Raw genomic sequence first — 134,069 nt, forward strand, 5'->3', positions numbered from 1 at the left:
CCCTTCCACCACGCGCATCTCCACGCAGCTCGGCCGGCAGGGGCTGGGCAGGGTTTTCCTCACGGTGCAGAGCTTGGGCGCCACGGGGGTGCAGGGCGAGCAGGGCGAGCAGGGCGAGCAGGGCACCACCAGCTCGGAGCTGGGGCACTGCTGGGGGAAGGCGAGCGTGCGGCTCTGCGCCCCGCCGGGGATGAAGCACTGCTGCTTGTACTGGTAGTTGTAGTAGGACATGGCTCCGGGGATCCTGGAAAACACGGGAGGGAGCTGAAGGGATTCCCTGCTGGGCTCTGGAGGGGAGCTCTCAGCCCTCAGCTCTGCACCCAAACTCGCTTTTCCCTGAAAAATTCCCCCGCAGCTCCAACTGTTGGGCTGTAATCCCTTGGAAAGGGGGAATTTCGGGACCTGGGATTGGTGCTGAGGTTCTCAGTTCTTTAGGATAAGGACCCTCATTTATTTCCTTTCCGGGTGCCTCACCTGACACTGGAATTTCTTTCTGCCAGGAGAAGGAAAAGCAAAGGAAGGAATCGGCCTTGGACCTCCTAGGATGGGAAATCCATGGAATTACCTGGGACCCTCACAGGGAACAATTCCTTCCTAAAATCCTGCCCAAATTCTCCCTCTGTCCCCCCTGACCCCATTCCCTGTGTCCTGTCCCTGCAGTTCCTGAGGAAAAATCCCTCTCCAGCTCCCCTGGAGCCCCTGCAGATCCTGGAGGGGCTCTGGGGTCTCCACAGGCTCAGCATTCCCAGCCTGGCAAAGACTGATCCAAACCTGGATCATTATCACCTGAGCTACTGAAACAAGTGGCCTTTAATAAAGGAGAAGTCTAGAACTCAATTTTAACAAAGCAAATTAAAAAATTTGGTTAAATAAATAAATAAATAAAAGGAAGAAGGCAAGGAAAGCTCACATCCCAAATCAGGCGAGGTTCTGTAAATCTCAGGCTCAACTTTAAAACCATTTTCCTGTCTCTGCCTTAAAAAAGTCAGGACCAAACCCAAGAAAGAACCTTTAACTGCAACAACCCTCTTCATTCCCAGTGCCAGGGTATTCCAGATTCCAGTTCCAAGTCCCGGCAGAATTGCATTTTCTTAGGCGTAGAAATAGGGAAACAACTTACCGAGCTCACAGTGGAGAGTAAGGACTGGGTGGAAAGCTTGGAAATGGGGGTTTTTATATGGAGTTTTTATAGTCCTTCAGGCTTCATGGAAAACCTGAGCCACGGAGTGCCAAATCCTAATAAACCACAGCAGGGAATTTGTTCACATGCAACTTTTTCACTGGCTGTAATTATTTTTACTCACTTGGGCTTGTTAACGCATTGTTATCCCCAAATCCCGTGAAAAACACCTCACACCCTGCGGGATCTTTCCATTTGAAAGCTTTACTGGGAGAAGGAAAAGATGCCTTTTATCTGGCTGACCTCATTCGGTACCTGAAGAAATCTAAACCTCTCCTCCTAAAGCTCCTTTCATGGGTGTGACCACCGGGAAGCAGTGCTGGGGGAGCAGGAATTGATTGGGACCATCCCAACGGCTCTGGGACCATCCCAACAGCTCTGGGGTCATTCCAATGACTCTGGCACCATCTCAATAGCTCTGAGACCAGCCCAACAGCTCTGGGGTCATTCCAAAGGCTCTGGGGTCATCCCAATGGCTCTGGGACCATCCCAATAGGTCTGGGACCATCCCAACAGCTCTGGGACCATCCCAATAGGTCTGGGACCATCCCAACAGCTCTGGGACCATCCCAATAGGTCTGGGACCATCCCAACAGCTCTGGGGTCATTCCAATGACTCTGGCACCATCTCAATAGCTCTGAGACCAGCCCAACAGCTCTGGGGTCATTCCAAAGGCTCTGGGGTCATCCCAGTGGCTCTGGGACCATCCCAATGGCTCTGGGACCATCCCAATAGGTCTGGGGTCATTCCAATGACTCTGGCACCATTCCAATGGCTCTGGGACCAGCCCAACAGCTCTGGGGTCATTCCAATGGCTCTGGGGTCATCCCAGTGGCTCTGGGGTCATTCCAATGGCTCTGGCACCATCCCAACAGCTCTGGCACCATCCCAACAACTCTGGGACCATCCCAATAGCTCTGGGGTCGTCCAAATGGCTCTGGGATCATCCCAACAGCTCATCTTTGCACCCAGAGCTTGGCTCTGTCCCCGTGCCTTGCGCTGGGCCCTCAGAAACGATCCTGTGATGTCATTAGGGTAATTAACAGCCTTTGATGTGCCAGGACGCGGCCCTGAAATTGGCTCTGTGCTGGCGTTGCTGAGCCAGGCCGGCTTGGCTCGTGTCAGACATTAATGAGCGTTTGTGAGGGGTTTATGAGGTCCTGTTATGAAGGTGTTGTTTAATGTCCTGTTCCATGTGCAGGTAAACACCAGAATGAGCCAGCTCAGCACCTCCAAAGTGTCTTCATTAATCAGGAGTGTCTTAATTTATCACCAGAGTGTCTTCATTTATCACTAAAATGTCTTCATGTATCAGCAGGGCAAAGCTGAGTTTTGGGGTGAGGACAGGCTCTGATAAAAGTGTTTTTCCCTTTTTCCAGCTCAGAGCAGTCCTTGGAAAAACAGCCCGGCTGGACGTGGTGGTTTAGCTGTGGTTTTATTTAATTAGTAAATGCAGCACGTGTTTGTGTGTTGGAAAGGGGAGCAAAGTCATCAGGGAATCGTGGGGTGGTGTGGGTGGGAAGGACCCTCAAGAACATCTCATTCCACCCCCTCCACGGGCACGTGGGAGGTGGAACTGTCTCTCCAAACTCCTGAGATGAGGTTTGGAGCCCCCATCCCTGGAGGTGTCCGAGGAATCCCTGGACGTTGGTCTGGGTGTCCAGGTGGGGTTGGGCACAGCTTGGACTCAGTGACCTTGGAGCTCTTTTCCAATCCCAGCGATCCTGGGATTCTGTTTTGGTGTTCCATTGGTCTCAGGGGTGGGTTGGATCCCTGGTGCCTGCTTTTTTGAACGCTTCACCCACATTGGTGTCCTCAGGGCTCTCCCTCCTCCTGGGCTCAGATCTCCCTCGATCCTTTCAGGTTTATCTTTATGAAGCTGGTGATTTTTTTGTGTTTTGCATCCTAATCTTTAGAAGAGCTGACATTGGATCCTTCAGCCTGTCTGGGCTGGAAAATTGAGCTGACACTGCTCTTGTTGTGCTCCTCACTCAGGAGCTGAGTTTGGGCCACGTGTCACCTGTTGATTCATCACTTTTATTTCCTGGTTGTGCCTGAGCTGTTACAACTCTGTTAACAACGATACGGTGACAACATCAGGGCACTAATGAGCTTTTATGATGTGTTTGGAAACACCTGCAGAAAGCCTTGACATGGTTCTTGTCAGGGTTAATGTTTGTGTTCACGGAAATCCACCCTGCAGTGACAGGAGCACTGAGCAGAGGGGACAAATTCCAGCTCCTCCCACGCTGGAGTAAAGATCTGGACTTTTCATCATTAACAAATCCCTAAGATAAGATTTAACATCTAGCTTAATCTTCAGCTGGCTGAAACCAATAATTAGGTATTAATTCCAGTGTTTTTGACCTTGGGGATGAATTGCTGGCCAGTTTAATCCGAGGCGAAGGTGGATGTTGCAATCGCCGTGGTTATCTTTGATTATTGTGGCTGTCCCACCCTTGGAAGTGTCCAAGGCCAAGATGGACAAGGCTTGGAGAAACCTGGGACACTGGAAGGTGGAATGGGATGGTCTTGGAAGTCCCTTCCAACCCAAGAGAGAAGGCTTTGAGGCGAGGTTTAATAAAAGATGACAGAAGTAAGAAAATACTTTTGTTGTTTTATTTTAACCAAATGGGAACGAGAGCGGGGCAGTCGCTGGGGCTGGGAGCGTCCATCCAGCTCACACCCGTGCCACCCTCGGCATCTGTCCCAGAGCCTCCTCCTCACGTTGAGCAGGATGATAACCCCAACCAGCAGGGATTCATCAGCAGCTGGCATTCCAGAGCCCCATTTGTTGTTCCCAACGTCAGCTGTTCCAGCAGCTTCAGGTGCCCTTCGGTGACTCCGTGGAAAAAATGCCTGACGAGGTTTTGCCTCGGTCACACCCCGTTTATGGCCCTTTTTGCCATTCCCCAAATCCAGTCATGATTTATGGTTTCGAAAATGTGGGGCTTTTAATGTGATATTAAATGTGGTCTTGCCTTTCTTTCTGTTTTATTGTTCAAACGTGTAAATTGGGTGCTTGGTGTCGAGTTGAAAGAGGAATCCTGACTTATTTGGGTCTATAGCTATAACGTTCAGCTCTGGCAGTTGGCCAGAGCCTTGATCAGACTTTTTATTAGTCTAAAGAACCCAGAACACAGGTTATTCATATTTCATCAAATATTTCATTCCCAATATTTCATTCCCAAGAAGAACTCAGAACTCCAGTTTATCCCTCACTTTTTCAGCTATTCCTGGGCTCAGTTGAGGATATTTTTATCCAGAAAAATGCCTGGTTCCCCCCTGCCAAGGAATGAGTCCAGTCATGGAGAAGATCCCCATAAATATTTTCCCTTTGAGACGCAGAGACAAAGAATCCCCTCCCTATAAAGCTGAAATTGCAGAGTGGGGAAGGCAGTAAAGGACAGGTCATGAAGGACACAAGGGCAAGCCAGCAATTAGCAAGAGTGATTTATCTAAAACAATTAGCATCCGTTAACAAAGCTGGATCTGGAAAGAATCGTTTGGTTAGTAATTGATTAGGAAGTTCTGCCCGTGGGTGATTCACATGCTGGGCACTTCGAGGCCGGGTATAAAAGTGCCTGACCTCACATCTCGCACCATCACTTCTCTTGTCTCACTCTCTGGTGCTGTAGGTAAGTCAATTCCTAAATTCCTGAACTCCTGAATTCCTCCTGAATTCCTCCTCTAACCAAGCCTTCGAGTGTGGTTTGGGGATCAGGCTGACATTCTGCTGATGGGCACCACTGGATGTGGCACTTGGGGCTCTGGTCTGGTTGGGAAGGTGGGGATTGATCACAGGTTGGTGATCCTGGGGGGATTTTCCAACCTCAGGCATTCTGGGATTGGTAAATGAATCCATTTGTGACTGTTCAGCCACTGGGAAATGCAGATCTGGGTGGGATCTGAGTAATATTCCATGCGTATTCCATTTGCATTCAGTACACAATTCCGGGATGTATTTTGGGTTCTGAGCTATGCCAATCCTCCCTGTCCCTCGAGCCTCTTCGTAGCCTTTTACCCTCATGTTTCATTATGACACCAATGTGAATTTTGTTTTATTTTCCTGCTCTTCCCTTGCCCCACAGATCCCCACCCAAGCCATGGTTCACTCCCTGAGCCCCTGCACCGACGGCAGCGCCTCCCCCTGCGGCGTGGCCGTGCCCCAGCCCGTGGCCGACTCCTGCAACGAGCCCTGTGTCCGGCAGTGCCCGGACTCCACTGTGGTCATTTACCCTCCTCCCGTGGTGGTCACCTTCCCTGGGCCCATCCTCAGCACCTTCCCCCAGCAGAGCACCGTGGGCTCCGTGGGAGTGCCCGAAGTCGGAGCCGGCGTCGGGGGCAGCGCCGGAGCCGGTGTCGGAGCTGTTGTTGGAGGCAGTTTTGGTGCTGCCCGAACCCCTGGAGCTTCCCAAGTTTATGGTGGGGCCAGGTGGGGCCGGGGGTACCCGGTGGGCAGCTGCAGACCCTGCTGCTAAGGCCATGGCTGGACGAGGGTGACCAGCAGGACGCGGCTCCAGGGAGAGCTGAGCACTTGGGGCGGCGTTAAAACCATCTGTGGATGTTTCAAGGCCTCAAAGATCTGTTCCCATCCTTCTACCCTTCCTGGTTTTCCTTCTCTAAAGCTTTCCTCTCTTTCCAAGCACTCTGTTCTCAAAGCTAAGGGTTGTTCCTGGTTCCTTGGGGTGTTCTCAAAGCTAAGGGCTGTTCCTGGTTCCTTGGGGGATCTTTGTAGGTTTAGATTAGGGAGAAATTAGCATTTTAGATTTTTGAAATTTAGATTTTAGGGAGAGATTAGGAGGGAATTCTTTTTTTATGAGGACCTGGCACAGGTTGCCCAGTGAAGCTGTGGCTGGCTCATCCTTCTGGAAGTTTCCAAGGCCTGGCTGGATGGGTCTTGGAGCAACCTGGGATAGTGGAAGGTTCCCTGCCCATGGCAGGGGTGGGACTGAATCATCTTTGAAATCCCACCCAAACCATTCTGTGCTTCTGTGACTGTGGCAATGTCAAGCATCTGGTCCGAGACCCCTTTCAGATCCATTTCTAAGCTCTTTCCATGGCTACTGATGGATAAAAACGGTTCTGCAGCGCCCCAGCGCCGTCTCTGCTGCCGTGCTGTGTGACCAGGGCTGGCTGTCACCACAGGAGGAGCAGCCCCAGACACTCCCTGAGTCACCCGGCATCAAACCACGGCTTGTGGGCAGTTTGTAACCTGTGCTGTGTCTCGCCTGCTCTTCCTCATTAAACCAGATGTCACAGCAGCTTATTGGTGTCTCTGTGTGTCCCCTGTCCTTGTCCTGCTGCCCCAACCCCATCCTGCCACCAGGAGAGGGAAATTCCTGAGGGATCTGGTTCAAGGTCTGTGGGTGATCTCCTTTGCACGGCCTCAGCTGTCCCTTCCTTCCCCACATTTCCAGTTTCCAACTGAGATTTTTGCTCAGTTTTGGCTTTCTTGGCTCCTTTTCCTGGTGTCCTGGGGATCCAGAGCACAGGGTTGGAAAACCCTCCAGAATCACAGAGTCCAAGCTGTGATCCTGATCCCCACCTGGTCACCCAGACCAACATCCAGTCCTTCCTTGGACACTTCCAGAGATGCCCACTCCAACCCTCCCCGAGCCCCTTCCAAGGCCTTTTCCCTTTTCCAGGAGGAATTTTCCCAAATTTCCCACCCTGAGCCTCCCCTGGCACTGCTCCAGGCTGTTCCCTCTTGTCCTGTCCCTGTTCCCTGGGGTCAGATCCCAAATCCCTCCTGGCAGATCCCAAATTCCCCCTGGACCCCGCTTTTCTCCAGGTTGAGCCCCCAGAGCTCCCTCAGGATCCTCCATTCCCTTTTCCGGCTGCTCCAACCCCATTCCCACCCCGGACACGTTCCCCCTTCAATAACCAGGATAACCAGAACATGATTTTGATGCTTCCTCATGAAATTGGGGATTTCTTTGGGAATAAATTGGCAATAAACCTTTCCCCAGCTCTGAAATGTTATGCAGAGTGTGAGGAACAGCCTCAGTGTCTTTAAGGATTGCAGGATGACGTGGGAATGTGGGATTATTCCAGGGTAGTCACTCTTTGGGGAATTATTATCCTCATGTGGAAGGAAAACAAAGCTGCCCAGGCACTGTAATAATGTGTAATTAATGCTGGCGAGCTCTGGAGCAGGTGATTAAACCAGATTCTCCCCAACCACATAATCCTTACAAAAGAGAAATCCCTGAAACCTCAAAAGCCAGGGAGAAATCCCCCAAAACCTCAAAGGCCTTTGTTGTTGGGAGTATTTGGGAAGGAGCTTCAGTTTATTGACACCTCTCAAGGTGCTCTTTCACGGCCTAAATTGAGATCTGTGTTTACCACAAACCAGAAAAATCAGTGAAATGATGGAATTCTGCCAGTGGGTTTTATAGAACTATTTTTTATACATTTTTATTCCTTTTGCTTTAAAAGATTTGTGTGAAATGTCTTTTCACAGGACTAAAGATATCGGGTGTCTCACTGTTAATTATGGGTTAATATCCATTTAAATATGGCAAATTTTGAAATTCTTTTTTCTCTTGTTGCCATTTTTTTTCCTGTTCCGTGCCCCACATTCCCTTCTCCTAAAAGGCTGGAATTCTTAACAAATAATTTGAAAATTTTCTCCAGTTTGGGTGAATAACGAGGTGCCCAGCTACTCATTTGGGAACATCCTGAGCCTCGCAGGGAATCTTGCTGCTGGAGGCATCTCCTGTGGCATTAAACGCTCCCAAGGGAACATTTAAATGGATAATTCCCCAGTGAATACATTCCCGGAGTCGGGATGGAATTACAGGAGTTGGTTTGCAGTTATTTAAATCACCCGGCTGTCGTCTGTTATGATAACATCGCAGCCAGGCCGCAAGTTCCTCTCCCCATCCCACTTTTCCTGAGCCTCAGGACACGAAAGAATTCAGGTTTTAGGATCTGGGAGGGATCAAAGAGGCTGTGGAGGAGTGATAGTTGAAAACTGGAGCGACAGGAAATTGGTTCACACCGAAAGAGGGGAAATTACGTTGGGTTTTGGGAAGTTCTTCCACAGAAGAACTTGACGGGGAATCCATGGAATATCCTGGCACAGGATATTCCATGGGTTCCCCATTCCTCGGGACACGAAAGCATTCAGGTTTTAGGATCTGGGAGAGATCAAGGAAGCTGTGGAGGAGATGATGGTTGGGAACTCGAATGACAGGAAAGGGGGAATTGGTTCAGACTGAAAAAGGGGAAATTTAGGTTGGATTTTGGGACGTTCTTCCATGTGAGGCCCTGGCACAGGATATTCCTGTGTCCTCATCCTCCTGTGTCCTCCTGCGTGTCCTCATCCCTCAGGACACAAAAGAATTCAGGTTTTAGGATCTGGGAGAGTTCAGGGAATCTGTGGAGGAGCTGATGGTCAGAAACTGGAGTGACAGGAAAGGGGCAATCGGTTTAGGCCAAAAGAAGGGAAATTTAGGCTGGATTTTGGGAAGGAATTTTTCCACATGAGGCCCTGGCACAGGATATTCCATGGATTCCCCACCCCTGGAAGTGCCCCAGGACAGCTTGGAGCCACCTGGGGTGAACTTTAAGGTCTCTTCACCCACCCAGAACAGACGTAGGAGAAAAATGTTCCTGAGACATCAGGACAGATCCATGGAAAACGAGCTTTGGTGTTGGGAGGGATGTAATTCCAGGATGATTTGGAACTTCCTGACCTCTCCTGACAAGCTGGAACGAACAGGTGAGGAAACGTCCCGTCCCTGCTTGGTGACTCCTGCCACGGGAGCATCTGGGGTGAGGAATTTGGCACTCCGGTGTCTCCAGAAGGGTGACCTGCAGCAGAGGAGGAGATCCTGGAGGTGCCCTGGATCCCTGGAGCTGAGGGACGCCCTTGGAGCCGCCACATTCAAAGCAGGGAGGGGAAGTGAGGTGGGAGCCAGGTGGCTCCAGGTCAGCGTTGCGGCGGGAGGTGACAGCGGGTGACAGAGCTGGGGCTGGCAGGAAATCACCACCTGTGGGTCCTGTCCCCAGGGGAAGATCTGAGGGGGACATCAGGAGGGAAGGACGTCACATATGGTGCTGTGCTGGCAAACTCGGGCAGGGACGGAGGTCAGGTGGCACCAAAGGACTCAGAATTTCACCCAAATCTTTGTCTTCCTGAGGTTTGTTCCATCTCCCCTCCTGTGCAAGGATGTCCAAGCCCTTCCCTGCTCTCTGTGCAGGCAGGAGAAGGCTTTGTGTGCCCGAGGCATCCCAGGGAGATAAGCTGAACTTACCATGCTGGGAGACTCCACCATTTCCTAATGCTTTCCCCGGGGAGCCCAGCCCATTTCCCTGCTGACAGCAGGAGGGTTGCAAAACCTCTCTTAAAGGCTTTGCCACGTTCAAAGGGCTGCTCTGATTTACTGGGGCTGTGCTCTGCTTGGGGGGAGGCTCCTCCCTGACCTTCCCCCATTCCTGGGGCGCCTCCATCCATCTGGGGCCGTCCTGCTCAAATCAGGGCACGGAGGAATCTGACCAGCCCTCGCTCTTGGCTGGGGCTGCTCCTGCCCAGACAAGGAAATGGAGCTCTGGAGCTCAGCTCTGCTCTGTGGAACGGGCTCCAGGTCAGAGTTTTGGGGAAAATCAATGACACGATGGAAAGAAACGGATGTCGAGCTGGAGGATCAGCGTTTCTGCTGATGGCTCCTGGTTTTCTGCCCATGGAATGGCTTCTCCAACCTCCTCCCTTAATTATTTTGTCAAGCCTTTCCTCCACTTTGCTCTGAGAGCTGGGAAATGCAAAAATGCTTCTGCAGGAGGCCACCATGGCGAGAGGAGGGGTGGTCATGGCTATCTCTGGGAAATCAGCCCAGAGGTGACCCCTCAAAGTCACTCCTGCAATGACATTTTTGATTCCTGCTGAGCTCTTTGATGTGGAACTGGGCTCACGGGGGATCCAGGCAGCTCTGCCCGGTCTCTGCTTGTTGAAACACCTATCATCTTTAGTATTCTAAACTTAAATCGTCTTTGGTATTCAAAGCTGAAATAATTTTTAATGTTCTACATCTAAATTATCCTTCATGTTTGAAGCCGACATAATTTTTAAGATTCTAAATCTAAATAATGCTTCATATTTGAAGCCTAAATAATCTTAATTATTCCAAATCTAAATAATCTTTAATATTTTAGACCGAAGTAATCTTTAGCTTTCTAAATCTAAATAATCATTAATGTTCTGGACCTAAATAATCTTTAGCATGCCAAACCCATGCCAGTGCTCCTGCAGAGGCATAGCAGAGGCTGGCAGGAGCTCCCTGAAGAACCGGCTGCTCCATCTGCAGAGGAGCTGAACCCTCCAGCAGCTGGCCATGGCTTGGCTGCCTTTGGTCTTTCGTCTTGGGTGCCTTTAACCTCGAGCATCACCGATCTCCTCCCTTGGATGGCCACGAGATCCCCCTCAATCTCTCGTTTTTTGCGATTTGTCGCGCAAGCACAAACCGCGGCTTTGCTCCAGGAGCCTCTCCTCTCCGGGGGCAAAATCACCCGAGCGATGCCCCTGTCTGGGGAAATATTTGGGTAAAGCCAAAGTCTGGTTAAGGTTTCGCCTTCTGCTGGGGGAAATGAGTCAGGGCAGGGGCCATTGCGTTGGAGATGTGGTGACAGTCCCTAACATCCGGAGTCCGGCCTGCCCTCTCATTGCAGGGCTCCTGAGGGTGGCTGGGGGTCCCTTTAAAGTGCCCAGACAAAAACAAAGCAGACATTTGATGCTTCTAACCGGAGTAATTTTAATGGAAATGAGAAGCAGTGAGGAACAGAAAGAAGAAGTTGGCAGAGATACAGAAGGGGCTTTGGCGAGCAGAGCGATCCCGATGGTGAGCGATGATTTTCCTGGTGGAAATGGTGGAGTTTGCCAGTCCAAATGTGTTTCTTTCTTCGTGTTCACTGTCAGGTGAGGTGCAGCAGGGACTGAGAGCAGGAGCTCCTCTGCTAAAGGTCACCTTTGTTCAGAGTCGAAAAAAGTGGATTTTTTGCAGAAACTCCCACACAAAGTCACTGCGGATGAACTTGGAAAGCGCTTTCCTCACACCCAAAAGTCTCTTCCCACTCCACCAAAGTGCTCTAAAGGTGCCTCAGCCCTTTGAAAATGACAGCTAGAGAGACAGGAGATACTACAGAGGGTTACATGGGGTGTGCTACACAGCCTGGCGCCCACACATCCCCCAGAGCTGGAAGCGTGAGCGCTCGGCGTTCCTCAGTACGGTAACCAAAGCCATGAATCTGTGCCCTGCATTCCGTCCTATGGGAGCTACTCCTGCTGGGAACAGCTCAGAGGGTTCTGTCCCCAAACTGAACAGAGAAGGGGAGGCTTAATCCCATGTTTCCCAGGTTACCAAAGTTACCCACGCAACCCAGGAGCCCGGGGAGCCCCTCAATCTTCCCCGAGAGCTTCCCAACAATGTCCCCGTTCAGGTTGGCGTAGACGGTCCCGCGGATGTTCCCGGAGGGGTGGAAGACGTTCCCGACGTTCCTGAAGCCATACGGGGGCACATCTTGGCACTGGTCCCGGTAGAAGCTGAAGGAGCGCCTAGGACGGAAGTTGGGGCTTCCAAAGCCACCGAAGTTGTCGTTGCCTCCCTGGGCGCAGCAAACGCTGTCACAGCACTCCTTGAAGGAATTCATCCTTGTTGATTTGGAGAGCCTGGAACACACACCCAGAAACAAAAATTTATGAGCTGCTGAGGGCAGAGCAAAGGCTCCGACTCGGTCCCTCCTGTGCATCGGTTTAACCCTCTTAATTAACTCGTTTATTTTTGTAATATCCTCAATCCCAAACAACTTTGCTTTTTTTTCCCCCCGTCAACTTTTGCAAACTGCTGACTAAACGTAGCGAATGAGGGTTTTGCCACCTGAGAGCTGAGCTTTCCTGCCCCAGAAATCAGAGAAATATAAAAAATGAAAGAAAAATGCAATAAATATAACCCAGAACTGAAAATGACTTTTTACTACAAGATTGTGGTAGCAAATTTCCAGTTTTCAGTGCTTTAAAGCCTAAGATTTTAAAAAAGCACAGGAAAGACGAGCAAAACGCCTTGAGTGGAAGAGCAAAATTCCTTGAGATTGCAGGAAATTTTGCGCTTGGCGTTGCCTCTAAAACAAGAAATTTATTACAGAATGTCTGTACCTGCACATAGGCACAGGTTTTTATTTATATGCTATAAAATATATGCTGACACAGCAGTACCTGTTAAATAAATATATAAGTAACCACCATAAATTTAATATATATTCATATCCAAGTTCATATCCATATTCATATTTGATATATAGTTCTACTTATGAAGAAATATTAAGAGAAACATACGCACAGGAGAGTAGAGCCAATGCTTACCTCTGCTTCGCTGAGAGGAGAAGTTGAGAGGAGAACTCGAGAGGAGCGGATGACTTTTCGGAGTCAGGGGTCCGGTTTTTATACCATCCAAAGTGGTTCATCCCACCTCTTATTCCTCCAACCTACGTCACAACCATTTTCATATTTTCCGTGCTTGGCGTCGCAGCGCCAGCATAAACGCTTTAGAATTTCTTTAATCTTAGAGTATTTCTAGGGAAATTGCCCCTGAATTCCTTGTGGCCAAACAAGGGAGATACTTGAGGAGATATTTATTAATTTGGAGAGATATCTATTTGGGGAAATATTCAGGTTGTTAAGGCGGTGGCGCCGTAGGTGGTCCGTCGGCTTGGTGTTGGCGCCTCTCGGTGCCGCTGGCGGAGGACAAAGAGAGAGGTTGTGCTTTGGTGTCCCAAGGATTGAGAAGCCTCCACTCAGCACCTCCATGACCTTCCTGGTGGAGTCTCACGAGGGGTTCGTATCCCAGCTTCTCCAACAAAAACCCAAAGACATTTTCCAACCACCTTGTGGGCAATCCCCAAATATTCCTTCCAATTTTAAGTGATTTTCTTTTGGGATAATTTTTGTCTTTCATGGAAGAACATCACCTTAATATGGTTCAGGAATCAGAGAACTTGAGGAGTGACTGTATTATTAAATCTGGTGGTGTCTTTCAGTGGCAAACTATTAATATTTAAATCCAGCAACACTTTGCAAATTGAAAACATTAATGAGTGTTTATGAAGTGCTTTGGTATTCAAAATTTGGAGGAAGCCTCAGCATCCTGCTTGCTCATTATTACGCTTATTTTATATTCAAATTAATGCCAGAAATTAGGTGAAGGTCACCCAAGGAGCTCTGCCCTAAGCTCCACAGTTCCTCCCTATCACAACTTCTGCATGTGGTGATTCTTTGTGGAAAAAATACCAGCAGGGTTCTTTTAGTGTTCATTTAATGCTCTTTTAGTGCTAATCCTGATAATTTCTTTATTTCCAGATCAAATTGAGGCTTGAATTCTCCACTTTGCTCTGCTGAACTGGGGTCAAGCCTCCGGTGAATGATGCTGCAAAAAATGCAGTTGGATTTTTGTTAAAAACATTCTTCCTGTTCCTGCAGCACCACAGCTTTGATTCAGGAGCACTTTGGAATTGAGATTTATTAATAGTTCTGCTCCTTTTTCCTGAAGTTGATGAGATTTAATGTAAAATCTGTACATTTACATTTCCTTTATATAAAACCCCATGGTGCATCTTCCTACTGAACACAAATACTTTCAAACAAGTTGGAAAGTTTTCCTTTTTTTACTGAAAATTTCTCTTTATCCAATGACCTTGAAAAATCAGAAACAGCATTCCTATAATTAAAAAAAATTTCAGATTTGACAAGGGAGGCAGTAAAATGGTATCAGGAATGTTGCTGGCCCAGAAAATGTTAAGATGAAAGAAACCTGTAATACGTGGGACATACGGGAACACACTAATAATCCCAAACAATGAGGAAAATTACATTAATTGAAGATATGACGCGTACAGGCACATTTGTTTGCCAACCAGTAGGGTTCCAAACCTTTTGAATCCACAGGGCGTCTGAGATAAGCCAGGAGGGCAAAGCTGGAGTATAAAAAGGGCTTGGAGCGCAGGGCTCCTCATCAGCATTCCCGCCTTCTCCTCCCTGTGAACTCGGTAAGCTTTTCCTCCTTTCTCCCCCTGCGCTGGGAATTTTCCTTTCAGAATTTCTGTTGGGGTTGTGGCTCCTCTGAACTGTCAGGTTCTGCTGCTCCTTTTACCTGGGCTCGCTGGGTTCAGCTTTTAAGGCTGCAGGTGGAACTTTCCTGGTCCTGTTGGTACCTGGGTTCCCTGATAAGGGATTTTCAGGACAGCAGAGGTAGGGAAGGGTTTCCCCACCATGACACTTGGTGGGTTTTTCTTAAATCTCCTATTTTAAGTGGGATTTTGGGTCTGTCTGGCCACACAGATGTTCTCATGTGTGTCCACGCTGTGTGGTTTCTTCTGTGGGCTCTCAGCATTTCCAGGTGCAAATTAAAATGGGTGGAAAGCACTGAAATGGGCTTTAGGGTGATGGAGCCAAAACCTGAGGGGTGTTATGACAGGAAAATTCTGGGAAGACTTTCCTGATAGCGTCAGGAATGCAGAGCTCCATGAAAAGCTGATATCCTAAAAGAAAATTAGGATTGCTAATTGCCTCAGAAAAAACCCTGAAGCAGCAGCAAGGTTTTGATCTGTGGCCACTGATTCCATCAGGGGTTCCACCAATGCCAGGAATACAGAAACAGTTTAATGCGAATATATTGAATCTGCATGAATGCAGAACATAAAATAATTTGAAGGCAGTGGGTGAATGAGCAGATTATACAAGCAGGGCATTAAGGAGCAGCTGAGGTCATAATTTTTCCTCTGCCCTCGTTCTCACGGGACTGGTGAGGAGGAAGATTTCGCCCTCTGAGGTTGTACTCTCGGAGCATTCACCGCTCTTCCTTTGCTCCCCGCTGCAGGTTTCTCCTCCATCTCCCCAAGATGACTTTCCTCCAAGGCCAGTGCGACGACGACTGCTACTCCTCCTGCAACTACGGGGGCCTCTACGGCTACCGGGGCTACGACTGCGGGAGCCCCTGCGGCTACCGGGGCTACGGGAGCCTCTACGGCTCCCGCGGCCTCTACGGCCTCGGGGACCGCTACGGCTACGGGAGCCTCTACGGCTACCGCGGCATCTTCGGCTCCGGGGACTGCTACGGCTACGGGGGGCTCTATGGGGGCTACCGGGGCCTCTACGGCTTTGGGGACTGCTATGGATACCCCGGGTTCTACTCCGGCCGCTATGGGTACCCCTTTGGCTCCCGCTACGGCCGAAGGTTCAGCTTTGGGGGCTGCTACTAAAGCTGGAGGGAGCCACCTCAAAACCCAGCCCGGGTTTGGTGGGATTGGTGGAGAGTCCAGCAGTGGAGACCGTGGCTGGGCAGAGTTTTGGGGACAAGAGGCATGGCCGGGGCGCTCTGAGAGCGCTGCGCTGCTGCTGAAGGGCTGGGGATGATTTGCCTTCATCCCACTGCCCCAGCTCTCCTCTCAACCCAGAACTTCTCCTCAATCCTCCAAGCAAACCGAATTCCGTGTTTTTGGCAGTGCTGTACAAAAAGATCCTTCTGACTGGATGATGTGGGTGTTATGTGACTTTGGGAGTGTGGTCTTTCCCTTTTGTATCCCTTTAAAGTTATCTCTGTGTTTCGTTCCTATTAAAGATTTTTTTTCTGCATCAATTCAGCATTTCTGGGTTTATTTGTCATTTAAGTTTCTCAAACAGCTTGAAGTCTTTGGCATCCAAAATCCTGAGGAAGCCTCAGCATCCTGTTTGCTCTTTTTTAACGCTTATTTTAAATTCGAATTAATGCCAGAAATTGGGTGGAGGACACACAAATATGAAATCCTTCACAGCAAAAGGATTGGAAGACAAAATTATGAACTCAATCCTGTGTCCAGTTCTGGGCCTCTCATGCCAAGATGGACATTGAGGGGCAGGAGTGGGTTCAGGATAAGGGAATGGAGTTGGAGCAGCTCGAAAAGGGAATGGAGGATCCTGAAGGAGCTGGGTTGGGCTCAGCCTGGAGAAAAGGGAGATCCAGGGGGAATTTTGGGCTCTTCCAGGGAGAATTTTGGGATCTGATGCGAGGGAACAGGGCCAGGACAAGAGGGAACAGTGGTGGCTTTTCTTGTGTGGATGTTGGTCTGGAAAATTCAAACCACCCCCTTGATCTTCCACACGGAACAGAAGAAAATCCATTTGAGCTGAATAAAATCCATTTTTATGGGTGCAGTTAAAATAACATACTAAATCCAAGGACTAAAAGCCAGAAAATGGGGGAGAAAAGTGGGGGGCAAAAGGCAAATACTCCTAAAGACAAAAAAAAAGATTGAAATGTCCTCATTCTTCCTGGCCAGCCCCTTCCAAGACCTGACCAGGAGGAAATTTCTCCTCATGTCCAACCTGAGCCTCCCCTGGCACATCTTGAGGCCATTTCCCCTTGTTCTGTCCCTGTTCCCTTGGATCAGATCCCAAATCCCCCCTGGAAGAGCCTGAAATTCCCACTGGATCCCCCTTTTCTCCAGGCTGAGCCTCCCTTAGGATTCTCCAGACCCTTTTGCAGCTGCTCCAGCCCCTTTCCCATCCCTGGACATTCTCCAGCCCCTCAATGCCCCCTTCCCATCAGGGACCCAGAGCTGGACACGGATTTGAGTCCAGAAAGTCCCTTCAGAATTCCACAACTCCCAGAATACCCACCCAAACCAAGGACACAGGCAAGAAAACAACCGGACCTCAGGAGGTTTGTTTTTTTTTTCAAATGCAGAAAGTATTTAATAGAGCAAGAAAAAGAGCTGGCACAGATACAGAAAGATTATAGTTTTGGGATGCTGGAGGCAGCTCCAGGAGATGAGTCACTGCTCTCCAGAACATTCCTTTTTGCTGAAGTTGTGTTGTTCATCCTTCAGGTCCTCGTAAAAGCAGATCAAAGGCGAGACAGCCATAATGCTCCCTCACCCAGGGCTGCAGAGCAGTGCTGGAAGTGCTCATTGAAAATGCAGATGACACCAAATCTAATTTCACAGAGGGCCTCCAGCCCCATTGCAGCAACTCCGAGAAGTTTCACATGAATTGCAGATCGCCCCTCCTGTTGCTGAAGGGGCCGTGGGAGGCTTTAAAAGCAGAATACCAGGAGAGTTGAGAAAGGCAGGAAGAAGGAGACAGAGACAACAACAAAAACCCAGAAATCCCAAGAGATTTCAGAGCACAGCAAAGCCCCCGCTGGTGGTGGCTTCACCGTGGGGGCTCCGCGCTTGTGCAAACATCAACAGCGGGCTCATCCGTTCGTCTTCCGTGGGTCCGTTCACAGGGGTTTTTCCGTGGGTCCGTTCACCGGGGTTTTCCCGTGGGATCAGCAGCAGGGGTAGCAGCAGGAGTAGGAGCAGCACGAGGGGTAGTAGCAGCGCGTGGTGCAGCGCCGGGAGCTGCAGCAGCTGCCGTAGGAGCGGCGGCAGCAGCTCAGCGTGCGGGTGATGCAGGGGTTGCAGCTGTAGCTGCGGGTGCAGGTGCGGTAGCAGGGGTAGCAGCACAGGCTGTAGCAGCACGGGGAGTAGCAGCACGGGGAGTAGCAGCAGGACATGGTGGGGTGCAGGGGCGGAGGTGAGCCTGGCACAGGGTGGGAGAAAAAGGGTTTGTGAGGGCAGGGCTGTGGTGTGGGCGAGGTGAGGTTGGGTGGAAGTGTTGAGTGAACCCCTCGGGTTTGCCCTGGGTTTTCATATCGTAGATTCCTAGAATCCCAGAACCCCAGATACCCTGGATTCCAGAACCCCAGATACCCTGGATTCCAGAACCCCAGGATCCCAGAACCCCAGGATCCCAGAACCCCAGATATCCTGGATTCCAGAACCCCAAGACCCCAGAACCCCAGAATCCCTGCATCCCAGAACCCCAGAATCCCTGGATTCCAGAACCCTAGAACCCCAAAATCCCTGGATTCCAGAACCCCAGGATCTCAAGATCACTGAAGTTGGAAAAGACCTCCAAGACAGAGCCCAACCCCAGCCCAGAGCACTGAGTGCCACATCCAGTCCTTCCTTGGGACGGGGACTCCAAACCTCCCTTCCAAATCCTGAAAACCCTTTCCAAGAAAGGAAAATCTTCCTGAAGATGGGATTTGTTTGGTGTCCAGGCTCCTGGGACAGGCTGGGGTAAATCCCATCTCAGTGAGGGAGTCCCAGTGTCTGACTCGAATCCCTCCCGGCATTTTCCGGAGTTCTTGGAAATGCGCAAGTCAAGGAGCTCATTAAGTCTCCAGCCTCCCTGTCTGCTTTTAATCTTGGCACATAAACAATTCCTTCTCCTGGCTTTGTTAGTGCCAGTTCTAGCAAGGACACTCTGCTGGACAGAGAAGGTTTAAACCCTGCAGCTCAGAGCTGCCCCAGGGACTCCAAAGGGACAAAAACAATTCCTGGGACTTTTCCATATCCCCCATTGCAACATCCCACCGCAAAGAGCCATTTCCTCCTTGCACAACCAGGACTGAAAATTTCAGGTGTCACCACTGGAAAAAAAGAAACCCAGAACTTCTAACTCAGCCTCCCATCTTTCCAAAGACATGGGAATGTCCATGCCCCCCTAGATTAAAAGCATCCAGGAGAAAGCACCCATGAGCAAAGGATTTTCCCCCAAATTCAAGGATTCTCCAGGAGAACGGGATCCGGACTTACCGAGTTCAGTGGGAAGAGCAAACCAAGAGGAGCCGTGTGAGGAGCACCGGGGTTGGGAGCATTTTTATATTCCCATTGTGGAGGTCGGAGCAGTTCCCCGAGAGCTCCCCTTAGTCATGGGGCAAATTTGGGAAGTACATCAGCAGCCCAATTGCTATAATTGTTTTCCTCTGCATTTAGGACAATTTTGGAATTCCTGGGGTTGAGCACTGTAATTACAGCCCGGGAGATTCTTTCATCTCCAGGCTTTCCAGGACAGAGGGATTTTTGGGAAAGCACTTGGAGGACAGCTGGGAATGGGGCTGGAGGCTACACAGAACAGCTCCAGCCGCAATTCCTGGTCGGCTGGGAAGGCATGGATTGGTTCTTTACCTCGTGGCCCCACCAGCGAGGTGGGCACTGCACATTTTGGGGTGACGTAAACCAGCCGGGGAGCGGAGGAGAATTACCCCGAGCGCTCCGGGATTTCCGTCACAATTAATGACAGGCGTTCCATTGATTCTTTTAGCCCCTTCTCCTGCCTATAATTTGTCCTAAGAGAGGTGCAGGCTGAGGCATGGGATCAATTAAGGCAGCATCTGAGAAATGTGGTTAATTTTTATGGTGTGAGGGTTTTGGATGGTTTTTTGTTTTTCCTTTTTTTTTTTTTTTTTTCCCCCAGATGAAACTATTGGAAAAATTTGCTTGAGTCAGTGTCTTGTGATATCATTCACGTGTCTGATGTTTGTAGGGTTTATATATGGGACCCATGGGCATGAGCTGGCCAGAATCCCTCCCTGTCCTGGGCTGCATCCATGGGCAGGGGGGTCAGGAAGGGGCTTCTCCCCTTCTTCTCTCTCTGGTGGGATCCCACTGGGAATTCTGTGCCCTGTTCTGCTGTCTCCGAAATAAAAGGACCTGGAATTGTTGGAGCCGGCCCGGAGGAGACCACGAATTTGATAGAGGGACTGGAGCCCCTCCCTGATGGAGCCAGGCTGGGAATGTTGGGAATGTTGGGACCCCAGAGCCCCTCCAGGATCTGCAGGGGCTCCAGGGAAGCTGGGGAGGGATTTTCCCTCAGGAACTGCAGGGACAGGACACAGGGAATGGGGTCGGGGGGACAGAGGGGGAATTTGGGTGGGATTTTGGGGAGGAATTGTTCCCTGTGAGAGTCCCAGGTAATTCCATGGATTTCCCATCCTGGAAGTGTCCAAAACCAGGACTTGGAGCAACCTGGGGTACTGGGATATGTGGTTATTCCAACCCAACCCATTCCTAGTTCCATATCCATAACAATGAGCCAAAGATCTTCTCTTCCACCTTAAAAAAAACCAAAAAAACAAAAAACTTTTGGGGTCCTCCTCAGCTTTAGGGATGAAATCCAGGCCTCCAAAACTCACAGGAGTTAAAATAATCACATTATTTTCCTGCCTCGGGTGGGCTGGAGAGCACAAAGGGCTGGAGGTTCCCCTCTGGAGGGATTTTCCCTGAGGCAGGAATTGCTCTCCAACCTGCTGTGGTGGCATTTTCCAGCAGGATCTCTGTCACTCTGCTCCAGGGGACAGCAGGAATTATAAATAAATATAAATAATTTAAATGAAGAAAAACCTCCCTTGTCCCCCGGGGGCTCCCTTCCCCGCTCTGCTTGTGATACTCGAGGAATTTAAACCGGGAAGGGTTGAAAGAATCCGAACATTGCCAAAGGAGCTCTAATGATTGTTTTGGGAGGGCGCTGATACCAGAAATTCTGATGAGGCTCAGCACTTCCCCAATGCCTGTCATTATCCTCATTTAATATGCAAATGACGCTTGGCTCACTGCGAGGGAAGGTCATACAGGGAGGTATTTGCTGAATTTTTTAAAAAAGCCTCTTGATTTGTGCTGGGAAGGCTGAAAATCAGCGTTAATAAGATTTGCTACAAAATAATTTTATAATTATAACTCCCATAACTTCCCTTGTCCGTTCTGAAATCTGGATTTCATCACTAAAGCTGAGGAGGAGCCAAAAAGGTTTTTTAAGACAAAAATATTGTGGGTGGTTTTTTTTTGTGTTGCCAGGTTGAGCTGAGAATAGATTAATAACCGCTGATGGAGAGGAAACCAATTATTTTAATTGAAGGTGTGACATGGGCAAATAAATTTAATTTTGTTGATGTTTACATTGGTCAGATAATTTCTGAATGACCAAAGCACCTCCCAAAGGGCCAAGGGACACTGAAGGGCCAGGAAATGTCCTGGAAAAGTTCAGCAAATGCAGAACATTTTCCAAAGTCCCTTCAATGATCCAAATTAATGCAAAATTTGGGTGCCCCAAACCCTGAAAATGCGAAATTCCTGCAGAAGCAGGAATTCACTTCTGTGCCTAAAAACACGGGGAAGAACTCAAGAAAGAGTTCAGTCATTAGGTGGAAATATAATTTATAGAACCTTTAGTTAATTAGAGAAAGATGGAGTGAAATTCCTGGGGAATAATAAATGGAGGCATCTAATGAAGGGCTCTGATTCATGGGACGGGTTAAAACCTGCTCATCCCCATTCAGTGCTTTTCTATTTTTTTTTTTTATATTCTATACAAAATTTAAGCCTGAACATTTTGAAAAAACTACGTTCTGAAAATACAAATCGATTCCAATTGCTTTCAGACTCTGCAACAGGAAAGATTATTTTCTACTCCACTCTTTTTTTAAACTTTTAAACCAAATTCGTGCCTGAGCCAGAGCAAGTTTAAATAAGAAATGAATCCCTTCAGCTGCTGAATTTGCACCTCCTAACCAGTGGAGGGAAACGTTGGTTTGCGTTTTTAGCCTGTTTCATCGGATCTGAACTCCCGCAGAAAAAGGAAAAGCCGGAATTCGGGGATCCCGGAGGCTGGAGAAGCCTCCAGGATCAAATCCAAGCTCACCCAGAATTCCAGGAATTCCGCGGACACCTCCAGGGATGGGGATCCAACCCTCCCTGAGCCCCTTCCAAAGCCTTTCCAGGAGGAATTTTCCCAAATTTCCCACCCTGGCGCAGCTGGAGAGGGAGCAGAGCCCGAGCTCCTCTCGGGGATTTGGGGGTTTGGGGAGGGAATTCCACCTCCCACCTGCATTCTGGGGCTGTGGGGAGACAATTCCTGCTGGAAATCCCTTCCAAAACGGGATCGTCCTGCAGGGCAGAACTTGGGCTGGGAATGTCCTGATTCATTTTTCCTAATCTTCACATTTTTCAGTGGGAGCTTTGGAAACAGGAATGGTTTTGGTGGAAGAGGGGCAGAGTTGGGACGTGGCAAATGTGAATTTTGGAGCAGAAACTGAGGTGCTCACTGCGCCCTCAGTCCCCTCAAAATCTGCTAAAAATCTCAGCTCTGAAAACTGGTGCCACTTTTTGATTTTTTTTTTTCCTATACGTGCCACATAAATATTTTACAAAGTCAAATATAATATTAAAAAGAAGATTGAAACACAACAGAAGGCAGCGGTGTGATGCAAGATCTTTTAATGAGAGGAAGAAGTTACAGCTCGTAGCAGCACAGGAGGTTCACACCATCATACACTGAGGAGCAGCTACACCCCAGAGCAGAGGCTTGGGGAGTAAAGCTGGTGTAGGAGAGGAGCGGAGCTGCCAGCACAGCCAGACGAGGCTCCCGCTCCTCGGGACACACAAAAAACCTCATCCCGAAAGAGAAGGAACAGCAAAAAAAAAAAAAAGAGCGAATTAATCAGAATAACACCATGGAAGAGACCCCAAACCCTCAGGGAACCGGAGCTGAGCCGGAGCAAAATCCAGCCAGGAGCAAAATCCACCCAGGAGCAAAATCAATGCAGCCAGGAGCAAAATCCATGCAGCCAGGAGCCTTCAGGGCGGGCGCTGGGGTTTGCCGGGCTGCGCTGGGCTCAGCACTGGTAGCAGGGGTAGCAGCTGCCGTAGGAGTATCTCTGGAAGTAGCGGGAGGAGTAGGGCGGGCAGTAGCGCGGGCTGAAGCTCGGGCAGTACTCGCGGTAGCCGCAGAGCCGCCCGTAGTAGCCCTGGTAGCCGCAGGGGCTGCCGCAGTCGTAGCTGCGGGAGCTGCAGACGGTGCCGTAGCTGCAGGGGGAGTAGCAGGGATCCTCACACTGCCGCTGGTAGCAGAAAGTCATCTTGGGGCTGGAGAGGAGGGAGCCGAGGCTGGAAGGGAGGGAAACAAACCCGTGAGGTGAGACCCGACAGCAAGTAAACCCCGAGTAAGAGATGAAGGGAAGGGAGAGGCAGCGAATCACAGCACAGCGCCCTGATCCATGGCTCCATGCCGAATTTAGGGCCAGATCTTGCCCCGAATCCTCCATCCTGAGGAGGGAGGCGAGGCTGGAAGGGAGGGAAAGAGGAATGGGAGAGTTGGGGAATGGTTTGGGTTGGAAGGGAATTAAAGCTCATCCTGTTCTACCCCTGAACGGGCAGTGACAGGGGTCCATAACCCTAACCCTACGCCCAACCCTAACTCTAAACCTAAACCTAAATTTTACCTTAACCCTAACCTTAAACCTAACCCTAAACCTAACCTTAATCTTAACTCTAACCCTAACTCCATCCTTAACCCTTACCCTAACTCTAACCTTAACCTTAATCCTAACCTTGACCTTAACCCTAACCCAAACCTTCCTCCAGCCCGGGGAGCCCCAAGCTGGCCTTGGACTCTTCCAGGGATGCAGAATCCTTGGAATATCCCGGATTTAGGGCCTCCCCACCGTCCCAGGGCTCCCATCTGGAGCAGTGTGAAAGGAGAGCTCCGAGGTGGATCCAGCAGGAATTTGCTGCTTTTGGGAGCCCCGTGGGAGGATGGGAAACAGTGAGAGGAGGGAAGGATGAACCCAGCGGAACCTCCCTGTGCAAGGCCACCCTCGGCGGGAAGAACCTTTCCCCGACGTCCCACCTGAACCTCCCTGGCACAGCCAATTAGCAATAAATCCTGAAATAACCCAAAATATCCTCAGATAGTGTATTTCTCATAGGGCATGTCTAGATGTGGTATATTTCTACGTTTACTAAATGTAGAAATTAAGAATTAGTTTTTATACATATATATATCTACATAAAACCCCATAGTATAAAATGGGGTATCGACCCCTATTTTTTATTTATATATATATATATATATATATATATATATATATATATATATATATATATATATATATATATATATATGATTTCATGGCCATGCATCTGGGCTATTTGTTAAAAATGGGGTATTAACCCTCATTTTATATACATATATATTATATATATATTTAATATATATATATACACATAAAAGTATGGATTTATTTTTATTTTTTATATATATATGTATATATATATATGTATATATGTGTATATATATATATATCTACAAATATGGGTTAATACCCCGTTTTTAACAAATACCTCAAACTGCACGGCCACGAAAATCACTTCTAAAGCACAATTCTAAAGTTTAACTCCCTCGCCTACCCCTCTACAGCCAAACCCAGCAGCAGAGCCCCTTAAGCCCGACTTACCACGCTGAGCAAGAGCGCTGAGGCTGAAGGCTGAAGGCGCGGGTGCAGAGCCGTGGACTCGGCTCCCTTTTATACATTTATTTACCCCAGCCTGTGGTGCTTTAAACTCCTTCTCATCACAGCCCGAACTCACCCCACACGTCACCCCGCAGCTGATGGGGTTGTTTTCCTCGTTTTGGGATCCTTACTCAGCTCCCAGGGCTGCCACAGGGATGACTTCGTGCTTCTCTTTCCTTTCATGTCCAGGCTCAATTACAAACGGGGAACGAGGGTGGTGAAATCTGAGTTACAGCAAGAAGAGGAAGGAAGGATATTGAGAGCAGAATTAATGGATGCTCGCAATCCCAGTTTGGGATGAATGGACAAATGGTAATATGTGAAACCTGCAATGACCCTGGATTCATTTAGGGAGAAAGAATTTCAGTTGTTTTTCAAAATGAAGATCCCCGGAAATAATTTATTGTTTGGGTCTATTTCAAAATCGCCTTTTTAGGCCAGAAAATTAGTTATAGTTATAGTTATAGTTATAGTTATAGTTATAGTTATAGTTATAGTTATAGTTATAGTTATAGTTATAGTTATAGTTATAGTTATATTATACATTCATCTACTTCTATATTTATAGTTATAGTTATATGTTTTATTTATTTTAAATTTTTATTTTTATTTTTAAAATTATTATTTAGTAATTCGACCCAGCTTTGACAAACCCCAAAGCTGCAGAAAGAAATAGCGATCGTTTTCTGCGCAAGACTGGAAATACATTTGAATAAAACCAGACATCAATGACTTAAATGAACCTCAGAGCAGGAAGAATTCCCCAACGAATCTAAATTATTTCAAGCAGAAAAAAACCCCACATTTGTAATCTCCAGGTTTATTTTACGATATTTGAAATCTCCAGGCGTGTTTTATGAATTGAACTGAATTTCCTGCAGAGCCAGCCCAAGCAAGGCGAATTTCGCTGGCTCCATAAAGATCTGCTCGGAGTTTGTTTTCCCTTCGATCACAAAACGATTCTTTCGGGGGTTGCTGACAAGGAGAAACATAAAAAAAAACCTCAAAGAAAAGATAAAAAACCCCAGGGATTTATCTCTGTAAGGACCACAGTTTTCCCGGGAAACCCCCCCCCGAAATTCCAAATATGGTTTAATGTAAATTCTTCTTCATATTGTTGAGGTGTTTAATTCACCCTAATGAAGGTGAATAATGCTGGGGTGACCTTCACCTCCAAACCCTGTTTTGCTGTTTACTCCCATCCCAAGGGAGGATAATGACAGGCAGCACGTCAGGAGTTCTGGGCCTTTCTCTAAATTTGGAATATCAAAGCCTTCATTAAGACTTATTAAATATTTTCAGGCACAAAGAGATTTATTATTTCAATATTAACAGCACCTTGCTACGCCCCGCTCTTATGTAACACCCGCTCCAAAAACGTGCATTGGGGTGTCCTGTTTCCTGCTTTTATTAAAATTCTAATTGATACCTTCGGAACTGGGTCTCCGGGAGATTTTTTTTTCCCCCCTTTAAAAATACATCCTGGACATGCCAATTCGATGCTCGCAGGCCAATTTTCTGGCTGAATCAATATTTCCTGGCTGAATCAATAATATCCCCTGGCGCGGCGGATCCAAATTGCAGGAAATGTTGGGAGGGATCCGCAGGGGTGTTCCAGTGCCATTGGGAGTGATGAAATTCATCAAAAACGCACCTCGTGCCTTCCACGGTTATTCCAGGGGAGAAAAAAAAAAAAAAGCACAACGAAGCACATTCGGTGTCCCAAAGATGCCACGTTGGGAATTCCATGGGACTTTGCTGATCCCGAGGAGTCGCCCGCCGTCCCAAAAAGTGCAAATTCAGCCTGATGATGATGATGACGATGACGATGATGATGGCGAGCCTTAATTGCGCTGAGTGGCTTTGGGATGAAAGGGACGTGGCGGACGGAGCCTCCCGGTGACGGTGCCGGACCTTGGGGAGCACAGGGATATCGATGAGGGGAGCAAAAGGGGCTGGGAATTAATTAGGGCTGAGCCCGACGAGTGTGGGGTGTGCGGGGCGGGACCCGGAGCTCCATAAAAACCCCGCATCCCTGCCGAGGAACCATTCCCTGCTCCTGCCTTCTCCTCCTTGCAGCCCAGGGTAAGTGGGAACGGATCTGGGGAATTCAGAGGATGGTGAAGGGACGGATTTGGGGCTGCTCCCCCTCCTTTTTTTTTCCCCTGCTTATCTACAAATGCTGCAGCCAAGGGTTGAGGCTGTGACTTGGGAGTGCAAAACAATCTTTGCTCCCTGGATTTTTAATTTCAGACTGTTTGAAACAGCCTCAGTCCCCCACGGATCCCCTCTTCCCTTCACGCCTTTGTCCCAGCGCAGCGCTGAGGATTTTCCAGCCCTGCTTTGGGTCACAGCCCCATTTTTTCAGCGGGGCTCTGTGGGAAAGCTCAGGATGGAGGATTAGGAGGAAGAACTGGCCCTAAATTCGGGATATCGCAAGGATTCTGCATCCCTTGAAGAGTCCAAGGCCAGCTTGGAGCCCCATGGACTGGAGGAAGGTTTGGATTAGCGTTAGGGTCAGGGTTAGGGTTAAAGGTTAAGGTTAGGGTTAGGGTTATGGACCCCTGTCACTGCCTGTTCAGGGGTAGAACAGGATGAGCTTTAATTCCCTTCCAACCCAAACCATTCCCCAACTCTCCCATTCCTCTTTCCCACCCTTCCAGCCTCGCCTCCCTCCTCAGGCTGGAGGATTCGGGGCAAGATCTGGCCCTAAATTCGGCACGGAGCCATGGATCAGGGCGCTGTGCTGTGATTCGCTGCCTCTCCCTTCCCTTCATCTCTTACTCGGGGTTTACTTGCTGTCGGGTCTCACCTCACGGGTTTGTTTCCCTCCCTTCCAGCCTCGGCTCCCTCCTCTCCAGCCCCAAGATGACTTTCTGCTACCAGCGGCAGTGTGAGGATCCCTGCTACTCCCCCTGCAGCTACGGCACCGTCTGCAGCTCCCGCAGCTACGACTGCGGCAGCCCCTGCGGCTACCAGGGCTACTACGGGCGGCTCTGCGGCTACCGCGAGTACTGCCCGAGCTTCAGCCCGCGCTACTGCCCGCCCTACTCCTCCCGCTACTTCCAGAGATACTCCTACGGCAGCTGCTACCCCTGCTACCAGTGCTGAGCCCAGCGCAGCCCGGCAAACCCCAGCGCCCGCCCTGAAGGCTCCTGGCTGCATGGATTTTGCTCCTGGGTGGATTTTGCTCCTGGCTGCATTGATTTTGCTCCTGGCTGGATTTTGCTCCTGGCTGGATTTTGCTCCGGCTCAGCTCCGGTTCCCTGAGGGTTTGGGGTCTCTTCCATGATGTTATTCTGATTAATTCGCTCTTTTTTTTTTTTTTTTGCTGTTCCTTCTCTTTCGGGATGAGGTTTTTTGCGTGTCCCGAGGAGCGGGAGCCTCGTCTGGCTGTGCTGACAGCTCCGCTCCTCTCCTACACCAGCTTTACTCCCCAAGCCCCTGCTCTGGGGTGTAGCTGCTCCTCAGTGTATGATGGTGTGAACCTCGTGTGCTGCAACGAGCTGTAACTTCTTCCTCTCATTAAAAGATCTTGCATCACACCGCTGCCTTCTGTTGTGTTTTAATGTTCTTTTCATTAATATATATATACTAATAAAACTCTCAATATATCTATATATTAACTATATATGTACATATATATCGTTCCCCGTTGTTCCTCCCAAATGCTTTTTTCCCCCCTTTTTTCTCTGCTGTGCCTCTCAGCCCTCCCTGGGTTTGGTGGTGTAAAGGAAACTGGGTTTAATATTTGTTTGCAAATCGCTCATTTATGGCTCTTTCCCAGCTGCCTTTAGTGAAACCTGGAGCATGCTTGTCCCAGGCATGAATTTCTGGCTTCGCTGCCTTTAAAACGGTGCCAAAAAAAAACCCTCGAAATCATCCAATCAGCTCTGTTTTATCAGACTGGAAAATTCTGATACCAAAAAATCGACAGCTAAAGTTGTGCCTATGAAACTGGGAGAGTCCCTGCACATATAAATTCCTGATTTCTTTCTGCTCTCTGTGCTACTTTTGGTTGTGATTTTGAGCTTTACTCCCATTAAAAACGTTGCAGCATCCTGAATTGGCCCTGGTTTGCTTTTTCTGGCGTTCAGCTTTTCCTGGGCTCAGATTTTTTGTTCCCAGCTCGGTGTTTTCGGGGGTCACACCACACCCTGGGGCCTTTCTGAAACTGCTTCTAAGCTCAGCTGGAACCACGCATTTTGCAAACCAAAAGGGATGCAAAATCACTCGGAAAATGAATTCCAAATCACGAATTTCCTGGGAAATATTTGGAAAGATTCCTTTAAATTTGCTTGCACACAACAGCAGCTGTAAATCACTCAGGCACGGACTGGCTGCTAATTAATTAAATGTTGGGGGATATCACCAGAAATTGAGAGAAAATCACTTTTTCTGCCGTGCTTTTGTGCTGGCCCTGCCTGGGATTTTCCCATCTTTCCGGATGGAGAGACCCGATCTGTTACACAGCAGAAAAATTCAATTCTTAGAGCAGAAAATTTCACTTTCCAGAGCAGAAAATGTCACTATCCCTTCACTCCAGCCTCTGTTGGAATGACACTGGAATTGTGAATTTCCCAGGCTGTTCCACCGCGTCCTGGGGAGGAGGAGCCACTCAAATTATTCATCACCGAGATGTCTCAGAATCTGGGCACAAAAGAGCTTGGAAAACTCAATTAAACCCTCATTGTGAGCGTAATTGCCGCCCTTTGAACAGGCAGAGGCAATCCCGGCATCCCAGAATCCCAGAATTTGCGTGGGAAGGGACCTCTGGAGAACTCCCCACCGAGGGAACAGAGCTGGATCGGGCTCAGCGCAAAATATGAGTGCAAAACCCATGGAAAAACTTTGCCAGTAAAACTGGGGGTTGTGTTTCCAGCAAATTTCAGGCTGGAAATTAAAAAAAAAAAAATTTAAAAAATTCCTAAGGCTTTTGATGAATTTTGATGAATTTATCCATTCAGAAGCCCAACTCAAGTCGCTGCTCAAGCCGTATCCTGGTCTCTAAATTCAGCTGCAACTGGTCATAATTTCAATCTTTTATCCAATTATCTCTAATAAATAAAATCTGGGGAGTTACAGACAAATTCCCAAATAAAAACTGGAAAGTTTTGTGTGTCTGAGGGTGCACAAGTGAGACCACGTGAGAATAAAATAAATTAATAAATTCTGCTGTCTCGGCCCTGATTTGGCTACTTTAACAAGGGTTAAAGAAAGAATTAAAATTAATGGAATTTTTAACATATATTTTGCTCACTCCAGAAAGTCTAAAGATAAAACTAGCAATAAATCCAGATTTGGAGGATGAGGAGACAAAGCAATTCATTGTCGTGGCTGTTTGTGCAGAGCCACACTTGAATGGAAAATTTTAAAGGAATAAAATAAATTCTGACTAAAGCCAACATCGAACTGCCTCAACTTGTACCTTTGAAGTGACTCTGTTTCAATAATGAAGCAGCTGAGAAGAGAATTGTGCTTTCAATAGATTAATAACAGCTTATAAATACATAAAACAGCGTCTGAACTGCTGCTTTGAACTGCCAAAATTAAGGGAAGACATTGTAACTTTTTATTGAAGGACCACAAAGGAATGAATAAATCATTTGATACTTTTCCCTTCAAGCCTTGGAATAAGGATAATGATTCATTTCCATCCTTTGTGTGCTGCAACAGGGAAATGTGAGAGCTGCTGAGCCTCACACAAACCTTGTTCATTCATGGATGATAAATGTTGGGCTTGAGCTTCATTTGGGGAAGAATTTCATCTTGGGAAGGGTGGTCAGGACAGGAAGGGGCTGGCCAGAGAAGTTTGGGGTCCCCACCCCTGGAATTGTCCAAGGAACAAGAGGAAATGGCATTGGACCCCTGGGATGGGTGACATGGTGGGGATAGGCCAAAAATTGAATGATGATTTGGAGGTTTTAAGAAACAGAATGATTCTGGGATCCTGTGAACATATCCCAGCTCAACACGGACAATCAGAGGAGCAAACCCATAAAAACCAACCAAAATCCAAGCGACTGCAGCCATGCAGATTCTTTATTGTGAAGGAAAAGCCCGCAGGCGCTGTCAGACTGATGGAGAGCAGGTTTAGGTGGGGCATTGGCCAGGAATTGTTCCCTGTGAGGGTGGAGAGGCCCTGGGATGGATTTCCCAGAGAAGCTGGGGCTGCCCCATCCCTGGCAGGGTCCAAGGCCAGGTTGGACAGGGTTTGGAGCAGCCTGGGACAGGGGAAGGTGTCCCTGCCCACGGCACGGGGTGGAACAGGGTGAGTTTCAAGGTCCCTTCCAACCCAAACCATCCTGCGACTCCACCATAGGACATTCCACACCATCCCTCAGTCAGAGCCTCATTTACAGCCAGGATGAAGAAATCCACGACAAAAGGAAATATTTCGTGCAAGGCAGATTCTTTATTTTGAGTCAAAAAGCCAGAGGCGCTGTCAGCGGGAGACAAACCAGCACCAACGCCATGGAAACACGAAAATCCCAAGGCGGCAGCAGCAGCAGCAGCAGCAGCGAGGCACAGCCCAGGGCTGCACCGCAGAGATTGCCCCTGGCCAGGGCGGCTCCGGGGCTCGGGGCTGGGCAGAGCAGGGCAGAGCCCGAGCCCAGCTGGGCACAGCTGGCTGGGGGCGCAGAGAGGGGGCAGCGTTTGGAGGCAGCGCTGGGAAGGCCAAAGGCGCCGGCCGAGGCTCTGCGGGGTCACACGGCACGGACAGGGACCCTGCAGCTGCCGGGGCTGCCGGGCCGGCCCTGAGCAGGGGCTGCAGCTTCAGGCCGGCTCAGGCGGCACAAGGCAGCAGCGGCTGCCGGAGGAGCCCGCGGGCAGGGGCAGCGCTGAGCTCCGCCGGGCTTGGGGCTTTAGCAGGGCCCGCAGGAGCCCCCGAAGGAGCGGGAAACGCGGCCACAGCTCCCGTAACCCCCAAAACCTCCGTAACTCCCAAAACCTCCGTAACCCCCATAGCTCCCATAGCCCCCGAAGCCCCCGAAGCCCCCGTAGCCCCCACGGCTTCCGAAGGCGCCCCCGGAGCCGGCGCCCACGTAGGGAGCTCCGGCCGAGCCCACGGCGCTCTGCTGCGGGAAGGAGCTGAGGATGGGCCCGGGGAAGGTGACCACCGAGGCCGGGGGCTGGATGACCACCGTGGAGTCGGGGCACTGCCGCACGCAGGGCTCGTTGCAGGTGTCAGCCAGAGGGGCCGGGGTGGCCACGCCGCAGCTGGGCACGCACAGGCTGGAGCAGGACATCCTTCGGTTGGGCTGGGAGAGCTGCAAGACAAGGCACGGCCACGGCTCAGGCCAAGGACTCGGCCCGAAGCCCAGCTGCTGCTCTGGCCCACCTGGAGCCCGTGGGCCAGGACTCGCTCTGCCTCATCCCAGGCGCTGCCAGCGCAGCCCTGGCACGGCTGGAGCGGCTCCTGGCATCCCCTGCTGCCCTCACCAGCCCCGGCTCCTGCTGCCCGTGGCAATGGAGAAAAACTCCCTCATCCCAAGCACCGGGCTCCCCGAGGCCTTGAGCCCGCTGGTGGAACCCCAACCATCCCAGCCCTGCCCTGGGACAGCTGCTGGAGCTCGGGGACAGAGATCCCTTGGGAAATCCACAGGCAGAGATTCCTTGGGAATTCCACTGCCAGAGATTCCTTGGGAAATCCAGAGCCAGAGAGATCCCTTGGGAGATCCACTGCCAGAGATTTCTTGGGAATTCCACAGGCAGAGACTCCTTGGGAATCCCACAGGCATAGATTCCTTGGGAAATTCACAGGCGGAGATTCCTTGGGAATTCCACTGCCAGAGATTCCTTGGGAAATCCACAGGCAGAGATTCCTTGGGAAATCCAGAGCCAGAGATTCCTTTGGAATCCCACAGGCAGAGATTCCTTGGGAAATCCGCTGCCAGAGATTGCCCAGGAAAGGCGCAGAGGAGGAAGAGAGGACGGAGGGAAGACTCGGACTCACCACAGCGATCAAGGAGCAGATTCAAGTGGGGAGAGCTGGATGGAGCCCTGTGCAGCCCTCGGACCTTTTATACACCCCAGAGTGCCTGCGGCACCGTCCAGGGGGTGGGGGCAAACCTGCAGTAATTAGGAATTCAAGCGGACCAACCCCATGACACAAACTGAAATGTGAGGTAATTACATCTGTATTAACCGGGGCTAGAACAAGTAAAGGTGCCCTGCAGAGCCACCAGGGCCCGGAGGGACAGACCATGACCAATCTCTGTGTGTACGATCATTTGTTGCTGAAGCCGAGATCAGAGCCCCAATAAACCCCGACATGTCCCTAATCCCCTTCTTTGCTTATGCACGGGAGTTTTGGGCATCGCTCAGGAGCTCTTTGAAATGGCACAGCCGGCACTTATTCTGTCATTAATCCTTTTTACGGGCTGCTAAATAGGGACGCCGGGAGGGAGAAGCCATCCCACCCACTCGGGCCGCATCCCAAACGCCAAACGTGGCAGGGGAGGGCGCAGGACCAGAGTCCCGGAGTGGGGCAGGCTGGGCGAGCACGGACAGACAGACAGACAGCCAAGTGCTGCCCGGGGAGGGTCACCCCACGCGGCACAGGGCTGGGCACAGGGCTGCGCATGGGGGGCTCTGGGAGGGAGAATCCCGAAGGGATTTTTGTGCCGCTGGAGGATTTGTTAAGCCCCCGATCCAACTGACGGTGGTGCGAAAAGCAGAGGGGAAGATCCTATGTCAGAGGAAGCTTCGCCTAAATCCATCCTGGCCCGGCTGTGGGAGTGACACGGGTGGGATCAGGAGGGGCATAAAGGAGTAAGGGGAGATGTACAGAGAGGAGCGGGAGAGCAGAGAGAGGATCCAGAACCACTCGGAGCCTGCAGCCTGGGTCCTGGCTGAGCTCTCCTCTGGACTGACCCGCTGGCCCCGAGGTCTGGCCCAGGGGGTGTTGGCCGAGCCCCCCAGAGCCAGGCTGGCCCAGGACAGGCCCAGCTGGGCACGGCTGACTCAGGGCCACGGCCGGGCCGGGGCTCAGGGTGGTGATGTCTGGGCACAGTCACGTCCCAAAAGATTCTTTGTAAGCAAAGTGAGGGATTAGAGACAAAACCTGCCTTTACTGGGGCTGTGAGCTGCGTGAACTCCAGTAGCACCGTGTCTGTCACCTAATGATGGGCCACGGCTGTCCCTGCAAGCGCCTCTCTCCTGTCCACTCCTTTCCACACCAATGTCCACAATGGGGGGGATGACAGAATTTTTCTGCGTCCCTTCACTTTATGAAGTTTGTCAGCGTCAATTCCTAATTACTGGCGGCGGGGGGGGGGGTCTGCCCGCAGCCGCGGCCGGTGCCCCGGGCTCTCTGGGGTGTATAAAAGGGCTGAGCTCCTTGCACAGCTCCATCCACACTTCTCCACTTGACTCTCCTCATCACCCGGGTAAGTGCAGCTCTCCGAAGCCTCTCGGCCATCTCTCTCTGTCTCCTTCCACGAAATTTCTGCCTCACACCTTTGCCTCTTTTTTCCAGAAGCCTTTCCCAGTCTCAAGGATGTCCTGCTGTGTCCCCAGCTGCGGCGTGGCCACCCCGGCCCCTCTGGCTGACACCTGCAACGCGCCCTGCGTGCGGCAGTGCCCCGACTCCACGGTGGTCATCCAGCCCCCGGCCTCGGTGGTCACCTTCCCCGGGCCCATCCTCAGCTCCTTCCCGCAGCAGAGCGCCGTGGGCTCGGCCGGAGCTCCCTACGTCGGAGGCGGCTTCGGCGGCTCCTCCGGCCGCCGTGGGGGCTCCGGGGGCTCCGGGGGCTTCGGGGGACTCGGAGGTTACGGAGGATTCGGAGGTTTTGGGGGCAGCTGCGGTGGCTCCAGAGGCTGCGGGCCCTGCTAAGCCCCAGCACCATCCCTGATCCAGAAGAGCTCCGCGAACGCCCCCGGCCCATCCCCGCACGCCAAGGCCCGAAGCAAGGACACACCGGCAGACAGACACACCGACAGACAGACAGACATCCCCCGGCCCGGCTCCGCCGCCTTCCCGCCGCGCTCGGAGCCCCGCAGCGATCGCTGCCCGCTCCCGGCACGGCCCCAGCTCGGCTCCTGCTCTGCCCGTGTCCCCCCCGGGACACGCGGCGAGCGCTCGGCCGGGGCCCCGCTCCGCTGCCGCCCTCCTGCCCCGCACGGCAATAAAAGCTGCCTCGCATTGCAATCTTCACCGCCTCTCTCGGCTGCTCTTTGCTCCGCACCCGCTGCCCAGCCCGGCCCGGGCGGTCCCGGGAGGGTCCCGGGAGGCTCTCGGGAGGGTCCCGGGAGGGTCCCGGGAGGGTCCCGGGAGGGTTCCGGGAGGGTCCCGGGAGGGTCCCGGGAGGGTCCCTGGAGCGTTCTGGGCAGCCTCGCTCGGACACGGTGGGTGAGAAGCCCCCGGCAGCTGCCCGGGCTCCTCCTGCCCGTCCTTGGCCACCCCAGCCCCGCAGCAGAGCCCCCCCGAGCCGGACCCTGCCCAGCCCCGGGCTCGGCGCCTCTGCCCATCCCTGCCCGGCTCCTGCCCGCTCCGGGCTCCTCTCTGCAGCCCCAGAGGAGCCCCGGGCCCCAGCGCCAGCCCCCTGCCCTTGGGACACCCCCGAGCGATGCCTGCAGCCCCAGGGCTGGTGGGCATTGGGGCGCGGGTGGAGCCCCCCGAGGGTCCCGGGGATTTGCGGAAACAAACAAACTCTACAACTCTTTGAAAGTTGTAAAGCGGGTGTGTTTATTACAGCGCTGGACGCGTGTGGGAAAAGATTCTCTTAATAGGACACGCCTGCCTTTGGCAACTCCAGATCCTATTTTATTTCCCTGTCAGATATATATCCATGCAATTTTACAATAGGTTCATACAGATTCATTTTACTGATTTTGTGTGACATTTGCCGCTTATTCTGTCCTTTATCAGGAAGAATTCCTGGGTCATTTTAACCCTGCTTTCCCTAGCAGCCTCTCTCTTTGTTTCACAGTTCAAGGGGACAGAGTATGAAATAATATTGTCTAAAATTGATCTATAGGAAGTTAAAAAAAATGAAATCACAAAGCCAGGGAGTTTTTGGTGTTAATAAGGGAAGAAATTTTCAGACAGATCAATAGGCCATAGAAGGGACCTCGGAGGGATGGGAACTCCAAGCTTCTGCTCCAAGAGCTCCACGGGACTGAACCCTGTGGTCATTCCACGGCGTGGAGAGGAGACTGGGCAAGATGTGCTCGGGTCTGTCTCCTCCCTTCCCAGCTGCCACCACCTCCAGCCAAAGAGGCCAGGACACCTGGGACATGCAGAGCTCATCCTGCATTTCCCTGCCCCTTCCCATGAGACCGAGCAATCCCGCTCCTGTGTGGGAGAGGATTCACAGCGGCTTCTGTGAGCCAGAGAGAAGTTTGGGAAGAGGATCCATGTTCACCCCTGAGAGAATTTCCTACCAAGGTCCTTGACACAGAAACCAAGAAAGAAACAAGGAGAAATAAGAGAAACCTGCTACTGCCTATTGCAATGAGCAACTTTGTTTGTCTTTTGTGACCAATAAGTGTAAATTGATGAGTTTTGTAAGAATGTATAAAAGCATGCGTGGTATAATAAAAATGGTTTGAAGCCTTGTGGAAATGGAGAATTGATTTGTGTTGTGACCATCTCAAGTACAACAGCCCAGTCCCAGAGGTGATGTCAGCTTTGCTGCTCCGGCTGAGGATTTGGAAGAGATTCTGCAAGCCCCTCGTGGCCCTTTCCCGTCCTCAGCGAGGGCTTTGGGGGTGTCCTGAGTTTCCTGCTGCTGGGAGAGCACAGGGAGCTGGGGGGATGAGCCCCCCAGAGCCAGAGGGGTCGGACATCCCCAGCTGGGACACAGGGAGGCAACTGTGCCTGGGCTCCAGGGCACTGCCCAGGGCCATTGCAGCAGCCCAGCAGACACCCAGGAGACTGGGGAGTGGGAAAAAGGCAGGATGAAGGAAAACCAGGAGTCAACATTGCAATGCAAGACAGCTTTTATTGCAGGGGGAGGGCAGGAGGGGCAGGGCAGAAGAGCAGGGTCATGGCCAAGGGCTTCCCATGGCCTGGCCCTTGGCACAGCCGGGTGAGCAGGAGCAGCCCCGGGAGAGTCTCTGGGACCACCGTGGCACCAGGAGCCCCTCGGGGATGCTCAGGCAGGGCAGGGACAAGGCAGAGCTGCTTCCCAAGCTGGCACCAGGCTCCCGAGGTGCAGAGCCCGGCCACGCCCAGGGGGTTTTGGTCCACAGAGCGTCGGGTCGGGATGTGCCAGGGTTTCTCCTGGAGCTCTTCTTGGTCTGAGGCCGCGCTCGGGCTGGGGCTTAGCAGGGCCCGCAGTTGCCATTGAGGTAGCGGTGGCCGCTGCTCCAGCCGCCGTAGCCGCAGTTGCCAAGGCCTCCATAGCCCCAGCCTCCGTAGCCTCCACAGCCCCAACCCCCGTAGCCTCCACGGCCTCCATAGCCCCAACCCCCATAAAGACCACGGCTTCCATAGCCCCAGCCTCCGTAACCTCCATAGCCCCCAAGGGCCCCGTAGCCACCGTAGCCCCAACGGCTTCCGAAGGCGCCCCCGGAGCCGGCGCCCACGTAGGGAGCTCCGGCCGAGCCCACGGCGCTCTGCTGCGGGAAGGAGCTGAGGATGGGCCCGGGGAAGGTGACCACCGAGGCCGGGGGCTGGATGACCACCGTGGAGTCGGGGCACTGCCGCACGCAGGGCTCGTTGCAGGTGTCAGCCAGAGGGGCCGGGGTGGCCACGCCGCAGCTGGGCACGCACAGGCTGGAGCAGGACATCCTTCGGTTGGGCTGGGAGAGCTGCAAGACAAGGCGCGGCCACGGCTCAGGCCAAGGACACGGTCCGAAGCCCAACTGTTCCAGGGATCCCAGGAGTTCTGAACTGAGCCCCATTCCATCCCAATCCCTGCTCACATCCCTTGCTGCCCTCACCAGCCCTGAGTCTTGCTTGCCCATGGGAATTCAGAAGACTTTGACATCCAAAGAAGCAAAGTCCTCACGCTTCCCAAGTCCTTGGTCGCCTGGTAGAACCCCAACCACCCCAACTCTGCTCTAGGAGAGCAAGAGGAGCCCACAGCCAAAGGTTCCTCCAGAAAGCCCCAAAGATTCCCTGAGAAACCCAGGGATGAAGAAGGAAAGAGGAGGGAAGGCTTGGACTTACCAAGGTGATAAGGCAAGTCAAGCGGTGGAAGGTGGATAGAGCTCTGTGGAACCTTTGGACCTTTTATACATCTCCCAAAGGCCCTGGGGCATCAGGAAAGGGAGCGGTGGCAAAAAAACAGGTAATTAGGAATTCACGCTGACAAGCTTCATCAGAGAGATAATGATGCAATACAATGATACACCTCAACATCAGGGAGATTGGTGTGGAAACGTGCCCTGGACCGATGGGAGGTGATGGGAGGAACACCTATGGCCCATTATTAGGTGACAGACCCTGCTCTGTTCCTAATCCCTCACTTTGCTTACAAAGAATCCCAAGCATCCTTTGGGACATGGCTGTGCCCAGCACCGCCACGTGTAACCCCAGCCAGGCCGTACCCCTGAGCGAGCCGTGCCCGGCTGGGCTTGACCTGGGCCATGGCTGGGACCAGCCTGGATCTGGGGGGCTCAGCCAACACCCGCTGGGCCAGCCCTTGGGGCCAGCTGGGCAATGCAGGCCCTCCAGGAAGGCTCAACCAGGACCCAGCTTGCTGAAATGGGGCTGGAGGAGCCACAAGGACACTTCAGCTCCTCCCATGATGTCCCCTCTGTCATGGTCGTCCCGGGCTCTGTCCCACCGATCTCCACATTCCCTGCGGGTTTGGGGTTCCACCAGTGGGATTTGCCCCCGGTGTGGGGCCACCAAGGGAAACTGGGACATGGAGACCCCAATGTCCTCCAGAACTCCCTAACCCTCACCCTAACCCTAACCCTAACCTTAACCTTAACCCTAACCTTAACCTAAACCCTAACCTTAACCTAAACCCTAACAATTCACAGATGTGTCAGGAGACCCCAAAACCTGGCCATGAACATTTTTGCTGGCACTGGCAGAGGGTGGGATTTGGGAGACACCCCGAGAGTGGCTTCTGCTTTGCCCAAGCTGCCGCTGCCTCTGTTTACCAGCCCGTAAAAGGATGATAATGACAGGGGTGATGGCTGGGGCAGCCCTTCAAAGCTGCTGCAAGATGCCGGGAATTGTTCTCTGTAAGCAAAGTGAGGGATTAGGGACAAACCTGGGTTTATTGGGGCTGTGAGCTGAGCGAGCTCCAGCAGCACCGTGTCTGTCATGTAATGATGGGCCACGGCTGTCCCTCCCATCACTTCCTTCACGTCCAGGACACGTTTTCACACCTGTGTCCCCAAGGAGGGGATGCCATGGAATTATCTTGCAACACTATCTCTCTGATGAAGCTTGTCAGCGTGAATTCCTAATTACTCGTGTTTTCTGTCACCGCCCCCTTTCCTGAAGCCCCAGGCTCTCTGGGGTGTATAAAAGGGCTCAGCTCCCTTCACAGCTCCATCCACATATCTCCACTTGACTCCTCTCATCACTTGGGTAAGTGCAGCTCTCCGAAGCCTCTTGGCGATCTCTCTCTGGGAAATCCCTTCCTCTCACCTTTGCCTCTTTCTTCTCTGGGTGTTTTCCAGAAGACTTTCCCAGTCTCAAAGATGTCCTGCTCCAGCCTGTGCGTGCCCAGCTGCGGCGTGGCCACCCCGGCCCCTCTGGCTGACACCTGCAACGAGCCCTGCGTGCGGCAGTGCCCCGACTCCACGGTGGTCATCCAGCCCCCGGCCTCGGTGGTCACCTTCCCCGGGCCCATCCTCAGCTCCTTCCCGCAGCAGAGCGCTGTGGGCTCGGCCGGAGCTCCCTACGTGGGCGCTGGCTCTGGGGGCGCCTTCGGAAGCCGTTGGGGCTACGGTGGCTACGGGGCCCTTGGGGGCTATGGAGGTTACGGAGGCTGGGGCTATGGAAGCCGTGGTCTTTATGGGGGTTGGGGCTATGGAGGCCGTGGAGGCTACGGGGGTTGGGGCTGTGGAGGCTACGGAGGCTGGGGCTATGGAGGCCTTGGCAACTGCGGCTACGGCGGCTGGAGCAGCGGCCACCGCTACCTCAATGGCAACTGCGGGCCCTGCTAAGCCCCAGCCCGAGCGCGGCCTCAGACCAAGAAGAGCTCCAGGAGAAACCCCGGCACATCCCGACCCGACGCTCTGTGGACCAAAACCCCCTGGGCGTGGCCGGGCTCTGCACCTCGGGAGCCTGGTGCCAGCTTGGGAAGCAGCTCTGCCTTGTCCCTGCCCTGCCTGAGCATCCCCGAGGGGCTCCTGGTGCCACGGTGGTCCCAGAGACTCTCCCGGGGCTGCTCCTGCTCACCCGGCTGTGCCCAGGGCCAGGCCATGGGAAGCCCTTGGCCATGACCCTGCTCTTCTGCCCTGCCCCTCCTGCCCTCCCCCTGCAATAAAAGCTGTCTTGCATTGCAATGTTGACTCCTGGTTTTCCTTCATCCTGCCTTTTTCCCACTCCCCAGTCTCCTGGGTGTCTGCTGGGCTGCTGCAATGGCCCTGGGCAGTGCCCTGGAGCCCAGGCACAGTTGCCTCCCTGTGTCCCAGCTGGGGATGTCCGACCCCTCTGGCTCTGGGGGGCTCATCCCCCCAGCTCCCTGTGCTCTCCCAGCAGCAGGAAACTCAGGACACCCCCAAAGCCCTCGCTGAGGACGGGAAAGGGCCACGAGGGGCTTGCAGAAACTCTTCCAAATCCTCAGCCGGAGCAGCAAAGCTGACATCACCTCTGGGACTGGGCTGTTGTACTTGAGATGGTCACAACACAAATCAATTCTCCATTTCCACAAGGCTTCAAACCATTTTCATTATACCACGCATGCTTTTATACATTCTTACAAAACTCATCAATTTACACTTATTGGTCACAAGAGACAAACAAAGTTGCTCATTGCAATAGGCAGTTGCAGGTTTCTCTTATTTCTCCTTGTTTCTTTCTTGGTTTCTGTCTCAAGGACCTTGGTAGGAAATTCTCTCAGGGGTGAACATGGATCCTCTTCCCAAACTTCTCTCTGGCTCACAGAAGCCGCTGTGAATCCTCTCCCACGCAGGAGCGGGATTGCTCGGTCTCATGGGAAGGGGCAGGGAAATGCAGGATGAGCTCTGCATGTCCCAGGTGTCCTGGCCTCTTTGGCTGGAGGTGGTGGCAGCTGGGAAGGGAGGAGACAGACCCGAGCACATCTTGCCCAGTCTCCTCTCCACGCCGTGGAATGACCACAGGGTTCAGTCCCGTGGAGCTCTTGGAGCAGAAGCTTGGAGTTCCCATCCCTCCGAGGTCCCTGCTATTGGCCTATTGATCTGTCTGAAAATTTCTTCCCTTATTAACACCAAAAACTCCCTGGCTTTGTGATTTCATATTTTTTTAACTTCCTATAGATCAATTTTAGACAATATTATTTCATACTCTGTCCCCTTGAACTGTGAAACAAAGAGAGAGGCTGCTAGGGAAAGCAGGGTTAAAATGACCCAGGAATTCTTCCTGATAAAGGACAGAATAAGCGGCAAATGTCACACAAAATCAGTAAAATGAATCTGTATGAACCTATTGTAAAATTGCATGGATATATATCTGAGAGGGAAATAAAAAAGGATCTGGAGTTGCCAAAGGCAGGCGTGTCCTATTAAGAGAATCTTTTCCCACACGCGTCCAGCGCTGTAATAAACACACCCGCTTTACAACTTTCAAAGAGTTGTAGAGTTTGTTTGTTTGTTTCCGCAAATCACCGGGACCCTCGGGGGGCTCCACTCGCGCCCCAATGCCCACCAGCCCTGGGGCTGCAGGCATCGCTCGGGGGTGTCCCAAGGGCAGGGGGCTGGCGCTGGGGCCCGGGGCTCCTCTGGGGCTGCAGAGAGGAGCCCGGAGCGGGCAGGAGCCGGGCAGGGATGGGCAGAGGCGCCGAGCCCGGGGCTGGGCAGGGTCCGGCTCGGGGGGGCTCTGCTGCGGGGCTGGGGTGGCCAAGGACGGGCAGGAGGAGCCCGGGCAGCTGCCGGGGGCTTCTCACCCACCGTGTCCGAGCGAGGCTGCCCAGAACCCTCCAGGGACCCTCCCGGGACCCTCCCGGGACCCTCCCGAGAGCCTCCCGGGACCCTCCCGGGACCGCCCGGGCCGGGCTGGGCAGCGGGTGCGGAGCAAAGAGCAGCCGAGAGAGGCGGTGAAGATTGCAATGCGAGGCAGCTTTTATTGCCGTGCGGGGCAGGAGGGCGGCAGCGGAGCGGGGCCCCGGCCGAGCGCTCGCCGCGTGTCCCGGGGGGGACACGGGCAGAGCAGGAGCCGAGCTGGGGCCGTGCCGGGAGCGGGCAGCGATCGCTGCGGGGCTCCGAGCGCGGCGGGAAGGCGGCGGAGCCGGGCCGGGGGATGTCTGTCTGTCTGTCGGTGTGTCTGTCTGCCGGTGTGTCCTTGCTTCGGGCCTTGGCGTGCGGGGATGGGCCGGGGGCGTTCGCGGAGCTCTTCTGGATCAGGGATGGTGCTGGGGCTTAGCAGGGCCCGCAGCCTCTGGAGCCACCGCAGCTGCCCCCAAAACCTCCGAATCCTCCGTAACCTCCGAGTCCCCCGAAGCCCCCGGAGCCCCCACGGCGGCCGGAGGAGCCGCCGAAGCCGCCTCCGACGTAGGGAGCTCCGGCCGAGCCCACGGCGCTCTGCTGCGGGAAGGAGCTGAGGATGGGCCCGGGGAAGGTGACCACCGAGGCCGGGGGCTGGATGACCACCGTGGAGTCGGGGCACTGCCGCACGCAGGGCTCGTTGCAGGTGTCAGCCAGAGGGGCCGGGGTGGCCACGCCGCAGCTGGGGACACAGCAGGACATCCTTGAGACTGGGAAAGGCTTCTGGAAAAAAAGAGGCAAAGGTGTGAGGCAGGAATTTCGTGGAAGGAGACAGAGAGAGATGGCCGAGAGGCTTCGGAGAGCTGCACTTACCCGGGTGAGGAGGAGAGTCAAGTGGAGAAGTGTGGATGGAGCTGTGCAAGGAGCTCAGCCCTTTTATACACCCCAGAGAGCCCGGGGCATCGGCCGCGGCTGCGGGCAGACCCCCCCCCCACCGCCAGTAATTAGGAATTGACGCTGACAAACTTCATAAAGTGAAGGGACGCAGAAAAATTCTGTCATCCCCCCCATTGTGGACATTGGTGTGGAAAGGAGTGGACAGGAGAGAGGCGCTTGCAGGGACAGCCGTGGCCCATCATTAGGTGACAGACACGGTGCTACTGGAGTTCACGCAGCTCACAGCCCCAGTAAAGGCAGGTTTTGTCTCTAATCCCTCACTTTGCTTACAAAGAATCTTTTGGGACGTGACTGTGCCCAGACATCACCACCCTGAGCCCCAGCCCGGCCGTGGCCCTGAGTCAGCCGTGCCCAGCTGGGCCTGTCCTGGGCCAGCCTGGCTCTGGGGGGCTCGGCCAACACCCCCTGGGCCAGACCTCGGGGCCAGCGGGTCAGTCCAGAGGAGAGCTCAGCCAGGACCCAGGCTGCAGGCTCTGAGTGGTTCTGGATCCTCTCTCTGCTCTCCCGCTCCTCTCTGTACATCTCCCCTTACTCCTTTATGCCCCTCCTGATCCCACCCGTGTCACTCCCACAGCCGGGCCAGGATGGATTTAGGCGAAGCTTCCTCTGACATAGGATCTTCCCCTCTGCTTTTCGCACCACCGTCAGTTGGATCGGGGGCTTAACAAATCCTCCAGCGGCACAAAAATCCCTTCGGGATTCTCCCTCCCAGAGCCCCCCATGCGCAGCCCTGTGCCCAGCCCTGTGCCGCGTGGGGTGACCCACCCCGGGCAGCACTTGGCTGTCTGTCTGTCTGTCCGTGCTCGCCCAGCCTGCCCCACTCCGGGACTCTGGTCCTGCGCCCTCCCCTGCCACGTTTGGCGTTTGGGATGCGGCCCGAGTGGGTGGGATGGCTTCTCCCTCCCGGCGTCCCTATTTAGCAGCCCGTAAAAAGGATTAATGACAGAATAAGTGCCGGCTGTGCCATTTCAAAGAGCTCCTGAGCGATGCCCAAAACTCCCGTGCATAAGCAAAGAAGGGGATTAGGGACATGTCGGGGTTTATTGGGGCTCTGATCTCGGCTTCAGCAACAAATGATCGTACACACAGAGATTGGTCATGGTCTGTCCCTCCGGGGCCTGGTGGCTCTGCAGGGCACCTTTACTTGTTCTAGCCCCGGTTAATACAGATGTAATTACCTCACATTTCAGTTTGTGTCATGGGGTTGGTCCGCTTGAATTCCTAATTACTGCAGGTTTGCCCCCACCCCCTGGACGGTGCCGCAGGCACTCTGGGGTGTATAAAAGGTCCGAGGGCTGCACAGGGCTCCATCCAGCTCTCCCCACTTGAATCTGCTCCTTGATCGCTGTGGTGAGTCCGAGTCTTCCCTCCGTCCTCTCTTCCTCCTCTGCGCCTTTCCTGGGCAATCTCTGGCAGCGGATTTCCCAAGGAATCTCTGCCTGTGGGATTCCCAAGGAGTCTCTGCCTGTGGGATTCCCAAGGAATCTCTGCCTGTGGAATTCCCAAGGAATCTCTGGCAGTGGATTTCCCAAGGAATCTCTGCCTGTGGATTTCCCAAGGAATCTCTGCCTGTGGAATTCCCAAGGAATCTCTGGCTCTGGATTTCCCAAGGAATCTCTGCCTGTGGATTTCCCAAGGGATCTCTCTGGCAGTGGATTTCCCAAGGAATCTCTGCCTGTGGATTTCCCAAGGGATCTCTCTGCCTGTGGAATTCCCAAGGAATCTCTGCCTGTGGATTTCCCAAGGGATCTCTGCCTGTGGAATTCCCAAGGAATCTCTCTGGCTCTGGATTTCCCAAGGGATCTCTCTGGCAGTGGATCTCCCAAGGAATCTCTGCCTGTGGATTTCCCAAGGAATCTCTGGCAGTGGATCTCCCAAGGAATCTCTGCCTGTGGATTTCCCAAGGGATCTCTGTCCCCGAGCTCCAGCAGCTGTCCCAGGGCAGGGCTGGGATGGTTGGGGTTCCACCAGCGGGCTGAAGGCCTCGGGGAGCCCGGTGCTTGGGATGAGGGAGTTTTTCTCCATTGCCACGGGCAGCAGGAGCCGGGGCTGGTGAGGGCAGCAGGGGATGCCAGGAGCCGCTCCAGCCGTGCCAGGGCTGCGCTGGCAGCGCCTGGGATGAGGCAGAGCGAGTCCTGGCCCACGGGCTCCAGGTGGGCCAGAGCAGCAGCTGGGCTTCGGGCCGAGTCCTTGGCCTGAGCCGTGGCCGTGCCTTGTCTTGCAGCTCTCCCAGCCCAACCGAAGGATGTCCTGCTCCAGCCTGTGCGTGCCCAGCTGCGGCGTGGCCACCCCGGCCCCTCTGGCTGACACCTGCAACGAGCCCTGCGTGCGGCAGTGCCCCGACTCCACGGTGGTCATCCAGCCCCCGGCCTCGGTGGTCACCTTCCCCGGGCCCATCCTCAGCTCCTTCCCGCAGCAGAGCGCCGTGGGCTCGGCCGGAGCTCCCTACGTGGGCGCCGGCTCCGGGGGCGCCTTCGGAAGCCGTGGGGGCTACGGGGGCTTCGGGGGCTTCGGGGGCTATGGGAGCTATGGGGGTTACGGAGGTTTTGGGAGTTACGGAGGTTTTGGGGGTTACGGGAGCTGTGGCCGCGTTTCCCGCTCCTTCGGCGGCTCCTGCGGGCCCTGCTAAAGCCCCAAGCCCGGCGGAGCTCAGCGCTGCCCCTGCCCGCGGGCTCCTCCGGCAGCCGCTGCTGCCTTGTGCCGCCTGAGCCGGGCTGAAGCTGCAGCCCCTGCTCAGGGCCGGCCCGGCAGCCCCGGCAGCTGCAGGGTCCCTGTCCGTGCCGTGTGACCCCGCAGAGCCTCGGCCGGCGCCTTTGGCCTTCCCAGCGCTGCCTCCAAACGCTGCCCCCTCTCTGCGCCCCCAGCCAGCTGTGCCCAGCTGGGCTCGGGCTCTGCCCTGCTCTGCCCAGCCCCGAGCCCCGGAGCCGCCCTGGCCAGGGGCAATCTCTGCGGTGCAGCCCTGGGCTGTGCCTCGCTGCTGCTGCTGCTGCCGCCTTGGGATTTTCGTGTTTCCATGGCGTTGGTGCTGGTTTGTCTCCCGCTGACAGCGCCTCTGGCTTTTTGACTCAAAATAAAGAATCTGCCTTGCACGAAATATTTCCTTTTGTCGTGGATTTCTTCATCCTGGCTGTAAATGAGGCTCTGACTGAGGGATGGTGTGGAATGTCCTATGGTGGAGTCGCAGGATGGTTTGGGTTGGAAGGGACCTTGAAACTCACCCTGTTCCACCCCGTGCCGTGGGCAGGGACACCTTCCCCTGTCCCAGGCTGCTCCAAACCCTGTCCAACCTGGCCTTGGACCCTGCCAGGGATGGGGCAGCCCCAGCTTCTCCGGGAAATCCATCCCAGGGCCTCTCCACCCTCACAGGGAACAATTCCTGGCCAATGCCCCACCTAAACCTGCTCTCCATCAGTCTGAACCCATTCCCCTTTGTCCTGGTATCCCATCCCTTGGGAATTTTCTCTCCCCATGTTTTTGTTGCCCCTTCAGGTCCTCCGGGGCCACAACTTTGTCACCTTAAAGCTTTTCCAGGCTGAACCATCCCAGTTCTCCCAGCAGAGCTGCTCCATCCCTCTGATCCCATCCTGGAGCCACCTCTGGGCTCTCTCCTCTCGCTGAGGGCGTTTTCCAAGCGCTCCTGGAGCTCTGGCAGCCTCAGGAATGTGCCCATTCCCTGGGGATCCCGGGCGGTGCCCAGCACCCTCTGGGGGAAGAACGTTCCCCTAAAATCCATCCTAAACCTCCCCTGGCACAGCTTCATCCCGTTCCCTGGGCAGCCTGGGCAGTGCTCAGCACCCTTTGGGGGAAGAATTTCCCTGATATCCCACCCAACCTCCCCTTCCTTAAAAAAAAAAAAATATGATAAAGGAAAACAGAAAATGTATTTAGGTCGAGAAAATTTATTTGGAAAGAGAAGCTTTCCTACAATTGTGGAACAAAACTGTACAGGACACAAAGAGCATCGTTCCGGGGGTTCAGCGAGGCTCTGGCAAATCACCGGCATCCAAGCGATGCCGCCTGTAAAAAAACGGGGTAATTTCCCTTTTTTGGCAGCGTTGCCGTGTGCAATTCCGAGCATTTCAAGTCACCTCTCCAAGCTCAGTGCCAGTAAAAAAAAATCCGCGATAAGCCGAAGCGCGGCGGGAGCAGACGAGCGCGCCGCGAAGCTGCGGGAGAACAGCTCTAAACTAAGGGAAAAAAAACCCGCTGGGATTTCACCCGGAATTTCCCTTTCCCGGGGGCTCAGCACGTCCAGCGCTTCCCGGAGCGGTAGGAGTTGCAGGGATGAGTCCATTGCGACGAGTAGCTGTAGGAATATTTGGGGGCGCAGCGCGGCTCCGCTCGGGCCACCACCGGCGCCGCCACTTTGTCCCCCGCCGTCACCTCGGCGGCCACCGCGGCCTGGGGCTCGACCAGGGCCACCTCCGAGGGTTCCGAGGCTCCCACGACGGTTTGCTGCGGGTACGTGGTGAGGATGGGCCCCGGGAAGGTGACAACCACGGGCGGGGGGTAGATGATGACCCGGGAGTCGCCGCAGGTCACCACGCAGGGCTCGTTGGTGCTGCTGGCCAGAGGCTGGGGACACTTGGGCTCGCAGGGGGTGGCACAGGCCAGCTGGGTGGAAGCCATCGCCTGGTGGGGCCGGGGGAGAGCCTGCGGGGTTCAAAAAGACACAAAGAAAAGGTCCAAAAGCGAAGGGAAGAACTCCCGGAGGCTCTTGGATGTTGGCATTTGGGTCCGAGAGATCGACAGAGGAAATTGGGATAGAGACAGAATTTGAGCGATGGTTTATTGACATTTGGCTCCAAAAGATCGTCGGAGATAATCGAGATAGAGACAGAACTTGAGCGTTGATTTATTGACATTTGGCTCTAAAAGACTGTCAGAGGAAATTGGGAGAGTTAAAATTTGAGGGCTGACTTATTGACATTTGGCTCTAAAAGATCGCCGGAGGAAATTGGGATCAAAATTTGAGAGACAAAATTTGAGAGCTGGTTTATTGACATTTGGCCCTGAGGGTTTTTAGAGGTAATCGAGATAAAGACACGAGCCAAGGGCTGGTTTATTGACATTTGGCTATAAAAGATCGTCAGAGAAACTTGGGATAGAGACAAAATTTAAGCGCTGGTTTATTGGCATTTGTCTCTAAAAGATCGTCAGAGATAATCGAGATAGAGCCCTTGTTTATTGACATTTGGCTCCAAGGGTTTTTAGAGATAATCGAGATAAAACCACGACCCGAGCGCTGGTTTATTTGGCTCTAAGTGGTTTTTAGAGATAATCGAGATATCTCTAAGGGGCCATTGTGCTCCTAAACTCGGGAAAAGACAAGAGTTGAGCACTCGGCTATTGACATCCTGAGATAATTCGGGTAAGAACAAAAGCTGATCGCTTGTTTGTTGACATTTGGCTCTAAGTGGTTTTTTTAGAGGTAATTCGGATAAAGACAAGAATTGCTCTCTTGGCTATTGACGTTTCGTTTTGAGATCTTGTTAGGGGTAACTGAGGCAAAAACAAGAATTGACCTCTTGATTATTGACGTTTCCTTTTGAGATCTTGTTAGGGATAACTGAGGCAAAACCAAGAATTGCTCTCTTGGCTGTAATTTCCTTTTAAGACCTTGTTAGGGATAATTGAGGTAAAACCAATAATTGCTCTCTTGATTATTGACATTTGGCCTTAAGGGATCCTCGGAGGTAATTTGGATGCAGTTTTATCTCCCACCTTTAACTTTCCCGCCCCGGTTTGTTCTGAATTCCTGTGAAATTTCCCCCTTTTTCTCCTCCTCCCCGGGAGCAGAACTCCTCCTCTTTTCCTCCCGTGCCACCTCCCAGCCCTCGCCCTTTGCAGGAATTCCCGAGGACGCGCTGGAACTCGTTCCCACAGCGCCTCTGTTCCTCCCACACTTGGGAAAAGAAAAAAAAAAAAAATCCGGATTTTCCACCTATTTCCGCGTGGAATAATCACCTTTGCACCCTGCTTAATTTTTGTATTATTTTCCTTGCAGATTCCTGATGTTTTCAGGCAGGAAAATATTCTGCCAAAACACAGGGGAAAAAGCAAAAGGCTGAGAATAGGTGGGAGAGTTGAGTGCTCGTTTAATAAGTGAAACATATGATTAAAATATTTATATAATATAATATATATGTTAAAATATTTATATAGTGATATAATCAAGCCAAATAAGAAAACTGCATTTTCACCTAGGGGAAATTCATTCGATAATGTTTATTTCTTCAGGTAAAATCCTCACATAAAAGCCTGGTGTAGCATCAGAATATTTTTTTAAACTTGTAAATTAAATTTATCCTTTTTTGATAATTAAAAAAAAAATCAAAAATACCCGTGCAGGGCATTTTCCTCGAAATTCCTTCAAGTTAGAACGCAGCGCTAACCTACAGAAATGCTGAATTTTATCTCTGTAAAAGCGCTTTAGAAATGTAAATGACTTTTAAGAGTTAGAAATGAAAGTTATTGGCACAGTTAGGTTAATAATCCATAATAGTAGCTTGGTGTAGCTCGCTTGGCTCCAATTAAATTAAGGATGAGCTGATCCAAGCAGCAGCAGAGCTGCACCGAGCTCAGTTCCAAGCAGAATTTTCCACAGTTTTCCACGAATTCCACCCTGAACCCTCTCCCTGATCGTGCCACGCAACCAAACGCGAAGTTAAATCCATCCCCGAGACTTTCCCAAATATTTTTCCAGAATTAAAAGACTGAAACCCTCATTCTCCCATAAATCCCAAATCCCTGCAAAAGCCCCGCTTTGACTTTCCGCCCCCTTTGCCCAGCACGAAAAGCGCTCCTAAACCCCTCAGAAGCAGAACATTCAGGCAAAGCTCAGCCCCGATTCTGAGGAGAAATCCACGCCAAAAGCAGAAGGGAAATTGAGGTTTTTAGAGCCGGGGAGTCCGAACTTACTCAGAGAGGCGGAGAGGAGGAGTCGGGAGAGGCAGTGAGGAGATGCCAGGGTGGAGAGGGGATTTATACCCTGCCCCGATGGCCCGGGGCGGCTGAGCCACCCTTTGCTAAAGCGCTTTAATGACTCGGGAGCCGAGCCCGGTGCAGCGACCGCCGCTGGAGCCGCAGGAATTGTTTTGCTCGCTGTTTATGATTATCTAAAGCCGCGTTGGGCAATAACCCCAAAAACGCAGGCGGCAGCGCGCCAGGTCTTTTCATCTCGGAATTTCCTGCTTTTCTGCTCCCGGTTTCATTAAGAGGTGAAAATGCAGCGAGAATTAATGAGGGGTTTTTTAGCTTATCGTGGCTAAAAGCTGGAGTGCGCAGGGAATCTTGGAGCGCCAGGGTGATTTTCCTTGTGGAAGCAAAACCTGACACAGGGAATTGCGGCCGTGCCTCGCTTTCTTTCCCATAACATTGGTGGGATTTACGGATGCGCTCCTAAATCAGGGGAAGGATCTGGTGCAAAGCTGAAGAGCAAAGCTCGGGGTTATCTTTGGAATAAAAACGAAGCCGTTCATGAATTATGCCAGTTGTGAAGTTTAAAATGAGGTGTTTGATGAAACACTTTCCATAATTTATTCTTTGTGAGGTCACAGCAGCCCGGATCCTCTAGGATGTCATTACCGTGATTACCACGAAATGATTTCCCTGGATGACAAACTCGCAGAGGTTTTGAGATCCTCTTTGAAATCTCATTTTCTGATGTCTCCGGAATATTCCTGATAAGCTCCAAATCCCTGCGGCATCTCTGGAGGTGCCTCATAAAATCAGAATAATTTCTGCCATGCCACAAACCCCGGGATGGTTTTACCTCGTCTCAAGGTGGGCATTTCCAGGCGCAAAGAGGGAACAGGGAGTGAAAAGGGAAAAAAAGGGAAAAAAGGGGTGCGGGGTACCGGGATTTTGGGAAGATCCTCCCAGCGGCTTCTTTGTGAGCCGGGAAGAGTTGGGGCCGTGTGGCTCCTTTTGGGATCACGTCCATGGCACCAAAATAATCCATTTTCTTCTCCTCCCGAAATTTCCCGTGTCTCTGGTATCACCCTTGGGAATTTCTTGCTCCAACACCTCCCCCCTCCCCGCCCCCCTTCCCAAAATTCCTGTCCCAGACCAGGAGGATTAAAGCACGTGGAGAAAACGTGAAATTCACCCCTCGGAAAGGTTTCCAGCTCTCCTCAGCTGATACATTTGGGAATTCCCAACCCAGGAATGGAATCCTGGCTGGAAAAATCAGTCCCTGGAGCACAACGAGACCAACTCCTCCCCAAATCCCCCGAAATGCAGAAATCTCAGGTGGAATTTTCTCTTTTCCACCCGCGTTTTGTGTTTTGCTCCTGTGCCCGCAGTTGGTTCGTCGGGAAATGTGGGGATGGATCCAGACTGAAGGAGAGGAGGTTTAGGGGGGATTTTGGGAAGGAATTGTTCCCTGTGAGGGTGGGGAGGCTCTGGCACAGCTTCTCCAGGGAATTTCTGGGAAAATCCATTCTCAAAACTTTCCCCAATATTTTTTTTTTTTTTCAGAATTAAGAAACCGAAATCCCTTATTCTCCCATAAATTCAAAAGCCTTGGGAAAGCCCCCGCTTTGATTTTTTGCACCCTTTACCCGGCACAGAAAGCAGAGCAGGAAAGCGCTCCTAAATCCCATCAGAACCGGAATATTTAAGCGGGGTTGAGCCCCGATTTTAAGGAGAAATCCACCAAAACGATGAAAAGTGTCCGAGGCCAGGCTGGAAGGAGCCGGGACCGCGGCAGGGGTGGAACTGGGCGAGTTTTAAGTCCCCATCCAGCCCAAACCACCCCGTGAGTAACAAAGGCAACAAAGAGCGAGCGCAGACTGCAAACCCCACAACACAGAACCTTAATAACCATTAATCCTGAGTCGTTGTAGACAATTACATCCTTGCGCAGGGCAGGGGCAGCTCTAGTACCGGTTAATTCGGTTTTTGTGCCCGAACCGGTTCGGCGGGGCTGCAGAGCCTCGGGGTTCGCTGCTGAGGCTGAGTCGGGAGGCTCTGCCTGACCGAGGAATCATCAAAGAGAGGATTTGGGGTGGGAGCGGCGCTGCCGGAGCTTCGCAGCCCTCGCTGCCCCCGCTTCAAAGCGTCTCCGCCCGCTGACATCAGCGGCACCAAGCTCGCATCAGCAACAATTCCGCCCATCGGGTAATTAACGGCAATTAACGCCTCGCTCCCCGCGCGTTCTGCTCTATCAGGAGTTCTGATTTCGCAGGGAAAGCCGGAGAATCCCAGAATCCAGGCGGTGACCCCCGGTCCGCTCAGGGCAGGGAGTGACCTCGGTTGCTCTTGGGTGGTTGCCCAAGAGCCGGCGGCTCCTGGGTGGGGAAAAATTCCCAAATCCGCCCAGGGAACGATTCTGGGATTGGTGGGACTCGGAGAACACCCAGGGAAGGGTTTTGGGGTTGGAGGAGTCCAGAGCACGCTGGGGAAGGGGTTTTGGGGTTGGTGGAACCCGGAGAACACCCAGGGAAGGGTTCTGGGGTTGGTGGGACCCGGAGAACACCCAGGGAAGGGTTCTGGGGTTGGTGGGACCCGGAGAACACCCTGGGAAGGGTTCTGGGGTTGGTGGGACCCGGAGAACACCCAGGGAAGGGTTCTGGGGTTGGAGGAGTCCAGAGCACGCTGGGGAAGGGGTTTTGGGGTTGGTGGAACCCGGAGAACACCCTGGGATGGGGTTCCTGGGGTTGGTGGAACCCAGAGCACGTCCTGGGAAGAGTTTTGGGGTTGGAGGAACCCACAGAACACTCAGGGAAGGGTTCTGGGGTTGGTGGAACCCGGAGAACCCTCAGGAAAGGGTTCTGGGGTTGGAGGAACCCAGGTCCTGCCCAGGGAAGGGTTCTGGGGTTGGTGGAACCTGGAGAACAATCAGGGAAAGGGTTCTGGGGTTGGAGGAACCCAGAGAACTCTTAGGGAAGAGTTTCTGGTGTTGGAGGAACCCAGGTCCTGCCCAGGGAAGGGTTCTGGGGTTGGTGGAACCCGGAGCATGCTGTGCTTTGGTGTTTTGTTTTTATTTTTAAATTTATCCTGGCTTTTGGTATTTTTGTTTTTATTTTTTTTTGATTAATCCGGGTTTTTGGTGCTTGGGTGGAGCCCCAGATCCGAGTTCCCTCAGTGACTCCGTGTCTCCCTCTGCTTGTCCCGGGTGGCATTGCACAACCTGCCTCAGTTTCCCCATAAAGCCCGGGATTTTTCCGCTCGATTTTGGAATTATTCCCACTCGATTTTGGAATTATTCCCATTTAATTCTGGAATTTTTCCCACTCGGTTTTGGAGTTATTGTCACTTGATTTTGGAATTATTCCCACTTGGTTTTGGGGTTATTCCCACTTGATTTTGGAATTATTCCCACTCGATTTTGGGATTATTCCCACTCAATTCTGGAATTTTACCCACTCAATTTTGGGATTATTCTCACTCGATTCTGGAATATTTCCTGCTCCATTTTGGAATTTTACCCACTCCATTTTGGGATTTTTCCCACTCCATTTTGGGATTTTTCCCACTCGTTTTTGGGATTATTTCCACCCTCCTCCCAGCAGGATGGATCCCTCCATCCCCCCCGGAGGAAAATCCCACATTTTCAGGAGGGTTTAGGGCAGGGAATTGTTTAATGGGAGCAAACCACAGGAATGTAAACATGCGGGAGCAGGAGGAGCCGGGTATTTTTAGCAACCCCTGGGCGCGGCAGATGCTCGGAGTCACCTTGGTCCTCCCGGGGTGGCTCCAGGGTGACAAATTCCGGCCAGCACCGGCCTCAGCTGCCACCAACCTGCCCCGGGGGCTGAATTTAATGGGAATCCGATCCCTCGGGGGCTGGAGTATTAACGAAGCGTCATTAATGAAGTTTTGTGCTTAATTGAGTGATGTTATCACCGGATATCCGAACATTTGAGGCTGATAAGATGTGGTTTGATTCATCCTTTTTAGTTCCGATGTTTAGCGTAGGAAAAGCAAAAATAGCTTAAAGATGAAGAATTGGGATTCGTTTATTCTAAATACCTGTAAGTGTTCCCTGCCAGGAAGTTCCTTGAGTCTGTCCAAGGCACTCGAAATTCCCAAATATCCCAAATATTAACCCCGGAATTAATTTCTGCCAATTCCTTCGCCCTGCCCCGGGGCGCGCTGGAGCTGATTCACCGAAAATCCAAACCAGCTCCTGCCCCAAAAAATACTGAAATAACGATCCCGAAAAATGCCGCTCCCAACTCCCATCCTCGTGTTGCTAAAGTGCAGCTGTTGCCCAACATCTGGATGTCCAAATCCAAATCTTCGTGTCGCAAGGCTTGTGTACAAAGATAATTAATGTTTGTGGAGCGTTCCCAAAGCCTGTCATTAGGGGAAGGATCACCCAGGAGCCGATTTGTGGAAAAAGCAGATTTGCCGATTTCCTTTGCGGATTAGACGAAATTAAAGTGGATTGGTGTGGACAGAAAACCCCCGGCGGAGGGGTGGGGGAGGATTTTGGAAATGCGATTCCCCGGAAATTCCAGCTCGTTAATTCCCAGCTTGATCACTCATTACTTCTAGCTATTACCAAATATTGGCTAAGATATACATAATATTTGCATTTATTTCTTTTATACATTTTAGGCTGCACATCCCCACGTTGCAGAGAGTCCTTGCCTATAATATTTATATGTATATGTATATGTATATGTATATGTATATTTATATTTATATTTATATTTATTTCACACATTGCAGATTGTCCTTGCCCATAATATATAATATTTATGTTTATTTATTTCGCATGTTGCAAATGGTCCTGGCCCACAATATATATTTATATTTATTTCTTTCACATTTTAAACTGCACATCCCCATGTTCAGATTGGGCCTTGCCCACAATATATAATATTTATATTTATTTCCTTCACACGTTGCAGATCGTCCTTGCCCACAATATATAATATTTATATTTATTTCCTTCACACGTTGCAGATCGTCCTTGCCCACAATATATAATATTTATATTTATTTCTTTCACACGTTGCAGATCATTCTTGCCCAACTTGTCCTAGCCTGGTGCCCCAGGGAGAGTGACAGTGCCCAGCTCCTGCCTGAACACGCTTGGCCCAGGATTTTTGTCCTATTTTTGGGGAGCAGCCTCACGAGTCAGCTGGAAAATTCATTCCAGGGCTTCAATTAATTAAACACAAAAAAAAAAATCTGCATTTTTGTGCTGGTCCCAGCACCCACAGGCATCAGAATTTCACCCCAAAATCCAGGCTGGATGAACTCTGGGAAAAGGCAAAATCTCCTCAGTTTTGTGTGGTGGTTCGGTTAATGCTGATGTGGGGGGTGTTGAGCCTCAGGAAAAGTCCCAAAGTCACTTCTGGGACCAAAAAGGGTCAAAATTAAATGTAGAGGAGAGTTTTCCATCAGAATGGGAGTGACTGGACAGAGGGAGGGGGGGGTTCAGACTGAAAAAGGGGAAATTTGCTTGGGATTTGGGTTGGAATTGTTCCTTGTGAGGGTCCCAGGTTATTCCATGGATTTCCCATCCTTGGAAGTGCCCAAAGCCAGGTTGGACCCACCTGGGATAGGGGAAGGTCCCTGCCCATGGAATTGGGGTGGGATTTTTTGGGATTTCAGGTTCCTTTCCATCCCAAACCATTCCAGGATTCCCTTGGCTGGTTTGGATGGGATTTTAGGGATAAATCCTGCCCTGGCCCAGGTGATTCCATGGATTCTCCATCCCTGGGAGTGCCCAAGGCTGGGTTGGACCCACCTGGGGTAGGGGAATGTCCCTGCCCATGGCACGGGGTGGCACTGGATGATTTTTTGGGGTCCCTTCCACCCCAAACCATCCTAAAAAAGCAAAACCCAAAAGTGCATCTGCATGACAGCATTTAATGGGAACGAGAAGCTCAATTCACAAGTGCAAAACTCACTGGAAAGGATAAAATCAAAGAATTCCAGGAGGGTCCACAACAAATCCCCACTCCCATGATTTTCGTAGATTTTAGCAGAAGGATTTTGCAAAGAGATTTGTTCTTACAATTGCTGTAAATATTTTGATTTTGGCTTTTTTTTCCTTGCATTAAATGAGATGAAGGCAGGAAAAGAAGCTGGGAGAGCGTTACACGGTGAGGCTAAGCAGAAATAAAGCACAGCAAGGAACTACAAATTCCTAATTTTCAGAAATGCCAAGTAGAACCGATTTCTTTTTTTTTATTTTTTTCTTTTTTTTTTTTTTTTAATGCCGGTTCAGCAAAATTTGCAAATGAAGAGGAATTTGGGAAAATTTTCATTTTGGAACCCAAGATTTTCAGTCATATAGTTTGGGTGGATTTTGTAATTTTTTATTGATAATAAAACGTCCGTGTTGGCATAAAAATGAATTTATTGACACACAGGTTTTAGCAAACCAAAAAAAAAAAAAAAAAAAAAAAGAAAAAAAAAAGGAGATCTGTATTTTTTTAAAATCTGGTTTCTTGGAAAATTCTGGGCTTTGGTTTGTCCTAATTTGGAATGAGGTAAATAGAGAAATTTCAGTTTTTTCGTAGTTTGGAAATTCTAGTCCTCAGGCAGGTCTAGTGCCAGGAATCCCTGGATTTATGGACTCCATGGGAACCTCGGGAGCTCGGCACTTCTACAATCCATTATCCATAAACTTTAGTCGGGCTCTGTCTGACTGCTCAGTTGTGCTTTTTCAGTCTATCCACAGATATCCAGGCAGGGTTTAGGTTGGCCTGCAAGTTCCACAACAAAACTGGGATGAGTGAGAAGGAAAAGGATTAAAAATCCCCAAAGCGCCCCGGAAAGAGGCGCCCACACCTGAGCCCAAAGCGCACCTACCCCCAAACCCAAGGAATCCCTGGGAGCCCAGGAAGTTCCTGATGTCCAGCAGGGCCGTGGAGCCCACCAGGGTCTGCTGGGGGAAGGTGGTCAGCGTGGGCCCGGGGTAGATGACGGAGTAAGGGGGAAAGTCGGGCTCCACGATGTCCACCACGGTGTCGGGGTACTTGATGACGCAGGTGTCGCTGCGGGTCACGGCGAAGGGCTCGGGGCACGCCAGGCCCGGGGGCAGGCAGCACTCGTGGAAAGGAGACATGGGGCAGGGCAGAGCTGGAAAGGATCAGGGAAAGAGGGAAAAATGAGAAAAAAAAACCCCCATCCTTGGTGTGGCGGGAAATATCCGGGATAAATAGCGGGTTTCTGGTAATGCGGTTATGGGGGTTTATGGGAAATTGGGAATTACAAAGAACTCAGGTGGGAGTTGAATTTGGCAGGGCAGAGCTGGAAATGAGCAGAAAAAGAGGGAAAAATGAGAAAAAATAATCCTTGGTGTGACGGGAAATATCTGGGATAAATAGCGGAGTTTTGGTAACGCTGTTATGGGGATTTACAAGAAATTGGGAGCTCAGGTAGGAGTTGAATTTGGCAGGGCAGACCTGGAAAAGAGCAGGAAAAGAGGGAAAAATGAGAAAAAGCATCCTCGGTGTGGTGGGAAATATCCGGGATAAATAGTGGTGTTTTGGCAACGTGGTTATGGGGATTTACGGGAAATTGGGAATTCCAAAGAGCTCAGGCTGGAGCTGAATTTGTCCAGTTTAGTTTTCCAACCAGGAGCTCTTTTCCTTCCTCGTTGAACTTCCTGTTTTCAATATAATGATATTTTTCAGACCGTCACCATTTTAACCCCAAAAATCTTTTATCCCATTGCTTCTCTTCCTGGGATTTTCGCTGTGTCCGTCCCACTCCTTTTTCCAGCAGAAAACCACGACTCCCAATTCAATCCCAGATTTCAAACTCGGGTTTTAATCCTCATTTAAATCCCCAGTGTGGAGGTTGGAGCTTGTGTCCTCCTCCCACCTTGTTCCAAGTGGAACAGTGAGATCCAGGCTGGAGATCCACCCATTTTTTATGGGTCTCATTAGGGATCAGCTGAATATTTGAAATCCCAGAGCACTTTAAACCCAGCCTGATATCGAGGCCAGATTTTCCCTGCGCATGATTTAATTATGGATTGAAGGCCATGCTTGCCCTGGATTGTGCCCACACGGATTGGGCAAGGAAAACACGGAGGGAGAAGGGATAATTTTCCTCATTTCCCTCATTTTAGCTCTTTGGAGCTGCTGGGGGAGAAATTAAGGGCTGGCAAAGGGGGGCTTGAACTGATTTCCTAAATAAATCCCCAGTTCACCCCAGGAATCTGTGGGGGAGACAAAATCCAGGGGGGATTTCTCACGTCTCCACCTGAACATCCCATTTTAACCTTCCCGAGTTCAAAATTCTGAGTTTTTTCCCAATTAGTTCAAATCCACTCTCCTTAGACTTGAAGGTGAGGAGAAGGCAACCACAGGATATTTTTCCAGCTGAAAAGCTGGATCTGGAATGGCTGATTTTGGCTTTGGGAAAAGAAGATTGGTCTGGGGATCTTCAGTGGTTCCACACGATCTGTAAAAGCTCATCCCAGAGCTCCTGAAAGGAGGTGAAAAAGGAGCACTGGGATGTTCCTGCTACGTTTGGAATTCAAAACTAGAAATATATTTTAACCGAAGCCGTCAGTAAAGTGGATTTTGAGCAAGGAAAATCTGTGTTCTGCTCTCTGCAGGATTGGGAAAATATTTAGGGCGAGTTCTCCAACTTAAAAGACACTGGAGCCTCCTGGAAGACAGCTGAGGGTGAGAACATCGTAGAAATTAAATTTTAAATGATAATTTCTTTAATGACACCGACTCTTTGGAATATGAAAAGAGCACCATGGAATTATTGAGACTCTTCAGGGTTCAGAGGGAGTTTTCTGTGCCCTCCCTGCTTTCCTGAGCTCTCCCCTCTGAAATGTAAAACTTCAATTAACTCCAAACTAAAGGATAATAAAAAGGCTCTTTCTGCTAAAACACCCCCTTGTCCTTTCACGAGCTCGCCCTGTCATTTGAGATTCAGATAGCGATAATAACAATAGCAATAATAAAAATAATAATTGATTTAAAATTCAATAATTGATTCAAAATTGACTTACCAGGATCACCCAAGGAGGAGAGGAAAAGAAAAGTGATTAGGGAGGCTTCTACGTAGCAAATGCTTTTATACACGTCCCCGAAGCGCCTGGAGGATGTGACACCCTCTTTGCATGAAGTCTTAATTAGTTGCAAAACAAACTTTGCTGCCTGCATAACTTCTGCGAGTAATGAAACTGTTTTGCTCCCTGTTTGTGTTTGTTCCCTCCCGGAGCTTCCCAGAGCGTGCTACGCCCTCCGGGCAGGATTCACTTTGCCCTTTCAAGGGCCAAAAATAGGGCTCGATCTGCTGCTAATTAACCACATTTCAGTTATTTCGGGGCCTGATCAAGGGTTCTTTTGTTGGCATTGGGTTTTCCCTCTCGGGTTCTGTGAAAGGGAGCTGCAGTGGCATCATTGCCTAGCAGGGAACTGAATTATTTTTATAATTTCCCGGCGCGGGTGGGATTCTTTTTATTCCCAAAACCACTCCCGAGGGCATCAATTGTACCCCTACATCCACGGATAAGGAGAAAAAAATAAATTCACCATTCCAGAATTCTCAAGAAATCCCACGAATTCTCAAGAAATCTCATGAATTCTCAATAAATCTTTAATTTCACTGTGTCAGTGACGCCGTGGAGAAAGCTCGGCCTTATCTCCCATCCTTTCCTTACAAATCCTGGGATGGGGTTTAAGTGGAGCAGGTGGATTTGCTCCTGGGCTTTGCAGGGTTTGACCCCAGTGCAATTAAAGGCACCCAAATCCCACCCACGGTTCTGGCTCCTGACTCAAGGTGAAGTCACGGAGCCTTACATGGCCTTGGTTTTGTTTGTTGTTTTTTTTTTTTTTTTTCCTCCCTTTTCCCCCAGTTTTTGGGTTGGAAAGGATAAAATTGTGGGAAAGGGAAGGTTGGAACCATCCAGGTTTTCTGGGACAGAATTAAGCGGGGGTTAAGTAGGCAAGAAATTGTTCTGTCCTGATGAAAACTTAATTTAGCACAAATTATATAGAACCATTAAAATGTTGGAGAAAATGGCGGTGGGTAGTTGTAGAAATTTATCGACATTTTTGAGTGAGCCAGACATGGATTTAAAATGTTTTTATTGAGACTTTAAAGAGGAAATCAACAACAGAATAATCACAATAAAGACACAAATCAGGATTCCCTCAAAAAGAGATTTCTGAGGGAGCCACCAGTTGTCTAGACTGGAATGTTTTGGGATAACAGTCCCCAGACAATTTCACTTATTTACTACATAAAAACTGTCCTTAATTGGAATCCTATTGGAATACTGGGATGGGGCTCATTTTAATATTCGGGAACACGCTTAAAAGCAGAATTCCACCTCCGTGTTTCATCCCTGATGCCCAAATCTGCATAAATCCCTTGGGATCAACCCAAACCCTTTTGTTCCCAAGTGCCCACAAATGCTTTTGCCTTAGGACCCCTCTCAGGCTGCAGATAATTTATGCTGGGAGGGAAAATTGAGAGTAAATAATAATTAGGAACAAAGGGAGGCAGCTCAACTTCCTGGCACCTCTCTTGGGATGTGAATCCTGGGAAAGAGGAATGAGAATTGTGGATATCCCATCCCTGGAAGTGTCCGAGGCAGGTGGGAACATCCCAAGATTAACCTCTAATTAACCAGCCTAAGGTTATATGAAAGCTGTTCCATAGGATTAATTCAGCTGAAATGTCATTTATGAAGATATAAAAGGACACTAATGCATGTTTTTGTTTTCATATTTATGTCTGTATTTTAAAATATCTATATTTGTATTTTATAATAATATGTTCCTATATTAATTTATTATATTTTATAGTTATATTTTATGTATATATGTGTGTATTTATATATTTACATTTATTACTATATATATATATATATATATTTATATTTCTATATATTTATTTCTGTATTCCTTTATTTTTGCTTTTTTATATTTTTATATTTGATTTTCTTTCAGAGTCCACATACTAAGATTTGCTTCTTGCCATTTAACCACTTGACACTCTTTTTAAAGGCATTAATTAATTGTATTTGTATAAAATTCACACAATGTGCTGCCGAGTGCAGATGAGCCTTAAACCTGAAGGTTTATCCATCAGAGGTTGGATCTGATGATCTTGGAGCTGGGATTCTATGAACACTCCCCTTTTCCCAGCCTCTTGTGCTGCGGAACATTCTGGAACTCGCGGGGATTTCTGCTCCCTCTGCATTTCTGGTTCCTCTATAGAAAAATCTCCTGGGCCCTTCCCTCTCAGGCGGATTTTCCGTTGCCTTTGGCAGATTTTAATTCCAGTTATTATCTGGGTGTAGGGAAGAACAGGAGGCAAATGAATCCTCCGAGGTCACCCCGGGAGCAGCCGGAGGAACCCGCAGTGAACCGGGCTGCCATTTATTTCAATTTATTTCAATTCCAGATTTGAATTCCCGTGGCTCCTCCAGGCCTCGACTGCGGTTCCAGGGATCCGTGGGGGGAAGGAGAACCCCCAGATTCCGGGATCAGCTGGGAATGAAGGACTGGGAGCTCCAAACCCTGGAAGGGATTTAGGGAAGGGCTGGGAGCGCTTTTGGACGTGTCCTGAAACGGCTTTTCCAGTTGGGGCCTGGAAATCTGCGCCAGTAAACACAGCCCTGGGTTTTATTTTAATAAATTATTCCCTTTTCAAAGTGCTCTGCATAGTCACGTTCTCCTGGTGTGTTGTTTTGTGGAGTCATGAAATGGTTTAAAGGAGGAGCTTTAAAAATTATTTAATTCCAAGCCCTCCCAGGAGCACAGGCTGCATCCAGCCAGGTCTTGGGTGCTTCCAGGGATGGGGAATCCATAATTCCCTACAAAACCTCCCCACAGAAAATTTTATCCCAAATTTCTCCCTCAGAATGAGCAGTGAATTTTGATTTTTTTTCCATTTTCCCCTCATAAAAAGTGCTGAGTTTCCCGAAGCTGTGTAAGGCCTTCAAGGCCCGATCCCTAATTAAAACCCTGGCCTTTGTTTATGTCTTTCGAAACCTGAAGCTGCCACTTAAGAAATCTGCAATTAGTGGGGCCTGCAAATTGCTGCCTTGGATGGGGTAATGATCCCCAGGCAGAAAATAATTCCTTTTTAATGAAAATCCCGCCTCAAAAATCACCCCTTAGGAAACACCGCGCTGCCAAGGAATTATCGTATCAGCACGGGTTTATCGGCTTTTAACAGTTAAAGAGGGGCGAAACCATGCAAATAAATAATAATATAATAATAATAATAATAATAACAATAATAACAAACACGAGGGTGAAGCTGTTGGAATTTTCTCCAAGTAGCTGAAATATTAACAAAGCCTTTTGTGTGTATGTATGAGGTGTTAATTAATTCCAGGTTAATTTTTCAGGACTGAGTTCTGCATTCTCTCCTTGTGGGTCACACTGGCCCTGTTTGCATTTATGACCTTCCTGTTCCTTCCTTAGGGCTGTTTTTTATCCCAGAATTCCAGAAGATTTGGGGGGATTTTGGTTTTTTTGGTCTTTTTTAGTTTTCTGAGGTTTTTTTGTTGTTGTTGTTGTTGTTTTTGGGGTTTTTTTGGTTTTTTTTTCTGAGACTGCGGGGCTCAGAATTAAACTGAAAAATAAATTGTTTTTCTCAATTCCTTCCCCTGACAAGCCCCACATTTTTATTAAATCTTAATCAAAGTTCTTTACTTGTTATTCCTTTATCAATACGAAAAATTCAGCTCTGAGCCCCTTCCCCTAAATCCAAAATTAACCAGGAATGATCTCCACATTTTGATTTAACAATTATTCCCTGCTTGTGTAATTCCTGAGGAATCAGTGTTGTCCAATGTCAAGGTTTTCTCTGCAACAAATTCCAGCATTTGCCTGTTCTGAGAAATCTGGCAGAAGTAAAAAACCAAAGTTTTCAAAACAAAATCAAACCAGAGAAAATATTTATAATTATTAATATGATAATTATAACAAGAAATATGATTATTTATTAATTTATGCATTTATAATATAGTAATATTTATGATAAATATAATGAATCTTTATACTTAATTATATGTATAACATTATAACATAAATTATAAATATACAACAGATTTAATGTTTATTTATATGTGTATAATTTTATATTAAAATATTTAAATATATTCATAGACAATATAAAAATATATTTAATACTTTTATCTTTATTTTATATTTTAATATAGATTTATTTTGCTCTTATATATTTATACAATGTATTTTATATATTGTATTATTTTATAGTATTTATTTCTTCATTTGATTATGTATTTTAAAAAATGTCTATTTATGACCAGAGAATGCGCATTTCCAACATTGCCACGTCCTTCCGGGTGACTTTGCGACTCTCTTTGTGATCCTGCAATCCTGCTGCATCCCTAAAAGCTGCTAATGAGTGTTTTACATGAATAAATCATTCATGAGAGTTTGCAAAGGGCTTTGAAATCCTTTAATCTGAAACTTCCCGGGGCTGTTCCCGGGGGCTGGCGTTGCCTTGGGAACTTTGCAGAGTCACCCATTTTTGCAGGAATAATTCCAGAGAGGAATGGGATGAATTATTAAAAAAAGGGGAAATAGGAATAAAAATGGGAAATTTAATGATTTTCAGGGAAAGAGGGAGGGAGCATGAGCCCTTTTCCTACTGAAATCTTGGGTCCCAATATTCCGATTATTTCGGATAGATATATTTTATATATAATAAATTATATATATTTTTCACATATATATGGTTGCATATATAATTTTATATATAATTTATAGATATATTTATTATATATAAAATATATACGCATATATGTAAATATACACATACATATATGTGTGTATGTGTATATAAATATGTAATGATAAATATAAATATAAATATAAATATAAATACAAATATAAATATAAATACAAATATAAATATTTATATATTTTTATATAAATATATTCCCCAAGAGGATGGAGGAAAGGCTGAGGGAATTGTTCTGCCCACACAGAAATTGAGATTTTATTCCTTTTTCTTTAATAAAGGACATTTCTGGGCACCCTCGTTGTGCTCTGTGACTCTTCTTTGAGCATCACCCCCCATTCAAGGGCCAAGGGCCCGGGAGGCTGACAAAAACCTCATTCCCGACCCCATTTTGGGGTCATTTTACCAAAAACTGCAGCTTTCAGCCCAGGGAACGAGGCAGGGAAAGTGCCCGGTGTCCCCTGAGCTCTGCCCTTCCCTACAGCCAGATTTGTGCTTTACCTGCTCCTTGTTTGCTCCTTTAATACAGCAGCAATTTTTAATTTTTTTTTCCCCTCTTTAAATCCCTCTTAAATGACGAGGTGGGATGGGGAGAGCCCCGAGGCAGCGACTCTGATCCCAAAAGTGCCGTCCCAGGTGCTCATTAATGGTTTGCACATCCCTGTGTCATTATCCCCAGCACGGAATTGGCTTCAGCCACCCATGGGTTGAGCAATAAAAGCCCTCAAAGATAAACAGATCAGAGCTCAGCTGTCATTCCAGTAATCGGCTCCTAATCAGGTCAGGATTCTTGGCCTCGTAAGGCTTTTTAAAATTTTATTATTTCCTATGCTGCGTGCATTTTAAAGCCTAATAGTGGAATAAATGAAATCCCAATAGTGGAATAAATGAAATCCCAAGAATGGAATAAAGTAAATCCCAATAATGGTGTAAATTAAATCCCAGTAGTGGAATAAATTAAATCCCAATAGTGGAATAAATTAAATCCCAAAAGTGGAATAATTAAATCCCAAAATGGAATAAATTAAACCCCATGAAGGGAATAAATTCAATGGCATAAATTCCATTATAATTAACGGAATAACCTGGATCCAGGGAGAAGCAAATAAACTCCTTTCCCTGGGTTTCACAAATCCATTCCCTGGGTTTGTGTTGTGATTTCCTGTCGGTTTCCCAGGAAATCATGGAATGCTTTGGGATGGAAAGCATTCATTCCTTGCCACGGACAGGGACATTCCCACCATCCCTGCCTGCTCCAGACTGGCCTTGGACACTTCCAAGGATGGAGAATCCACGGGATAACCCCGGCTGGGACGTCCCCACCTTCCCAGGGAGGAATTCCTCCCCAAAATCCCACCTAAATTTCCTTTCCTTCAGTCTGAACCTTCCCAAAATCCCATCTAAATTTCCTTTGTATTTGTGTGAACCTTCCCAAAATCCCACCTGAATTTCCACCCTGTCAGTCTGAACCCTTTCCCCCTTGTCCTGGCACCCCATCCCTTGGGAATTGTCTCTCCCGCCGTTCCTTGTTGCCCCTTCAGGTCCTGCAAGTCCATAACTGGGTCACCGCAAAGCTTCTCCAGGCTGAGCATTCCCAGTTCTCCCAGCAGAGCTGCTCCATCCCTCTGCTCCCATCCTGGAGCCTCCTCTGGGCTCTCTCCAGCAGCTCCAGGGCAGCTCTGCAGGTGAGGTCTCACCTGAGCAGGGCCCTGCTGGACCCCCTTTCCCCATCCCCACCTCGTTTTGTTCCCAGTGCTGCTGCCTGAAATTGTCACAAGAATCCCAAGCAGCCTTGGATCTGTTCCAGAGGCTCCGTGGGAGGTTATTATGACACACAAAATGACTTTTTAATGAAAAAATTAATAACCCTGGGTTCTGACGCTGTCAAATGCTGTCTGCCCGGGGAGTAACCAAATTTCGGGTGACGTTGTTGCCCAAGTGACAAAACCATCCCAATTTTGCATGGTAGCTGCAATATTTCCATGGCTGATGCACTCTGTGTGTCTCAACCATTTAATGAATATTTGGGATTGGCTTTGAAGTTCTTCCCTTTCAAGAAGCTGAAGAGCTTCAGTTGTTCTGCAGACAGACACCTCCGAGGCTTTGGGATGTGGGACGAAGCTAAATGAGAGATGGAGGTTCTGATACTGCTGGGAGGGAGCTTCCAGTGAAATGTCCTTTTCTTTTGTTTAATTAAAAAAATGCTTCCTAAAAAAATTCCTTTTTTTTTTTTAATTAAAAGAATACTTCCTTTTGAAGTATTGAAATGTCCTTTTTTAAATTAAAAAAATACTTCCTAATAATTACACTTCGAGTGAAATGTCCTTTTTTTTTTTGATTAAAAAAATACTTCCTAAAATAATTCATGTTTTTAAATTAAAAAAAAAACCCAAAAAACAAACTCTTAAAGAAATTCCCATCAGTTGTGGAGTCACAGAATGGTGAATGGTTTGGGGTGGAAGGGACCTTAAAGATCACCTTGTCCCAACCCCTTCCATGGGCAGGGCCACCTCCCACTGGGTCAGGTTGCTCAATATCCCATCCAGCCCGGCCTGGAATGGATCACATCCTGGAATTGATCATTTCTTCAGCCTCAATCACCACAGGAAGCATTCCCAATTAATTTGGTCCTTCTCTGAACTGAAATCTTCAAATAATTCTAAAAATAAAACCCCCAGTCTGGGGATTGAATCATTTTATCCCTTCATTGTCAGTTTAATTCTTGTTTTGCTGCAATCATGATGTGGAAAACTTTTTTTTTTTAATGAATAAAATGAAACATTTCTCTCCTCACAAATGTTTTGGGGAGGAAAAATTGAAGCTGGAGACTTCCTCCCCTTGGTTAGCCAAAATTACCCGCTCAAATTATCCGAGTTGAGCTGAAATGATTGTTGGCTGCACCACCTGAATGAAGCATTTGGGGTTCTGGCTTTGGGGATGGCCATAAATAAACCAAAATTAGGTGTCCCAGCAATTGCAGGGATGCCACCAGCCCTGTGTTCCCAATTGCTCCCATTCCTGTCCTGCAGCAGGGCTGTCAGGATGTCACCAGTGGCCACCCTGGCCTCCAAACTGTGGTGCCAGGACATCAAACCTGAGCTCATTCCAGCCCTAATTAGGCCAGGGAGGCAACTTGCCCAGTAGCCCATAGCCAATACCAGCTGCTGAATGTTTTATTTCCACTGAAAAACAGAATTCAGCTCCTTGTTGGAAAAAGGGAAAGAAAAGCCACTCCTGGAGACTTTGCAGAAGTTGCTCTGAGGGTCAAGGGGGAATTATTCCCCCTTAAAGTGTGAAGTTTACTTGGAAAAAAAGCACATTTTAAAAAATTCAGATTTTGGTTCTTAAATACACTTGGAGGTTCTACACAAAATGAAGGTAGTGACACAATAAACTACAAACCATGAAGTGATTTCTGGAATAAAATGATGAACGTTGACTGAAAAACTAAGAAAAAATTGGTGCCAAGCCGGGTTTGTGACCTAATTAAGCTCTCACCTAAAGCAGGGCTTCATTCTCGATGAGAGATTCAAACCAGACATGTGGCACAATCTGAAAACACAGGGAAAAATAGCTGCAATTACATTTATGCAAAACATGCAAATGCTGTGTGAATCTGGAGCTATCTGGGATGAGTCTGGCATGGTTTTAATTTGGAAATGGCCATGAGACAGACGAGGCAGTGACTAAACTGCCAGACAGAGGAGGAAAAACACGTTGCTTTCAAGGAGATGGCCACAAAGGCCTGAATTATCTGAATCAACAATGCCGGCCAGGAGAGGCCTTTGATCTCTAATTAAGTCACATAAAACGAGGATCCAGCGTGGAATGGGGATGCCAGCAGCAAGGAAACGGGGAAGGAGCGTTGCAGCCCCAAATCAAAGGTTGGTGCTGGAGGAAGGGAGTGTTTTCCATGCAGGATGAGCTTGGGAAACACATCCCATGAGCAAAGGCTGGCCCTGGGGCTGTCCAGGATGGTATAAAACCCACTCTGAGCACAGGATCCCTCATCCACCTCTCCTCCTTTCTCCTCGGTGACACAGGTGAGCTGAAAAGGTCTTTGCCGTCCCCTTCTCCTTCTCCTTCTCCTTCTCCTTCTCCTTCTCCTTCTCCTTCTCCTTCTCCTTCTCCTTCTCCTTCTCCTTCTCCTTCTCCTTCTCCTTCTCCTTCTCCTTCTCCTTCTCCTTCTCCTTCTCCTTCTCCTTCTCCTTCTCCTCTTTGTCTCTGCCTCCATCCCTGGCCTTGCTGCTGTGCTGCTCAGAACTTTGCTCCCAGATCCTGCTCCCAGCCTCTGCTCACTGCGAGGAGCTGGGAGAAGCTCTTGGGCTCTTTGCAGGAGGCCCTGGGCATGGAGCTCCTGATCCTTTCTTCCTCCCTGTTCCCCGTCCCTTGCCTCGGCCTCTGCTCCTCCTGCTGCTGAGGCCGTGCCTCACGTTCTGCCCGTGCCTTCTGCAGGTTCTCCTCCAGCCCCAGCCATGTCCTGCTACGACCTGTGCCGGCCCTGCGGCCCCACCCCGCTGGCCAACAGCTGCAACGAGCCCTGCGTGCGCCAGTGCCAGGACTCGCGGGTCATCATTGAGCCGTCCCCCGTGGTGGTCACCCTGCCCGGGCCCATCCTCAGCTCCTTCCCCCAGAACACCGCCGTGGGATCCTCCACCTCCGCCGCCGTGGGCAGCATCCTCAGCGAGTCCGGGGTCCCCATCAACTCGGGGGGCTTTGGGCTCTCGGGGCTCTCCGGCCTCGGTGGCCGCTACTGCGGCCGCAGGTGCCTGCCCTGCTAGAGCCGGGCCGCACGTCCAGCGAGTGCCTCCGCAGGCCAAGTGTCCCCTGGAGCTGCTGGCCAGCATTTCCAGAGGCCTCGGGGCCCCTCCTGCCAAGGCGGGAGGCAAACGTGCCCACCTGAGGCTTCTGCTTGTCCTGCTTTCTCCTGCGCCTCCCCGGGCCCTGCCGTGCCCTGCTCTGCTGGCCCGGGGGCTCAGCCCCGGCCCAGCCCGGCCCCGGGGTCCTGCTGCTCCCGCTGGCCCCGTGCCTGGGCCAGGCAGACCTGTGTGCCACTGCTGGCCAGGCCTGCCTGCCCACCCCTGCTTTGGTTCTGTCTTCACACTCAATAAAGTTCACTCTGCATTCGAACTGGAGTCTCCTGGAGTTCCTTCCCTTTTGGGATCCCCAGCTAAAGCTGCTCCATGGGTGGGGGTGATGCCCTGGGGGTGTTTGGGTGGTTAAAGGCCATGGATGGACCTTTCTCACACCTGGGCAAGGTGAGAACCTCCAAGGCCGCAGTCACTGGAAGGGCCATGGGGCAGTGGAGGGTGTGTGTGGCCTGGTGTGAGTGTGCACAGGGTGACCAGGAGGTGCCCCAGGGGACATCTGAGCCAGGTTGAGGTTGGGGATGTGCTGAGGGTGCGTGTGTGACGTGGACATGGGACAGGGATGGGCACACAGGGACCATGATTCCTCCTCTGAGCGAGGGCAGCAGTGATGGTGACAAGGCCTGGACCTGTACCCAGGCCTAGAAGGGAGCAGTGGATCCATCTTATCCCCCACCCAAATTGTCCTGTGGTTGGGAGCTGTAATTGCTGTGGGCTCATTCCATGTGTCACTGTGTCCTGAAGGAGCAGGAGTCTGGAGCAGACCTGCAGAACTCTGCTGTCTACACTGGCCACTTGATCTTGGAACTTTTTTCCAGCCTTGAGGACTCTGGGATTCCTCCACAAGAGTGACCCATCCTCAGTCCATTTCCACTGTGCCAGCACCTGGCACAGGACTCACATTTCTCTTTGCACACCTGCCCTGGGTGCCACATGTCACCTCAGAACCTTGGGTTCTCCCTGTGCCCCAGGGTTTGGTTGCTGTGCTTGGATGCAGGCAAGGAAAACAACCACTCATAGCTGGAAATGCACAATAAAGGCTTTGTGAAGGTGCCTGTGAATCCGCACAGAAATCTCTTCTGGAAGGTCAATGTTTTGCTGGAACCCAATGTCCAACCTCCCTCCTGAGTCAAATGTCCTCTGGAGCACCTCCTGTGACCAATGACAAGGCCACTCCCTCCAATCCCACCCAAACACCCCCAGGGCATCACCCCCACCCATGGAGCAGCTTTAGCTGGGGATCCCAAAGCGGAAGGAACTCCAGGAGACTCCAGTTCGAATGCAGAGTGAACTTTATTGAGTGTGAAGACAGAACCAAAGCAGGGGTGGGCAGGCCCTGGGCCAGGCTGGCCCAGCAGCAGGGCTGGGCATGGGGCCCTGGCCAGCAGTGGGACAAACGCCTGCCCGGCCCGGGCACAGAGGAAAGCAGGACAAGCAGAAGCCTCAGGTGGGCACCCTCCTTGTCAGGAGGGCAGGAGGAGCCCCGAGGCCTCTGGAAAGGCTGGCCAGCAGCTCCAGGGGACACTTGGCCTGCGGAGGCACTTGCTGGACGCGCGGCCCGGCTCTAGCAGGGCAGGCACCTGCGGCCGCAGTAGCGGCCACCGAGGCCGGAGAGCCCCGAGAGCCCAAAGCCCCCCGAGTTGATGGGCACTCCCTCCTCGCTGAGGATGCTGCCCACGGCGGCGGAGGTGGAGGATCCCACGGCGGTGTTCTGGGGGAAGGAGCTGAGGATGGGCCCGGGCAGGGTGACCACCACGGGCGAGGGCTGGATGACCACGCGGGAGTCCTGGCACTGGCGCACACAGGGCTCGTTGCAGCTGTTGGCCAGCGGGGTGGGGCCGCAGGGCCGGCACAGGTCGTAGCAGGACATGGCTGGGGCTGGAGGAGAACCTGCAGAAGGCAGGGAAAGCACCCACGGGCTGTGAGGCGCACAGGGAGATGCTGCTCACAGGAGGAAACACAGCCCTGAGCCCAAAGAGTTCCCTGCAAAGAAATCCCAACATCTCCCACCTCTCCCCACCAAAAAACAACCACAAAAACCTGCGGAGAGCAGGATCAAGGAGAAAGACTCTCAGAGAGCACTGCGGAGAGGCCAAGATTCCATTGAGGGTCAAGGCAGAAGAGAGAAGAGAAGAGAAGAGAAGAGAAGAGAAGAGAAGAGAAGAGAAGAGAAGAGAAGAGAAGAGAAGAGAAGAGAAGAGAAGAGAAGAGAAGAGAAGAGAAGAGAAGAGAAGAGAAGAGAAGAGAAGAGAAGAGAAGAGGCAAAGGCCCTTGCAGCTCACCTGTGTCACCAAGGAGGAGAAGGCAGGAGAAGTGGATGAGGGATCCTCACTTGCTCTGCCTTTTATACTGTCCCACACAGCCCCGGGCCCGACGCGCCCCTGCACAGAGAATGTGTTTACCAACAAGCTCATATTTTATGCAAAACATCCCCAATTAAGTAAACTGGAGGTTGTTTACGCTCCCTTCGAGGCTGCCTTTTCATTTCCCTGTGCAGGACATGCCCATTCAGCCAAACTGGCTCCTTTCAAGTGCCAGCATTAGAGGACAAAATGTTTTTAGGGTATTTTTCAGCCAGAACCCGGCTGGTGTTTCAGCCAGCTGGGTGGAGTGGTGCTGTATTTCCAGGTGATGTCAGCATCTTCCCCTCCTGAGGCAGCTCTGAGCCTTTGGAGTGATAAATGCAGTTTTTTTATTATGAACTCAGGATTAAAGGGCTGGCTTTGGCGGGGACTGGCCGTAGACATTGCTCCCTGTGACTCCAAGGCCTTTCAAGCCTTCTTAGACATCATTTATTCATCAGAGAGACTACATGGGTTGGTTTTGAATTTTCTTTGGGATCTCACATTGCCTTTGGAAAAAATTATCTCGTTTCTCCTGCCTTTCACCTCTTTCAGCATCGCCTGGAGGTCTCCGATCAGCAGAACAGGATAGCTCCAGAAGGAAGGACGCTGCTTTCCCAACAAATATTATTTCCTAACAAATATTAGTCAGGGTCATTGTCTTGCAGAAAACACTCCCTAATGAGAACATCTGACTTCAAAACCCTTCCTTCTCCCATTCCTCACGGCCATCCCTCCACTCCTTTTTTTCTCCCTGCCTCTGACCAGACCCTACACCCTGTCCCAAACACTCGGGAATGTTTCCAAGCAGGACACAGGGAGCAGCTGAGGGCTGGCAGTGCCCACAAACCCAGCCTGGGCAGCAGCAGGGGCCAGGATGTCCCCAGAGGTGGGCAAGGGAAGGATTCCTCACTCTGAGCTGCATTTCCTGGGGCAAGGGCAGAGCTGGTGTCCCCAGGAGCGGTGACAGCCCTGCCCGGGCACCACCGTGACACCCCTCGGGGCAAATGGGGCAAAACTCCTGTCCCAGCGGGGCTGGGGCTCCATCAGAGACAGAAAAATCTTAAATCCCAGAGGTCCAAGCCGGATTCCTCATCCAGGAGGATGAAGGGAGCTCTCAGGTTGACAGGAGAAGTTTCTCCAAACAAACACATTCAGGACAGAACCCCAGGTGTGACAGGGCAGATCTAACAGAGAGATTTCCTTCAAAACTCACACACACCATGTTTCCATCTGGGCATTTCCACTTAAATCCCTTCTAGAGGCAAAACACTGAGTGCAACAAAGGCATTTCCAGCCCTCTCTCCTTCTCCCTCACCCAGCCCTCCTCACTGAGGGGCTCCATGAAGCCCTGGGTGTCCCCACCCACCCCAATCTCTCAGGGGTGTCCTGGGGGTGTTATCTCCCTTCCCTGGTTCCCATTTTGTCGCCCCAATGTCCCCTCCTGGCTCAGGCAAGGACAGGAGGGCATGTCCACAGCAGATAAAGAGACAGAGGAATTTGGCAGGATGGATTTGTTTCAGACACTGAAGCCCCCAACAGGGCAGAGGAGCAGCCTTTGACTGTCACCAGATGGCTGCAGGGCCAGGAACACCCAATTCCCTGGGGAGAAGCACTCCACAGAATGCAGGAAAACAAAACTGGGCATCATGTTGACTTTGGCAGTTGGGCACATGCTCCTTCAACTTGTTTGGGACTCCCTCTGCATCCAGGGCTGGGGAGAAGGGCTGGAGGAGGGAAGGCAAAGGCCCAGGGGTAAGTGGCAAAACACAACCACGGCCTTGGGCAGTTGGGTGAAACTGGCACAGAAAAATCAGGCCAGTGGCTTGACGCATCAGCTGGAAGTTGTCCAACCTCAACCTGGCTCAGATGTGCCCTGGGGAACCTCCTGGTCACCCTGTGCACACTCACACCAGGCCACACACACCCTCCACTGCCCCATGGCCCTTCCAGTGACTGCGGCCTTGGAGGTTCTCACCTTGCCCAGGAGTGAGAAAGGTCCATCCATGGCCTTTAACCACTCAAACACCCCCAGGGCATCACGCCCACCCATGGAGCAGCTTCAGCTGGGGATCCCAAAAGGGAAGGAACTCCAGGAGACTCCAGTTCGAATGCAGAGTGAACTTTATTGAGTGTGAAGACAGAACCAAAGCAGGGGTGGGCAGGCAGGCCTGGCCAGCAGTGGCACACAGGTCTGCCTGGCCTGGGCACGGGACCAGCGGGAGCAGCAGGACCCCGGGGCCGGGCTGGGCTGGGGCTGAGCCCCTGGGCCAGCAGAGCAGGGCACGGCAGGGCCTGGGGAGGCGCAGGAGAAAGCAGGACAAGCAGAAGCCTCAGGTGGGCACGTTTGCCTCCCGCCTTGGCAGGAGGGGCCCCGAGGCCTCTGGAAAGGCTGGCCAGCAGCTCCAGGGGACACTTGGCCTGCGGAGGCACTCGCTGGACGTGCGGCCCGGCTCTAGCAGGGCAGGCACCTGCGGCCGCAGTAGCGGCCACCAAGGCTGGAGAGCCCCGAGAGCCCAAAGCCCCCCGAGTTGATGGGGACCCCGGACTCGCTGAGGATGCTGCCCACGGCGGCGGAGGTGGAGGATCCCACGGCGGTGTTCTGGGGGAAGGAGCTGAGGATGGGCCCGGGCAGGGTGACCACCACGGGGGACGGCTCAATGATGACCCGCGAGTCCTGGCACTGGCGCACGCAGGGCTCGTTGCAGCTGTTGGCCAGCGGGGTGGGGCCGCAGGGCCGGCACAGGTCGTAGCAGGACATGGCTGGGGCTGGAGGAGAACCTGCAGAAGGCACGGGCAGAACGTGAGGCACGGCCTCAGCAGCAGGAGGAGCAGAGGCCGAGGCAAGGGACAGGGAACAGGGAGGAAGAAAGGATCAGGAGCTCCATGCCCAGGGCCTCCTGCAAAGAGCCCAAGAGCTTCTCCCAGCTCCTTGCAGTGAGCAGAGGCTGGGAGCAGGATCTGGGAGCAAAGTTCTGAGCAGCACAGCAGCAAGGCCAGGGATGGAGGCAGAGACAAAGAGGAGAAGGAGAAGGAGAAGGAGAAGGAGAAGGAGAAGGAGAAGGAGAAGGAGAAGGAGAAGGAGAAGGAGAAGGAGAAGGAGAAGGAGAAGGAGAAGGAGAAGGAGAAGGAGAAGGAGAAGGAGAAGGAGAAGGAGAAGGAGAAGGAGAAGGAGAAGGAGAAGGAGAAGAGGACGGCAAAGACCTTTTCAGCTCACCTGTGTCACCGAGGAGGAGAAGGCAGGAGAAGTGGATGAGGGATCCTCACTTGCTCTGCCTTTTATACTGTCCCACACAGCCCCGGGCCCACGGGCACCCTCGGCACATGGAACGTGTTTACCAAGCTCATATTTTATGCAAAACATCCCCATTAGAGAAATGGGGACACTGCAATGCTGCTTTTTCATTTCCCTGTGCAGGACATGCCCAGTCAGCCTCCCAGGCTCCTTTCAAGTGCCAACATTAGAGGCCAAAACGTGTCTGGGGGCAGTGCCACGTCAGCAGGGCCGGGTGATGCAGCCGCGGTTGGGGACTGTCCTATTTCACCAGGGCACTCCAGGCCCTTTGCCCTCCAGGGCCTCACTTTAGGACTCCCAGAATGGTCAGGGCACTTTTTCTGGCATCCCTAAAATAACAAGCCATGCTTTAAAATGTGTTTTCTGTGTCAGGAGTCACCTCATCTGCTGGGTAACCAAATACTCGAGTCCAGCAGGGCTGGGTGTAAACTTCCCTGTCGCCTTGGACACTCTGAAGAACCAGGGATTTCACATCCTGACAAATCCATGTGCTCTTTGCCCTTCTGTGCCTTTGTGGAGAGCCCCCAGCATCCTCGAGGCAACAGGAGGATGTTTGGAAAGCAGAAAATCCTCTCCAACACACCCTAACTCTGCTCCCACCAGTTCCACCCAGCAACAAGTGTCCACGGTGGGCCTTTCCCACTGCTCCTTCTCCATCCCCAAATCTCCAAAACCCTTCCGGGAGCCTACACCCAAGTGGTGGAAAGAGCCTGCAGAGCTCTCCAAGGAGACATCAAAACACATCAGAAGGAGTCATGGTCTGGGAATGTCAGCAGGAAAACACTGGAGGCAAGCAGACAGCAAGATCACGGGCTGCTCTTCCATCCTGTCAGCACACTCAGCACACTGGCCTGGCCTCGTCCCGTGGTCAGCACTGAGGGGTTGCCCTTAATGGTCTTTGAGACCTCCATTCCCTGCCCTCCATCCCTGGAATGGTCTCTGACCCCTCCATTCTTCCGCTCCAGGTGGAGTGAAGGTCACTTCTTGTGTTTGGACAATGCTTTTCAGGCACAGGATGGGATTTTGGGGTGTCAGTGCAGGGCCAGGAGTTGGATTTGATGATTTCTGGGTCCCTTCCAATCTGGATATTCCACGATTCTGTGATTCCCTGAATGACAGGGAGTAGAAGATGTGGGAGGAAGCAGGAGCACCTTGTCCTCCTCTGCATCACCACTCACAAAATTCAACACCCCAGCAATGTTCTCCCCATGTCCAACGTGTCCCTGTGGTCTCCTGAGCTGCGCCTGCAGCCCTGAGCCCTCCGGGAGGGACAGGAGGGCGCAGGGGATGCTGTGGTGGCAGAAGCGAAGGGTGACAACTCCTTGGGATTCCCTTGCATGAAGGACACTGTAGATGAGGTGGTCACAACACAAAGCAACCCTCCATTTTCAGAAGGCTTCAAACCTGGTTTTATTATAGCATGAATGCTTTTTTAGACATTCTTACAAAGCTCATAAATTTACTCATTGGTCAGGAAAGACAAAGTGTTTATTGCAATAGGCAGTTGCAGGTTTCTCTTATTTCTCCTTGTTTCTTTCTTGGTTTCTGTGTCAAGGACCTTGGTAGGAAATTCTCTCAGGGGTGAACATGGCACCTCTTCTCAAACTTCTCTCTGGCTCACAGAAGTCACTGTAAAACCTCTCCCACAGGACACGAGCCATGGAAGGTGTCCCAGGAAATGTTTTCTACTGACTGATGGAATACATGGACCAGGGAGGTTATTATGGGGTGTCCATCCTTGGAGAGATTGAGAAGACATTGGCATCCAGAGCAACTCCCTCAAGGCTATCCCACCTGAGCAAGGGTTGGGCCACGTAACCTCTGGAAGTGTATTCCGACCCCAAAAACTGTGACTTTGTGACCCCCACCCATGGAGCAGCTTTAGCTGGGGATCCCAAAAGGGAAGGAACTCCAGGAGACTCCAGTTCGAATGCAGAGTGAACTTTATTGAGTGTGAAGACAGAACCAAAGCAGGGGTGGGCAGGCAGGCCTGGCCAGCAGTGGCACACAGGTCTGCCTGGCCCGGGCACGGGGCCAGCGGGAGCAGCAGGACCCCGGGGCCGGGCTGGGCCGGGGCTGAGCCCCCGGGCCAGCAGAGCAGGGCACGGCAGGGCCCGGGGAGGCGCAGGAGAAAGCAGGACAAGCAGAAGCCTCAGGTGGGCACGTTTGCCTCTCGCCTTGGCAGGAGGGGCCCCGAGGCCTCTGGAAAGGCTGGCCAGCAGCTCCAGGGGACACTTGGCCTGCGGAGGCACTCGCTGGACGCGCAGCCCGGCTCTAGCAGGGCAGGCATCTGCGGCCGCAGTAGCGGCCACCAAGGCCGGAGAGCCCCGAGAGCCCAAAGCCCCCCGAGTTGATGGGGACCCCGGACTCGCTGAGGATGCTGCCCACGGCGGCGGAGGTGGAGGATCCCACGGCGGTGTTCTGGGGGAAGGAGCTGAGGATGGGCCCGGGCAGGGTGACCACCACGGGCGAGGGCTGGATGACCACGCGGGAGTCCTGGCACTGGCGCACACAGGGCTCGTTGCAGCTGTTGGCCAGCGGGGTGGGGCCGCAGGGCCGGCACAGGTCGTAGCAGGACATGGCTGGGGCTGGAGGAGAACCTGCAGAAGGCAGGGAAAGCACCCACGGGCTGTGAGGCGCACAGGGAGATGCTGCTCACAGGAGAAAGAGCAGAGAGTGGGCAGAAGGGACAGCCTGGAGAGGGAGAGAGAAAGGACAAGGAATTGCAGTCCCCAAGAGGGGCCTAAAAACACAGACAAGACCTTCTCCCACCTCCCTCCAGTGTGGCACTGAGAGTGGAGATGACCACCAACTGTCCCAACAAAACAGGGGCAAAGCCCCAGTGGGAGCCAGAAGAGACAGAGGAAAAGAAATGGAAGCAGAGGAAAGCACTCACCTGTGTCACCGAGGAGGAGAAGGCAGGAGAAGTGGATGAGGGATCCTGCACTTGCTCTGCCTTTTATACTGTCCCACACAGCCCCGGGCCCAGAGACAGTCTTTGCACAGGGAATGTGTTTACCAAGCTCATCTCGCATGCAAAACATCCCAATTACAAAAATTAGTGTTTTTATTTTTGCCCTGCAACGCTGCCTTTTCATTTCCCTGTGCTGGACGTGCCCAGTCAGCCTCCCAGGCTCCTTTCAAGTGCCAAGATTAGAGGCCAAAATATTTCCAGGGAAAATGATTTGTCAGCAGGGCCAGGTGAAGCAGCCAGGGCTGAGAAGTGTCCCACTGACCACCTGGTGGCAGCCCCTGGCCCTCCAGGGCAGGACTTTCAAGAGCAGAGGCAGCCTCATGTCCCCTGCTGGACGTTGGCACCACGGGGCTGGACTGGGGCTGGTCCCTCACCTGAGGGGACCCCTGGGATTGGAAAAGCCCTCCCAGAACATCAAGTCCCACCTGGGATCCATCTCCACTTTGTCACAGAGCCCAGAGCACGCAGTGCCATGTCCAGTTTCCCCTTGGACACCTCCAGGGATGGCGACTCCAAACCCCCCTGGGCCACCCCTGCCAAGGCCAGAACAGCAGTGCCCAGCCTGGACAGGGACAGACATGAGGGACAGAGCTGACCCTTGCAGGGGAATGGCCAGGCTGGAGCCCGGGGCCCTGAGGAGTCCAGCCCCATCATCAGGAAACACTTTAAAGTCCTGCCCTGGAGGGCCAGGACTGGAATTATTTGGGATGTCGGACACTGCTCAGCACCGGCTGCATCACCCGGCCCTGCTGACGTGGCACTGCCCCCAGACACGTTTTGGCCTCTAATGCTGGCACTTGAAAGGAGCCTGGGAGGCTGACTGGGCATGTCCTGCACAGGGAAATGAAAAAGCAGCATTGCAGTGTCCCCATTTCTCTAATGGGGATGTTTTGCATAAAATATGAGCTTGGTAAACACGTTCCATGTGCCGAGGGTGCCTGTGGGCCCGGGGCTGTGTGGGACAGTATAAAAGGCAGAGCAAGTGAGGATCCCTCATCCACTTCTCCTGCCTTCTCCTCCTCGGTGACACAGGTGAGCTGCAAGGGCCTTAACCTCGCTCTTCTCTTCTCTTCTCTTCTCTTCTCTTCTCTTCTCTTCTCTTCTCTTCTCTTCTCTTCTCTTCTCTTCTCTTCTCTTCTCTTCTCTTCTCTTCTCTTCTCTTCTCTTTTCTCTTCTCTCTTCTGCCTTGACCCTCAATGGAATCTTTGCCTCTCCGCAGTGCTCTCTGAGAGTCTTTCTCCTTGATCCTGCTCTCCGCAGGTTTTTGTGGTTGTTTTTTGCTGGGGAGAGGTGGGAGATGTTGGGATTTCTTTGCAGGGAACTCTTTGGGCTCAGGGCTGTTGGGTTCCTCCCTTGCTCCCTCTCCAGGCTGTCCCTTCTGCCCAGGCTGTGTTTCCTCCTGTGAGCAGCATCTCCCTGTGCGCCTCACAGCCCGTGGGTGCTTTCCCTGCCTTCTGCAGGTTCTCCTCCAGCCCCAGCCATGTCCTGCTACGACCTGTGCCGGCCCTGCGGCCCCACCCCGCTGGCCAACAGCTGCAACGAGCCCTGTGTGCGCCAGTGCCAGGACTCCCGCGTGGTCATCCAGCCCTCGCCCGTGGTGGTCACCCTGCCCGGGCCCATCCTCAGCTCCTTCCCCCAGAACACCGCCGTGGGATCCTCCACCTCCGCCGCCGTGGGCAGCATCCTCAGCGAGGAGGGAGTGCCCATCAACTCGGGGGGCTTTGGGCTCTCGGGGCTCTCCGGCCTCGGTGGCCGCTACTGCAGCCGCAGGTGCCTGCCCTGCTAGAGCCGGGCCGCGCGTCCAGCGAGTGCCTCCGCAGGCCAAGTGTCCCCTGGAGCTGCTGGCCAGCCTTTCCAGAGGCCTCGGGGCCCCTCCTGCCCTCCTGACAAGGAGGGAAGGAGGGAGGTGCTGTCTGGTCTCGTGGCCAGCCTGTTTCAGCCTTGAAAATCCTGCTTTGGAAGAGTTTCCTTGTCTCTGATTTTGCATTTCACAGTGGTTTGATGCTGTGATTGCCAACAGTCAGTGGAGGGGTTTTATTCAGGAATTAAGGAAAGGTGGAGTCTTGCTTTCTGTCTCTCAGTTGGAATGGTTTCTTTTCCCTTCATAAATATATATTTTTCCCTTTGTTTTTGCTGAATGCTACTTGACTGTTTGTCAGTAAACTGATGTTGCATCTGATTTTGAGTTTCGTTGTGGTGTTTCTCTCCTTTTTACCTCCCCTTGGGGCAGAATTAGGTGAAAATCTATGCAAGGATTTCACAGAGGAAAATGTGCGTCCAAAAGTCACCACAACTCATCTGATAAAAATAATTTCATTGGTTTTTATACTCTTGAGAAGCACTGAACAGGTTCTCAAATCTATTTCTCTTTCTAGTATGTTTTCCCCCAGTTTGTTTATCCCACCTCTGTATTTAAAAGTACAATTGTGGTGTTTAAGCTTGAGAGATTTTAGATATTGTCCCCTATTTGGCATCTCTGAAACTCTTGAGAATCTGAATGAATATTAATATGGCAGAAGCAACACTTGCCACTGTGGCAACCAAAAAAGATCCAAGAAAAATAAAACCACCAAATAAAATCTATTTGAAAATTAAATAATCCTGGAACTGAGATATAAATATTTGAGGAGGTCAAGGGAATGTTCTTGACATTCAGGTGTGGAGCCAGTCCAAATGTCCACACAACAGGCAAAAGAGGTGGGGTTTTGTATTAAAATGTTTTATGCTTTGTTTAAAGTTTATTAAAAATTATTTACTTGCAAATTTACAAATTTGGGAGGAGAAGAGTTCAGCAAAAAGATGGAATAGAATCCTAAAATATCCTCATTGGAAGGGGATCCAATCCAGCTCCTGGTCCTGCACCGTCACCTCAAAACCCCAGAACATCCCTGGGAGCACCACCCAAACGCTCCTGGAGCAGCCCTGGTGCCGTGCCCATTCTCTGGGGAGCCTGGGCAGTGTCCAGCACCCTCTGGGGGAGGAATTTTCCAGAAGAATCCAGCCCAAACCTCCCTGGCACGGCTCCAGCCATTCCCTGGTCATGGGCGGCAGAGGAGCTTTGCTGGGGCCCCTTCCCGCCTGCAGCCCGAGGCAGAAACGCCAAAAAAATGAAAACTGGGGAATGAAAATGTCCCAGACCGAGAGGAGCCTGGGCTGGAAAAGAGGTTTCCATGGGTAAATTTTCCAAACAATTAACCAGAGGGACTGGTGGGATAAGCTGTTCCCTGGGATCCGTGAGGAACCCAAGGGCGGCGGCGTTCCACGCCGCAGAACAGCTGCAGTTGTATTTATGATCAGACTGATTTTTTCTAGTTTTTTTAATATAAAAATGACCTTGTGGTCAGCTTAAGTGACACCCCAGATATGGCACTTTCTGATAAAAATGTTACGCATAATGTTTCTGTGCTATCACAATTTTATTATGGTGTGAAATTGATGCAATATCAATTAAAAATATGGGGTTTAAAAGCCAGTTAAAAACTGTTTTTATTGAAACATATGTAAGGGATTTGTATTCTGTATCTACCATCAACAGACTATGTAATCTATTTAATCTATTCAATCTATTCAATCTATTTTATCTATTCTATCTATTTTATCTATTAATCCCGCAATGCAAATGGACATGGAGCAGGAGAGGTGGAGGAAGGGAATTTGGGAGAGTGAAGAGTCTGGGAAAGGGGAAATAAACCCCAAAATTTCCCCTTACCAACCTAAAGGGAAAAAAAAGGGAAAAAAGCCACATTCCAGAACCTTCCCAGCCCAGCCCAGCAGGGCGGTTGTGCAGGATGTTGAAGTTTTTATTAAATGGAGGCGCTCAGCTCAATTTCAAGCAGAATTTTGTACCTTTGAGGGTCTGATCCATCACCTGCAATGACTGAAATCACTGGAGAAACAATTTCTGAAGAATGTGAACGTGGTTTGGAAGCCATGTCCCCCTTGGATGTTCGGGTGGAAAAATGGGTGTGATAACTCCATAGATATGTTTGACTTTATGGAGTTATTGAAGCATCTTTTTTTGGTTTGTTTTTTTTTTTTTTTGCATTAATTAGTTCCCACACATATTTTTGCAAGTGGAACCTTTCCCTGATAAAGGAATTGTCCTGCTTTTGTTTCCCAGTCTAAGTTTAGGCTGCCATTGCGTGAGAAGCATCATCCACCCATTAAGAAATTCTTTCATCTTCCCAAATTATGGGTACTTTTAATTTCTGGTACTTTTAGACCGACTCTAATAATGTCAACCTGAAATTACTTCAAGCACAGTCTAATAAAGACAATTTTTTTTCCAGCTCCTCAGCAATTTGTTCACTTGTGGCCACCTTGGGATCCAAGATCAAATCCAAGAGGAGCCAAAACTCTTTGTGTGCCAAAATTCCCAGTCTGACCCAGTTGCAAACAATTGTCAATTAAAATGTTCACATCTCATAAAAAAACCTCTGAGGTCCTTTCCAAGCTTGGTGAAGCTTTGGGGTGACCTCATTGTGGCCTTCCAGGACCTGAAGGAGCCAACAAGAAACATGGGGAGCGGATTTCCAAAGGGCCTGGAGTGACAGGACAAAGGGGGAAAGTGGTAAAACTGAAAGAGGGGAAATTTAGGTTGGATTTGGGAAGGAATTCTTCCCTGTGGGGGTGGTGAGCCCCTGGCACAGGTGGTTCCAAGGATTTCCCACCTCTGGAAGTGTCCCAGGACAGGTTGGACGAGGCTTGGAGCAGCCTGGGATCATGGGAGGTGTCCCTGCACATGGATTGGCACAGGGTGAGCTTTGAGGTCCCTTCCCACCCACACCATTCCATGATTCCATGGTTCTGACTGGTGTTTGTGAGCTGAGGTGGAACAGGAGGGGTTTAGAGGTCTCCTTGGCAGAAGAACTGATAAATCAGGATTAAATGTCCCCTTGTTCTTCCAGCTGTACCTCAAACTGTGTTACCCAGATTTAACGCCATAAAACCACCTGAAATCAATGTGATAAAGTGGCAATTTGTCTCTGAATTCCACAATTCTGGCACTTCCTTCCTTCTGTGGGATTTCAGGGCTGGATGTACTCTTGAGGCAGGGCCTTGCCCAAACCCAGAATTGAGATTGCTCCGGCACCTGGCTGGAGGCAGAGCTTGGTGAGCATCGCTGGAGACAGGAATTTATTAAGGATTTACACTCATACCCTTAATAAAAGAACGCCTTGGAATGATGAATTATGTATTATAGACATTCTTAGTATTTTTCTTTATGACTAAAGTCAAACGTACGCCGGAGTCTGGATTTTGTTGTGACTGAAAGGTGGCCCTGGAATAAATTTGATCCCTAATTCCCGAGATGAGAGAAACCCGCGGGACGGAATCTGTCTGTCAGAAGATAAGGAGGAAACAAAAACAAAGTAAATAAGCAGTGAGGAAAGGAACATTTAATCAGGTGGAACATTTGACATTCAGGACATACTAGTTGGGAATTAATTCCAGGTACAAAGGCTGTCTGTGGTCCCCAGGCCATCAGGGCTGAGGTATAAAAACCAACTCAGCCCAACTCCTTCCTACCACTTCTCTTTCCTCTTTTGTGAGCAAGGTTAGTTCAAATCCACTTCTCTTTCTCTGTTTGTTGAGTTCTTGCCTTTTAATAATCTGGGGTTTTTTTTCCCCACAGTGTTCTGCTGCTTGCTGGATTCTTTTTTTTTTTTGTGGGGGGGGAGACTTTTTCTGTTTAAAAAGTTGGTGTTTGATGTTGGAATCATGGAATTTCTGAAGTCCCAACTTGGCTATAGAGATCCTTGAATTGGTGATAGAAATTTATTCAAACGCGGGGTTTCAGACGTGTTAAGTGACATAGAAAATATTAGAACTAATAAAGATTAATGAATTACATGGGTGGAGTAACTCTGCAAGGGGTTGGAATTCTCGGATCTTTAAAGGTCCTTTTAAACTCCAACTATTTATTAAAACAGAAAATTCAGGAGCTCAGCTGTATTTCAGCAGCATTTTATATCTTGGAGCGTCTTTTCCATCCTGGAATGTCAGCTGGGTCACCAAGTGTGGAAATTTTGTTCCAGAGTGCAAAGGCATCTCCTGGAATGTTGGGGAGTGGGATCAGGGATTGTGGGGTGGAAGGGAAAGAAGGGGAAAAACTGGAGCAGAGCTGAGCACCCCGTAGAAATCAGAGAATTTTGGTTTTATTGCTGTGGTGTAGATAGAACCCCTGGAATTCCTGCTTCTTCTCACATCCATGGACGAGTTGCCTGGGAAAAAATTCCAAAGACCTCTTCTTCAAGGCTGCTTAATGACGCTGAAATTTGTCATTGAAATTTGTACCTCTTTGTAGGCAAAGCTGGAGCCTTGAAATGAATCCTCCCTTTTAATTTTTCCAGCTGCCTGTGGACCTCTCTCCACAGGTACATTTGTGGTTGGGTTTCACTCCTAATTGCTGCTCCCCCGATGCTCTGGGTGCGTGGAGCTGGGTCTCTGCAGACGTGCAATCAAAATCCTACAATTAAATTAATGACACAGGTTTGTTTCTTTTGTTCTGCTGCCAGTTCTTGCCCGGATCACCGACAGCCCAGAGGACATTTCAGCCTCTGTCTCTCTTTGTTTAAGAGTTTGGTTTCCTCCTCAGCTCCTGGCTCAGTTCCTCAAAGGCCCCTTGGAAAGTCTCTGTCCCGATAACCGAACTAAAATGAGTAAATGAACTAAGCTGAGTGAACGCAGGTGTGACGCAGCTCCTGCCTTGCCCTCAGGTGTGCTCCTGTATTCCAGACCTCATCCCGAGCCATGTCCTGCTACGAGCGATGTCCCCCCACCTCCTGCGGCCCCACCCCGCTGGCCAACAGCTGCAACGAGCCCTGTGTGCGCCAGTGCCAGGACTCCCGCGTGGTCATCCAGCCCTCGCCCGTGGTGGTCACCCTGCCCGGGCCCATCCTCAGCTCCTTCCCCCAGAACACCGCTGTGGGATCCTCGGCGTCCGCGGCCGTCGGGAGCGCTCTGAGCGCCGAGGGCGTCCCCATCAACTCCGGGGGCAGCTCCTTGGGTTTTGGGGGCTTTGGGGGCTTTGGCTCAGTTCCCGGGCTGGGCAGTGGCTACAGCCGGCCCTACCGGCGCTACAACGCCTCCCGCAGCGGCTTCTACGGGCCCTGCTAAGGAGGGAGGAGAAGACCAGGAATGCTGAGCCCCGACCCGTCCCTGGAGCAGGACTGAGCTCACGGTGTCCAAAGCGGGGTCAGATCCCCACGGCTCCACCTGAATGGAGTCCATCAGGCCCTGGAATGAGGCCACTGCTCCTGTTTTACTCCTGGGTGTTTCTGGTCCTGTTTGTAGCTCTGCTGCTCGGTGTATTTGGTACTACCCGGTGTAAAGTTTTAAATTTAGGTTGTAGGCGGGATGTGGTTCTCAGGGTGCTCTGGAAGAAGAGCTCTGCCTTGGGAACACGTCCCCCTGAGCTGAGCCTTTTCTCCCACACCAACCCCCGGTGCTTTGCAGGGCTTTAATCCTCTTGTTGGGATTAATAAAATGATGCTTTTATCATAATCTCCTGAGTCTCCTGTTGGTTTTTTCCCTCCCCTCCTGTTCTTATTTGAAACTTTTTCAGTTTCATTTTTTTAGGTGAAATTTATCACTGATTAGCTCATCAATAGTCTGGGAGAGTTGGGAATGTGGGGAATGTTCAGCCTGGAGAGTGGAGAACTCAGAGCACCTCCAGGATCTGATTTAGATTTACAACAGCCACCGAAGGCACTAAACCAGTCCATTTTGGGGGAAAAAAGGGAAGAACTTCTATTGTTGGGAAGGTTTGGGGCATTCCAATAAACCAGTTATACAAATAATGTCTGCAGCAGGTTGAGCTGTCCCCAGGAGTTAAACTGCTCATGGTTTATGTCCCAGCCTGGCATGAGATGAAAAACCTCCCTCAAAGAGCTTCTTTCATCTCCGGGACCCGGCGTTCATTTCAACCCTTTGTTCCATCACACCCAGGGCTCCAGAGCCAGCACAACACTACAAATTTCAATTCACGCAGTAATTTGTCAACCCTTTGGTGCCTCACCTGTCCCGGGAGCTCCAAAGGCGTTAATTGAGTGTGGGGAGTGCCAAACTCCACGAGCCGGGGTTGGTGTGTCCTGGTTCTCCATCCAAGGGCTCCCAACCTCTTGGATGAACCCCGGGGTTAATTAGGGAGCTGGAATCCCTGCCAGGCTGTTAGTGAGGCTATTCCCAAAATGGGATCTCCCCTCCAAGAGCAGAAGTTTCTGTGCCTGGAGGGGAGGATGAGGAGGAAGAAGCATTCCTGGGTTATCTCAGTTTTACCGATGAAAAGGAAATGAATTTTCCTTGGGAGGGTTCTCTACTAGAAGGAATGGATTTTGTAACATATTGAAAAAGATTCTGGGCTGTTGGATTGTGGAGAGTTTGAGGAGAAGGAGGAGAAAGACTCCTTTTCTCCTTTTCTCCTTTTCTCCTTTTGTAGAAAAACCTTTCTGTAGAACAGACTCTAAAAGGAAGAGAATCTTCTTCTGGCGAAAATAGGAGGAGTTAAAGAATTTTAAGGAGATGAAGATTCGTCTTAATTTTATTTTTTTAAATATAAATGATAGAAAAGTTTAATAAAATAATTAAAGTTTTTGAAGGTGTTTAACTTGAATTAGGTGAAGTCCTTTTAGTTCTCCTGACTCACCGATTTTGATTGAAGTTTTTGCCCAGGGGTTGCAGGCGCCCAGATCCCCCACAACCTCGGGGAGCCAAAACTTTGCATATTTGAGCCATTAGCAAGAAATGTCAACTTTGAAGTCCTTTATTCCTCTGAAGTCCAAGCCCAGTCTTTGTACAAAGCCTCTTCATTTGGAGTTAATTCCTATCTTTTGCTGACTTCTCCCCATTCCTGTTTTTTGCATCCTTTTCACGCGGGAATTTCCAGCAGGGACAAATCGAGCCGTGATAAATGGGGTGAAGACTCAGGTGCAGCTTCTCCTGACTCTGCACAGCCTCTAACCCCCAAAATTTGAATTAATCTCCAACATCCAGCTTCGTGTTTAATTTGTCGTGAAAATTGCTGCACATCGTGGCGACTTCCTGGGATTTCGGGCAGAAACAGGGGTGACTCGGGCATGGAAATGATACTAAAATTTATGTTTGGGTAAAGAAAATGCAGGATTGTGGGCGTTTGGATTGGCTGTGGCTTGGAGAGGGACTTTGGGCAAGGGCAGGGGGTGACAGGACAAGAGGAGGTGGGTCCAGAATGACAGAAAGGGCGTTCAGATAGAAAAAACCCCACTTTGTGCATGGGGTTTATTGTGACTATTCCTGGCAAATCCTGGCTCCCAGGGGATGGATCAGAACACCCAATTCACCAGCCTGGGTGGCACCAAACCTTGTTCTGTGAGGAAGGTGGAGCTGGAACCCAGGGCAGCGCTAATTGCACTCATCCAATTTGAAACGTAATTAAAATCTGCATTTGAAAGCTTACGCAAAAAACAGGTCTGAAAAACAAACAAAACCCTCCCGTTCTGGGTGTGTTGTTTTGCAGAGGTTCTGGTGAGTAAATAATTTCTACCCTCGAGTGTGAATTAATTTTTGGAGCTGTTTTGTGCTGTTCCCAGCAGAATTCCAGCTGGGAATTCCACGCTGCCCCGGCTCCCTGCAGGAATTCTCTGCAGATGCATCCAGGAGTGAGTGACATTAATTTTTGGACAAAACCAGAAATCAAAACAGAAATTGTTGAAGTTTATTAGCCCAGAGTAAGACGCCAAAGCAAACCCCAAACCTGAGTGATTTTAAAGTTGTTCGTGACAGAATCTGAATAAAATTAACAAGGAAATGAGCTCCAGTCGGGTGTGAAAATGGAGGATTTCACATCTCCCTGTGCCTTCAGGGGGGTTCTTCGAGGAGGGGTGAGGTCCCAGGTTCTGCCTACCCCAAAAACCATCTCAGATCACACATCCACAGCTTCATCTGCCTGAGCAGGGCAGTAAATTCCAGCCAGGAACAGGGGGTGGCTGCAAAAACCCCAAAATTCCAGGCAGACGTGGCCAGAGGGGCTGAATTAAACACCTTAAACCACAGGAATACCTTGAGGTTCAAACAATTCCCAATCCAGGGGGAGCTGGACAGGCTGGAGAGGCAGGACTCGGCCAAACCCAAGGGTGAAGTCCCAAACCCAGGTTGGGGCAACCCCGAGAATCCAGGGAGGGGATTCTGCCCCTCTGCTCTGCTCGGCTCTGCTCTGGGGAGATTCCACCTGGAATTCTGCCCAGCTTTGGAATCATGTCCAGCTCTGGAATTGTGTCCACAATTTTAGAACTATGTCCAGTTCTGGAATCGTGTCCAATTCTGGAATCATATCCAGCTCTAAAACTGTGTCCAGTTCTGGGAACATGTCCAGTTCTAGAACCGTGTCCAGCTCTGGAATCATGTCCAGTTCTGGAAGTGACCTGAATTGTGGTGGGAACCTCAAATGGCTCCACAGAGTCCTCACGAGCTCTGTCCAGAATTACTGAGAGAAAAGCAAAACCCAGCACAGGAGGGAACTCAGGAGCTGCAAGGATTTTACACAGGCTCCAAACCTTTGAGGAACTAATTCTTCATAATGAGCTAATTAATTACAATTCAAAACGAATTGCAGATGCTGCTCTTGCCAGGGAAATTCCCTCTGTTTCTCCATGGATTTTGGGGTCACCTCTGTGCCCAGAGACTTTACCCAGGGATGACTGTGAGTAACCTCCCAGTTCCATTTTGATTAAAGATCTCTTTTTTCAGAGGTTCAGTCACTCACAGGTGTCTCAGGAGGATGTTCTCACATTATGCAAAAAGTCTTAATTATAATCTGAATATTTAGGTCTGGCCTTGATGACAAAAATCTGTGAACCCTTAATTTGCTCACTTTAATTCATCTCAAAATCAGGCCATTAAGTTGTTCTGAGAGTACAATAAAATAAAGGCTTTAGTTGGAACAATATTTATTGTAATTGCTTACAAGGAAGTCTCCAAACAGATCTGAAGTGTTGCCAGATCTGTTTTTAAATTCACAGCTGGATTTGAAACATGCTTTGTGTTTTCTGAGCAAAGCTTGGATGAAGGAGGAATAAAAAGAATGAAGAAAAATTTTTAAAAGATGAAAGAAACTGTGGATGGTGTTATGCAAGTTAATTCCTCAACTAACTCCTGGAAATATTGGGAATAATAGGAAATATTTTTAAATACAGCCGCTAATTCCTTAAAATATGGACAAATAGTGAGGAACGCACTGCTAAAAACAGCCAAGGAATTTTTTTTGAGAATGCTCCTGAAATATGAGATGGCGCGAGCCGAACCTTGAACGTTTCCTTTTTGATCTAAAATAAAGCAGCTGTAATTCCTGCAGAGAGAAACAATGGCATCAATTTCACAGCCCAATTACTGCCCTGCACCCCCAAATCTTCGTAACATCTTATTAAATAAAATACAAGAATTCAGATCTAGGTCAGGGATCTGAAATGTGCCCAGGACGGGACATTTGCATGGTGGCACTCCAATAAAGCTGCTGATAAACTTTGAACTCCCCAGGAAGCTCTGCCCAAGCCAAACGAGTTTCTGTTCCCAGGGGATCCCCACAGAGACAGCCCTAATTTAAATGTGATTTGCATGTCTCGGGAGTGGATGTGCCAGCAGAGCGAGAACCTTGGGGTTAATCCCTGCATCCAGGACTGCTCATGGATTTGGGGTTGGAAAAGATCTCCAGGATCACCAATCCCAACCTGTGATGGATCCCCTGATGTCCCCTCATTCCTGGGACACCTCCAGGGATGGGGACTCCAAACCTCCCTGGGCAGCCTCTTCCATGGAAAAATTCCTTCTTCCATTCCCAGAGAGCCTCTCCACGCCCAGAGGTGCCCAAGGAATGAGCGGACCTTGGGCTGATGACCAGGCTGGGGCTGGGAACACCTCGGATTCGATGGTCCTGGAGGTCTTCTCCAACCTCATGGATCCTGTGGAAAGCAGCTGGAAATACTCATGGCCTGCCGTCCAAAACCTGCAATTCTCCGTGAATTCCCCCAGGATTTACCTTGCAGAGGAGGGCGCTGCATTATGCAAATGAGGCCTAATCTCCTTTAATGGCACCAAGCAGATCCCAAAGGGGTTTGAAGGCTGAATAAATCCCGCTGAATTAATCCCTGCAGTGTTCCCAGAAATGAACCCGGCCTGGAATATTTTAAGATGAAAGCACCCTGTGGTCAGATAGACAAACCACAAGATAAGGAAGTGAAGCAAGTAAAAAAACACAAATACTGAGGCAAAAAACCCTGTAATCAGTCGTGGCCCATAAATCACGTCTTGCACAAAGAGTGGCCCAAGTCGTTGGGCAACTCAAAACTCGGTATAAAAACCTGAGCAACTCCCGGCTCTCCCAGCCACTTCTCTTCCCTCCTTTGCCTTCGTGAGTAAGGTGAGTTTGAACCTATTTATTCTCTTTCTAAAGCCTTGATTTTGTAGCTTTTCCCTCACTCCTCTTGCCGCAGTTTCTTCTCTGAGGGAAGAAGGAGTTTTATACCAGAGAGGGAGTTTTGTGTTGGTGGCGACTTATAAAAATCATTCATTAGCCACATTAGTGAAATGGCTATGGTTATTTATTAAATGGGTTATTTATTAAAGGGGTTATTTATTCAGTTTTGGGATCCAAGGCAGTTTTAAGGTTGCACAGCTGCACTTTAATATCAGCAGTGAATTCTCGGGCCTGTTGAGTTGTGTGACCACATCCCACCGCAGCCCAAGCAGGGAATTCACCTGAGGCCAGAACACGAACCACTCTAAAAATCCAATTTCCTTCCCAATTCCCAACCCTGAAAGGACCCCTGGAAAGCTGCTGATAAATGTGGGTGTAACTCAGCTCCTGTATTCCAGACCTCCCTCCGGCCACAGCCATGTCCTGCTACGACCTCTGTGCCCCCACCTCCTGCGGCCCCACCCCGCTGGCCAACAGCTGCAACGAGCCCTGTGTCCGACAGTGCCAGGACTCCACCGTGGTCATCCAGCCCTCGCCCGTGGTGGTCACCCTGCCCGGGCCCATCCTCAGCTCCTTCCCCCAGAACACCACCGTGGGATCCTCGGCGTCCGCGGCCGTCGGGAGCGCTCTGAGCGCCGGGGGCGTCCCCATCAACTCCGGGGGCAGCTCCTTGGGTTTTGGGGGCTTTGGGGGCTTTGGATACCCCGGGCTGGGCAGTGGCTACAGCCGGCCCTACCGGCGCTACAACGCCTCCCGCAGCGGCTTCTACGGGCCCTGCTAAGGAGGGAGGAGAAGACCAGGAATGCTGAGCCCCGACCCGTCCCTGGAGCAGGACTGAGCTCACGGCCACGGTTTTTGGATGCCACGTGAGATGCCCCCAGCCTGGAGTTAAAGGAGCTGTGGGAGTTTGGCATCTCCCCAAACCAGGCCTTTGCTTGTCTTTTGTCGTGCTTTACTTCATGTTTCTGATCAAATGTCTTGTCCTGCTTTTTTTTGTTTTGTTTTTTTTTTTTTTTTTGTATTTGATAATAGGCAAAATATTAATTGCTGGCAATTGTTGTGCATGGCTGGATTAGCATGGGTCGTTCATCGATGAAGAAGGAAAATTTCCACTCGCTGAGTGTGTCTGAGTGGGTTCTGTCCTTAGTGAACCATGGAAATGTATTCCTGACTTTTTCGTTGCTTCCTTCCCTTCCTCAACCCATTAAATTCGTGCTGCATCACCCTCCGAGTCTGCCTGGCCTTCTTTGCTCTCCCAGCCCCTTTTCCAGTGCCTTTGGAAGTCCCCATTTCCAGAAAACACCACGCAAATAATTTCAAAGGAGAAGGAGTCAGATTCCGGTGGTGGAAAACGTTTAAACCAGAGCCTGAGACCCCTTATTAAAGGCAGAAAGGGACCCTGCAATGGGTGCCTCCTGCTGGGACATAAACAGGGAAATTTTAAAGATGTGATACTTGGGAAAAGTGTTTTAAAAGAAGGGAGCTCAGCTGAGGTTTCTCAGGGAAATGTGGAGGGAGAGAAGCAGCAATTGGGGCATCCTGTTTTGGGGTGCAGCTTCTCCTGGCAGCTGAGCTCAGCCCCTGGTGAGTCTGGGAGGGGAAGCACAGAAGGATGGGGAGTGTTTCTCCCTTTGGAATTTGCTGGGTTGGGAAGCAAGTCTGGGACAGAGAGATTAAAGGACTAAAATTTAAAGAATTTTTAGTTCCTACCCTCTCTTTAGGCCGTTTTAAGACAAAGCTGAGATTTATCAGGCGCGGCTTTGCTCCTCCTGGATTGGGACGCAGGTGTGGTTTAGACACCCTGAAGGAAGAAGGTTTGGAAAACTTCCCCTGAGGGCTCCAGATGACTCAACCTCCTGTCACCCCTTAAAACTCCTGACATCTCTGAAAAGTCTCGCTTGGAGTCTTTGTCTGCCTGTCCAGAATGAGGCTGAGCTGTAATTAAAGATGCTGATGAGGTTCTGCCGACTGCAGTCATTAGTGGAATGAAATTAAAGGAGGTAAATGAAAGAATGAATAATTTTAAAGAGGAGGGTTTTTTTTAATAAACACCAGAAGACAGTGGAAAGCTGGCAGTTTGATGTTCTATTACAGGACGAGCTTGGTCTGGATTAAATGTTCAATTTAATATTTTTTGCCATCTCAACTGAAGCTATTCCCTGATCAAAGGTGATGAATTCCAAAAAGTCCAAGGGCTCCAAAGGGCTGTGACTGAGGCACTGCTGAGAAGGTGCCTTGGACAGGTTCAGGTGGATATTTCTCATAGCAAAATTAATTTCCTTACCCTTGTAGTTCCCTTCTCATTAATTGAACCAAATCCTTTCCCAGATTGCAAAAAAATTCCCCTCAAAGTTGGGATGTTTCCTCCAAGCATTCAGAAATCACATCAGAATGAAATATGACCCTCAGGTACCACTTCCCCCCTTCATTCCTGTCCCAAACGGCCTTTTTGGGTTAAAACTTGGTGTGGCAACCAGTAAAGCACAATTCTGAGGATAAAAGGGAAATCTGGGTGGGTTTGCAGTCAGTTAGAAAGTGATTTATTTGCTGCTGCAGAAAATGAGTGGGAATATTGTGTTGGAATGTTTTCCGCAGGGAAGGATTTCTCCTGAAGACCTTGGTCCCACAGAAATAAAAAATACCAATATTTTTGGCAGAAATACTTGTTGTCAGCGAAAATCCCTTTCAGCACCAAATCCTGCAGAGCTGAGGCCAGAGCTGCAGCGTCTCCTGGTTTTATGGGGAGAAGGGAAGAGGCAGGAAGGCTCTCCAGAGCTTTTACGGCTTTCTGGGGCTGCCTGGAGGATCCCAGACATTCCTGCACCTTTTATTACCCAGTCCCCGCAGGAGCTGTGGGTTTGCTTTGCATTTGGCCAGGTTCCCAGCAGGGAAATTGGTTTGTTTACTGTTTATGTTCATGATGGTTTACCCTGGCCGCGGATGAAACCCACGACCCACGAGGCCGCTTTCATCTCTCTGCTTTGCATCCATTAAATATTCCCAGCTCCATCGCGCCAACTCCACCTCCCAAAGTGGGGATGAGTCAAAATCCCATTTGTTTAGGACTTCTGGCATTTTGGGCACACACTTGGGAGCAGCCCCTGGTGCGGCAGCGGGTTTTAGTTGGAGTCCTGAGTGTGCAATTCCAGCCGTGATAAGTGCCCAGGAGATTTCGGATCGCTGCTCCTTGTAATCTTCCCATGAGCAACATCCCAAAAGCTCTCGGCTGCTGGGAGGAGAAGATGGAGCCACCCAGACAAGCTGGACTGAGGATCACCTTCAGAAGTGGAATTTGGGCACTTTTCTATCTTCTCTGTGGCTTTGGATGAGTTGGCCTTGCAAACCACAAGCTGCTCTTAGAGTCGATAGATAATTATTGTTATTAAGGAAAATCAGGGGATCATGGAATGGTTTGGGTCGGAAGGGGGCCTTAAAAATCATCTAAACCATGGGCAGGGACACCTTCCACTATCTCAGGGTGCTCCAAGCCCTGTCCAACCTGGCCTTGGACACTTCCAGGGATAGGGAAGCCACAGCTTCTCTGGACAAACAATTTTTTAACATTTCTGTGCATGCAGCGAGAACTTTGGGAAGGTCTGGTCAGTCTCGAGGGACAGAAGAGTTTCCATCCATCGTGTCATCATTTTGGGTCATCCCAAACTGGGGACATCCAGTGACTGAGTTGATGCAAATTCTTATTTGTGTTTCAAGGACAAGGTGGAAGGATTGGAGCTGCTGGGGAAGTTTTGTGGAATCCATCAGGAATCTTGGCCACCCCTTTGAACCCCTGGTCATGTTCAAAGAGTCCTTCCCTGCCCATTTGCTGCTCGTCCCCCCGTTTGCATGTCTGAGTGGTCCAGGGAAATGTTTGGGGAACTTTGAAGGCTTCTGCTCTTCAGAAGTCTCCAACCAGCGTTTATTTCCCAGGAGATGTTGGGGCAGATACTCCCAGTTCGGGGCTGATTTGCCTGTCTCTGCCTCGGAGATTAAACACCACGAGAGGCTGGAAATGCTCGGCCCTGCCCTCCAGTCTGCTCCGGCATTGTCTGCGATTACTTTTTAATCTGGAAATTGCCTTTGAAAAGGAACTGGAATTGCTGCACGCTGAGGTGATCTGTGAGACGTGCAGATTGGCTTTCAAAGAAGGAAAAAAGGAACAGGAACATTACAAACATCTCTAAATAACTGCTATTAATTTGGGGAACGATTTTGCATAATGGTGCGAAGCCCAGCAGGGGAAAGTAATAATTTAGTGGCAGATGTAAAAGGGTTTGGCGTCTTTGATGACCCCAAAGATGAGCTTGGGCAAGGCTTTGAGCAGCCCCAAATTCCCAGGCATCCTCCAGCTGACCTCAGTCGCTGTCCTGGTTTAATGTAGGGAGAAAACCCAACCTGGAGACTCCTGAGATGAAGGACTTGGACACCCAGTTCCTAAATTGTGTCTCAGATTCCATCATGGGAGCGTGGTGGTTTAATAATAACAAAGGAATAGATCAGATGCTTATCCTCCTTCATGCTCTCTGCTGAGTCAAGAAAATAAAATCTGTTCCTTCAAATAATCCATTTCCCAGTACCTTCGAGAGTGGGGGAGCTTAATCACTTCTAAATGCCTTCTAACGATTTTATTTCCTTTATTTTTGTGCATCTCCCTCTGTTTGAGAGGAATTTGGTGAAACACTGAGGCAGAAATAGGAATTTATGCCCTTCTCAGAGCGAGGTGCGCCAAAAACTTGTGCCCTCCATGCAGGGGGAAAGGGATTTCACAGGGAAGGTCACTGCACCTTTCCCGATGGTTTCATTCATCCGTGTCATAGTTCCTTGGGATGCAAAGCAATTTCCTGAGTAACCCAGATGAATCAGCCTCTGATCAGGAATTAACCGGGCTCGTAAGATTTGAGGATAAAAGAAACCTCTCCGGAGGAATGCATACATTACAGGGAGGAAACGAAATCCAGGCAAGAAACACAAACAGAGAGGAAAAGTAAATCCCCAGCCAGGGGTGCTTTGCATATGAGGAATCGTTGGCAATTGGCTGCTAATGAGCTACACGCACAATTTGTGTCCCAGGTCCTCGGGCTCTCTGGGCCAGGGTATAAAACCAGCCCGGTCGGAGGACCTACAACCACTCCTGGCTTTCTTCTCCTTGGAGAAAAGGGTAAGTCTCGATCTGCTTCCCATTTTCTTTGGATGGTTGCTGTCTTTGTGCTTTATTTTTCTGCTGTTCGTCTTTAGCAGCCCGAGGTCTGCGCTCTTTAAAATTGCTGGGGAAACCTCCAAGCGGCTTTTTCTCCAGGGAGGGACATTCTGTGAAGGGTGGAGATCGTTCCTGTGCTGATCCCGGATTTTTTCATTTGTGTCGCCCGAATCTTTCTGTTCCAAGAAGTCCCGAGCTCTGCCTGAGCATTGCTCAGCAGATGGGAGCGGATTTGGGGTATCCGCGCAGAGCTCTTGTCTCTCGGGATGGAGTCACAAAATATTCGGGGTTGGAAGGGACCTCTGGTGATCTCCTGGGGCAGGTGACACAGGAAAGCCTCCAAGCGAGTTTGGCATGACTCTGGAGAGAGGGAGACTCCTGGGCACGAGGGTCTGAACGTCTCCAGAGGGAGATTCCCTGAACTCCCTTGATCAGACCCCCCTGGGCCAAGGCCTCACCGTGAAATTTCTGCTGAGGAGTTTGTTGGGGTTGTGGGGTTTTTTTTGGTGGTGGTGTTTTTTTTTTTTTAATTTTAAAATTTTATATTTTTATTTTTTATTTTTCCCTCTGTTTTGGGGCACAGTTTCTCCTTGCTTTCCTGACCGCCTGCTCCCTCCCTCACCTCCCCACTTATTTCAGGGCTGCAGGAGGAGCGTGGTGGGGAAGGAGCGCTCAGGGCCGCTCAGGAGGAGCTGGAGCTGCCCTTTGCAGAGTGTGTGGAGAGCTCTGAGCTTCACTGAAATCCCCTTTCAACCCCAGACCCAACCCCTCCTTCCATTCCCCACTCACTCCTCGCGCTCTCCATCACCACAGCAGCTTAATTACGCGGCTAATTACACCTCGTTCCTTGCATTCCAGAGCTCTCTGCCTTCCAGACTCTCACCCCACAGCCATGTCCTGCTACGACCTCTGTGCCCCCACCTCCTGCGGCCCCACCCCGCTGGCCAACAGCTGCAACGAGCCCTGTGTCCGGCAGTGCCAGGACTCCACCTACGTGATCCAACCCTCGCCCGTGGTGGTCACCCTGCCCGGGCCCATCCTCAGCTCCTTCCCCCAGAACACCACCGTGGGATCCTCGGCGTCCGCGGCCGTCGGGGATGCTCTGAGCGCCGGGGGAGTCCCCATCAACTCGGGCAGCTCCTCGGGGCTCGGCAGTTTGGGGTACTCGGGTTTGGGGGGGCTCTACGGGAGGTCCTACAGGCGCTCCAACCGCTGCGGGCCCTGAGGGAGCCGCGGGAAGGGACGAGCAGGAGACGGAAACGCGACTGGATGCAGGAAAGCGCGATCGGATGCAGGAAAGCGTGATCGGATGCAGGCCTGAGCCCGTGCCCTCCCGCTTGCTGACCCCCTCAGCTTTGCCCCGAGCTCCCGGCGCTGCAGGAGCTTGGCTTTCCCCAGTTGATGCCTTTCTGTGCAATCAGGGAGGCGAAAAATGTCACTCGATTGTCGCTGGGTGTCCAGCTGTAAAGCACTGCCTGGAAATGGGTGATGAATTTTAATCCCTTATCCAACCCTTCTGTATTCAACCCTTCTGCTTTCTTTTGCTGTATTTTTTTTTAAATTCCACTTCTCGCTCATTAAATAGATGGCGCATCACAATTTGTGGTTTGCAATGTTCCTTCTCTCTCTTTCTCTTTGGAGCCTTCTCTGGCAGAAATTTGCCTGTGCATTTAAATTGTGAGTACCAAGCAGATCTGCATTTAAGTTACACCACGCTAATCACTGAGGAGTTAGAGAAATATAAACAATGAGTAATATCCTTTTTGGGGGGGGAATATTTTCCCTTCTTCTCATTTCTGGAAGATCACTATGAAATAATCACTCCTGGTTAGCAACAAATGGGGGAAAAATGGTGGGAAATCTAAAGCATCTTTAGGGACAAAACTTTATTTAATTTATTCCCAGTATCCCATCTAAACCTCCTCTCCATAAATTTGAACCCGCTCCCCCTTGCCCTGTCCCTCCAGGCCTTTGGAAATAATTTCTCCCCGTATTTCTTGTCGGCTCCTTGAGACACTGGAAGGTGAAATGAAGTCACCCCGGATTTTCTCTTCCTCAGGCTGAACAAACCCAGGCAGAACTTTCAAAACCCAACGTACACAAAATGAAAACTTAGGTCTCGTCCTTCCCTTGTCGTCCTGCTAGCTTAGGAACGCTGCAATTATGTCTTAATTGTTTGCTAAGCGATGTGGTGATGGAGGGGCCTGGGGTGTCACCAGGAATCCTCAGAGCAAGAACAATTACTCAGAACCTCGGGGAAGTTAATGACGGGCAAATTGCTAAACAAACATTCCTCAACATCGTGTTAAGTATCCCAATTAAAGTCCCATTCCACATTTCAAACACGGGGAGCAGGATAGATCCTGTGATAAGGAACTCTCAGCACGCCGGGGAGTTCTGCTCCCGGAGGAAAAAATAAAGGACAAATAAAAACCAGAGAGGCTTTTGTGCAACACCAACAGGGCTTTAATGTCAGAGAGAAGAGCAACAACCAAGGGCAGGGAATCCAAGCGATCCCAGGGGCAGCAGGGGATGCAGAATTCGTGCTCTGGGAGCAGGGACCAGCTCAGGACCAGGATAAGCCAGGGATGGAGGGGTCCGGGCACAGAAAGGGGATGGAGGGCTCAGGGAATCCCACGGGGATGGAGGGCTCAGGGAATCCAGAGGGGATGGAGGGCTCAGGGAATCCCGAGGGGATGGAAGGCTCAGGGAATCCCGAGGGGATGGAGGACTCAGGGAATCCAGAGGGGATGGAGGGCTCGGGGAATCCAGAGGGGATGGAGGGCTCGGGGAATCCAGAGGGGATGGAAGGCTCAGGGAATCCAGAGGGGATGGAGGGCTCAGGGCACACCCAGGGCTGCTGGGCACACTCAGCTGCCACTGCCAGCGCCTCCTGCCCGGTGTCCCCATGGCCCGAGCCAGGCTCCTGGGCTGGCGCTGCCTCTGGGGCCTGGCACTGCCTGGGGGGCTTTAGAAAACCCCACAGCTCCCGCGGCGGGACCTGCCCCATCTCTGGGAGCCAGGCAGGGAATAGCCCAGGCCCCGTGAGGAGAAGCCGGAGCTGTAGGACCTCCCGCAATTGCCAAAGGAGCCCCCATAGCCCCCAAGGGAGCCCCCATAGCCCCCAAAGGAGCCCCCATAGCCCCCAAAGGAGCCCCCATAGCCAGTGTCACCTCCATAACCCAGGGAACGGCCGTAGCCAAGGGAGCCCCCATATCCCAGGGAGTCCCCATAGCCCCCAAAGGAGCCCCCATAGCCCCCACAGCTTCCCAGGCCAAAGGAGCCCCCATAGCCCCGGGAGCCCCCATATCCAAGGGAGCCCCCATAGCCTGAGAAGCCCCCATAGCCTGAGAAACCCCCATAGCCCCGGGAGCTCCCATAGCCCCCATAACCTCCCAACCCAAAGGAGCCCCTATAACCACGGGAGCCCCCTAACCCAAAGGAGCCACCATAGACTTGGGAACCTCCATAAGGTCCCCACCCAAAGGAGCCCCCATAGCCCAGGGAGCCCCCATAACCTCCAGACCCAAAGGAGCCCCCATAGCCAGAGGAGCCCCCGAAGGCCAGGGGGCCCCCATAACCCCCAGATCCTCCCAGCCCAAAGGAGCCCCCGTAGCCCTGGGAGCTGCGGGAACTGAAGGAACGCCCCGGCAAGGCTGGGCTCGACGATCCCACAATGCTCTCCTGGGGGCAGGTGCTGAGCACGGGGCCTGGGATGGTCACCACCACCGGCGGGGGCAGGATCAGGGCTCTGGACTCGGGACACTGCTGCACACACGGCTCGTTGGAGCTCTCGGCGATGGGCCGGGGGCAGCTGACGCCGCAGGACTCGCTGGAGTAGGACATCCTTCTCTGCTGGGAGGCTGCAACGCACAGCAGAAAGGACTTTAAAGCTAAACTGTCTGAGGAGAATCGAAATTAAAGTCTGGGTGTGAAATATCAGAGGGAAACAGATACATTCAAAGAAATCTCATTATTGTATTAGCCCTCGTCTCACCATGATCATCCTTGCAAGAGAAATTCTGTGCTGGATAAATTAAACAAACTTGTAGCAACTCAGTCAAAGGTGTACGACCAGTGAGAAAGAAGCCAAGAGGAAGAGGGAAAAAGCAACATTGACTTTATGCAGTAATTCAGATTTTATGGGGATCAGTGCCGCCGCTTACCTTGTTCGCTGCAGGGATGGGAACAGGAGCAGTGGATGAAGGGCTGTGGGTGATGTGAGCTTTTATATCCTCCTCAAAGCCACTCTCTGAGCCTCCCATCCTCGTTTATTACAAAACCAACGCCACAGTGGGTGCTTCCATTCTGTCACCTCAGCAATGTCCCTCCCAAACTCGCGTGGCTGTGACACAACCGCTGATGGCAATCAGCTCCCTCTGAGGGCGATCCGAGGGGATTTGGGGAACTTGGGGCTGCAGGGTGGTCATGGGGTCATTGGTTAAAGCCGGTCCTGCTTGAGTCCAATTTTAATGTCCCGTTAAATTGGGACATTTTAATGGCCACGGTAACCATGGTGTGGAGCCCTTTGTGGTGCCGCCTTCACCAGGTGGAATTCACCCAACTGGACCTAAAATCGCGGCTCTGAGAGGACGTGAATTCTCCTGGTAGCTGAGTAGAGATCTGTAAAAGTTGTTCCCAAAGAGGCAGAAACTGGTACAGCCAGAAGAGGCCTCGGCCTTAAGCTAATTCCAAATATTTCATGATTTCATTTGAAATCTCAGCTTCCAGAAGTTCAGTTTGAAATACATTAAAAATCTTAATTTTCTTTCCTCCCAACCCTGAAGTACTGACCACTACAGAAAAAAAGAATTTAATAAAGTAGTAATAAAATAAAAATATATTGTAGTAATAAAATAAAAATATATTTTATTAGGGTGAGTCTGGGACATCCTGCAGTTATTTATTTTCTTTCCTCTTGCAATTGTTTTCTAATTTTATGACATTGCAAAAGCAAGGCAATAAATTACCTCTAAATTGTAAAATAGCTCTGTTTGTGAAGTGTCATCAGGATTTGCTGATAATAATGAGAGGTACTGGAGGATAATGACTTTAAGCTGCCTCACAAATACTCATTAATAGTCAGTGCTTGCAATTTCTGTTATTATCCCATTAAATGGAGGCTGGGAGTTACGAGGATTTGTTCTGAGTTAGGAGCTCCCTTGTTATGAAACAGCATCATTTAAAAATATCAATCAATGTCACTCCTCTTGATTCCTTAATCAGCATTTGATTAATAATTTCAGTGGTGGCAATGATTTAATTTTCATTCCTGAGGTCAAATTCTTTATTTTATTACCTGTTAACATGTTTGGGATGACTGTGACAAGTACATCATCTGCCATATCAAGTGCAGCTTCTTCTTAATTTATGAGGCAGCATTTTGCTGAAATATCTTACATTTTAAGGGAGAAATTAAAGCCTGACTGCAAATTATCTGAGTTTTCAGGCTTAACTATCAATGTTCTGCAAAAAAGGGGTCTCAAACTGATGTTCTAAACTCTCAGTTCTTGGAGTTTCACCTGTAAATATTTTGTCCATGAAATTGTGCCTCATGACACAGAGCCCTCAGCTTACGCGTCTCTGAACTGACGCTCCTGCCCCACTTTTGGGCGCTGACATTTCCGTGTTCGTGTCTAACACACCAAATATGAATTTCCTGTGGGCGCTCACAAAGCCCCTCATGGTCCTGGAAGGACCTGGAACATCCCCCAAGTGTCGCTGCCTCCGTGACATTCCAAAGCCAGCAGGGAATGGAGCAATGGAGCCCAACTTGGAATTGTTGAGTGATTAATGGCATTTGAGCTGCAAACACAGATAAAAACCCCTCACATTTCTAAAGCATTTGGAGATAATTGATATTTTCTTCATTCTTCTTATCCGTCTCCCTCTTTTTGTGCAGCTCCCGTGGATTTTTCACGGGATTCACTTCAATTTTAAAAGACGAAGTTAATTAATCTGAACTCATCGAACCCAAAGACAGCTCTCGTGATGGGGATTATTACCTCATCATTCACCAGCTCGATGCCCTCAAGTCTGTCCTGACATGGCCTCACGCCCGTTTTTTGTGCATGGGGAGTGGCAGTGCAAAGCCAGCAGAATTAAATCCCTCCATGTGAGGGTTGTTCTGTGTGGGACTGGAGGCACAGAGGGCGTTTTGTCCTTGTAAGCACTTTGGGAAATGTATAAAAGCTGCCACCACTCGGAGCCTCTCCATCCGCATCTCCTGAGTTATTCACCTTGGTGAACAGGGTAAGTCCGATTTGAGCTCCTCTATCCTTCTCTATCCTTCTATTTCCCCATCCAATTCTTTGATGTTCTGGATCGGCAGATTTAAAAATTGTGGGTCTGACAAGGCTGCTGTAGAATAAAATGTGAATTTTCACCATGCCACTTGGAATATCCATTTCCAGGCATTTTAGGTGCAATGCGTGGCTGCAAAATTTAAAAATATCCGAGTGATCATTCCCACTTTGTGGGAATATAAGGGAAAATGTTCTGGTTTGGAAGCTGAGGGCTACTTGGGAAAGGATATGAAATTACAGAAATTGCTGCTTTGTATCTGACAATTAACTTCCTATAGATACATTGCTAGATTTCAGTCGGACTTAATAAATTTATAAAGAGAAAAAACAGTTTTCTCACAGTGTAAGAAGTGTCACCCAGAGATGACACCAGATGTTTTCATCTGTGCGTGACATCTTGGGGACCTTGAAAGCAGCCAGAGTCTAGAATGTGATTTTTGTGCTCAGATGAGGGTCAGATTTAGAAAGCAACAAACTCTGGGCTCTCTCACATTTTCCATGGCAAAGCACAGGCAGAGTCAGGTAGAAATTTCTGGATCTGAAACCTTTCTCCTGCTGTGCGTTGCAGCCTCCCAGCAGAGAAGGATGTCCTACTCCAGCGAGTCCTGTGGCGTCAGCTGCCCCCGGCCCATCGCCGAGAGCTCCAACGAGCCGTGTGTGCAGCAGTGTCCCGAGTCCAGAGCCCTGATCCTGCCCCCGCCGGTGGTGGTGACCATCCCAGGCCCCGTGCTCAGCACCTTCCCCCAGGAGAGCGTTGTGGGATCGTCGGGCCCAGCCTTGCTGGGGCGTTCCTTCAGTTCCCGCAGCTCCCAGGGCTACGGGGGCTCCTTTGGGCTGGGAGGATCTGGGGGTTATGGGGGCCCCCTGGCCTTGGGGGCCTCCTCTGGCTATGGGGGCTCCCTGGGCTATGGGGGCTATGGGAGCTCCCGGGGCTATGAGGGTTTCCTTGGATATGGGGGCTCCCGGGGCTATGGGGGCTCCTTTGGCCTGGGAAGCTGTGGGGGCTATGGGGGCTCCTTTGGGGGCTATGGGGACTCCCTGGGATATGGGGGCTCCCTTGGCTACGGCCGTTCCCTGGGTTATGGAGGTGACACTGGCTATGGGGGCTCCTTTGGGGGCTATGGGGGCTCCCTTGGGAGCTATGGAGGCTCCTTTGGGGGCTATGGGGGCTCCCTTGGGGGCTATGGGGGCTCCTTTGGCAATTGCGGGAGGTCCTACAGCTCCGGCTTCTCCTCACGGGGCCTGGGCTATTCCCTGCCTGGCTCCCAGAGATGGGGCAGGTCCCGCCGCGGGAGCTGTGGGGTTTTCTAAAGCCCCCCAGGCAGTGCCAGGCCCCAGAGGCAGCGCCAGCCCAGGAGCCTGGCCCGGGCCATGGGGACACTGGGCAGGAGGCGCTGGCAGTGGCAGCTGAGTGTGCCCAGCAGCCCTGGGTGTGCCCTGAGCCCTCCATCCCCTCGGGATTCCCTGAGCCCTCCATTCCCTTGGGATTCCCTGAGCGTTCCATCCCCATGGGATTCCCTGAGCCCTCCATCCCCTCTGGATTCCCTGAGCCCTCCATCCCCGTGGGATTCCCTGAGCCCTCCATCCCCTCTGGATTCCCTGAGCCCTCCATCCCCGTGGGATTCCCTGAGCCCTCCATCCCTCTCTGTGCCCGGACCCCTCCATCCCTGGCTTATCCTGGTCCTGAGCTGGTCCCTGCTCCCAGAACCCAAGTTCTGCAACCCCTGCTGCCCCTGGGATCGTTTGGATTCCCTGGCCTTGGTTGTTGTTCTTCCCTCTAACATTAAAGCCCTGTTGGTGTAGCACAAAAGTCTCTCTGTTTTTCATTTGTCCTTGTTTTCCTCTGGGGGGATATTCCCTCTTGTGCAGGGAGGAGAGGCCTGGAGTTCCTCACTTGGCCAAGACCCTTGGGTCTTTGTCATTTGGAAAAAGGAGGCAAAGAGACAGGGATTGGATGCAGGAAAACTTTATTGAGCCCCAAGGGGCAGGAGGGGCAGGGAGAGGGAGGGTGGGCAGGCCGGAGGCAGGCCGGGTGTCACGGGCTGCAGGAGGCCAGGGCAGCTTGTGCAGAGCTCAGGGTGTCCATGCTGGGCTGAGGCGGCGTCGGGGCCTTGGGGGCTGTTGCTGGTGGCTCTAGCAGGGCCCGCAGGTGTCCCAGAGCTTCTTGCTGTAGCGGGGCAGGGCGCAAGGGCTGCAGGCGGGAGCAGCGTAGGCTCTGCCAAAGGTGCAGAGGCCCCCCGAGGCCTGGGTGGCGCCGGCGCCGTAGAGGCCGCCCAGCCCCAGGGAGCCGCCAAAGGCCGGTGCTCCGGAGGAGCCCACCACGGCCTGCTGGGGGAAGGAGCTGAGGATGGGGCCGGGGAAGGTGACCACCACGGGCGGGGGCTGGATGAAGGCAGAGGAGTCGGGGCACTGGCGGGCGCACAGCTCGTTGCAGCTCTCAGCGATGGGCTGGGGCACAGCCACGCTGGTCCTGGGTGGGCACAGGTCGTAGCAGGACATCTTGCAGTGAGAGAGATGAGGCTGAAAGGGAATTCAGAAAAACACAGGTTAGAACAGACAGGGCGATCTCCCAATTCAGCAGTGGCCTGCTCGCAGACTTGCCACAAACCCTGAGTGACCAAAGTCACACAGCCTTGCCCACCCTGCCCAGCACTGGCCCTGTGCCCTGCAGCCCCCTCAGAGCCCTGATCCCCACATCCCCAGTCCTCACAATCCCTGACCCAGTCCCTGTGCCCAGCCTGGCTCTGTCTGTCCTGGCCAAGGGGTCATAGAAGGACATCCTCCCGGGCTCAGGGTTGGTTTGCCGCAGATAGAGACGTAAAAACTATAAAAACTGAGAAGCTGATGAGGGAAATTTTCAACATGAGTGAAATGACTGTATTGTGATTTATGTTCAGCCTTGATCGTCATGGTCAACACCCACTGAGCACCTCAATAAAAACATTCCTGTGTAAAACCATCCCCAGAATGACCAGACATCATAGGCTGATCTTTGTTTGGCCTCACATGGTTGTGTCGTTCAGCTTTTGGAAATGTCTACCCTGAAGAACAATATAAAAACCCCAATCCCATCTCCCATTAACTTCCCTAAAGTTGGGATGTTAGGATGATCTGGGGACTCCCAAATCCCACATTTCCCACTGTTTTCATTAAGAGTGATTCCAGACAGAAATGATGTAAAGCTGTTCTAAATCTCAGCATTCCTAAAGGAATCTTCCACAACTTCTCTGGTACAGGGTCTGATTAAATAAATATAAAGAAATTAAAAATTCATACTCACTTAGCTCCTCAAGGCGAATGAGCTGTGAGAAGTGTCTGGATGGACCCAGGCACTGGAGCTTATATAGAGGATCCCAACATTCCAGAGGGCTTGGAATCTTGCTTGGACTGGGGGTTCTGCCTGAAATAAATTGTTTACCAGCTTTGAGTCACAAAAGTTTGGAGTTTGTGGCAGTTCTGATTTCATTCACATTCTCCTATCGTGTGATGTCGGAGTTTCACCACCCTGATTACTTTAATCTTGGGTCTTAATTGGTGCTGGCAACTCCTGGCATCATTACAGTGACCTCACCTCTAATAGTGAATTACCATGTTCATTAAGCTGACTCCACATGTTGCTTCTTCCTTTACAATCTTGTCATGAGCTTGTCTGCTCCAAGATTTTGTAAGACTCATCTTTGGCTGACATGGACATTTTTCCTTAACAGCCCTTTAAAATTATCTGATAAATTAATTAGAAGCAGAAACCAGCTTATTCCAGAACTACCCAGGAATAAATGTATTTTCCAGCCCTAATTAAAGAGACCTTGTTGGTCCGAGATGGATTTGAGGGGTCATGAATATCTGCTGAGATCATCCAGGACACTCAGCAATTCCCCAATAATTTTCCATTGAGAGGAAGGCTTGGAATCAATCCCACATAAAAATCACTTTGTTTAACCAAGAAGGTTTTAGTGGAAAATTAAATTCAGTTTTAAAAGGGTCAATGGTGCTGAATGTTCCCATATCAAGTCCTGTGATTCCAATTTTGAGGAAAAACCGAAGAGGCGGTTCAAGGTTGTTCTTTAATGTCCTGGGTGCAATCTCTTATCAAGAGTGTTCTGGCCCTTCTTGAGAAAAACACTTTGTAATGATTTCACAAACATTCATTATCTGCTGTTCAACCCAGCTAATGTTCGGTGTTGTATGACATGAGTGATTTAGACATTTCACTCTTACACAACCCCAGCTGCTTTAATGTGCAGGAAACAAGGTGGTGCCTGCCATTACTTTAATTAAATCATTATTTGTGCCATTGGAAGTCAAGGGTTAATGATTAATGCAGCTCTTCTTTTCCTTCTTTAAAAAAGAATCCTGTCCATATCTGTGGTTGAATCCTCTGTGAGTTTAAGATTCCACCTTTGCTGTATTTCCCTAATTTCAAGCTATATTTTCCATTAAAAAATAAATATTTGTGTTTTTATACCTTTCTTGGGTGATTTTTCAGAGCACAACTTTTAGGTCTTCACCTGCATCCAGTGCATTTTACGGACCCTTCTTGTAATTCCTGAGAAATCTCCCCAGAAATCTGCTCTGAATTCCTATCCTGAAAATTGGTCGTTGTGGTCCAAATATTGGTTTCACGCAAATATTTTCATTTCCTCTGCAGGTGAAAAAGGATTTGGGTTTAGGTTTGTGTTTTGTTTGTTGCCCCAACAAGTTCCCCTGTATTTGCTGCAGGGGAAGGAAAAAAATTATTCTCCAAGCACAGAAAGGGATTGAGTTGGTTCCCACATCTCCCAGCCTGGGGGGGGATTTCCTTGCCTTGATTTATATTTTATGAAAATCTGACAGTCAGAGCAAGTTGTGCCTCATCCCTGGCACAAACTCCCTTCAAATCCAACCCCTTTCGATGGGCTGCATCAAAACCCCTGTGGGCAGCAGGGGAGGGGAGATTCTGCCCTGCTCAGGTGAGACCTCACCTGCAGAGCTGCCCCAGCCCTGGATCCCAGCCCAGGGAGGAGCTGGAGCTGCTGGAGAGAGCCCAGAGGAGGCTCCGGGATGATCTGAGGGATGGAGCAGCTCTGCTGGGAGGAAAGGCTGAGAGAACTAAGATTATTCTGTTGGGAGAAGGGGAAGCTCTGAGGTGACCTCACTGTGGCCTTGCAGGACCTGAAGGAGCTACAAGAAACATGGGGAGAGACAATTCCCAAGGGATGGGATGACAGGACAAGGGGGAATGTGTTCAGAGGGACAGGGAGGAGGTGTAGATGGGATCTGGGGGATAAATTCTTCCCTGTGAGTGTGGGGAGGCCCTGGCACAGGATATTCCATGGCTGTCCCATCCCTGGCAGTGTCCAAGGTCAGGCTGGACAGGGCTTGCAGCAACCTGGGCTGGTGGAAGCTGTGCCTGCCCATGTTAGGGCGTGGAACGAGATGATTTTAAGATCCCTTCCCACCCAAACCATTCTATGATTCTGTGATTACCTCTCTCCACTTTGTATTAAAAACACCATGATTTCAGCATTCTCTGGACTGCAAAATTTATTTGGAGGGTCCTTGTGAGAAAAAAAACCTCTAAGTGCAGACTTTCTGAGGAACAAGGGTTGTGAGAGCACTTGGGAAACACTGAGCAATGATCTCTGCTCCCTGTTTTGTTGTTTTGTAGCCCTTGCATGTCCCAGGGCTGATTAACAGCACCCAAAGCAGGGAGGAGCTGCCAGGCACCTCAGCCCTGATCAGATCGTTCGTAGCCGCTGGGTTTGGCTGGGCCGGGCCCTTCCCTGCCATTACTTTCCCTTTTGTGTCATCCAGGGCAGGCTGCTCCTCTCAGAATGGCTCCAGCACTCCCAGGCCCTCTCCAGTGGCACTCCAGACACTTAAACAACCAGAAATGGTCAATGACTAAAATGACTAAAGATGAAAACGCAAAAATTCGATGCATAAAAGATTTATTGCAGGAACAACTTGAATAAATCACAGAGAATACAAAGGAAAACATCGGAAAAGGAGAGGTACAAAGACAATTGAAAAAAAAAGATAAATCTTTTAACTCATTCAGTTGTCAAGAAGCAGAGCTGAATAAATGCAAAAATGACATGAGGTTGACATAGACAATAAAGGTCAAATGTAAAGAACAATGAAATTGTTATACATAATAAATTCACAAAAGACATCATTAGAGATTAGACCTTCACACGGGAGACAAAGTAAAATACTAAACATAGGAAAAGACAACTTTTAAAGGAAACAGTAATGGTGGAAAAATGGAGATTAACAACTTCTAGATTCTTCCATTGCTGACAGATAAAAAAGAGGCCGGGATGAGTCTAACAGGGCCCGCAGGTGTCCCAGAGCTTCTTGCTGTAGCGGGGCAGAGCGCAAGGGCTGCAGGCGGGAGCAGCGTAGGCTCTGCCAAAGGTGCAGAGGCCCCCCGAGGCCTGGGTGGCGCCGGCGCCGTAGAGGCCGCCCAGCCCCAGGGAGCCGCCAAAGGCCGGTGCTCCGGAGGAGCCCACCACGGCCTGCTGGGGGAAGGAGCTGAGGATGGGGCCGGGGAAGGTGACCACCACGGGCGGGGGCTGGATGAAGGCAGAGGAGTCGGGGCACTGGCGGGCGCACAGCTCGTTGCAGCTCTCAGCGATGGGCTGGGGCACAGCCACGCTGGTCCTGGGTGGGCACAGCTCCGTGCTGCTCCTGGGTGGGCACACGTCGTAGCAGGACATCTTGCAGTGGGATGCGAGGGTGCTCTGCAAGAGAGGGCAGCCATGGCAGGAGAGCAGCCCAGGGCAGCACCGCAGGGGCCACAGGGGCTGGAGCAGGGAGCCGCCAGCAGAAGTGCTGGCACACTTACCCTTGTTCCCGAGCAGGAGAAGGTGGCCAGGGCACTGCTTGGTGCAGTCTGGCCCAGGCAGGGCTTTTATAGCAGCCCCGGCATTGCTCAGCTCCAGCCTGGCCAATCTGCACAGGGGACACTCCCTGAGGCTGCTGCTGCTGCTGCTGCTGACACCAGGGCTGTGCGGCCCCTGCCCCTCCCTGAGTCAGCATCCCCCAGGTGCCAGCCCAGCACATCCCGCTGCCCCAGCCATCTTGTCCTTCCTGACACCTCAGATCCTTGATAGCAGGGATGGCACAACGCAAGGGACTCCAGGTACAGCTGTAATGGTCCAAATGGGTGGGGCAGGGCTGGAATCAGCCTGGGCCAGGTGGACATCTCAACTTTTTGACCTATGAAGAACAGGCCTGACATGAGTAGTCTTTGTTCCAAACGCCATGGAAGCCCCTGGGCTGACCAAGTGAAGGCACATGTGGTCTGGTTCTGCTGGGCTGTGCTGTGATGCACAGATGGCCTCCATGATGAAGACTCGTGAAACTCCTGCCCAAGATTCTCCAGGCCCTTTCAGGTGTTCTTGGAGTCCATTGCTTTGCGCCATCCCTGCTATCAAGGATCTGAGGTGGCAGGAATGACAAGATGGCTGGGGCAGCGGGATGTGCTGGGCTGGCACCTGGGGGATGCTGACTCAGGGAGGGGCAGGGGCCGCACAGCCCTGGTGTCAGCAGCAGCAGCAGCAGCAGCCTCAGGGAGTGTCCCCTGTGCAGATTGGCCAGGCTGGAGCTGAGCAATGCCGGGGCTGCTATAAAAGCCCTGCCTGGGCCAGACTGCACCAAGCAGTGCCCTGGCCACCTTCTCCTGCTCGGGAACAAGGGTAAGTGTGCCAGCGCTTCTGCTGGCGGCTCCCTGCTCCAGCCCCTGTGGCCCCTGTGGTGCTGCCCTGGGCTGCTCTCCTGCCATGGCTGCCCTCTCTTGCAGAGCACCCTCGCATCCCACTGCAAGATGTCCTGCTACGACCTGTGCCCACCCAGGAGCAGCACGGAGCTGTGCCCACCCAGGACCAGCGTGGCTGTGCCCCAGCCCATCGCTGAGAGCTGCAACGAGCTGTGCGCCCGCCAGTGCCCCGACTCCTCTGCCTTCATCCAGCCCCCGCCCGTGGTGGTCACCTTCCCCGGCCCCATCCTCAGCTCCTTCCCCCAGCAGGCCGTGGTGGGCTCCTCCGGAGCACCGGCCTTTGGCGGCTCCCTGGGGCTGGGCGGCCTCTACGGCGCCGGCGCCACCCAGGCCTCGGGGGGCCTCTGCACCTTTGGCAGAGCCTACGCTGCTCCCGCCTGCAGCCCTTGCGCCCTGCCCCGCTACAGCAAGAAGCTCTGGGACACCTGCGGGCCCTGCTAGAGCCACCAGCAACAGCCCCCAAGGCCCTGACGCCGCCTCAGCCCAGCATGGACACCTTGAGCTCTGCACAAGCTGCCCTGGCCTCCTGCAGCCCGTGACACCCGGCCTGCCTCCGGCCTGCCCACCCTGCCTCTCCCTGCCTCTCCTGCCCTTCTTGCTACAATAAAGTTTTCCTGCATCCAATCCCTGTCTCTTTGCCTCCTTTGCTGGAGTCATGGATATCCCTGGGGGAAGGGGGAATTCCGAGACTGGGAGGGGAAATGGTGTTGGGGAATAATTGGGGCTGTGGAAAATGGAAGGGGATGGGGATGGAAAGGACAAATTGGAAGAGGACAGAGGATTGTGACCTAGAGAAGAAAATGAAATCAAACGGGAGAGCGAATCAGATGATAAAGAACCATTGGATGGGTTTGACCTAGAGGGAGGACAAAAAAGAAAAGGGGAAAGAGAAAATGAGACAGAAGGTGACAAAGAAGTATAAAAAAAGAACAAGAGCAAGAAGTAGAGAAAGAGAGAAAGAGAGAGAGAAAGAAAGAGAAAGAAAGAAAAAGAAATAAAAAGAGAAAGAAAGAGAAAGAAAGAAGAAACTGATAATGGGGAAATTTTATGTATAGAGCATAGGGATGGGCAAGTTTCTTTCTGATTTCAGGCCATGCTCGTTTAGCAAAGCCAAGATTGATAGAGAGGGGCTGGAGCTCTGACAGCCTCTTCCCCTGGCTGACTCCCTGCTTGGGGGACAGTCCTACTCTTTGCCAGCATGGCCGCAGGTATTTAAAGGCCCCTGGTGTCATGGCCTGCAAGAGCGTATTTGTATGTGTTGAGGCAGAGTGCTCAGAGCTCCTTGTCCTTGTCCTTGTCCTTGTCCTTGTCCTTGTCCTTGTCGTTGTCCTTGTCCTTTTCCTTGTCCTTGTCCTTGTCCTTGTCCTTGTCTGTGTCCTTTTCCTTGTCCTTGTCCTTGTCCTTGACCTTGTCCTTGTCCTTCTCCTTCTCCTTGTCCTTCTCCTTCTCCTTCTCCTCCTCCTTCCTCTTCTTCTTCTTAAACTTATGTGACACATTCTCACTAGTGTCCTTCATATCAATCCACTTCTACTTTGATGCCATTTCCTTTTCAACTTTAACTGCCAATAAAATATTCCCTCTTCTATTTTACGGTTGCTGTTCACTTCCATTTTCAGTTTGCCCAGGAACACCATTTCCCCTCCAACTCCCAGAATTCCCCATTCCCAAAAGTGTCTTCATGACTCCAGAAAAAGAGGCAAAGAGATAGGGATTGGATGCAGGAAAACTTTATTGTAGCAAGAAGGGCAGGAGAGGCAGGGAGAGGGAGGGTGGGCAGGCCGGAGGCAGGCCGGGTGTCACGGGCTGCAGGAGGCCAGGGCAGCTTGTGCAGAGCTCAAGGTGTCCATGCTGGGCTGAGGCGGCGTCGGGGCCTTGGGGGCTGTTGCTGGTGGCTCTAGCAGGGCCCGCAGGTGTCCCAGAGCTTCTTGCTGTAGCGGGGCAGGGCGCAAGGGCTGCAGGCGGGAGCAGCGTAGGCTCTGCCAAAGGTGCAGAGGCCCCCCGAGGCCTGGGTGGCGCCGGCGCCGTAGAGGCCGCCCAGCCCCAGGGAGCCGCCAAAGGCCGGTGCTCCGGAGGAGCCCACCACGGCCTGCTGGGGGAAGGAGCTGAGGATGGGGCCGGGGAAGGTGACCACCACGGGCGGGGGCTGGATGAAGGCAGAGGAGTCGGGGCACTGGCGGGCGCACAGCTCGTTGCAGCTCTCAGCGATGGGCTGGGGCACAGCCACGCTGGTCCTGGGTGGGCACAGCTCCGCGCTGGTCCTTGGTGGGCACAGGTCGTAGCAGGACATCTTGCAGTGGGATGCGAGGGTGCTCTGCAAGAGAGGGCAGCCATGGCAGGAGAGCAGCCCAGGGCAGCGCCCAAGGGGCCACAGGGGCTGGAGCAGGGAGCCGCCAGCAGAAGCGCTGGCACACTTACCCTTGTTCCCGAGCAGGAGAAGGTGGCCAGGGCACTGCTTGGTGCAGTCTGGCCCAGGCAGGGCTTTTATAGCAGCCCCGGCATTGCTCAGCTCCAGCCTGGCCAATCTGCACAGGGGACACTCCCTGAGGCTGCTGCTGCTGCTGCTGATGACAGCAGGGCTGTGCGGCCCCTGCCGCCCCTCCCTGAGTCAGCATCCCCCAGGTGCCAGCCCAGCACATCCCGCTGCCCCAGCCATCTTGTCCTTCCTGCCACGTCAGATCCTTGATAGCAGCGATGGCACCCAGCAATGGGCTGCAGGAAGAATTTTGATGGTCCAAATGGGTGGGGCAGGGCTGGAATCAGCCTGGGCCAGATGGACATCTCTGCTCTTTGGCCTATGAAGATCAAGACATGAGAAGTCTTTGTTCCCTGTCTCCTGGAAGCCTCTGGGCACTGACTCCATGAGGATGCGGTTTGGTTCTCCTGGGCTGTTCTGTGATGCACAGATGCCCTCCATGGTGAAGGTTCCTGCCACTCCTGCGCCTCATGCTCCAGCCCCTGACAGGTGTTCTTCTAACCCATTGCTGGGTGCCATGGCTGCTATCAAGGATCTGACGTGGCAGGAAGGACAAGATGGCTGGGGCAGCGGGATGTGCTGGGCTGGCACCTGGGGCATGCTGACTCAGGGAGGGGCAGGGGCCGCACAGCCCTGGTGTCAGCAGCAGCAGCAGCAGCAGCAGCCTCAGGGAGTGTCCCCTGTGCAGATTGGCCAGGCTGGAGCTGAGCAATGCCGGGGCTGCTATAAAAGCCCTGCCTGGGCCAGACTGCACCAAGCAGTGCCCTGGCCACCTTCTCCTGCTCGGGAACAAGGGTAAGTGTGCCAGCGCTTCTGCTGGCGGCTCCCTGCTCCAGCCCCGGCCCCTGTGGGCCCTGTGGCGCTGCCCTGGGCTGCTCTCCTGCCATGGCTGCCCTCTCTTGCAGAGCACCCTCGCATCCCACTGCAAGATGTCCTGCTACGACCTGTGCCCACCCAGGAGCAGCACGGAGCTGTGCCCACCCAGGACCAGCGTGGCTGTGCCCCAGCCCATCGCTGAGAGCTGCAACGAGCTGTGCGCCCGCCAGTGCCCCGACTCCTCTGCCTTCATCCAGCCCCCGCCCGTGGTGGTCACCTTCCCCGGCCCCATCCTCAGCTCCTTCCCCCAGCAGGCCGTGGTGGGCTCCTCCGGAGCACCGGCCTTTGGCGGCTCCCTGGGGCTGGGCGGCCTCTACGGCGCCGGCGCCACCCAGGCCTCGGGGGGCCTCTGCACCTTTGGCAGAGCCTACGCTGCTCCCGCCTGCAGCCCTTGCGCCCTGCCCCGCTACAGCAAGAAGCTCTGGGACACCTGCGGGCCCTGCTAGAGCCACCAGCAACAGCCCCCAAGGCCCCGACGCCGCCTCAGCCCAGCATGGACACCTTGAGCTCTGCACAAGCTGCCCTGGCCTCCTGCAGCCCGTGACACCCGGCCTGCCTCCGGCCTGCCCACCCTGCCTCTCCCTGCCTCTCCTGCCCTTCTTGCTACAATAAAGTTTTCCTGCATCCAATCCCTGTCTCTTTGCCTCCTTGGCTGGAGTCATGAAGACCCCTTGCGATGAGGGAATTCCAAGAGTGTGAGGGGAATTGGTGATGCTGGGACAGCCAAGGAAATGGAGTATGGAAGAGGAAGACCAAGGTTATACAGAGGCGGGGTTGTTACACTGGTAGTTCAAGTGGAAAGGAAAATGACATCACTGTGCAAGTGGACGGATACAAAGGATAGCTGTGGGCACTAGTGGAGTTAGGACACCAAGGAGGAGGAGGAGAAGGAGAAGGAGGAGAAGGAGAAGGAGATGGAGAAGGAGAAGGAGAAGGAGAAGGAGAAGGAGAAGGAGAAGGAGAAGGAGAAGGAGAAGGAGAAGGAGAAGGAGAAGGAGAAGGGCGTGAGACACAAGGTGACAAAGAAATTTCAAAAAAGAGGAAGAAAAAGAGCAAGAGAATGAGAAAGAGAAAGAAGGAGCTGATGGCAGGGAAATCGAACGTATTTGTCTTAGTAATAGCAAAGTTTCTCTCTGATTTCAGTTCCTGGTAATTAGCTGAAGGCAAGTTTGATACAGAGGTGCTGGAGCTCTGACAGCCTTTGCTCTGGGGACAGTCCTACTCATTGCCAACATGTCAGCAGAACTGTAAAGGCCTCTGATGTCATGGCCTGTATCCATCTTCAGGCCGGCTCCTTGCAGCTCCTTATTCCTGTCCTTGTCCTTGTCCATATCCTTCTCCTTCTCGTTGTCCTTCTCCTTGTCCTTCCCGTTCTCCTTCTCCCTCATCTCGGACACATTCCCACTTCTCTCGTTCATATCCAGCCACTTCCCCTTTGATTTCATTTTCTTCTCCACTTTCACCTCCAGTGTTACATTCACAATTCTATTGTACTGTTGCTGTTCACTTCCAATTGCAGTTTACCCAGGAAGACCGATTCCCTCCCACTCCCAAATTTCCCCAGTCCCCGGGGTCTTCATGACTCCAGCAAAGGAGGCAAAGAGACAGGGATTGGATGCAGGAAAACTTTATTGTAGCAAGAAGGGCAGGAGAGGCAGGGAGAGGGAGGGTGGGCAGGCCGGAGGCAGGCCGGGTGTCACGGGCTGCAGGAGGCCAGGGCAGCTTGTGCAGAGCTCAAGGTGTCCATGCTGGGCCGAGGCGGCGTCAGGGCCTTGGGGGCTGTTGCTGGTGGCTCTAGCAGGGCCCGCAGGTGTCCCAGAGCTTCTTGCTGTAGCGGGGCAGGGCGCAAGGGCTGCAGGCGGGAGCAGCGTAGGCTCTGCCAAAGGTGCAGAGGCCCCCCGAGGCCTGGGTGGCGCCGGCGCCGTAGAGGCCGCCCAGCCCCAGGGAGCCGCCAAAGGCCGGTGCTCCGGAGGAGCCCACCACGGCCTGCTGGGGGAAGGAGCTGAGGATGGGGCCGGGGAAGGTGACCACCACGGGCGGGGGCTGGATGAAGGCAGAGGAGTCGGGGCACTGGCGGGCGCACAGCTCGTTGCAGCTCTCAGCGATGGGCTGGGGCACAGCCACGCTGGTCCTAGGCGGGCACAGCTCCGCGCTGGTCCTGGGTGGGCACAGGTCGTAGCAGGACATCTTGCAGTGGGATGCGAGGGTGCTCTGCAAGAGAGGGCAGCCATGGCAGGAGAGCAGCCCAGGGCAGCACACAAGGGGCCACAGGGGCTGGAGCAGGGAGCCGCCAGCAGAAGCGCTGGCACACTTACCCTTGTTCCCGAGCAGGAGAAGGTGGCCAGGGCACTGCTTGGTGCAGTCTGGCCCAGGCAGGGCTTTTATAGCAGCCCCGGCATTGCTCAGCTCCAGCCTGGCCAATCTGCACAGGGGACACTCCCTGAGGCTGCTGCTGCTGCTGCTGCTGACACCAGGGCTGTGTGGCCCCTGCCCCTCCCTGAGTCAGCATCCCCCAGGTGCCAGCCCAGCACATCCCGCTGCCCCAGCTATCTTGTCCTTCCTGCCACGTCAGATCCTTGATAGCTGGGATGGCACCCAGCAATGGGCTGCAGGAACACCTGTAATGGTCCAAATGGGTGGGGCAGGGCTGGAATCATCCTGGGCCAGATGGACATCTCAGATCCTCACACTATGAAGATCAGGTAATGTTTTTGTTCCCAGCCTTGTGGAAGCCCTTGGACACTGCAGGTAGGCAGATGTGGTCTGGTTCACTTGGACTGCCTTGTGATGCACCATTGCCTTCCAGAGTGAAGGCTCCTGCCACCCCTACCCAAGATGCTCTAACCCTTTACAGTTGTTCCTGGAGCCGATTCCTCGGTGCCATCCTGGCTCTGAAGTGTCTGAGGTGTCAGGAAGGACAAGATGGCTGGGGCAGCGGGATGTGCTGGGCTGGCACCTGGGGGATGCTGACTCAGGGAGGGGCAGGGGCCGCACAGCCCTGCTGTCAGCAGCAGCAGCAGCAGCAGCCTCAGGGAGTGTCCCCTGTGAAGATTGGCCAGGCTGGTGCTGAGCAATGCCGCGGCTGCTATAAAAGCCCTGCCTGGGCCAGACTGCACCAAGCAGTGCCCTGGCCACCTTCTCCTGCTCGGGAACAAGGGTAAGTGTGCCAGCGCTTCTGCTGGCGGCTCCCTGCTCCAGCCCCTGTGGCCCCTGTGGTGCTGCCCTGGGCTGCTCTCCTGCCATGGCTGCCCTCTCTTGCAGAGCACCCTCGCATCCCACTGCAAGATGTCCTGCTACGACGTGTGCCCACCCAGGAGCAGCACGGAGCTGTGCCCACCCAGGACCAGCGTGGCTGTGCCCCAGCCCATTGCTGAGAGCTGCAACGAGCTGTGCGCCCGCCAGTGCCCCGACTCCTCTGCCTTCATCCAGCCCCCGCCCGTGGTGGTCACCTTCCCCGGCCCCATCCTCAGCTCCTTCCCCCAGCAGGCCGTGGTGGGCTCCTCCGGAGCACCGGCCTTTGGCGGCTCCCTGGGGCTGGGCGGCCTCTACGGCGCCGGCGCCACCCAGGCCTCGGGGGGCCTCTGCACCTTTGGCAGAGCCTACGCTGCTCCCGCCTGCAGCCCTTGCGCCCTGCCCCGCTACAGCAAGAAGCTCTGGGACACCTGCGGGCCCTGCTAGAGCCACCAGCAACAGCCCCCAAGGCCCTGACGCCGCCTCAGCCCAGCATGGACACCTTGAGCTCTGCACAAGCTGCCCTGGCCTCCTGCAGCCCGTGACACCCAGCCTGCCTCCGGCCTGCCCACCCTGCCTCTCCCTGCCTCTCCTGCCCTTCTTGCTACAATAAAGTTTTCCTGCATCCAATCCCTGTCTCTTTGCCTCCTTTTCTGGAGTCATGAAGACCCCTTGGGATGAGGGAATTCCAAGAGTGTGCGGGGAATTGGTGATGCTGGGACAGCCAAGGAAATGGAGTATGGAAGAGGAAGACCAAGGTTATACAGAGGCGGGGTTGTTACACTGGACGTTAAAGTGGAAAGGAAAATGACATCACTGTGCAAGTGGACGGATACAAAGGATAGCTGTGGGGACTGGTGGAGTTAGGACAGCAAAGAGGAGGAGGAGAAGGAGAAGGAGGAGGAGGAGAAGGAGAAGGAGGAGGAGGAGGAGGAGAAGGAGAAGGAGAAGGAGAAGGAGAAGGAGAAGGAGAAGGAGAAGGAGAAGGAGAAGGAGAAGGAGAAGGAGAAGGAGAAGGAGAAGGAGAAGGAGAAGGAGAAGGAGAAGGAGAAGGAGAAGGAGAAGGAGATGGAGAAGGGCGTGAGACACAAGGTGACAAAGAAATTTGAAAAAAGAGAAAGAAAAAGAGTAAGAGAACGAGAAAGAGAAAGAAGGAGCTGATGGCAGGGAAATCGAACGTATTTGTCTTAGTAATATCAAAGTTTCTCTCTGATTTCAGTTCCTGGTATTTAGCTGAAGTCAAGGTTGATACAGAGGTGCTGGAGCTCTGACAGCCTTTGCTCTGGGGACAGTCCTACTCATTGCCAGCATGTCAGCAAAACTGTAAGGGGCTCTGGTGTCATGACCTGTGTCCATCTTCAGGCAGGCTCCTTGCAGCTCCTTATTCCTGTCCTTGTCCTTGTCCATATCCTTCTCCTTCTCGTTGTCCTTCTCCTTGTCCTTCCCGTTCTCCTTCTCCCTCATCTCGGACACATTCCCACTTCTCTCCTTCATATCGAGCCACTTCCCCTTTGATTTCATTTTCTTCTCCACTTTCACCTCCAGTGTTACATTCACAATTCTATTGTACTGTTGCTGTTCACTTCCAATTGCAGTTTACCCAGGAAGACCGATTCCCTCCCACTCCCAAATTTCCCCAGTCCCCGGGGTCTTCATGACTCCAGCAAAGGAGGCAAAGAGACAGGGATTGGATGCAGGAAAACTTTATTGTAGCAAGAAGGGCAGGAGAGGCAGGGAGAGGGAGGGTGGGCAGGCCGGAGGCAGGCTGGGTGTCACGGGCTCCAGGAGGCCAGGGCAGCTTGTGCAGAGCTCAAGGTGTCCATGCTGGGCTGAGGCGGCGTCAGGGCCTTGGGGGCTGTTGCTGGTGGCTCTAGCAGGGCCCGCAGGTGTCCCAGAGCTTCTTGCTGTAGCGGGGCAGGGCGCAAGGGCTGCAGGCGGGAGCAGCGTAGGCTCTGCCAAAGGTGCAGAGGCCCCCCGAGGCCTGGGTGGCGCCGGCGCCGTAGAGGCCGCCCAGCCCCAGGGAGCCGCCAAAGGCCGGTGCTCCGGAGGAGCCCACCACGGCCTGCTGGGGGAAGGAGCTGAGGATGGGGCCGGGGAAGGTGACCACCACGGGCGGGGGCTGGATGAAGGCAGAGGAGTCGGGGCACTGGCGGGCGCACAGCTCGTTGCAGCTCTCAGCGATGGGCTGGGGCACAGCCACGCTGGTCCTAGGCGGGCACAGCTCCGCGCTGGTCCTTGGTGGGCACAGGTCGTAGCAGGACATCTTGCAGTGGGATGTGAGGGTGCTCTGCAAGAGAGGGCAGCCATGGCAGGAGAGCAGCCCAGGGCAGCGCCACAGGGGCCACAGGGGCTGGAGCAGGGAGCCGCCAGCAGAAGCGCTGGCACACTTACCCTTGTTCCCGAGCAGGAGAAGGTGGCCAGGGCACTGCTTGGTGCAGTCTGGCCCCGGCAGGGCTTTTATAGCAGCCCCGGCATTGCTCAGCACCAGCCTGGACAATCTGCACAGGGGACACTCCCTGAGGCTGCTGCTGCTGCTGCTGCTGCTGCTGACAGCAGGGCTGTGCGGCCCCTGCCCCTCCCTGAGTCAGCATCCCCCAGGTGCCAGCCCAGCACATCCCGCTGTCCCAGCCATCTTGTCCTTCCTGCCACGTCAGATCCTTGATAGCAGCCATGGCACCCAGCAATGGGTTAGAGGAACACCTGTCAGGGGCTGGAGCATGAGGCGCAGGAGTGGCAGGAACCTTCACCATGGAGGGCATCTGTGCATCACAGCACAGCCCAGCAGAACCAGACCCCATCTGTGTCGAGTCAGTGCCCAGGGCCTTCCAGGAGACTGGGAACAAAGACTGCTCCTGTCAGGCCTGATCTTCATAGGCCAAAGAGTAGAGATGTCCATCTGGCCCAGGCTGATTCCAGCCCTGCCCCACCCATTTGGACCATTACAGGTGTTCCTGCAGCCCATTGCTGGGTGCCATCCCTGCTATCAAGGATCTGACGTGGCCGGAAGGACAAGATGGCTGGGGCAGCGGGATGTGCTGGGCTGGCACCTGGGGGATGCTGACTCAGGGAGGGGCAGGGGCCGCACAGCCCTGGTGTCAGCAGCAGCAGCAGCAGCAGCCTCAGGGAGTGTCCCCTGTGCAGATTGGCCAGGCTGGAGCTGAGCAATGCCGGGGCTGCTATAAAAGCCCTGCCTGGGCCAGACTGCCCCAAGCAGTGCCCTGGCCACCTTCTCCTGCTCGGGAACAAGGGTAAGTGTGCCAGCGCTTCTGCTGGCAGCTCACTGCTCCAGCCCCGGCCCCTGTGGCCCCTGTGGCGCTGCCCTGGGCTGCTCTCCTGCCATGGCTGCCCTCTCTTGCAGAGCACCCTCGCATCCCACTGCAAGATGTCCTGCTACGACCTGTGCCCACCCAGGAGCAGCACGGAGCTGTGCCCACCCAGGACCAGCGTGGCTGTGCCCCAGCCCATCGCTGAGAGCTGCAACGAGCTGTGCGCCCGCCAGTGCCCCGACTCCTCTGCCTTCATCCAGCCCCCGCCCGTGGTGGTCACCTTCCCCGGCCCCATCCTCAGCTCCTTCCCCCAGCAGGCCGTGGTGGGCTCCTCCGGAGCACCGGCCTTTGGCGGCTCCCTGGGGCTGGGCGGCCTCTACGGCGCCGGCGCCACCCAGGCCTCGGGGGGCCTCTGCACCTTTGGCAGAGCCTACGCTGCTCCCGCCTGCAGCCCTTGCGCCCTGCCCCGCTACAGCAAGAAGCTCTGGGACACCTGCGGGCCCTGCTAGAGCCACCAGCAACAGCCCCCAAGGCCCCGACGCCGCCTCAGCCCAGCATGGACACCTTGAGCTCTGCACAAGCTGCCCTGGCCTCCTGCAGCCCGTGACACCCGGCCTGCCTCCGGCCTGCCCACCCTCCCTCTCCCTGCCTTTCCTGCCCTTCTTGCTACAATAAAGTTTTCCTGCATCCAATCCCTGTTTCTTTCCCTCTTTTTTGGGACTCATGATGACTCATGGGAATGGGAAATTCTGGGAATGGGAGGGGAAATTATGTTCCTGGGCCAACGGAAAACGGAAGGTGACAGCAACCGTAAAGTAGAAGAGGGAATGTTTTATAGGCAGTAAAGTTGAAAAGGAAATGGCTTCAAAGTAGAAGTGGATGGATATGAAGGAGACTAGTGGGAATGTGTCATATAAGCTTAAGAAGAAGGAGAAGAAGAAGGAGAAGGAGAAGGAGAAGGAGAAGGACAAGGACAAGGACAAGGACAAGGACAAGGACAAGGACAAGGACAAGGACAAGGACAAGGACAAGGACAAGGATAAGGACAAGGCCAAGGACAAGGACAAGCAGCTCTGAGCACTCTGCCTCAAAACATAGAAATACGCTCTTGCAGGCCATGACACCAGGGGCCTTTCCAGACCTGCTGCCCTGCTGGCAAAGAGTAGGACTGTTCCCAGAGCTGGGAGTCATCCAGGGGAAGAGGCTGTCAGAGCTCCAGCGCCTCTGTATCAATGTTGGCTCTGCTAAATGACCATGGCCTGGAATCAGAAAGAAACTTGCCCATCCCTACACTCTATACATGAAACTTCCCCATCATCAGTTTCTTCTTTCTTTCTCTTTCTTTATCTTTTTATTTCTTTCTCTTTCTTTCTCTCTTTCTCTAGTTTTTGCTCTTGTTCTTTTTTAATATGTCTTTGTCACCTTCTGTCTCATTTTCTCCTTCTCCTTCTCCTTCTCCTTCTCCTTCTCCTTCTCCTTCTCGTCCTCCCTCTAGGCCAAACCCTTCCAACGGAACTTTATCTCCTGATTCGCTTTCCCGTTTGATATCATTTTCTTCTCTAGGTCACAATCCTCTGTCCTCTTCCAATTTGTCTTTTCCATCCCCATCCCCTTCCATTTTCCACAGCCCCAATTTATCCCCAACACCATTTCCCCTCCCAGTCTCGGAATTCCCCCTTCCCCCAGGGATATCCATGACTCCAGCAAAGGAGGCAAAGAGACAGGGATTGGATGCAGGAAAACTTTATTGTAGCAAGAAGGGCAGGAGAGGCAGGGAGAGGGAGGGTGGGCAGGCCGGAGGCAGGCCGGGTGTCACGGGCTGCAGGAGGCCAGGGCAGCTTGTGCAGAGCTCAAGGTGTCCATGCTGGGCTGAGGCGGCGTCGGGGCCTTGGGGGCTGTTGCTGGTGGCTCTAGCAGGGCCCGCAGGTGTTCCAGAGCTTCTTGCTGTAGCGGGGCAGGGCGCAAGGGCTGCAGGCGGGAGCAGCGTAGGCTCTGCCAAAGGTGCAGAGGCCCCCCGAGGCCTGGGTGGCGCCGGCGCCGTAGAGGCCGCCCAGCCCCAGGGAGCCGCCAAAGGCCGGTGCTCCAGAGGAGCCCACCACGGCCTGCTGGGGGAAGGAGCTGAGGATGGGGCCGGGGAAGGTGACCACCACGGGCGGGGGCTGGATGAAGGCAGAGGAGTCGGGGCACTGGCGGGCGCACAGCTCGTTGCAGCTCTCAGCGATGGGCTGGGGCACAGCCACGCTGGTCCTGGGTGGGCACAGCTCCGTGCTGCTCCTGGGTGGGCACAGGTCGTAGCAGGACATCTTGCAGTGGGATGCGAGGGTGCTCTGCAAGAGAGGGCAGCCATGGCAGGAGAGCAGCCCAGGGCAGCGCCCAAGGGGCCACAGGGGCTGGAGCAGGGAGCCGCCAGCAGAAGCGCTGGCACACTTACCCTTGTTCCCGAGCAGGAGAAGGTGGCCAGGGCACTGCTTGGTGCAGTCTGGCCCAGGCAGGGCTTTTATAGCAGCCCTGGCATTGCTCAGCACCAGCCTGGCCAATCTGCACAGGGGACACTCCCTGAGGCTGCTGCTGCTGCTGCTGCTGACAGCAGGGCTGTGCGGCCCCTGCCCCTCCCTGAGTCAGCATCCCCCAGGTGCCAGCCCAGCACATCCCGCTGCCCAACTGGTCTTGTCCTTCCTGCCACGTCAGATCCTTGATAGCTGGGATGGCACCCAGCAATGGGCTGCAGGAACACGTGTAATGGTCCAAAGGGGTGGGGCAGGGCTGGAATCAGCCTGGGCCAGATGGACATCTCTGCTCTTTGGCCTATGAAGATCAAGACAGGAGAAGTCTTTGTTCCCTGTCTCCTGGAAGCCTCTGGGCACTGACTCCATGAGGATGCGGTCTGGTTCTCCTGGGCTGTTCTGTGATGCACAGATGCCCTCCATGGTGAAGGTTCCTGCCACTCCTGCGCCTCATGCTCCAGCCCCTGACAGGTGTTCCTCTAACCCATTGCTGGGTGCCATCCCAGCTATCAAGGATCTGAGGTGTCAGGAAGGACAAGATGGCTGGGGCAGCGGGATGTGCTGGGCTGGCACCTGGGGGATGCTGACTCAGGGAGGGCCAGGGGCCGCACAGCCCTGCTGTCAGCAGCAGCAGCAGCAGCAGCAGCCTCAGGGAGTGTCCCCTGTGCAGATTGGCCAGGCTGGTGCTGAGCAATGCCGGGGCTGCTATAAAAGCCCTGCCTGGGCCAGACTGCACCAAGCAGTGCCCTGGCCACCTTCTCCTGCTCGGGAACAAGGGTAAGTGTGCCAGCGCTTCTGCTGGCGGCTCCCTGCTCCAGCCCCTGTGGCCCCTTGGGCGCTGCCCTGGGCTGCTCTCCTGCCATGGCTGCCCTCTCTTGCAGAGCACCCTCGCATCCCACTGCAAGATGTCCTGCTACGACCTGTGCCCACCCAGGACCAGCGCGGAGCTGTGCCCACCCAGGACCAGCGTGGCTGTGCCCCAGCCCATTGCTGAGAGCTGCAACGAGCTGTGTGCCCGCCAGTGCCCCGACTCCTCTGCCTTCATCCAGCCCCCGCCCGTGGTGGTCACCTTCCCCGGCCCCATCCTCAGCTCCTTCCCCCAGCAGGCCGTGGTGGGCTCCTCCGGAGCACCGGCCTTTGGCGGCTCCCTGGGGCTGGGCGGCCTCTACGGCGCCGGCGCCACCCAGGCCTCGGGGGGCCTCTGCACCTTTGGCAGAGCCTACGCTGCTCCCGCCTGCAGCCCTTGCGCCCTGCCCCGCTACAGCAAGAAGCTCTGGGACACCTGCGGGCCCTGCTAGAGCCACCAGCAACAGCCCCCAAGGCCCTGACACCGCCTCAGCCCCGCATGGACACCTTGAGCTCTGCACAAGCTGCCCTGGCCTCCTGCAGCCCGTGACACCCGGCCTGCCTCCGGCCTGCCCACCCTCCCTCTCCCTGCCTCTCCTGCCCTTCATGCTACAATAAAGTTTTCCTGCATCCAATCCCTGTCTCTTTGCCTCCTTGGCTGGAGTCATGAATACCCCTTGGGATGAGGGAATTCCAAGAGTGGGAGGGGAATTGGTGATGCTGGGACAGGCAAGGAAATGGAGTTTGGAAGAGGAAGACCTAGGTTATACAGAGGCGGGGTTGTTACACTGGTAGTTAAAGTGGAAAGGAAAATGAAATCACTGTGCAAGTGGACAGATACAAAGGATAGCTGTGGGGACTGGTGTAGTTAGGACACCAAGGAGGAGGAGGAGAAGGAGAAGGAGGAGGAGGAGGAGAAGGAGAAGGCGAAGGAGAGGGAGAAGGAGAAGGAGAAGGAGAAGGAGAAGGAGAAGGAGAAGGAGAAGGAGAAGGAGAAGGAGAAGGAGAAGGAGAAGGAGAAGGAGAAGGAGAAGGAGAAGGAGAAGGAGAAGGAGAAGGAGAAGGAGAAGGAGAAGGGCGTGAGACACAAGGTGACAAAGAAATTTCAAAAAAGAGAAAGAAAAAGAGTAAGAGAATGAGAAAGAGAAAGGAGGAGCTGATGGCAGGGAAATCGAACGTATTTGTCTTAGTAATATCAAAGTTTCTCTCTGATTTCAGTTCCTGGTAATTAGCTGAAGGCAAGTTTGATACAGAGGTGCTGGAGCTCTGACAGCCTTTGCTCTGGGGACAGTCCTACTCATTGCCAGCATGTCAGCAAAACTGTAAAGGCCTCTGATGTCATGGCCTGTGTCCATCTTCAGGCAGACTCCTTGCAGCTCCTTATTCCTGTCCTTGTCCTTGTCCATATCCTTCTCCTTCTCGTTGTCCTTCTCCTTGTCCTTCCCGTTCTCCTTCTCCCTCATCTCGGACACATTCCCACTTCTCTCCTTCATATCCAGCCACTTCCCCTTTGATTTCATTTTCTTCTCCACTTTCACCTCCAGTGTTACATTCACAATTCTATTGTACTGTTGCTGTTCACTTCCAATTGCAGTTTACCCAGGAAGACAGATTCCCTCCCACTCCCAAATTTCCCCAGTCCCCGGGGTCTTCATGATTCCAGCAAAGGAGGCAAAGAGACAGGGATTGGATGCAGGAAAACTTTATTGTAGCAAGAAGGGCAGGAGAGGCAGGGAGAGGGAGGGTGGGCAGGCCGGAGGCAGGCCAAGTGTCACGGGCTGCAGGAGGCCAGGGCAGCTTGTGCAGAGCTCAAGGTGTCCATGCTGGGCCGAGGCGGCATCAGGGCCTTGGGGGCTGTTGCTGGTGGCTCTAGCAGGGCCCGCAGGTGTCCCAGAGCTTCTTGCTGTAGCGGGGCAGGGCGCAAGGGCTGCAGGCGGAGGCAGGGTAGGCTCTGCCAAAGGTGCAGAGGCCCCCCGAGGCCTGGGTGGCGCCGGCGCCGTAGAGGCCGCCCAGCCCCAGGGAGCCGCCAAAGGCCGGTGCTCCGGAGGAGCCCACCACGGCCTGCTGGGGGAAGGAGCTGAGGATGGGGCCGGGGAAGGTGACCACCACGGGCGGGGGCTGGATGAAGGCAGAGGAGTCGGGGCACTGGCGGGCGCACAGCTCGTTGCAGCTCTCAGCGATGGGCTGGGGCACAGCCACGCTGGTCCTAGGCGGGCACAGCTCCGCGCTGGTCCTTGGTGGGCACAGGTCGTAGCAGGACATCTTGCAGTGGGATGCGAGAGTGCTCTGCAAGAGAGGGCAGCCATGGCAGGAGAGCAGCCCAGGGCAGCGCCCAAGGGGCCACAGGGGCTGGAGCAGGGAGCCGCCAGCAGAAGCGCTGGCACACTTACCCTTGTTCCCGAGCAGGAGAAGGTGGCCAGGGCACTGCTTGGTGCAGTCTGGCCCAGGCAGGGCTTTTATAGCAGCCCCGGCATTGCTCAGCTCCGGCCTGGCCAATCTGCACAGGGGACACTCCCTGAGGCTGCTGCTGCTGCTGCTGCTGCTGCTGACACCAGGGCTGTGCGGCCCCTGCCCCTCCCTGAGTCAGCATCCCCCAGGTGCCAGCCCAGCACATCCCGCTGCCCAACTGGTCTTGTCCTTCCTGCCACGTCAGATCCTTGATAGCTGGGATGGCACCCAGCAATGGGCTCCAGGAAGAATTTTGATGGTCCAAATGGGTGGGGCAGGGCTGGAATCAGCCTGGGCCAGATGGACATCTCTGCTCTTTGGCCTATGAAGATCAAGACAGGAGAAGTCTTTGTTCCCTGTCTCCTGGAAGCCTCTGGGCACTGACTCCATGAGGATGCGGTTTGGTTCTCCTGGGCTGTTCTGTGATGCACAGATGCCCTCCATGGTGAAGGTTCCTGCCACTCCTGCGCCTCATGCTCCAGCCCCTGACAGGTGTTCCTCTAACCCATTGCTGGGTGCCATGGCTGCTATCAAGGATCTGACGGGGCAGGAAGGACAAGATGGCTGGGGCAGCGGGATGTGCTGGGCTGGCACCTGGGGGATGCTGACTCAGGGAGGGGCAGGGGCCGCACAGCCCTGGTGTCAGCAGCAGCAGCAGCAGCAGCAGCAGCAGCAGCCTCAGGGAGTGTCCCCTGTGCAGATTGGCCAGGCTGGTGCTGAGCAATGCCGGGGCTGCTATAAAAGCCCTGCCTGGGCCAGACTGCACCAAGCAGTGCCCTGGCCACCTTCTCCTGCTCGGGAACAAGGGTAAGTGTGCCAGCGCTTCTGCTGGCGGCTCCCTGCTCCAGCCCCTGTGGCCCCTTGGGCGCTGCCCTGGGCTGCTCTCCTGCCATGGCTGCCCTCTCTTGCAGAGCACCCTCGCATCCCACTGCAAGATGTCCTGCTACGACCTGTGCCCACCCAGGAGCAGCACGGAGCTGTGCCCACCCAGGACCAGCGTGGCTGTGCCCCAGCCCATCGCTGAGAGCTGCAACGAGCTGTGCGCCCGCCAGTGCCCCGACTCCTCTGCCTTCATCCAGCCCCCGCCCGTGGTGGTCACCTTCCCCGGCCCCATCCTCAGCTCCTTCCCCCAGCAGGCCGTGGTGGGCTCCTCCGGAGCACCGGCCTTTGGCGGCTCCCTGGGGCTGGGCGGCCTCTACGGTGCCGGCGCCACCCAGGCCTCGGGGGGCCTCTGCACCTTTGGCAGAGCCTACGCTGCTCCCGCCTGCAGCCCTTGCGCCCTGCCCCGCTACAGCAAGAAGCTCTGGGACACCTGCGGGCCCTGCTAGAGCCACCAGCAACAGCCCCCAAGGCCCTGACACCGCCTCGGCCCAGCATGGACACCTTGAGCTCTGCACAAGCTGCCCTGGCCTCCTGCAGCCCGTGACACCCGGCCTGCCTCCGGCCTGCCCACCCTCCCTCTCCCTGCCTCTCCTGCCCTTCTTGCTACAATAAAGTTTTCCTGCATCCAATCCCTGTTTCTTTCCCTCTTTTTTGGGACTCATGATGACTCATGGGAATGGGGAATTCTGGGAGTGGGAGGGGAAATAATGTTCCTGGGCCAACTGAAAACGGAAGGTGACAGCAATCGTAAAGTAGAAGAGGGAATGTTTTATAGGCAGTAAAGTTGACAAGGAAATGGCTTCAAAGTAGAAGTGGATGGATATGAAGGAGACTAGTGGGAATGTGTCACATAAGCTTAAGAAGAAGGAGAAGAAGAAGGAGAAGGACAAGGACAAGGACAAGGACAAGGACAAGGACAAGGACAAGCAGCTCTGAGCACTCTGCCTCAAAACATAGAAATACGCTCTTGCAGGCCATGACACCAGGGGCCTTTCCAGACCTGCTGCCCTGCTGGCAAAGAGTAGGACTGTTCCCAGAGCTGGGAGTCATCCAGGGGAAGAGGCTGTCAGAGCTCCAGCGCCTCTGTATCAATGTTGGCTCTGCTAAATGACCATGGCCTGGAATCAGAAAGAAACTTGCCCATCCCTACACTCTATACATGAAACTTCCCCATCATCAGTTTCTTCTTTCTTTCTCTTTCTTTATCTTTTTATTTCTTTCTCTTTCTTTCTCTCTTTCTCTAGTTTTTGCTCTTGTTCTTTTTTAATATTTCTTTGTCACCTTCTGTCTCATTTTCTCCTTCTCCTTCTCCTTCTCCTTCTCCTTCTCGTCCTCCCTCTAGGCCAAACCCTTCCAACGGAACTTTATCTCCTGATTCGCTTTCCCGTTTGATATCATTTTCTTCTCTAGGTCACAATCCTCTGTCCTCTTCCAATTTGTCTTTTCCATCCCCATCCCCTTCCATTTTCCACAGCCCCAATTTATCCCCAACACCATTTCCCCTCCCAGTCTCGGAATTCCCCCTTCCCCCAGGGATATCCATGACTCCAGCAAAGGAGGCAAAGAGACAGGGATTGGATGCAGGAAAACTTTATTGAGCCCCAAGGGGCAGGAGAGGCAGGGAGAGGGAGGGTGGGCAGGCCGGAGGCAGGCCGGGTGTCACGGGCTGCAGGAGGCCAGGGCAGCTTGTGCAGAGCTCAAGGTGTCCATGCTGGGCTGAGGCGGTGTCGGGGCCTTGGGGGCTGTTGCTGGTGGCTCTAGCAGGGCCCGCAGGTGTCCCAGAGCTTCTTGCTGTAGCGGGGCAGGGCGCAAGGGCTGCAGGCGGGAGCAGCGTAGGCTCTGCCAAAGGTGCAGAGGCCCCCCGAGGCCTGGGTGGCGCCGGCGCCGTAGAGGCCGCCCAGCCCCAGGGAGCCGCCAAAGGCCGGTGCTCCGGAGGAGCCCACCACGGCCTGCTGGGGGAAGGAGCTGAGGATGGGGCCGGGGAAGGTGACCACCACGGGCGGGGGCTGGATGAAGGCAGAGGAGTCGGGGCACTGGCGGGCACACAGCTCGTTGCAGCTCTCAGCGATGGGCTGGGGCACAGCCACGCTGGTCCTGGGTGGGCACAGCTCCGCGCTGGTCCTGGGTGGGCACAGGTCGTAGCAGGACATCTTGCAGTGGGATGCGAGGGTGCTCTGCAAGAGAGGGCAGCCATGGCAGGAGAGCAGCCCAGGGCAGCGCCCAAGGGGCCACAGGGGCTGGAGCAGGGAGCCGCCAGCAGAAGCGCTGGCACACTTACCCTTGTTCCCGAGCAGGAGAAGGTGGCCAGGGCAATGCTTGCTCCAGTCTGGCCCAGGCAGGGCTTTTATAGCAGCCCCAGCATTGCTCAGCTCCAGCCTGGCCAATCTGCACAGGGGACACTCCCTGAGGCTGCTGCTGCTGCTGCTGCTGCTGCTGCTGACAGCAGGGCTGTGCAGCCCCTGCCCCTCCCTGAGTCAGCATCCCCCAGGTGCCAGCCCAGCACATCCCGCTGCCCCAGCCATCTTGTCCTTCCTGCCACGTCAGATCCTTGATAGCTGGGATGGCACCCAGCAATGGGCTCCAGGAAGAATTTTGATGGTCCAAATGGGTGGGGCAGGGCTGGAATCAGCCTGGGCCAGATGGACATCTCTGCTCTTTGGCCTATGAAGATCAAGACAGGAGCAGTCTTTGTTCCCTGTCTCCTGGAAGCCTCTGGGCACTGACTCCATGAGGATGCGGTCTGGTTCTGCTGGGCTGTTCTGTGATGCACAGATGCCCTCCATGGTGAAGGTTCCTGCCACTCCTGCGCCTCATGCTCCAGCCCCTGACAGGTGTTCCTCTAACCCATTGCTGGGTGCCATCCTAGCTATCAAGGATCTGACGTGGCAGGAAGGACAAGATGGCTGGGGCAGCGGGATGTGCTGGGCTGGCACCTGGGGGATGCTGACTCAGGGAGGGGCAGGGGCCACACAGCCCTGGTGTCAGCAGCAGCAGCAGCAGCAGCCTCAGGGAGTGTCCCCTGTGCAGATTGGCCAGGCTGGAGCTGAGCAATGCCGGGGCTGCTATAAAAGCCCTGCCTGGGCCAGACTGCACCAAGCAGTGCCCTGGCCACCTTCTCCTGCTCGGGAACAAGGGTAAGTGTGCCAGCGCTTCTGCTGGCAGCTCCCTGCTCCAGCCCCTGTGGCCCACTGGGCGGTGCCCGGGGCTGCTCTCCTGCCATGGCTGCCCTCTCTTGCAGAGCACTCTCGCATCCCACTGCAAGATGTCCTGCTACGACCTGTGCCCACCAAGGACCAGCGCGGAGCTGTGCCCACCCAGGACCAGCGTGGCTGTGCCCCAGCCCATCGCTGAGAGCTGCAACGAGCTGTGCGCCCGCCAGTGCCCCGACTCCTCTGCCTTCATCCAGCCCCCGCCCGTGGTGGTCACCTTCCCCGGCCCCATCCTCAGCTCCTTCCCCCAGCAGGCCGTGGTGGGCTCCTCTGGAGCACCGGCCTTTGGCGGCTCCCTGGGGCTGGGCGGCCTCTACGGCGCCGGCGCCACCCAGGCCTCGGGGGGCCTCTGCACCTTTGGCAGAGCCTACGCTGCTCCCGCCTGCAGCCCTTGCGCCCTGCCCCGCTACAGCAAGAAGCTCTGGGACACCTGCGGGCCCTGCTAGAGCCACCAGCAACAGCCCCCAAGGCCCTGACGCCGCCTCAGCCCAGCATGGACACCTTGAGCTCTGCACAAGCTGCCCTGGCCTCCTGCAGCCCGTGACACCCGGCCTGCCTCCGGCCTGCCCACCCTCCCTCTCCCTGCCTCTCCTGCCCTTCTTGCTACAATAAAGTTTTCCTGCATCCAATCCCTGTCTCTCTGTGTATTTTTCTGGAATTTTTTTCCGTCATGAGCTTGAGGATAGGTTTTGCTCCCTCTGTTTTTCACCAGGGCCTATCATACGGTTTTTACCTCTTTGAGAATTCAGGTGGTTTCTGCTTTGTTCATATCCCTTCATGTTCTACCCTTTGGTTTACTCAGGATTAATTCCAATATTTTTTCCTGGATTCACTCTGTCTGTCAGACAGGCTGGGGCATGTTTGCAGTGAAAGGGAAATTGGGTGTGCTCTTTCCCTTGGTTTTACAGCTTCTGCTTATGTTATGATGTCTCTTGCTATTTTATGCTTTCAGTGTATTCACTACAGAGCATGTAAAGGTCACAGGGACCTCTGGCACACTCATGGTCACAGCAGGAACTGATGTCTCCAGGCTTTGAGGGTACAAAATCCCAACGTGCCCTTTGTTTGCCCCTCCTTGGAAGTGCCATCTTGAGCTGTCATTCTGTTTTTGCGCCGTGATTGAATTATTTTAACCATGTAGGGGTCTGAGTGTCTGCTTGGAAAACCTGCGGTCGAGGCAGTGAGAAATCCTTGTGTGATCGTGACTGTGAGAAGTGTGGGGACTCAAGTAGAGGTCACTGGAACCGATGGTCACTGGAACCAGTGTTGGCTCACATGGTTCAACTGCATGTGACCTTCCGTGCCCTGAGCTGATTAACAATGTGGGGATTGGTCCTGGCTTGGACTTGATGATGTTGGAGGCGTTTTCCCGGTTCCTGGGATGCTGAGGTGGCTCCTGGAAGGTGGCACAGGAAGGTTTCCTTGCCATTGCAGCACCTCCTTTCCCCACAGTCAGCAGGTACCCGGCTCTGCCCCATCCCATGATGGTCACTCCGTTACTGCTGCTCCCAGCAGTTCAGCCACCCCGTTTTTCCAGTCTGAAACTCTGATTCCCTCGGGCTCAGTGCCACTCAGCTTCCTGTTATCAGGGCTCCCAAAAGATGTGCCAATGCCAGGAACGCAGATGAATAATTAGAGGTTTTTCGGGATGCTTGAGTAACGAATGGGGTGAACTCCCTCCACCCCGTAACTCCCGAGTAGACACTGAGAGAAAGGTCAGCCCTTTGCTGGATTTTGCAATCAGACATGAGCTCACTCTGAGCAGGCATCCAGCCCAAATTAAAGCTGTGTAATCGTTGTTCCCTAAGTGCTAATGGCTTTCTTCAGGGGCGTTATCTTGGGCTGAGCACTTGTCTGACACAACAGCTGATTAAGCTGCTACCTGCCTGGCACTGCCGGGCTGAGAGGATCAGGTGAAATTTGCCAGTCGCAGCTCGGGTGTTCGGCTGGGCTCATGATTTACACCCAAGCACCTCTTGGAGGCTGCAGGTGGAAGCAAAGATCAGAAGAGAAACGGAGGGAAAAGCATCGGCGTTTTGGAAAGTTGTTCCAGGAGCTGGATGAGAGGAAAGGGGACAGGGGGGATGAAGCAGGGAGAGAGAGGAGATCCTGCCAGGGGAGAGATTTGGGATGTTCAGGTTGGACATGGGAATTTCCTCCTGGAAAGGGCAGTCAGGCCTTGGAAGGGGCTCAGGAAGGTTTGGAATTCTCATCCCTTGAGATATCCAAGGAATTCCTGGATGTTGGACTTGGTGACCTGGTGGGGATCCAGCACAGCTTGGATGGTCTCAGAGGTCTTTTCCAACCTAAACAATTCTGTGGTTTTTTTGGTCAAAATATTCACAAATAAATGTTTGTTTACCCATAAAAATTAAGTCTTGTTTTGTGAAAATAAAAGCAGCATTCACAGGTACCATGGACTAATTTCCATTTCAATTTACTACTTAGGGCCATCTGACAGATCCAGTCCAATACAAGGAAGAATACTGAAATTACCTGTGAAAAATAAGATTTGCTGTTCCTTGACACTGATCAAGATAATTTCTTTGAAATAGTCCCGGTGAAGGAAGAGGTAAATCCTCTCTAATGCATCAGTTCATGTTCTTTTTGCCTCACCTGCTGACAGGTTCAGCCAAACCTTCCCCGAGGCAACTTTATCACAGCAGTGATTAACGAAAAAAGAGAAGGTAGTGCCTCATCTTTGCTCATCAGATACCTATCTCAAAAATTGTTTCCCTTTGTTCACCTTCCTCCTATCATTCCTTTTCAGAACGTGCTTTGGCAGAACTTCAGGCGGTGTTTTTTAGCTCTGTCTTTGAAGGCAGTTGGATGATTTCTAACACATCGCCCGGAAGATGTGAAATTAAAAGGAATTCCAGCACTAAATTAACGACTTAAAAAAAAGAACCATGGAATATCCTGGGCTGGAAGAGCCACACAGGGATTGAGTCCAACTCCTGGCCCTGCACAGGCACCCCAGGAATCCCACCCTGTGCCTGGGAGCGTTGTCCTTGAGCTCTGGCAGCCTTGGGGATTTGACAGTTCCCTGTCCCAGCCCCAAACTGGATGGAAATAATTGGAATAACTACTGGAAGTCTGAGAACTGGAATAATCAGTGTAAGGCAGAGAGGACTCTCAGCTGCAGGTCTGACCAAAAGAATCTCAACCTGGTTCTAACAGGCAGGAATCCCACTCTGGAAAATATGAATTTTCAGAAAAAACAAAGGCAGGTGTTGGATGCAGGATTTTTTTATTGCAAGGGCAGGGAAGATGCCACTGGACAAGGGCATGGGAGGCAAAGACAAGCAGGTTGTCCCTCACTAGAGCTGCTCCCTCAGCCTTGTGGCAGGAGGCAGCAGTTTCAGGGAGAGGCCAGTGAATGGTGGAGCCTCACATTTGGCCACTGGAAGGGGCGGGGAAGAGGAGACCGAACAAGGGAAGGAGGAAACAAAAAGGAGAATTTCTAGAGGGGTTCTGTCTCCATGATCTGAAGTGAAGTTCTGAATCTCTGCCCCTTCCTCAGGAGCTCAGGTGAGGATCCCCTGGTGTTGTTTGCCGAGTCGAGAGATTTTCCCCTCGGGTTTAGCAGGAGCCACAGCTGCCGCGGCGGTAGCGGCCGAAGCGGGAGGACCAAGGGCCGCAGGAGCCAAAGGATCTCCCAAAACCATACAGACCCCGGTAACCCAGGGAGGAGCCCCCACAGGACCCCAGACCCCCATAGCCCAGGGAGGAGCCCCCATAGCCCCACAGGCCCCCGTAGCCCAGGGATCCGTAACCCCCATAGCCCAGGGAGCCAAATCCCCCACTGGCCAGGGAGGCCCCGGAGGCTGCAAGGACGGGAGCTCCAGCAGATCCCACCACGGAATCCTGCGGGAAGGAGCTGAGGATGGGCCCGGGGAAGGTGACCACCACGGCGGGAGGCTGGATCACGGTGGTGGAGTCGGGGCACTGGCGGACGCACGGCTCGTTCCCGCTGTCAGCCAGGGGCTGGGGCCGGAGCACGCCGGAGCCACCGATGAGGCCGGAGCCACCAAAGAGGCCGGAGCCACCGATGAGGCCGGAGCCACCCATGGAGCACAGGTCGTAGCAGGACATCTTGCAGGGATGGAGGTTAATCTGTGGGAAGTGTTAATTTGTATTAATTTGAAAAGGAATAGCAAACTTTAGGCTGTGCTGAAGCAGTCCAAGGGTATCAGTCATAAATCTGGGAAGTAAATTTATTTCCTTGTCTTCTTTTTTCCTATGGCTGTGATCGCCAGGCTACTTTTGACTTCAGTGCAACACAGTCTGTACTCTTCAGTTGTATCTTTGAATTTCCAGAGCAGATAATTTCATCAGTATTACATTACTCTCAGTTGATGATTTCTACTCAGATTTTATCTTTCCTGTTACAAACTCAACAAAACTCTGAGTTTTGTGGCTACAGGACATCTTGCAGGGATGGAGGTTAATCTGCAAGAGTTGATTGGAGCAACTACAAGATGTTATTTACAAAGAGAAAAAGCCTCTGGAGCTGACTGCTTTTCCCCAGGCAGGAGAGCTTTGAAGCGCTGGAATTTCCCCATGTCTCTTAAAGATGAAAATTGGATAAGAACAATTATTTGTTCTTAAATTGTAAGAACAAAAATAATTTGCTGGGGCACTTTGGTGAGTCAGGGGATCAACAAGGAGTGGGACTCCACTCTAGGAGTAGAGTGTGTTGTTATTCAGGATTTCATGACTCTGGCTCCTCATTCCCACTGATCTCCTTTGTGCTGATCCTTGTCTAAACAGGGATTATAACTCATTGTCTGTTCAGATTTGCTCGGTAGCTTCTTGGATGAGACCATTACAAGGGAATTGCAAAGATGATTGTCCCAAATTTCCAAACATTGAATCAGGGCTTTGAGAGCCCTACAATGAGCTTAACATCCCAGAATTTTGATTTTGAGCCACAAACTATTGAAAAATTCTCACACCAAACCACTTGCCCTCATTAACTTGGAAAAACCCAGCGCTCCACGTTTCAGCTCCTTAAATTCCCTCCAGAATCCCTTTTAATCTTAAATACATCTAATACAGAGCATTTTAAACAGTTCTCAATTATTCTCTGTGTCCTACTCCAAGCCAGGGTGTTCATGCCCATTTATCTTGAATTAAAAGCATTTCAGTTGATTTGGAATAGAACAAACTGCATCTAATGGCAGGTTTGCCTCCAAACTCAACATTTCCCTGTGAACCAGGAAGATTTAAACTTTCCAGATAATTTCCAGTCACCAATTTAGCCAAACAGAGGATAGGAATAAACACTGAACCTTTCACATTATAGATACAACTGGTGAAGGCAACCCAATATCCAAGAGAATTTTCTGACAAGGAATTTTCGGTTTGGTTTGGAACAGAGCTCTAGCCCCGAGAGCAGAGAGCAGCCTTCCGTAAAGTTTTTGCAAGGTTTATCTCATCACCTAAAATTTTGCCTACGAGTTCCCAGTGGAAGAGAGCACCCCGGATGAATTGTACAGCAAAGAGAGATTCCAAAAGCAGCAAAGAGAGATTCCAAAAGCAGCAAAGAGCAGCTCCAGACTTACCAAGTCGTTGAGAAGAACGAGTGAAGGGAAGACGTTTGAGACAACCCCAAGTGGAGACGGCTTTTATACAGTTCAGACTTGCCTCAGGGCTCAGAGGAGCTCATTAGTTGACACAGAACATTTCTTTGTATTGATTGCTCCTCAAAGTGACGAAATTGCCGCTCTTTGTGTTTATTCTTGATCTCAAATGTTGCCTTACGTCACGCGAGGTCCTTTGATCCGGAACGCTGATGGATGAAATTGGTGCATCTTTCATCCTTAAACATGATTCATGAATTCGTGTCAGTATTTTGGGGTGACACCGTGTGCTGAGCCATTTACACGCAAATATTTTTGTCCTGTCTTATAAGACAATTATGCCCAGACATTTACAGAAATTATGGAACTCTTAGAATGGTTTGGGGACACAAATATCCAGAACAGCCTTATGTTTTTTCCAACCCTTAAGCCACAGTTTAAACCTGAGTTTAGTTCTGAAGGGAGAGATATTTATGATTTTAAGGATTAGAGCGGAAAGCTCAAAATAATCAGAGTGTACATTGAATTAATAATCAAATTTATGTTTTATTGAGATGGTTCCATCTCTGGAA

General features: G+C 52.1%; 18 protein-coding genes and 12 pseudogenes across 21 annotated transcripts; 15 read left to right on the forward strand and 15 right to left on the reverse strand.

The window, feature by feature from the left end:
* The first annotated feature begins 5,287 nt into the window (after positions 1–5,287).
* LOC136568292 (claw keratin-like) lies at positions 5,288–5,662 on the forward strand. Its single transcript, XM_066568224.1, has one exon. The coding sequence runs from the start codon at positions 5,288–5,290 to the stop codon at positions 5,660–5,662; it is 375 nt and encodes a 124-aa protein (XP_066424321.1).
* Positions 5,663–15,071: 9,409 nt separating this feature from the next.
* Positions 15,072–15,431, forward strand: LOC136568294 (keratin-associated protein 6-5-like). Its single transcript, XM_066568225.1, has one exon. The coding sequence runs from the start codon at positions 15,072–15,074 to the stop codon at positions 15,429–15,431; it is 360 nt and encodes a 119-aa protein (XP_066424322.1).
* A 15,760-nt stretch (positions 15,432–31,191) lies between these two features.
* Positions 31,192–31,575, reverse strand: LOC136568262 (claw keratin-like). The gene has a single exon (XM_066568190.1). The coding sequence runs from the start codon at positions 31,573–31,575 to the stop codon at positions 31,192–31,194; it is 384 nt and encodes a 127-aa protein (XP_066424287.1).
* A 2,252-nt stretch (positions 31,576–33,827) lies between these two features.
* LOC136568114 (claw keratin-like) lies at positions 33,828–34,163 on the forward strand. Its single transcript, XM_066567972.1, has one exon. It carries the CDS (start codon positions 33,828–33,830, stop codon positions 34,161–34,163), a length of 336 nt encoding a protein of 111 aa, XP_066424069.1.
* Positions 34,164–36,595: 2,432 nt separating this feature from the next.
* LOC136568258 (claw keratin-like) lies at positions 36,596–37,063 on the reverse strand. 2 transcript variants are annotated; one of them, XM_066568185.1, is made up of 2 exons: positions 36,775–37,063; positions 36,596–36,726 (listed from the first exon to the last, which is right to left on the reverse strand). In XM_066568185.1, exons 1-2 carry the CDS (start codon positions 37,061–37,063, stop codon positions 36,596–36,598), a joined length of 420 nt encoding a protein of 139 aa, XP_066424282.1. The 2 variants fall into 2 exon arrangements, with proteins under 2 accessions (XP_066424282.1, XP_066424281.1); XM_066568184.1 differs by having other exon boundaries at positions 36,596–37,063.
* Positions 37,064–38,938: 1,875 nt separating this feature from the next.
* Positions 38,939–39,406, forward strand: LOC136568256 (claw keratin-like). Of its 2 annotated transcripts, XM_066568183.1 has the most exons (2): positions 38,939–39,227; positions 39,276–39,406. In XM_066568183.1, exons 1-2 carry the CDS (start codon positions 38,939–38,941, stop codon positions 39,404–39,406), a joined length of 420 nt encoding a protein of 139 aa, XP_066424280.1. The 2 variants fall into 2 exon arrangements, with proteins under 2 accessions (XP_066424280.1, XP_066424278.1); XM_066568181.1 differs by having other exon boundaries at positions 38,939–39,406.
* Positions 39,407–41,800: 2,394 nt separating this feature from the next.
* On the reverse strand, positions 41,801–42,127 carry LOC136568115 (claw keratin-like). The gene has a single exon (XM_066567973.1). It carries the CDS (start codon positions 42,125–42,127, stop codon positions 41,801–41,803), a length of 327 nt encoding a protein of 108 aa, XP_066424070.1.
* Positions 42,128–44,567: 2,440 nt separating this feature from the next.
* Positions 44,568–44,951, forward strand: LOC136568263 (claw keratin-like). The gene has a single exon (XM_066568191.1). It carries the CDS (start codon positions 44,568–44,570, stop codon positions 44,949–44,951), a length of 384 nt encoding a protein of 127 aa, XP_066424288.1.
* A 1,613-nt stretch (positions 44,952–46,564) lies between these two features.
* LOC136568116 (feather keratin 4-like) lies at positions 46,565–46,951 on the reverse strand. The gene has a single exon (XM_066567975.1). The coding sequence runs from the start codon at positions 46,949–46,951 to the stop codon at positions 46,565–46,567; it is 387 nt and encodes a 128-aa protein (XP_066424072.1).
* Positions 46,952–63,261: 16,310 nt separating this feature from the next.
* On the forward strand, positions 63,262–67,770 carry LOC136568203 (feather beta keratin). Of its 2 annotated transcripts, XM_066568089.1 has the most exons (2): positions 63,262–63,292; positions 67,463–67,770. In XM_066568089.1, exon 2 carries the CDS (start codon positions 67,465–67,467, stop codon positions 67,768–67,770), a length of 306 nt encoding a protein of 101 aa, XP_066424186.1. In that variant the 5' UTR covers positions 63,262–63,292; positions 67,463–67,464. The 2 variants fall into 2 exon arrangements, with proteins under 2 accessions (XP_066424186.1, XP_066424185.1); XM_066568088.1 differs by lacking the exon at positions 63,262–63,292 and having other exon boundaries at positions 67,465–67,770.
* Positions 67,771–69,421: 1,651 nt separating this feature from the next.
* LOC136568200 (feather keratin 1-like) lies at positions 69,422–70,287 on the reverse strand (annotated as a pseudogene).
* A 2,367-nt stretch (positions 70,288–72,654) lies between these two features.
* On the reverse strand, positions 72,655–73,563 carry LOC136568201 (feather beta keratin-like; annotated as a pseudogene).
* A 2,205-nt stretch (positions 73,564–75,768) lies between these two features.
* On the reverse strand, positions 75,769–76,538 carry LOC136568198 (feather keratin 1-like). The gene is made up of 2 exons (XM_066568081.1): positions 76,391–76,538; positions 75,769–76,094 (listed from the first exon to the last, which is right to left on the reverse strand). Exons 1-2 carry the CDS (start codon positions 76,536–76,538, stop codon positions 75,769–75,771), a joined length of 474 nt encoding a protein of 157 aa, XP_066424178.1.
* A 1,402-nt stretch (positions 76,539–77,940) lies between these two features.
* Positions 77,941–78,254, forward strand: LOC136568199 (feather beta keratin). The gene has a single exon (XM_066568082.1). The coding sequence runs from the start codon at positions 77,949–77,951 to the stop codon at positions 78,252–78,254; it is 306 nt and encodes a 101-aa protein (XP_066424179.1). The 5' UTR covers positions 77,941–77,948.
* A 4,967-nt stretch (positions 78,255–83,221) lies between these two features.
* LOC136568220 (feather beta keratin-like) lies at positions 83,222–83,587 on the forward strand. Its single transcript, XM_066568116.1, has one exon. The coding sequence runs from the start codon at positions 83,222–83,224 to the stop codon at positions 83,585–83,587; it is 366 nt and encodes a 121-aa protein (XP_066424213.1).
* A 5,747-nt stretch (positions 83,588–89,334) lies between these two features.
* On the forward strand, positions 89,335–89,697 carry KRTAP13-1 (keratin associated protein 13-1). Its single transcript, XM_066568104.1, has one exon. It carries the CDS (start codon positions 89,335–89,337, stop codon positions 89,695–89,697), a length of 363 nt encoding a protein of 120 aa, XP_066424201.1.
* A 5,305-nt stretch (positions 89,698–95,002) lies between these two features.
* On the forward strand, positions 95,003–101,726 carry LOC136568260 (scale keratin-like). The gene is made up of 2 exons (XM_066568188.1): positions 95,003–95,034; positions 101,024–101,726. The coding sequence occupies exons 1-2, from the start codon at positions 95,003–95,005 to the stop codon at positions 101,724–101,726; spliced, it is 735 nt and encodes a 244-aa protein (XP_066424285.1).
* On the reverse strand, positions 95,101–97,956 carry LOC136568334 (uncharacterized). Its single transcript, XM_066568290.1, has 3 exons — positions 97,602–97,956; positions 97,090–97,502; positions 95,101–95,292 (listed from the first exon to the last, which is right to left on the reverse strand). Exons 1-3 carry the CDS (start codon positions 97,954–97,956, stop codon positions 95,101–95,103), a joined length of 960 nt encoding a protein of 319 aa, XP_066424387.1.
* An 822-nt stretch (positions 101,727–102,548) lies between the features above and the next one.
* On the reverse strand, positions 102,549–102,914 carry LOC136568261 (scale keratin-like). Its single transcript, XM_066568189.1, has one exon. The coding sequence runs from the start codon at positions 102,912–102,914 to the stop codon at positions 102,549–102,551; it is 366 nt and encodes a 121-aa protein (XP_066424286.1).
* A 3,809-nt stretch (positions 102,915–106,723) lies between these two features.
* Positions 106,724–107,665, reverse strand: LOC136568117 (feather keratin 3-like; annotated as a pseudogene).
* On the forward strand, positions 107,664–108,618 carry LOC136568118 (feather keratin 3-like; annotated as a pseudogene).
* A 1,453-nt stretch (positions 108,619–110,071) lies between these two features.
* Positions 110,072–111,091, reverse strand: LOC136568119 (claw keratin-like; annotated as a pseudogene).
* A 76-nt stretch (positions 111,092–111,167) lies between these two features.
* Positions 111,168–111,972, forward strand: LOC136568120 (scale keratin-like; annotated as a pseudogene).
* A 1,348-nt stretch (positions 111,973–113,320) lies between these two features.
* On the reverse strand, positions 113,321–114,183 carry LOC136568121 (claw keratin-like; annotated as a pseudogene).
* A 10-nt stretch (positions 114,184–114,193) lies between these two features.
* Positions 114,194–115,204, forward strand: LOC136568122 (feather keratin 3-like; annotated as a pseudogene).
* Positions 115,205–123,242: 8,038 nt separating this feature from the next.
* On the reverse strand, positions 123,243–124,265 carry LOC136568124 (claw keratin-like; annotated as a pseudogene).
* A 76-nt stretch (positions 124,266–124,341) lies between these two features.
* Positions 124,342–125,149, forward strand: LOC136568125 (scale keratin-like; annotated as a pseudogene).
* A 1,311-nt stretch (positions 125,150–126,460) lies between these two features.
* LOC136568126 (claw keratin-like) lies at positions 126,461–127,486 on the reverse strand (annotated as a pseudogene).
* LOC136568127 (feather keratin 3-like) lies at positions 127,485–128,358 on the forward strand (annotated as a pseudogene).
* Positions 128,359–131,494: 3,136 nt separating this feature from the next.
* LOC136568204 (scale keratin-like) lies at positions 131,495–132,007 on the reverse strand. Its single transcript, XM_066568090.1, has 2 exons — positions 131,974–132,007; positions 131,495–131,916 (listed from the first exon to the last, which is right to left on the reverse strand). The coding sequence occupies exons 1-2, from the start codon at positions 132,005–132,007 to the stop codon at positions 131,495–131,497; spliced, it is 456 nt and encodes a 151-aa protein (XP_066424187.1).
* Positions 132,008–134,069: the final 2,062 nt, after the last annotated feature.

This window comes from Molothrus aeneus, chromosome 31, assembly GCF_037042795.1.
Source record: "Molothrus aeneus isolate 106 chromosome 31, BPBGC_Maene_1.0, whole genome shotgun sequence".
Classification (NCBI taxonomy): domain Eukaryota; kingdom Metazoa; phylum Chordata; class Aves; order Passeriformes; family Icteridae; genus Molothrus; species Molothrus aeneus.

What these genes read in the sequence shown, in the direction of transcription:
- LOC136568220 (XM_066568116.1), top strand. Translation starts at nt 83,222, where the DNA reads ATGTCCTGCTACGAGCGATGTCCCCCCACCTCCTGCGGCCCCACCCCG.
- LOC136568203 (XM_066568089.1), top strand. Translation starts at nt 67,465, where the DNA reads ATGTCCTGCTACGACCTGTGCCGGCCCTGCGGCCCCACCCCGCTGGCC.
- LOC136568260 (XM_066568188.1), top strand. Translation starts at nt 95,003, where the DNA reads ATGTCCTGCTACGACCTCTGTGCCCCCACCTC. An exon ending in GACCTCTGTGCCCCCACCTC is followed by an intron (nt 95,035 to 101,023) that starts CTGCGGCCCCAC and finishes CAGCGAGTCCTG; the next exon opens with TGGCGTCAGCTGCCCCCGGC.
- KRTAP13-1 (XM_066568104.1), top strand. Translation starts at nt 89,335, where the DNA reads ATGTCCTGCTACGACCTCTGTGCCCCCACCTCCTGCGGCCCCACCCCG.
- LOC136568199 (XM_066568082.1), top strand. Translation starts at nt 77,949, where the DNA reads ATGTCCTGCTACGACCTGTGCCGGCCCTGCGGCCCCACCCCGCTGGCC.
- LOC136568261 (XM_066568189.1), bottom strand. Translation starts at nt 102,914, where the DNA reads ATGTCCTGCTACGACCTGTGCCCACCCAGGACCAGCGTGGCTGTGCCC.
- LOC136568198 (XM_066568081.1), bottom strand. Translation starts at nt 76,538, where the DNA reads ATGTTTTGCATGCGAGATGAGCTTGGTAAACACATTCCCTGTGCAAAG. An exon ending in TCTCCTCCTCGGTGACACAG is followed by an intron (nt 76,095 to 76,390) that starts GTGAGTGCTTTC and finishes TGCCTTCTGCAG; the next exon opens with GTTCTCCTCCAGCCCCAGCC.
- LOC136568292 (XM_066568224.1), top strand. Translation starts at nt 5,288, where the DNA reads ATGGTTCACTCCCTGAGCCCCTGCACCGACGGCAGCGCCTCCCCCTGC.
- LOC136568114 (XM_066567972.1), top strand. Translation starts at nt 33,828, where the DNA reads ATGTCCTGCTGTGTCCCCAGCTGCGGCGTGGCCACCCCGGCCCCTCTG.
- LOC136568334 (XM_066568290.1), bottom strand. Translation starts at nt 97,956, where the DNA reads ATGTCCTACTCCAGCGAGTCCTGCGGCGTCAGCTGCCCCCGGCCCATC. An exon ending in GGGCTCCCTGGGCTATGGGG is followed by an intron (nt 97,503 to 97,601) that starts GCTCCTTTGGGT and finishes TTGGGTTGGGAG; the next exon opens with GTTATGGGGGCTATGGGAGC. An exon ending in CCCGCCGCGGGAGCTGTGGG is followed by an intron (nt 95,293 to 97,089) that starts GTTTTCTAAAGC and finishes GACCTCCCGTAG; the next exon opens with AGCCCCCCCAAACCCGAGTA.
- LOC136568263 (XM_066568191.1), top strand. Translation starts at nt 44,568, where the DNA reads ATGTCCTGCTCCAGCCTGTGCGTGCCCAGCTGCGGCGTGGCCACCCCG.
- LOC136568258 (XM_066568184.1), bottom strand. Translation starts at nt 37,063, where the DNA reads ATGTCCTGCTCCAGCCTGTGCGTGCCCAGCTGCGGCGTGGCCACCCCG.
- LOC136568116 (XM_066567975.1), bottom strand. Translation starts at nt 46,951, where the DNA reads ATGGCTTCCACCCAGCTGGCCTGTGCCACCCCCTGCGAGCCCAAGTGT.
- LOC136568115 (XM_066567973.1), bottom strand. Translation starts at nt 42,127, where the DNA reads ATGTCCTGCTGTGTCCCCAGCTGCGGCGTGGCCACCCCGGCCCCTCTG.
- LOC136568204 (XM_066568090.1), bottom strand. Translation starts at nt 132,007, where the DNA reads ATGTCCTGCTACGACCTGTGCTCCATGGGTGGCT. An exon ending in CCTGTGCTCCATGGGTGGCT is followed by an intron (nt 131,917 to 131,973) that starts CCGGCCTCATCG and finishes TCGGTGGCTCCG; the next exon opens with GCGTGCTCCGGCCCCAGCCC.
- LOC136568262 (XM_066568190.1), bottom strand. Translation starts at nt 31,575, where the DNA reads ATGTCCTGCTCCAGCCTGTGCGTGCCCAGCTGCGGCGTGGCCACCCCG.
- LOC136568256 (XM_066568181.1), top strand. Translation starts at nt 38,939, where the DNA reads ATGTCCTGCTCCAGCCTGTGCGTGCCCAGCTGCGGCGTGGCCACCCCG.
- LOC136568294 (XM_066568225.1), top strand. Translation starts at nt 15,072, where the DNA reads ATGACTTTCCTCCAAGGCCAGTGCGACGACGACTGCTACTCCTCCTGC.